The sequence below is a fragment of the Meriones unguiculatus genome, chromosome 1 (genome assembly GCF_030254825.1).
Source record: "Meriones unguiculatus strain TT.TT164.6M chromosome 1, Bangor_MerUng_6.1, whole genome shotgun sequence".
NCBI lineage: Eukaryota > Metazoa > Chordata > Mammalia > Rodentia > Muridae > Meriones > Meriones unguiculatus.
The window spans coordinates 26,833,239-26,952,709 of NC_083349.1; the positions used below are offsets into that span (position 1 = coordinate 26,833,239).

The window sequence follows — 119,471 nt, forward strand, 5'->3', positions numbered from 1 at the left end:
AATCTTCATTCAGAAAGACAAACGAGATGGACATTAGAAGAGGGAGAAAACAGGGAACAGTAAAGGAGCGTATCACAGAGGACCTCTGAAAGACTCTACCCAGCAGGGTATCAAGACATTATGCTGAGATTCATAGCCAAACTTTTTGCAGAGTGCAGGAAATCTTATGAAAGAAGGGGGAGATAGAAAGACCTGGAGGGAACAGGAGCTCCACAAGGAGAGCAACAGAACCAAAAAACAAAAATCTCAGCAGAGGGGACTTTTCTGAGATTGATACTCCAAACAAGGCCTATGCATGGAGATAACTTAGAACCCCTGCACAGAAATAGCCATGGCAGCTCAGTGTCCAAGAGGGTTCCCCAATAATAGGGGACTGTCTCTCACATGAACGCAGTGGCTGGCTCTTTGATCAACTCCTCCTGAGGAGGGTAGCCACCTTATCAGTCAACAGAGGCAGACAAAGGGAGCCATTCCTGAAAAGACCTCATAGAATAGGGTCAGATGGAAGGGGAGGAGGACCTCCCCTATCATTGGACTGGGGAGTCGCATAGGAGAAGAGGGAGGAAGGGTGGGGTTCAGAGGGGATCAGGGAGGAGGCTACAGCTGGGATACAAAGTGAATAAACTGTAATTAATAAAAAGAAAAAGAACAAAAGAAAAAAAATTCTAAAGAAAATGTTCACCATACCAAAAAAAAAAAAAAATCTACAGATTCAACACAATCCCCATCAATTCCAACACAATTCTTTACACACCTTGAAAAAAGCAATGCTCAACTTTATATTAAAACAAAACAAAACAAGAGACCCAGTATAGCTACACAATCTCATCTAATAAAAGAACTTTTGGATGTGCCACTAACCCTGATTTCAAGCTCTACTACCGAGCTATAGTAGTAAAAACTGTGTGGTACCTGCATGAAAACAGAGAGAGTCATCAATGGAATTGAACAAAAGACCCACACAGAAATCCATAAAACTATGAACACCTGTTTTTTTCAGAGAATCCATCGATACAAAATAAAAATAAAAGAAGGTGTCTTTAACAGATGCTAATAATTATTTGACATCCTCTAGATATGAGCATGTAGAAATCACCATGTCTATCTCTCTGCGTTAAACTCCAATGATCCAAGGGTCTCAACAGAAAAGCAGAACCATCGATAGCACATTCACTACTACTGACAATTAAGAATGGGGCCTCATGAACCTGAAGAGCTCTGAAGGGCAAGTGACACCATCAATAGGATAACACTACCTCGCAGAATGCAAAAAGATTTTCGACAACTTCATATATACAACAAATATATTCAAAATATCTGGAAAACTTAAGAGACTAACATTAACAAACCAAATAATCTAATTAAAAATGGGGTACAGATCTAAACAGAATTCTCAATTCTCTTTGATGATCTAGAAACACTTAAAGAAGTATTCAATGTCCTTACTCATCAGGACCAATGGAGAAGATAAAAGACACAAGTGACAGCTCATGTTGGTGAGGATGTGGAAGAGAAAAACTCCTCCATTGCACTCCATTGGTGTGCAAACTTGTATAGCCACTTTAGAAATTAATATGGTGAGATCTCAGAAAATTGGGAATCAAACTACTCTGATAGCCACATATACCTCTCTCAGGCATATACCCAAAGGATGCTCCACCATATCACAAGGACCCCTGGTTAACTATGTTGATAGAAGATTTAGTCACAATAACCAGAAACTGGAAATGACCTAGATTGCCTCAACTGAAGAATGAGTAATTAAAATGTGGTACATTTACAGGATGAAGTGAAACTCAGTTGTCAAAAAATAGCATCATGAAGTAGATTGGGGCAGAGGCAAATGATTCTGGGGCCACCCACTCTAAGTGACATTTTCTTTATTTTGTGGTTTGATCAGAGGCCAATTCCTGGAGTTCCATTAAAACCGTGTCACTTTGATGATGGCATCTTCCTGTCTTGCTTGTCTTGACCTTTTACACCTAGAAGAAATACAACAAACACTATCAACATGTAAACAAACCTGAATGAACACAGAATAAAGGCATCTTCTGAATTTGTGAGAGCAAGCATCATTCTTCACGCATCAGGTTTTGGAAAATTCATGGTTCCTTTCAGAGGATTTGAGTAAATCTGAGGAAATTAAAACCAATTTCTGCCTAGTAATAGCTACAAGTCAGTTTTGGTAGTTACTACCTGGGCAGTCATAGTATCATTCAAGGAGGCTTGAAGGAAAAATAGCATGGAAAGTACACCAAAATGTAAAAATCCTGCCCAATTCTTTCCTGTATTATGATCTCACTATTTGTCATGCCATTCTTTCTGTTATGAACTTTTTATACTTAGTGAAATCAAGATAGTCTAAATTTTGCAGCAAAAACTAAGAGTCCTTCTCTCTGGTGACTGTCATCTGTGGGAGATTGTCTAGTCTTGTACATAATTTTCTCTAAGTTATTCAGTGATCATGGCAGACACATAAGTCTCCAAAACCTGTCTATTTCAGACAGCTTACGGGCACTCACTGTGTTGACAGGTAACTGAATCTGAAGGATGAAATGCTATTTGCACACTTGTGAAATACAGACAAGAATATCTATTTCATAGCTTAAAGAGAAGGCTCCTTGGATACAGTGTTTGCTCCACAAGAAGGAGATCCAGAGTTCAAATCCTAGAAACTCAGGTAAAAAGCTAAGCATGGACACTCATGCTTCTAACCCCAGTTAACGGGAAGAAGAGACAGGAGTCTCACTGCTTCTCTTTGTCCTCCATCCAAACTCCAGGATCACCAACAGCATCCACAGAATAGATAAAAATGGAGAGCGTAAGTTCTAATAGCTGATGTCTTTTGGTCTCTGCACACCCACATGTATGTCACACATGTACCAAATTAACACATATACTTTATACTTTGTGTGCTTTGCATGAAGGCAGAGTGGGCAGAAGGCATGATTATGTCTCCTTATCAATCAACCCCTTTGTGTACCCTAGTAGAGTTCATCTTTTGTGTCTAGAGAAATCCAAGCCCACCCGAATCTATGAGGAAGAGTTTTATGCCACTCACAATGTTTACAATGGGAAAAGCCTAGTTGTCTGAATGCTTGGGAGAGAGATGATCTGAATGTTATTTCACTTTCTTTGTCACAAATCATTGCCACACAAGTCCCCTAAAGATACAGTACAGGTTTTACTCACTCATTTTCCACATCTTGGATGGAGTCAGGCAGAGGCTGATTCTTGGTCTCAGGAAGAACATGGGGAAGAAGGCCAGAGAGAATGGAGAGGACTCCATAGATGATCCAGGGCAATGAGGCATAGTATATTGTGAGCATCATAAAAAGAGGAGCCAGGGACGCCCCCAAGTTAGCAGCAGTTCCAATGAATCCCATTGCTGTTGCCCTTGGAGCATAAAACATAGTTGAGGAAAAAAAAAACATAGAAAACTTGAACTTTTGGTGTTGTGACACAGCACTTTTCATTAATCATGGGAGTAAAAGTAAAGTATATTTCAACTCAACGTTGATGATGTACTTTCCTTTGGAGATTTCTTTTTTTTCATTTGATAGTACGTTTAGCAAGAATTTGTAACACAAGCTCAGAATGATAAAAACCACATTTTCTGTCATGTATACATATTACATTTTGGTGTTTATATTAGTGTGTGTGTGTGCATTTGTGTGTGTGTTTGAGAGAGAGAGAGAGAGGGAGAGAGAGAGAGAGAGAGAGAGAGAGAGAGAGAGAGAGAGAGAGAGAGAGAAAGAGATGGCATGGGTATTTGTATGAAATCAGCAAAGTCAACATGAAAGAGGGAAGTAAAACTCCCCAAAGGCGAACATGATAGAGATTTTTGTGACCTAAGAGAGTGCTAGGTGACCAGATCTCCAGATTTTTAGGACCACTAAGCTGTGGCTGTGGGTAACCATACCCAAGTTTCTGAAAGAGTATAGAATGCCATGTGCTCAGGCATCCAGCTAGTACAGGACCAGACAGCACAAGTTACATAGGCCTCCAGCTAATGTAAAGTCAGAGACCAGCAACCTGGTCTCTAGCATTGTGCCCCAAGTATTCAGTGTGTGGCACCTGTGCCGAACATCCTCTGAGAGACAAGAGCTTTGGTTCCTGAGGTCATTATGGAGCAAAGTTTTGATGTTTCCAGTGTTAAATATCACTCTAGGACCTGGAGTCTATAGTTCTGTAGTGGTAAAGGTTACTTTGAGCTGTGTTATACACAGCTTTCTGATAGTGGGCAGACTTCACATGCTAAGTTTGGCATCTCTCCTTCAGCAAGTTCATAGACTCTAATATTCTAAGATTTTTATTACATCTGGTCACCTTGGTAGTTAGTATCCAGCCCCACCCTTGGTCCTTAGCAGAGAGCCATGACAACTTCAGTAATTCATCTGTGAATATCATTTCATCAGTCCTTGTAGCTGAATGCCCCATAGACATTCCTTTAAGAAGAGTCACATAGAATAGGATATCCAAATAGGCTCTGGGATATATCCAAAAGGTAGCAGAAAATCCTCTGAATAGTACAGAAAGTAGACATCCGCATTCAAGAGGTACATAAACTCCCAACAGATATAATCAGAAAAGAAGTGCTGAAGTGACACATTACAGTCAGGATGCCAAAATGCAAAGTAAAGACAGAATCCTGAAAGCAGCAAGAGAAAGACATCCACTCACATACAAGGACAGAAATGTCAGAAATACCCACACTGTTGCCAGCAACCTTAATACCCAGGAGACCATCAAATGACAATTTTGAAAGTCAACAAGCATGAGCCAAAAATGCTGCACCCACTAAGGCTATTTTATTTTTTAATTTTAATTGTTTATATTAATTGCAGTTTATTCACTTTGTATCCCAGCTATACCTCCATCTTTCAGTCTCTCCCAAGCTCACCCTCCTTTCCTCATCACCTCCCATACCCCTCTACAAGTCCACCGATACGCAAGGTCCTCCTGCCCTTTCATCAGGCCCTAGCTAATCAGGTCTCATCAGGACTGGCTGCATTCTTCCTTCGAGGCTGCTCCCCTGTTCGGGGGGAAGGTGATCAAAGAACTAGCCACAGAGTTCATGTCAGAGACGGTCCCGTTCCCCTTACTAGGAAACCCACTTGGATGCTGGACTGCCATGGGCTACATCTGTGAAGAAGTTCTAGGTTATCTCCATTCCTGGTCCTTGGTTGTAGTATCTGTCTCAGAAAAGATTCCTGTGCCAAGTTCTTGGTTCTGTTGTTCTCCTTGTAGAGCTCCTCTCCCATCTAGGTCTTTCTATCTCCCCCGTCTTTCATAAGATGCCCTGCACTCTGCACAAAGTTTGGCTATGGTCATCAGCATCTGCTTTGTTACCCTGCTGGGTAGAGTTTTTCAGAGGCCCTCTGTGGTATTCTCCTATCCTGTTCCCTGATTTCTCGTTCTTCCTATGTCTGTCCCCTTGCCTTTCTGAGTGAGAATTGATCATCTTACCCTGGCTCCTCCTACTTGCTAAGCTTATTTAGGTGTACAGATTTTAGTATGTTTATCCTATATGATAAGTCTAATATCCATTTATGAGTGAGTATATACCGTGCATGTCTTTCTGCTTCTTGGATACCTCACTCAGGGTGATCTTTTGCATCATTTGCCTGCAAATTTCATGATTTCCTTGTTTTTAATAGCTGCGTAGCATTCCATTGGGTAAATGTACCACAATTTCTGTATGCATTCCTCAGTTGAGGGGCATCTGGGTTGTTTCCATGTTGTGGCTATTACGCATAAAGCTGCTACAAACATGGTTGAGCAAATGTCCTTGTTGTGTACTTGAGCATATTTTGGATATATGCTCAGGAGTTGCATAGCTTGATCTTGAGGTAGGTACCTCTATTCCTAATTGTCTGAGAAAGCAACAGAATGATTTCCGAAGTGGTAGTACAAGTGTATATTCCTACCAGCAGCAGGGGCGGGTGCCCCTTTCTTCTATCCTCTCCAGCCTGAGTTGTCACTTGAGGTTTTGATCTTAGCCATTCTGATGGGCAAAAGGTGACATCTCAGAGTCATTTTGATTTGCATTTCCCTGATGACTAAGGACGTTGAACATTTCTTTAAGAGTTTCTCTGCCATTTGATATGCCTTTATAGAGAATTCTCTGTTTAGCTCTGTACTCCATTTTTAATTAGATTAATTGATTTGTTGCTGTTTAACTTCTTGAGTTCTTTATATATTCTGAATATTAGCCCTCTGTCAGATATAGGGTTGTTGATTTTTGACAAAGAAGTAAAAGCCATACGATGGAAAACAGACAGTGTCTTCAACAAATGGTCTAACTGGATATCTACATGTAGAAAAATACAAATAGATCCATTCTTATCACTCTGCACAAAACTAAAATCCATGTGGATCAAAGAACTCAACATAAAACCAGACACACTAAATCTGTTAGAAAAAAAGGGGGAAGAGCCTTGAACTCATTGGCACAGGAGACAACTTCCTGGACAGAACACCAACAGCACAGTTTCTAAGAAAAATAATCAATGAATGGGATCTCATGAAATTGAAAATCTTCTGTAAAGAAAAGGACACTGCCTCAGAACAAAATGACAGCATACAGACTGGGAAAGAATCTTCACCAAAGCTATTTTCAAAATTGATGGAGAGATAAGGGAATTTCAAGACAAACACAAATTAGGGTGATTCATGACAACTAAGCCATCACTGCAGAAAGTTCTTCCTGGAATGATTTGCAAAGGGGAAGATGAAAGATAGTCTTCTTGTGAATACATGAAAGCATATAATTTATCAAAACCACAGACAAACTATATTTCATAAAGAAACAACCATGTCTAACATAGCAACTCAGCAAACCCTCTAAAGTCATACTGTAGGAAGAAAGGAAATATCAATTATTTGGAGCCAGTCCAGTCCACGCCTTTTTCAGAGGCTCTGTGGAAGGATCAAGCCAATGCTAGCTCTGTGATCTTGTCAATGGGCATAGTTGGCAACTTCCTGTCTGGAGCTGGGTCTTATGAGTCCCAAGGCTGCTATGTGACTGGTCTGTGAAATATTGGAATCTTGTTGCACAACATTTCTTTATTAGTTTCCTGCTAATCATCCCATTTTGTGACAGCTTCCTGCTGACTCTGTTCCATTTCTTCTCTGCAAACAGTATATAAGATGCTCAACTACTCAGTAAACTTGCTGCCATGAATCATCAATTTTTTCAGACTTCTGGATCTAAGATTTCTGTCTGGAATGGGCCAAGCAGACAAAGTTATGGCAAGGAAGTTAGCTTTCTGAAGGCAGCCCACCATATTTGCATGGCTTCGATGAGTTTGCTCTTGTAAGGCATGCACCCCAGGAATTTTGTCTCCTGATTGCTTCATGCTGTTGATATGCCTTTCCATGCTTGCCATTACTGTATCCCTCATGTATATGTCATGGTGTGGAGAGACCCTCACTACCTATTGTTTCCCAGGCATTTAACCACTTTGTGGGGCAAATTTCCTGCAGATCAATATGAAGATGTACTTTTATGAAATAATACTGTTTAGAGGAATTGATGATTTTATAATTCCTAATAATGATTTTATAGAATCCATCATTTGAGTCAAGCAAATTTAACCTTCTTGTAGAATATCAAAAACTGCTAAGAGTTCTGTGAACTTTCATATGCCACAGGCCACTTAAATTTCATTAGGGAGAGAACAGATTTGAAGCAAATTTAAAATCTAGAAAAATATTTAATCTAGGTACAAAGATGAGACCACACGCCTTGGTATGTCCCAAGGATATGGAAAATTATAAACTAGGAATAGATGGTTTTATTATGAATATAAAAGAAAAAAATGATAATTAGTTGTACAAGACTTCAAAAATAAAACATAAAATAGATGACCTCTTTATTGGTAAAAATCCTTGTTAATCTGTAACACAAAAACTATTGCTTTGGACTTATAATGATCTTGTGGAATGAGAGACTGATAAAAATATTACTTTCTAACTTAATTTTTTAGTTTATTTATTTATTTTTTTCATTTTTACAATTTATTCACTTTGTATCCCAACTGCAGCACACACCCTCATTCCATCCTAACCCACCCTCCCTCCATATTCTCCTCCCATGCCCTTCCCCAAGTCCACTGATAGGGGAGGTCTTCCTCCCCTTCTATCAGGCACTATCCTATCAGGTCTCATCAGCCCCTGATGCATTGTCTTTCTCTGTGGCTTGGTATGGCTGCACACCTCTTAGAAGATGGTGATCAAAGAGCCAGCCACTGAGTTCATGTCAAAGACAACTCCTGCTCCCCTTACTAGAGTACCCACTTGTAGGGTGAGCTTCCATGGGCTACATTTGAGCAAGGGGTCTCATTTATCTCCACGCATGGACCTTAGTTGGATTATCATTATTTGCAAAGATCCCTGGACCAAGATTTTTTGGTTCTGTTGGTTTCCTGTGTCCTCCATGTCTTTCTATCTCCCTCTTCTTTCATAGGATTTCCTGTACTCTGCCCAAAGTTTGGCTATGAGTCTCAGCATCTTCTAATACCCTGCTGAGTCGGGTCTTTCAGAGGCCCCCTGTGGTAGGCGCCTGTCCTGTTCCCTGTCTTCTCCTGCTTTTGATTTCTATCCCGTTTGCTTTCTGAGTGAAGATTGAGCAAATTCCCTAGGGTTCTCCTTCTTGTTCCCCTTCTTTAGGAATATAGATTTGAGCATATTTATCCAATATTATAAGACTGACATCCACTTATAAGTTAAGTATATACCATTTGTGTCTTTCTGCTTCTGGGTTGCCTCATTCAAGATGATCTTACCTAGTTTCCACCATTTGCCTGCAAATTTACAATTTTCTTGTTTTGAATTGCTGAGTAGTATTCCACTGTGTAAATATACCACAATTTCTGTATCTATTCCTCATTTGAGGCACATCTGGGTTGTATTAAGGTTCTGGTTATTGTGAGTAAAGCTGCTATAAACATGGTTGTACAAATGTCCCTGTATACTTGTGTATATTTGGATATATGCCTAGGAGTGGTATGGCTGGATCTTGAGGTAGCACTATTCCTAATTGTTTGAGAAAGCATCAGAGTAACTTCCAAAATTGTTATACAAGTTTACATTCCCACCTTTCTCCACATCCTCTCCAGCATGTGTTGTCACTTGAGTTTTTTTATCTTAGTCACTCTGATGGGTGTAAGGTGAAATCTCATGGTCATTTTTATTTGCATCTCCCTGATGACTAAGGATGTAGAGCATTTGTTTAATGAATCTCTGCTGTTGTATATTCCTCTACAGAGAATTCTCTGTTTAGCTCTGTATCCCATTTTTAATTGGATTACTTGTTTTGTTGCTGTTCAACTTTTTGAGTTCTTTATATATTCTGGGTATTAGCCCACTGTCAGATATAGGTTTGGTGAAGATCCTTTCCCAGTCTGAAGGCTGTTGTTTTATTCTGACAACAGTGTCCTTTTCTTTACAGAAGCTTTTCAGTTTCATGAGGTCCCATTTATTGATTATTGATCTTAGAGCCTGTGCTGTTTGTGTTCTGTTAAAGGAACTACTAGTGAGTTCAAGGTTCTTCCCTTCTTTTTCTTCTAACTGATTTAGTGTGTCTGGTTTCATGTTGAGGTCTTTGATCCACTTGGACTTTAGTTTTTGTGCAGGATGATAAATATGGATCTATTTGCATTTTTCTACATGTATACATCCAGTTAGACAGGCACCATTTATTAAAAGTGTTATCTTTTTCTGTTGTATGGTTCTAGCTTCTTTGTCAAAAGTCAAGTATCTGTAGGTGTGTGGGTTTCTTTTTTGGGACTTCTATTTGATTCCATTGATCGTCCAGCCTGTTTCTCTGCCAGGACCATGCAGTTCATGTTACTGCTGCTCTGTAGTACAGCTTGAGATCAGAGATGGAGATACCTTCAGGATCTTTTTTATTGATATTTGAACTTGTAATGAATGCATGGAGCTAAGAGATATTTTAAAAGTGAGATAACCCAGAACCAGAAAGACCCACATGCTATACACTCACTCATAAGAGGTTATTAGTCATTCAATATAGGATAAACATACTAAAATCTATCTTCCTCAAGAAGCTAAATGACAAGGAAGCCTCCAGGGAATATGCTCAATCCTCACTCAGAAGGGGAAATGCGATAGACATAGAAGCAGTAGAGGACCTGGAACAGGACAGGAGCCTACCACAGAGGGCCTCTGAAATAGTCTACTGATTGAAGTATCAAAGCAGAGACTGAGACTCATAGTCAACTTTGGGCAGAATGCATGCAATTTTTTTTTCTCCAACTTTTATTTAATTTGTTATAGTGCAAAAATGTTATTACTAGGGTGAATACACATGATAACTTTATTTACATTCTATTTTGTACCACTACTAATCATTTAAGTATTTCAAACTTTATTTTCTTTTTTTTTTTTTTTTTTTTCAATGCAGTTTATTCAGGAACATTGAACAATCCTCGGACCCCGGGGAAAGCCAGCCCACAGCTTAAATAGCCTCTGGGTAGCCAACCCAGGCGTGCCACGGGGGCAATGCAGATAGGTCCACATACATGGAAGCAAGCCAGATCCTCGGCCTTAGCCAAATGTGGAGTTGTTCGTGACAGAGAGCACTCACCATCGGGAAGGTGGAAGGCGGAAACCAGCTCCATCTTTAAGGCATAGCATTCCGCAGCTCTCTACAGTTCCCCCTTTTTGTTTTAGACGCATCAGGCAAGAGTAGAGGTCTGATCTCTGATATTAGAAGTAAATTGGGACTTTGTACTGATGTTCATTTAGGTGTCATCCACCCAAAGAGCATCAGACCCGTCCGATACCTTTTTCTCAGAGGCGGGACCTGGGGCATCAACCCGCATGCAATCAGACATGCTCTTCTCTGGGTCCAAAGCGGCTGACCCTGAGTGCAGTGCTTGGCCTCGCATCCTGAGCGTATCATTTTAGCTTTTTATGGTATCCAACAATGCTTGGGGAGAATGTCCTGCTTCAATGGCTGTAAAGGCCTGAATGATCAGAATGCATGCAATTTTATGAAAAATGGGGAGACAGAAAGACCTGGAGGGGACAGGAGCTCCAAAAGTAGACAAGCAGAGGCAAAAAACTGAGCCCTGCGGGCTTAGTAGAGACTGATAACTCTAACCAAGGACCATTTATGAAGAGAACCTAAAATTCCTTCTCAGTTTTTATAGATTCAGTTTTCAAATGGGTTCCCTAATAAGAGGAGCAGTATCAGGCTCTCTGATCACCTCACACTGGGGGATGCAGCCTTGCCAGGCCACAGAGGAAGACAATGCAGCCAGTCCTGATGAGACCTGATAGGCTAGGGTCACATGGAAAGGGAGGAGGACCTCCCCATCTGTGGACTGGGGGAGGTGCTTGGGAGGAGAAAAGGAAGGGAGGGTACCATTGAAAGGAGACAAGAGAGGGGACCATAGCAGGGATACAAAGTGAATAAATTGTAAATAATAATAATAATAATAATAATAATAATAATAATTCCAAAATATGGAAAGCAAAACCACCTGACAAGCAAAAAATATAAGCAAGCATGTGTAAATTCAACCCAAAACTAATAAGAAATAAAAGACACTATTAATATGAGAAACAATTAATCAAGGAAATATAACAATTTTAATTAAGCTTTTACACCACAAATATTGCAGCTTGGATTTCCTAAAATGAACATAAAAACACAAAGGATCATATTGGTTCTGAAGCAATAGCTGTAGGTTTTTTTTTTTTAAAATTATTATTTCAGTTTATTTACTTCACATCTCTCCTCTCCTTCTCTTCTTCCCCTACTTCCCCCTTCCTTCTCCCTTTTCCCCCAGAAAAGAGGAGACCCTTCCCCTCACCCTCACCTTCAACCTTCGCCAGCACATCAAGTCACACCAGGACTGAGCATATCCTCATCACCTGAGGCCAGGCAAGGCAGCCCTGCTAGGGAAAAACAATCCAAAAGCAGGCAATAGGGTCTATGTTAGAAAAAACCCTCTACCCCCATTCACCAGGTACAACATATGAATACCATGTTGCCCTTCAGCCAGCCAAATATGTGCAAGGGGCCTAGGTCCAGACCAAGTATGCTCCTTAGCTGATATCTCAGTCTCTGTAAGCTTGAGCCTCCCAAAGGACAGTCAGGTTAGACTCCTGAATGCAAGCAGAGCAGAGCATCGTTAATAGTGTCAGGAGCTGGCTCTCTAGTGTGAGGGGGGAGTCTCAGGTTGGGCCAATTATTGTTTGGACATTCCCTCAATCTTTTTTCCTACTTAATCTCTGCACTTCTTTTAGTCAGGGTAATGTTTGGATCACAGGTTTTGTTCCCCCTCCTTCCACTAGTCCTACCTGGCCAGGAGGTGGTCACAGTCACTTCAGTCTTCATGGCATCCCCCCTTTCCTCCCACCCCTTTAGGAGTCTCAGCTAGCGTCAGACCCATATCTCCCCAGGAACCTATCCTATCCCAGGGCTCCACCTTGACAAAGAAATTTTTCCCCCTCAGTCAAGAAACAGTCTTGAACTCATTGGCACAGGTGACAACTTCCTGAACAGAACACCAATAGCACAGGCTCTAATATAAACAATCAATAAATGGAACCACATTAAACTGAAAAGCTTCTGTGTAGCAAAGGAAACTATCAGTAGAACTATACAGCAGTGTACACATTTGGAAATGATCTTCACCAATCCTACATCTGACAAAGGGCTAATATCAAGAAAATATAAAGAAGTCAAGGATTTAAAAACCAACAAATCTAATAATCCAATTTAAAAATGGAGTACAAATCTAAAAAGAGTTCTCAACAGAGGAAAATTAAACGACAGAGAAACACTTCAGGACTAGCCACAGGATTATCACCATGGATTGCTGCAGCCATGAATCATCTGAAGGAATGGGCGGGCATGGGAGCGTTAACAGGCCTTCTGGTTTTGGTCTCCTTGGTTTGCCTGTGGAGTATATGTAAGATTAGAGTCTCACAACAGTGTAATGCAGCCATGATCATTCAGACCTTTACAGCCATTGAAGCAGGAAAGTCTCCCCAAGCATGGTTGGCTACCATAAAAAGCTAAAATGTTACGCTTAGGATGCGAGGCTAAGCACTGCACTCAGGGTCAGCCGCTTTGGACCCAGAGAACAGCATGTCTGATTGCATGTGGGTTGATGCCCCAGGTCCCGCCCCTGAGAAAAAGGTATCAGACGGGTCTGATGCTCTTTGGGTGGATGACACCTAAATGAACATCTGTACAAAGTCCCAATTTATTTCTAATATCAGAGATCAGACCTCTACTCTTGCCTGATGCGTCTAAAACAAAAAGGGGGAACTGTAGAGAGCTGCGGAATGCTGTGCCTTAAAGATGGAGCTGGTTTCCGCCTTCCACCTTCCTGATGGTGAGTGCTCTCTGTCAGGAACAATTCCACATTTGGCTAAGGCTGAGGATCTGGCTTGCTTCCATGTATGTGGACCTATCTGCATTGCCCACGTGGCACGCCTGGGTTGGCTACCCAGAGGCTATTTAAGCTGTGGGCTGGCTTTCCCCAGGGTCAGAAGATTGTTCAAGGTTCCTGAATAAACTGCATTGAGAACAACAACAACAACAACAAAAAGATCAGAAAGAAGGAGAGGAGGACCTCCCCTATCAGTGGACTTGGGGAGAGGCATGCAGGCAGAAAGGAGGGGAGGATGGGACAGGGAGGGGAGGAGGGAGAGGCTTATGGAGGGATACAAAAGGAATAAAGTGTAATTAATAAAAGTTAAATAAAAAATTAAAAAAAAAAGAAATGCTCAACATCATTAGTCATCAGAGCAATGCAAATCAAAATGACCCTGAGATTCTACCTTATACCCATCAGAATGGCTATGATAAAAAACTGAAAGGATGACACATGCTGGAGAGGTTGTGGAGAAAGGGGAACCCTCCTCCATGGCTGTTGGGAATGTAAACTTGTACAACCACTTTGGAAATCAATCTGACACTTTCTCAGAAAATTGGGAATAGTGATACCCCAAGTTCCAGCTATACCACTCCTGTGCATATATCCAAAATGTGCTCAAGTACACAACAAGGACATTTGCTCAACCATGTTTGTAGCAGCTTTATTCGTAATAGCCAGAACCTGGAAACAACCCAGATGCCCCTCAACTGAGGAATGCATACAGAAGTTGTGGTACATCTACACAATGGAATGCTACTCAGCTATTAAAAACAGGAAATCATGAAGCTTGCAGACAAATGGTGGGATCTACAAAAGATCACCCTGAGTGAGGTATCCCAGAAGCAGAAAGACACACACGGTATATACTCACTGATAAATGTATATTAGACCTATAATATAGGATAAACATAGTAAAGTCTATAGTCCTAAAGAAGTGAAACAAGAAGGAGCACCCTAGGGAAGAGGCTTAATCTTCATTCAGAAGGGCAAATAGGATAGACATCAGAAGTAGGAGAAGACAGGGAACATGATAGGAGCCTTCCATAGGAGGCTTCTGAAAGACTCTACCAATCCGGGTATCAAAGTAGCAGCTAAGACTCATAGCCAAACTTTGGACAGAATGCAGGGAGTCTTATAAAAGAATGGGAAAAAGGACCTAGAAGGAGCAGGAGCTCTATAGGAGACTAACAGAGCTGAAATATCTGGGCCCAGGGGGACCTGCAGACAGTGATACTGCAACAGAGGACCATGCGTGGAGCGTACCTAGATGCCCTGCTCAGATGCAGCCCATAGTCAGCTCACTCTCCAAGAAGGTTCACTAGTAAGCGGAGCAGGAGCTGTCTGTGACATGGACTCAATGGCCATATCTTTGATCACCTCCCCCTGGGGAGGTGGCCTAGCTAGGCTGCAGAGAAAGAGGATCCAGACAATCCTAAAGAGACCTGATAGGCTAAGGTTAGATAGAAGAGGAGGATGACCTCCCCTATCAGTGGTGTATGGGAGGGCCATAGGGGAAGAAGAGGGAGGGAAGTTGGGACCTGGAGGAGATGAGAGAGGAGGCCACGTCTGGAATACAAAGTGAATAAATTGTAATAAATATTAATAATAAAGAAAAATTTAAACAATTGAAAGAGGGTATTATACACCATCATGAAATAAGAAGTGTGACAACTGGCAAGAAGAAATGACTATTGGAATAGGGAATAAAGTATCAAAAAGGCAGATTAAAAAAAGGAAAAACATTTTTAAAATGTTATAATATAACCCATTACTTGTTTGTACTTTAAGACCTGCACATGTGCGTACACACACACACACACACACACACACACACACACACAAATACATGTGTGCACACAAATATATGAGGGCTGAGTGAAACCAGCTGGGAAGAAGGAATTTAGGAGGAATGGGAAATGAATAGGAATCACAGAGGGCCAATACACTGTAAATTTCCTAAAAACAGAAGTGAATGTTATAAAAAAATAATTAAAAATTAAAAGAAGTTGTATTTCTCATTTCATTTATGTTTTGAGTGATCCCACATATTTCTATAAGATGCTTATTAGTGTTGTACAGCTGTTTCGAATAAATGTATCTTGCAAAATGCAAACTTCCAATAACTTTGGCCATAGTTCTCATCACTGCAGTTGGTTGCTGTTGATAACTATGCAGGTGTTTCCATCAAGGCATGTACCTGATCACAGTGGGAAGAAGCTCATTTGAATGCAGATGAAAACTGCTCATAGCCACAGTTGAAGTTGCTGCCACCAGTGTTATCAAAATGGATTTCAGGGTTTGCATTTCTGTGGGGAGGAAGATCAGGGACAGTGGTCACATTGAGGTGAATGAATTTACTTTCCATTTCATAAGTGGAAAATATAGAGTGGAGAACCTGCACAGTTAAAAGTCCTTGATGACTAATAATTTAAAGAAGGTGACCTATCAGCACATCTGGTTTATAAAGAATCAACACTTCTGATCTACTGCATTTACACACCTAGCATCTTTTTATTAAATTTTTATTTTTATATTAATTGCAGTTTTTCGCTTTGTATCCCAGCTGTAGCCCCTCCTTCTTTCCCTCCCAATCTCACCCTCCCTCGCTCATCTCCTCCAGTGCCCCTCTCCAAGTCCACTGATAGGGGAGGTTCTCCTCCCCTTCCATCTGACTCTAGCTTATCAGGTCTCATCAGAACTGGCTGCAATGACTTCCTCTGTGGTCTGACAAGGCTGCTCCCCCATCAGTGGCAGGAGGTCAAAGAGCTAGCCACTGAGTTCATGTCAGAGACAGTCCCAGTTCCCCTTACTAGGAGAACCACTTGGATACTGAGCTGCCATGGGCTACCTCTGAGCAGGGGTTCTAGGTTATATCCATGAATGGTCCTCGGTTGGAGTATCAATAGAAGAAAAGGCCCCTGTGCTCAGAAATTTTGGTTCTGTTGCTATCCTTGTGGAGCTCCTGTCTTCTCCAGGTCTTACTATCTCCCTCTTCTTTCATAAGTTTCTCTGCACTCTGCCCAAAGTTTGTTCATGAGTCTCAGTATTTGCTTTGATACACCGTGGGATAGAGTCTTTCAGAGGCCCTCTCTGGTAGGCTCTTTTTTTTCCACTTCATTTTTATTTTTATTAATTACACTTTATTTACTTTGTATCCTCCCATAAGCCCCTCCCTCCTCCCCTCCCAATCCCATCCTCCCATCACCTTCTTCATACATGCCCCTCCCGAAGTCCACTGATAGGGGAGATCCTCTCCTTCCTTCTGCTCTTAGTCCTTCTGATCTCATCAGGAGTGGCTTCATTGTCATCTCCCACTTATAACTGAGCATGTAGCAGGTGTGTCTTTCTGCTTCTGGGATACCTCACTCAGGATGATCTTTTCAAGTTCCTACCATTCGCCTGCAATTTTCATGATTTCCTTGTTATTAATTGCTCAGTAGCATTCCATTGTGTAAATGTATCCATTCCACCTTAGAGGTGTACCTGAGTTGTTTCCAGGTTCTGGCTATTACGAATAAAGTTGCTACAAACATGGTTGTGCAAATGTCCTTGTTGTATACCTAAAGTATTTTGGATATATGCCTAGGAGTGGTATAGCTGGATCTTAAGGAAGTGCTATTCCTAATTGTCTGAGACAGAACCGGATTGATTTCCAAAGTGGTTGTACAAGTTTACAATCCCACCAGCAATGGAGGAGGTTCCCCTTTCTCCACATCCGCTCCCAAATGTATTCACTTGAGTTTTTGATCTTAGCCATTCTGATGAGTGTAAGGTGAAATCTCAGGGTCACTTTGATTTGCATCTCCCTGATGACTAAGGATGTAGAGTATTTGTTTAGATGTATCTCTGCTCTTCTATATTCCTCTAGATAGAATTCTCTGTTTGGCTCTGTATCCCATTTTTAAATTGGATTGCTTGATTTGTTGCTGTTTAACTTCTTGTGTTCTTTATATATACTGGATATTAGGCCTCTGTCAGATATAGGTTTTGTGAAGATCCTTTCCCAGTCTGAAAGCTGGTGTTTTGTTCTTGCAACAGTGTCCTTTGCTTTACAGAACCTTTTCCGTTTAATAAGGTCCCATTTATTGATTGTTGATCTTAGAGCCTGTGCTTTTGGTGTTTTTTTCAGGAAGACGTGTCCTTTGCCTGTGAATTCTGGGCTCTTCCCCATTTTTTCTTCTAACTGATTAATGTTTCTGGTTTTATCACACCTATCATCTCCTGATATCACTTCAGAAGTATAGAACTTGCTGAGTCTAAGAGGCATTCACTGACTTTCATCTTTTCTACTCAATATCTCATTATCCTTCACAAAGTATGACAGGCTGTCATTGGGGAAATTACTGAGGAATGCATACTCATTTGAATATTCAGCAGTAATGTGACATGACTAAGAAAGAGGCAGGGTGACAATGACCAGAGTATATTGTTTACCTGCATGAAATTGTCAAAAACAAAAGCTAATGATATGAAAACATAGTATGTTGTAAATTATGAGCCATATTTCTCTTGGTGCTTGTATTTTCAGTGGCTCCAAATACTCCCATGAGATGTTTATAAATGTTCTATGTGCAATATGACTGATGAGTATCATGGAAAGAGAGAAGTCATCAAGCTTAGGATTGGCTTGATTTGCTATAGTTTATCAAGACTAAAGGATAAAGACTTTTAGGATTTCATTGCCCTTTTATAGAGCCATTTTCTGCTCTGTGAAGGAAGTCTCATGAGTGCTTCAAACACTGGAAGGTGATTTAAGAAAAGGCAGAAAAATAAGCATTGCTGCTGACATTCAAGAGTTGTGGAGATTTTAAAACATACCACAGTCCTGGGTTTCAGAAAAGCTTGGGGGACTGTCCTGGAACTCTTTTCCATGTACACATCCACTTCACTCCACAAGGTTAAGTCTGGTGGTCCCCATGCCTAGGCCACAACTACTTCCTTTCATTTAGTTTGTACTTCAACACAAGTGATCTTTATTATGTTGATACAACTCTTGGGACCAAGGTTGTACTTGTAGTCATAACTATATTCATAGAGTTTGGGAAATACCTCATCACCAAAATTGAAGCAACAAGAGTCAGTGGAACAGAGAAAGTGACAACATGTTTTGGTCATTTTGGATCAGCTAAAACCTACATGACAGCTATGAAAATGTTATTGAGAGGCAACGATGGAGGAGGGGGTACTCCAGAAGGCTTAGAGAGAGGACAAGGCAGGGAGACATGATGTAATTACACTCTAATTAAAATATAATTGAACAATGAGTGAATGATTTATTACTTACCTACAGAAACTAGAGGATAAATGGTATAATGTTCCAGATACTTCTCAAATATGCTAGACTTTCACATACTTAAACCAAACTTACTGACTTTAGGCTCTTCTTTCAGCATGTGAGTGAAATAATATTCCCTAAATGTCTGTTTACAGAAAATTCTCTGCATATAGTTTCTCTCATAAGTAGAACCTGACAAATACTGAGTGAAGGGAGTATTTTTTCCCTCTCACTCTAAGCTCTTCCTTACCTTGAGGCACATACACTGTGCCCAGAATGAAGATTCCAAGCAGGAAACAAATAACTAATTGACTTATTCTTCGGCCAAAGTGATTCAGGAAAAATAGTCCAACAACACTGGCTGGGATTGACACTGCACCTTTGATACATACGATTAGGAAGGTATTACTTGTCAGGTGGTGGAGGTGGACATTGAAACCAACAAGAGGTATCATTGATATGAATCTGTAAGAAACAAAGAGAGTCACATTATATTACTTAAAATTCATGTCTACAAGACAGATATGGTTATCCAAAAAGGACAGTTTTGATGTTAAACTATAAAAGTATATCTGTATTTTGGAATATTTATATCAGTGAATTTAATAATCATAAAATCATCATAATATACTGACACACATATTAATAATGTTGGATTTTTAAGATGAGGTAGAGGATTTGTGGAATTCATGACAAATCAAATCAGCTTTAGAGTATTCTTTCTTTTCTTCTTTATTTTTTTTACTAAGTTAATCTTAGTGAGGTTTATAATACTTTCTTAAAATTTAGAAATAGTTTATCAATTATTTGATATTTACATACAGTTTTTTTATGATATTCTTCCCCAATTCATCCTCTTTATTCCTTCCTGGCCCCCACACATCTTTACCCACCCAAGCTTCATGGCCCTTTTTTTTTTAATTAAAACTACACTTTTCTTCAAACAACATATTTTGATTATGGTTCTCACAACTCCTCTTAGATTTTAGACACCTTTCCTCCTATCTACATCCACACCTCCTTTCTGTCATTAGAAAAAGAACAGGCATCTAAGGAATAATAATAAAGTAAGGAAAGATAAAACAAAACTAAATCAAAATAGGACCCAAAACAAACCTGAACAAACAAACAAAGAGGCAATGTGGAAAGTACAAGAAACACATGTAGAGGCAGTGACACACATGTTTGCAAACAGAGGAATTCCATAAAAATACAAAACCAGAAGTCATAATGTATATGAAAGGAACTGTAAGATTTTTAAAAAAGTTATGGCACAACATTGTAAGAAAAAGAACCTCCAAAGATGCCATTGATTTCATTTTTTTTATACTCACTTATAAGTGTATATTAGTCATATAATACAAGATAAACATATTAAAATCTATACTCTTTTTTTGTTGTTGTTTTTTGTTTTTTTCAATGCAGTTTATTCAGGAACCTTGAACAATCCTCGAACCCTGGGAAAAGCCAGCCCACAGCTTAAATAGCCTCTGGGTAGCCAACCCAGGCGTGCCACGTGGGCAATGCAGATAGGTCCACATACATGGAAGCAAGCCAGATCCTCAGCCTTAGCCAAATGTGGAATTGTTCGTGACAGAGAACACTCACCATCAGGAAGGTGGAAGGCGGAAACCAGCTCCATCTTTAAGGCATAGCATTCCGCAGCTCTCTACAGTTCCCCCTTTTTGTTTTAGACGCATCAGGCAAGAGTAGAGGTCTGATCTCTGATATTAGAAATAAATTGGGACTTTGTACCGATGTTCATTTAGGTGTCATCCACCCAAAGAGCATCAGACCCGTCCGATACCTTTTTCCCAGAGGTGAGACCTGGGGCATCAACCCGCATGCAACCAGACATGCTCTTCTCTGGGTCCAAAGCGGCTGACCCTGAGTGCAGTGCTTAGCCTCGCATCCTGAGCATAACATTTTAGCTTTTTATGGTAGCCAACCATGGTTGGGGAGACTGTCCTGCTTCAATGGCTGTAAAGGCCTGAATGATCATGGCTGCATCACACTGTTGTGAGACTCTAATCTTGCATATATACCACAGGCTAACCAAGGAGACCAACACCAGAAGGCCTGCTAATGCTCCCATGCCCGCCAATTCCTTCAGATGATTCATGGCTGCAGCAATCCATGATGATAATCCTGTGGCTAGTCCTGCGTTCACTCTGGTAGAATTTACTGTGACAATGGCCACTCTCAGCTATTCCATCGTAGTATCGAATTCTCCAGTCCAATTACCTAAAATATAGCTCGACAATTGTTTAGACAGATTTGCAGCACAGGAAAAATTCTCATGTTATGTGCTAGTGACTCAAAGTCCAGCATATTTTCATTGACAGCCAAGTTGAGTGATTTGCCATAGGGTATCATTTTGCTCCTGCACGAGGTCAATCCTCTGATTGAACACCATCAAGCTTCCTTTTAATTGAGCATTAATTCCTTTATGTACAACTAAGGCATGAGCTACATTGGCTAAATGATTATTCAGGGTCTGAGCAGTCTGCCCAGTATGACTCATGGCTAATGCCCCAGTGGTAGCTCCAACAGCCGCCAATGAGATGGTAGTAACAATGGTGGCTGTAGTTCCAAGATCCCTTTTCTGTCTGAAGAGAGTCATAGCATGAGGGGTATCAACGGGCACATGCATCCAGTGAGGCATGCGAGTAACCAGGGCATACCTAAATTTACTAGCATTCCAGCATTGGGCAAAAAAGCAAGTATCATTACCACAATTACTTGGCTCTATCTGGCTAGTAATGAATAAAAATGGGGGATATAGACAAACAGGTGTGGACTTATAGAAAATATTATGAGAAGCCTTAACCCCATCGTTGGAACATCCTGCGTCAGTTCTAGAACTAGCAGTGGTGGTGTCCGAGGTCTGAGTAGGTTCAGGAGACCATTGCCCCCAGGGGCGAGACGTGCTCCATGCCAATTGACTAACTCCATGTTTTCCTCCACTTTTGAAAGTCATTTAATGTTCTTAAATAATTTTTTCCCTTTTTTTAAAATTTTTCATCAATTACACTTTATTCATTCTGCATCCCCCCATAAGCCCCTCCCTCCTCCCCTCCCAATCCCACCCTCCCTCCTCCCTCTGCATGCATGCCACTCCCCAAGTCCACTGATAGGGGAGGTTCTCCTCTCCTTTCTGATCTTAGTCTATCAGTTCACATCAAAAGTGGCTGCATTGTCCTCTACTATGGCCTGGTAAGGCTGCTCCCCCCCAGGGGAAGGTGATCTAAGAGCAGGCCAATCAGTTTATGTCAGAGGCAGTCCCTCTTCCCATCACTATGTAACCCAATTGGACACTAAACTGCCATAGGCTACATCTGTGCAGAGATTCTGGGTTATCTCCATGAATAGTCCTTGGTTGGAGTATGAGTCTCTGGGAAGTTCCCTGTGTTCAAATTTTCTTGTTCTGTTGCTCTCCTTGTGGAGACCCTGTCCTCTCCAGCTCTTACTATTTCCCAGTTCTTACATAAAATTCCATTCACTCTGCCTGAGAGTTGCCCATCAGGCTCAGCATCTGCTTTGATAATCTGAAGGGCAGAGGCTTTCAAAGGCCCTCTGTGGTAGGTTCCTAGGTTGTTTCCTGTTTTCTTCTTCTTCTGATGTCCATCCTCTTTGCCTTTCCGGATGGGGATTGGACATTTTAGTTAGGGTCTTCTCTCTTGCTTAGTTTCTTTAGATGCACAGGTTTTAGTGGGTTTGTCCTATGTTGTATGTCTATTTGAGTGAGTATATACCATGTGTGTCTTTTTGCTTCTGGGACAACTCACTCAAGATGATCCTTTCCAGATCCCACCATTTATCTGCAAATTTCATGATTTCCTTATTTTTCATTGCTGAGTAATATTCCATTGTGTAGATGTACCACAATTTCTGCATCCATTCTTCAGTTGAGGGGCATCTGGGTTGTTTCCAGCTTCTGGCTATTACAAATAAAGCTGCTACAAACATGGTTGAGCAAATGTCCTTTTTGTGTACTTGAGCCTCTTTTGGATATATGCCCAGTAGTGGTATGGCTGGATCTTGAGGAAGCGCTATTCCTAGTTGTCTGAGAAAGCGCCAGATTAATTTCCAGAGTGGTTGTACAAGTTTACATTCCCACCAGCAGTGGAGAAGGGTTCCCCTTTCTCCACAACCTCTCCAGCATGTGTTGTCACTTGAGTTTTTGATCTTGGCCATTCTCATGGGTGTAAGGTGAAATCTCAGGGTTGTTTTGATTTGCATTTCCCTAATGGCTAGTGAGGTTGAGTATTTCTTTAAGTGCTTCTCTGCCATTCGGTATTCCTCTACAGAGAATTCTCTGTTTAGCTCTGTTCCCCATTTTTTAATTGGATTACTTGGTTTGCTGCTTTTCAGCTTCTTTAGTTCTTTATATATACTGGATATGAGTCCTCTGTCAGATAAAGGGTTGGTGAAGATTCTTTCCCAATCTGTAGTTGGTTGCTTTGTTTTGATGATGGTGTCCTTTGCTTTACAGAAGCTTTTCAGTTTCATGAGGTCCCATTTATTGACTGTTGCTCTTAGAGCCTGTGCTGTTGGTGTTCTGTTCAGGAAGTTTACCCCTGTACCAATGAGTTCTAGGGTATTTCCCACTTTTTTTCAAGCTGATTTAATGTGTCTGGTCTTATGTTGAGGTCTTTGATCCACTTGGACTTCAGTTTTGTGCAGGGTGACAAGTATGGATCTATTTTCATTTTTCTACATGTAGACATCCAGTTAGACCAGCACCATTTGTTGAAGATGCTATCTTTTTTCCATTGTATGGTTTTGGTGTCTTTGTCAAAGATCAGGTGTCCATAAGTGTGTGGGTTTATTTCTGGGTCCTCTGTTCGGTTCCATTGATCCACCATTCTGTTTCTATGCCAGTACCATGCAGTTTTTAAAATTGTTGCTCTATAGTACAACTTAAGATCAGGGATGGAGATACCTCCGGAAGATCTTTTATTGTAGAGGATTGTTTTAGCAATTCTGGGTTTCTTGTTATTCCAGATGAAGTTGAGAATTTTTCTTTTCAGGTCTGTAAAGAATTGTGTTGGTAATTTGATGGGCATTGCATTGAATCTGTAGATTACTTTTGGTAAGATGGCCATTTTTACTATGTTAATCTTGTCAAGCCATGAGCATGGGAGATCTTTCCTTCTTCTCATATCTTCTTCTAATTCTTTCTTCAGAGATTTGAAATTTTTTTCATACAAGTCTTTGACTTCCTTGGTTAGGGTTACTCCGAGGTATCTTATGTCATTTGTGGCTATTGTGAAGGGTGTTGTTTCCCTAATTTCTTTCCTAGCCCTTTTGTCTTTTGTATACAGGAGGGCTACTGATTTTTTTGAGTTAATTTTGTATCCGGCCACGTTCCTGAAGGTGTTTATCAGCTGTAGGAGTTCCCTGGTAGAGTTTTTGGGGTCACTCATGTATACTATCATATCATCTGCAAATAGTGATAATTTGACTTCTTCCTTTCCAATTTGTATCCCTTGATCTCCTTCAACTGCCTTATTGCTCTAGCAAGGACTTCCAGCACTATGTTGAAGAGATATGGAGAGAGTGGGCAACCTTGTCTTGTCCCTGATTTCAGTGGGATTGCTTTAAGTTTCTCTCCGTTCAGTTTGATGTTGGCTATAGGCTTGCTGTATATTGCCTTTACTATGTTTAGATATGTGCCTTGTATCCCTGATCTCTCCAATACTTTGAACTTGAATGGATGTTGGATTTTGTCAAAGGCTTTTTCAGCATCTAGGGAGATTATCATGTGGTTTTTTTTTTCTTTCAGTTTGCTAATATGGTGGATCACATTGATGGATTTCTGTATATTGAACCACCCCTGCATACCTGGGATGAAGCCTACTTGGTCATAGTGGATAATATCTTTGATGTGTTCTTGGATTTGGTTTGCAAGTATTTTATTAAGTATTTTTGCATCAATGTTCATAAGGGAGATTGGCCGGAAATTCTCTTTCTTTGTTGAGTCTTTGTGAGGTTTAGGTACCAAGGTGACTGTGGCTTCATAGAATGAATTTGGTAATATTCCTTCTGTTTCTATTTTGTGGAATAGTTTGAAGAGAATTGGTGTTAGCTCTTTTTTGAAGGTCTGGTAGAATTCTGGGCTGAAGCCATCTGGTCCTGGGCTTTTTTTGGATGGGAGACTTTTGATGACCGCTTCTAATTCTTTGGGGGATATAGGACTATTTAGTTGATTTACCTGGTCCTGATTCAGCTTTGGTAAGTCAAGTCGATCAAGAAAATTGTCCATTTCATTTAGATTTTCAAATTTTGTGGCATATAGACTTTTAAAGTAAGTCCTAATGATTGTTTGGATTTCCTCAGTGTCTGTCGTTATATGCCCCTTTTCATTTCTGATTTTGTTGATTTGGGTGGTGTCTCTCTGCCTTTTAGTGAGCCTGGCTAAGGGTTTGTTTATCTTGTTGATTTTCTCAAAGAACCAGCTCTTGGTTTCATTGATTCTTTGAATTGTTTTATTTGTTTCCAATTGATTGATTTCAGCCCTGAGTTTGATTATTTCCAGCCGTCTACTCCTTCTTGGTGTGTCTGCTTCTTCTTTTTCTAGGGTTTTTAAGTGAGCCATTAGGGTGTTTGAATGAGCTGTCTCGAATTTCTTCTTGAAGGCACTTAGTGCTATGAACTTTCCTCTTAGCTCTGCTTTCATTGTGTCCCACAAGTTCGGGTATGTTGTGTCTTCATTTTCATTGATTTCTAGAAAGACTTTAATTTCTTTCTTTATTTCTTCCCTGACCCAGCTGTCATTTAGTAACAAGTTGTTCAGTCCGTGTGTGTGTATGCTTTTTGTTATTTCTGTTTTTGTTGAGGTCCAGCTTTATTCCATGGTGATCAGACAAGATACATGGGATTATTTCAGTCTTCTTGTATCTGTTGAGGCTTGCTTTGCGACCCACTATATGGTCTATTTTGGAGAAGGTTCCGTGAGGTGCTGAGAAGAAGGTAAATTCTTTTGTGTTTGGGTGTAAAGTTCTGTAAATGTCTATTAGGTCCGTTTGATTCATGACCTCTGTCAGAGACATTGTTTCTTTGTTTAATTTCTGTTTTATTGACCTGTCCTTTGTTGAGAGTGGGGTGTTGAAGTCTCCCACTATTAATGTGTGGCGATCTGTATGTGCTTTAAATTTTATCAATGTTTCTTTCACAAATGTGGGTGCCCTTGTATGTGGGGCATAGATGTTCAGGATTGTGATGTCTTCCTGGTGGAATTTTCCTTTGATGAGTATGAAGTGTCCTTCCCCATCTCTTTTGATTAATTTTGGTTGAAAGTCTATTTTATCAGATATTAGAATGGCTACTCCTGCTTGCTTCTTGGGTCCGTTTGCTTGGAAAGTCGTCTTCCAACCCTTTACCCTCAGATAATGTCTATCTTTGTGTCTTAGGTGTGTTTCTTGTATGCAACAGATTGCTGGGTTTTGTTTACATATCCATTCTGTTAATCTGTGTCTTTTTATTGGAGAGTTGAGTCCATTGATGTTGAGAGAGATTAATGACCAGTGGCTGTTAGATCTCTTGATTTTGATGTTGGCTGTGGTCATACGGTTGTGTGCTTGGTTGTTTTTTGTTTTACTGAAGTGAGGTTATTTATTTCCTGTGTGTTCTTGAATGTAGCTAGCTTTCTTGGGTTGTATTTTCCCTTCCAGTGTCTTCTGTAATGCTGGATTTGTTTGTAGGTATTGTTGAAATTTGTTTTTGTCATTGAATATCTTGTTTTCTCCATCTATGAGGACTGAGAGTTTTGTGGGGTATAGTAGCCTTGGCTGACATCTGTGTTCTCTTAGGGTCTGCATGATATCCGTCCAGGCCCTTCTGGCTTTCATAGTCTCTGTTGAAAAGTCAGGTGTGATTCTAATGGGTTTGCCATTATATGTTACTTGGCCTTTTTCCCTTGCAGCTTTTAGTATTTTTTCTTTGTTCTGTATACTTACTCTTTTGATTATTATTTGGCGGGAGGATTTTCTTTTCTGGTCAAATTTGTTGGGTGTTCTGTAGGCCTCATGTATTCTAATTGGCCTCTCCTTTAGCTTGGGGAAATTTTCTTCAATGATTTTGTTGAAAATATTTTCTGGGCCTTGGAGAAGGGAGTCTTCTTTTTTCATCATACCTATTATTCTTAGGTTTTGTCTTTTCATATTGTCTTGGATTTCTTGGACGGTCTGTATCAGGAATTTTTCGGATTTTACATTTTCTTTGACAGATACATCGATTTCTTCCATTGTATCTTCTACACCTGAGATTCTTTCTTCCATCTCTTTTAGTCTGTTGGTTATGCTTATCTCTGTAGTTCCTGGTTTCTTCCCTAGATTCTTCTTTTCCATTATTTCTTCCATTAGTGTTTTCTTTAATTTTTCCAATTCTATCTTCAGGTCTTGAGTTGTTTTGTTTACTTCCTTCACCTGTCTGATTGTACTTTCCTGTTTTTCTTTTAGTTCCTTCAACTCTGTTTCTATCATTTCATTCAGTGTTTTAAGCATTTCCTTTCTAAAGGCCATAAACTGTTTGGCTGCAGCTTCCTCTATTTCTTTACAGATGGCAATATTCTGTTTGAGTTTATCTTCCTCTATGTCTTTACGAATCTTATTTGTTTCCTCTGTTATCATCTGCATGAGCATACTTGTTAGGTCATCTTCTTGGATTTCAGTTATGGTGGGGTGTCCAGGGTTACTTGCCCCTCGGTAACTGGGTTCTGGAGATGCCATATTGCTCTGTCTTTTGTTGCTTGAGCTTTTATGCTGGCCTCTACCCATTGTGTTATCTTAGGTGTTTGGGGTTATTTTCTGGTGGTTCCTGGGGATCCTGTGGTGGAGAGAATCCCCTTTGCAGAAAGCTGGTTTTTCCTGAAGGATGTCTTCTCAGCTTTTTGGGTATAGTCCCTGGATGGCTGGTGTTTTTTCAGGAGTTGCTCACCTCAGGGATATAGACCTGAGTGGTAACTGTGGTCTTTATTAGTCGAGAGGGTTCTCCTCTCACCCAGGGAAGTCCTGAGGGCAGCTGCCCTGTTTCTGGGTTTCTTGTTTTAAATTTAATGATCAGCAGCTGTGACCCAGTTGGACATCAGGCGCGCCTCAACTGTTTTTGCCTATGTCTGGAGCACAGCTGAGTGTTGGCGCCTCGGCCCCACTAGACTGCTAGACTTTTTCTAGGGAAGGATTCAGTGATTTAGGTCAGTACAGTTTCCTTCCTTCCCCGTGGATTCTCTGGAGACATGGACTCCCAGTGTCTTTTTTTGCCCTGGTGCACACTGCTCAGTGTACGCCAGCTGGCTGGCCACAGAAACTGCCTGTGCCTGGAGCACAGCTGTGTGATGGCGGCTCAGTCTCTGCCAGCTGTCTGGTGTGCAGAAACTGCCTGTGTCTGCCTTTGCAGCTTTTGGGAGCCTGAGTGCCTCCCTATGCTGGGTAATTTTCCGGGGACCTTTTCAGGTTGGGGGTGAGCTGAGTGCTCTGAGATCAGTCCCGCCATTTCTATGTCCGGTGGTGAATCAGGCGCGCACGCTGGCAGGGCTCTGTGCCGGAACCTGGGTCCCCGGTTCTGGCTCCAGGCTGGCTCCTGGGGTGCTCGTGGAACCTGCCCGAGTCTTTTCCAGGGGATGTCTGGGTGACCTAAGGCCGGTCCCAGTCGTTTCCTGTACCCTGGGGTTATCTCTCAACTGAAAATTCCAGTCTCTGATAGTGTGGTGCACACGGTTCAGTCTGGGACCATGACCAGAGACACTGGCTTGTGGCTCTGGGCTGGGGCTGGGGCTGGTGGCCGGCAGCCAAGCGTCGGGCGGAACCGGGATCTCTTCTGCGGTTTAGCCTGGTGAGTTAAAAGCTGATTGAATACCCACCGTGGGGTATCCTTTCACCTGGGAAACACAATGACTGTGTTTTATGGCCGAGAGTTCTGATTGCTGGTCACTGTGCTGATCCTGCTGTGCTGCTGCTCAGAATGAGAGTCCTCCCGGTGCCGCCATCTTTCCCCTCCTCCCATTGAGTTCATTTTTAATTAGCCATCTAAAGTTAGGAATGGGTCCATCCCTTAGAAGTGTTCTTTTTCCCTTGTGAGACTCCCTTGAAAAAAGTAACTTTTCATTGGCAAGGAGACTGGGACCTCCTGCAGCCCTAAAAGGGCTTTGTCCAGGTAAGGGTTATTTTATAACCTTGCCTTTGTATCTATTCATATATATATATATATATATATATATATATATATATATATATATATATGAATTATATGTTATATATACATTATATATATGTATTATATATATAATCAAAATTTTATCTCCATCGAAATGGAAACAGACAAATACAGAAAACCCTGTGAAGTTTACCTCAAAAGGGACAGCAGAAACACACGCCATCTCAAGTTGGGTGTGCAGAACAAGTCACACAGAGAAGGTTTGTTTTGTGCAACCTCTAATTCTTTCTTCATGGTGGTTCTCACAACCTTTATAAATAGAATAAAAAACAGTTTAATTCTCACAAAATGATGAGCATCTTGGTGCATACTAGGTGCTTACAGAATACCAGATCATTAATTATTAGTCCTTTGTAGAGAAAAACACAGCCATCAAGGAACCTATGTTATTTCTAGAGAGGACATTTTAAACAGTAGATGTCTACAGAACATGGACTGCAAGTAAATGGTAACTACAATTCTTGTCCAAATCTCTAGTCATACTAGAATGAATTTAAATAATATGGCAACTTAGTATGGTTGTCTATGTGAGTTCACATGTATGTGCATGCTTCTCTGTGTGTGTTTGTGTGTGTTCATTTGTTTTGGTCTCATCCTTCTTTTAATCAGCTTCCTATGGTTATAAAATGTTTCCAGTGGCAGAAAAATAGACTAAAAAAGTGAATTTATTCCAAGGTCTCTCTCTCTTTATGTGTGTGTGTGTCTTGCTATTTGAATGAAAACATAGCATATTGTTGAGATGTTGATTTTTTTTTTTTTTTTTTTGGTTTCTGGTATGTTTCAGAGGCTGAAGTGCTCTTGGGAGATAAAGCTTACCTTTCTTTAATACTTAATGGTGTTTGGTATTGGAAAATGATTGCTACCCTTTGATGATGGATATGCTTCTCAGTCCCCATGATTTGACAAGTCTCTATTACAAACCCCTCTCTCAGTATTGCCAGGCATGTTCACTATGCTTAACTGAATGTTGAGAATCCATCAGCCTAGAATATTTTTATTCCATTTTGTTGTTTCTGTCGTAAATCTTTGTCAGAGCAATGCAAAAGTAGCCAACAGAATTGGTACTATAAGTCTTGTTGTTGTTCTGATAAAGCTAACCAAGTTGTGGTTTGTTAGTAGAACTCGGAGGAGTTTTCAGAATCAGTACAGAGAGAATAGAATTGTCTTTGTGGAAATTTAGTATACTGAAATACTGATACAAATCTGAACAGTGAGGATCTTCTCCATGAGATTTCACATGAAAAAGAGCACTTCATTGGGAATTGGAATGAAGGACATTCATTAATTTTTCCTTGTTGAGAAACAACAACAAATTCTAGCAGCAACCTGATCATATTCTGAAAATTTGAGTGAGGCTAAAGTCAAAGAAGTGGGGGAGATTTCCAAGATGGTGGCAGTTATTGCATACTGTCTTTGAGAAGCAGAAGGTGAGAGACCGCGGGTTATGGTAAGCAGCCTAGCAACAGTTTCCAAAATACTGATATAGGTGCTTCACCCACAGGGGAAGAGAAATGTCCGGTTCAACAAATGGCTCCCTGACACAGTTTGAGTTTGGATGTTTACTGCCTAGCCAAGTTCCAGTTTCAGGTCTCAAGTGCCTGCACAACATTTCCTGCCTACAGGTTACAGGTACACTTCAGTAACCAGACGTTGGATCACTTCTGTTCCCTCGCCAAGTTACCAAAGCCAGCATCCCAAGACCAAATTACAGGACCCAAGGGCCAAGCCCAGCCCAAGCCTTGTTGCAAGCCTTGTTGTAGAAACCACACAATGCTTTCTGCCTTCCTGGGGCCTTCAGGTCCAGAGACACTTTGTTGCATGAACCAGACCTAGGATCACTCCCACTTCCACAAGGGCAGTGTCTGGACTGGAGGCAGCGCTCCAACCCCAATCTACTATTCTTCTGATCCCAGTGTAGAGGCCAGATTGACAATATTGGGTCCTAGGTCCAAGGTGGCAGAGTCAAGCCAACTCTGAGTGCCAGGAGTTCAGAGCCTGCTTGGGCCAGCAAGCAGCTGTGCAGCTGAATATGATCCATAACACCAGCACCCATTCACCAGTTTGTTGCAGCCTCTGACCCCTTAAGACCAAGGACTGCTCCTGATCTGCCTGTTCTGTCTGACCCACCTGAGGCACAGCCAGCAGAGGGATCCTCCAGCCAGTGGTCCTCCATCTTGTGGAGGCCTGAGTTGGGCCAAACAACATTCAGTTTACAGTCCTCTCCCTGCTGAATAGTTTAAAGACACTAAGATCACAGATGTCAGCTTAGACTAATATGCCAGGCAAAAGTTTTAATTGACATTGAGGGAGAAAAACAAGGTATTCCACAACATGCCAAACTTAAACAGTACCTATCTACAAAACCAGCTCTACAGAATATTCTAGAAGGAAAACTCCAATCCAAGGAAGCCTACTACACAAGGTAACAGAATGGATATGAAAACAGGACGTGACATTCTGCTGTATACAAGAATCACACCTAGGCAATAAATATAGACAGTACCTAGGACTAAATGGTGGGAAAAAGGTTTTTAAAGCAAATGGACCCAAGAAGCAAGCTAAAGTAGCCATTTTAGTGTCTAATAAAATAGGCTTTCAACCAAAATTAAACAAAAGAGATGGGAAGGACACTTCATACTCATCAAACTAAAACATCACCAAGACATCTCAGTTCTGAATATCTATGCCCCAAAAGCTTGGGCACCAATATTCATAAGATACACAATTCACAAGAAATTCTTACTTCATAAGATACAATATTCATAAGAAATTCTGTTATTTTTGCACAATGGAATACTACTCAGCAATTAAAAACAAGAAAATCATGAAATGTACAGGAAAATGGTGGGAACTAGAAAAGATCATCCCTTGTGAGGCATCCCAGAAGGAGAAAGACACACATGGTATATACTCATTTATAAGTGGATATTACCCATATAATATAGGCTATACATACTAAAATCTATAGTGCTAAAGAAGCTAAGCAATGAAGAGGACCCTAGGGAAGATGCTTAGTCCTCATTTAGAAGGGCAAACAGGATAAACATCAGAAGTAAGAAAAGACAGGGAACAGGAGAAGAGCCTACCACACAGGGCCTCTGAAAGACTCTAACAACCAGGGTATCAAAGCAGATGCTGAGAGTCATAGCCAAATTTGGACAGAGTGCAGGGAATCTTATGGAAGAAGGGGGAGATAAAAAGACCTGGAGGGGTTAGGAACTCCACAAGGAGACCAACCAAGCCAAAAATTCTGGGCCCAGAGGGACCTGCAAAGACCGCTACTGCAACCAAGGACCATGCATGGAGAGGAAGTAGACCCCCTGCTCAGATGTAGCCCGTAGGCAGCTCAGTCACCAAGTACGTTCCCTAGTAAGGGGAGCAGGGGCTGTCTCTGTCATGGACTCAGTGGCCAGATCTTTGATCACCTCTCCTTGGAGGTGGCCTAGTTAGGCCACAGAGAAAGAGGATCTATACAGTTCTGAAGAGACCTCTTCTGTGGCCTGGCAAGGCTGCTTCCCCCTCAGGGGGCTGGTCAAAGAGCCCACCACTGAGTTCATGTCAGAGACAGTCCCTGTTCCCCTCACTAGCGAACCCACTTGGATACTCAGTTGCCATGGGTAACATCTGAGCAGGGGTTCTAGGTTATCTCCATGAATGGCCCATGGTTGGAGTATCAGTCTCAGAAAAGACCCTTGTGGAGCTCCTGTCCTCTCCAGGTACCACTCTCTCTCACTTCTTTTTTTTAAATTTTTTAAAAACTTTTATTAGTTACAATTTATTCACTTTGTATACCCCCATAAACTTCTCTCTCCTACCCCCAATCCCACTTGCCCTCCCCTTTCTTCACGCATGCTCCTCCCCAACTCTACTTATAGGGGAGGTCCCCCTCTCCTTCCTTCTGATCTTATTCTATGAAATCTCATCAAGAGTGGCTGCATTGTCATCTTCTGTGGCCAGGTAAGGCTGCTTTCCCCTCAGGGGGAGGTGATCAAAGAGCAGGACAATCAGATTATGTCAAGGCAGTCTCTCTTCCCATTACTATGGAACCCACTTCAACACTGAACTGCCATGGGCTACATCTGTACAAGGGTTCTAGGTTAGCTCCATGCATGGACCTTGGTTGGAGTATGAGTCTCTGGAACGATCCCTGTGTTCAAATTTTCTGGTTTTGTTGCTCTCCTTGTGGAGTTCCTGTCCTCTGCAGATATTACTCTTTCCCACTTTTTTCATAAGATTCCATGAACTCTGCCCAAAAGTTGGCCATAAGTCTCAGCATCTGCTTTGATATTCTGCAGGGCAGAGCCTTTCAGAGGCCCTCTGTGGCAGGTTCCTAAATTGTTTCCTGTTTTCTTCTTCTGATATCCATTCTCTTTGCCTTTTGGGATGGGGATTGAGCATTTTAGTCAGAGTCCTTCCTCTTGATTATTTTCTTTACATGTACAGATTTTAGTAGGTTTAACCTATATTATATGTCTATATGAGTGAGTATATACCATGTTTGTCTTTCTGTTTTGGGGACAGCTCACTCAAGATGATCCTTTCCAATTTCCACCATTTACCTGCAAATTTTATGATTTCCTTATTTTTCATGGCTGAGTAATATTCCATTGTGTAGATATAACACAATTTCTGTATCCATTCTTCAGTTGAGGGACATCTGGGCTTTTTTCAGCTTCTGGCTATTACAAATAAAGCTTCCACAAACATGGTTGTGCAACAATAAGTAGCAATAGGGAAGAGTCCATGATGGCAGCAACCAGCATGCACCATATCTGAGGGGCCCAGGATGCAGAATTCTGAAATAACTGAGTGGAGGGGTAACTGAAGCCAGAACATCAACATTAAGGTTTCCTGTGTGAGAGGGGAGAACCTGTCAACTGGGACAGGTTGGATACATGTCACCCATGGAGGTCTGCAGGAACTGAGCGTGGTACATATTCCACCCTCCTGCACTTCCCCTTGCCCTAAGCACAGGCCTCCCTGCTTGGTGACTGAGAAGGCAGAGGTGGTCGCAGTATGGGCCTCCCAGGTCTACAGCTGTGCTGGGGTGGCGGCTAGCCCAAGGAAGAATCTCTGTGCTCCATGACTGAGATGCCAGTGGTGGCTTCCCTAAGTAGGATCTTCCAGGCTTTGTGACTGAGATGGCAGAGGTAGCTGCCCCAAGTACAGGTCTCCCTTCCCAGGGGCCAAACAGTGGACACCACTGAGCTGATGGACCTCCTACACTCACATTTACCCGTGCAGGCTCAAATCTGCGAGTAAGGAACAGGAAGAATGCCTGTGATTAGGCCTGTGAGTGAGTGAGGTTGCCTTCAAGTGAATGCATGCAGAGCCCCAGGTCCACAGTCCTTCTATTCTAGCAGACAGACATTGGATCCCTCCAACCCACACCCCTACTGTGGGAACATAGGGATCCTTGGGACCACTTTCTCAACATTGAAGTCCCTGTTCTGTGGGTCTAATACTGGAGTCCAGGCAAATGATTCCTAGGTCCCAGACAGATCTGAATACCATGAGGACAGTACAACAGGCCTGTAGGACACTGAGGTATTCAGGTCACTTGCACATGTGCAATGTGCCCATGAACAGCGCCAGCACCTCCTCCTGCACTTAAGCTCCACCCTTCTAGTAATCTACACTCTCTAGCACCCTGTCCTTCAAGGCACAGTTCCACACACATGCCCACACTTGCGCAAATGCTCCTGTGACCTTCCTCCCTTCGCTACAGCTGAAACACCAACATCCACTCTCAAAACAGTGGCCCTCTCTCATCTTCCTGGAGAATACTCCAGACACCAGAGACAGATGGACCCAATCTGAACTACAGACTCCAGGATAAAACAGTGAAGGTTATGGATAAGCAGATGGCTACAGGTCAGTGTAAGAACACATCCAACAAAAATCAGGACATCATGGCTTCACCAGAAATACCCCAAATCGATGGATATGCTATTTCATCAGACACACAGGAAAAATATTTTAAAGCTATGTTAATCGAGTTCTTCTAGGCACATAAAGAGGAAATGAACAAAGCTCTCAAAGAAATACAGGCAAATATAACCACACAAATAGAGGCATATGAAGAAGAAATGAGCAAGAGTATCATGGAAGAAAGGAATCCACATTCAAACAGATGAAGGAAATGGTGCAAGACATGAAAACAGAATTAGAATCAATGAAGAAAACACAAATAGAGAAAATCCTGGAACTTATTAGGAACCACAAAGGTAAAGCATCACCAACAGAATACAAGAGATGGAATAGAGAATCTCAAGCACTGAAGATACAATTGCAGAAATTGATATGTCTTTCAAAGAAAAAGTAAAATCGGAGAAGTTCCAAACAAAAAGCATCCAAAAAATCAAGGACGCCCTGAAAAGAAGAAATCTAAGAATAATAGGAATATCCAAAAAAAGAAGATTACAGCTTCCAAGGTCCAGAAAATATTTTCAAGAAAATCATAGAAGAAAATTTTCCCAACCTAAAAGAAAGAGATGTCCATTAACATAAAAGTGGCCTTCAGAACACCAAATAGACTAGACCAGAAAAGAAACTCCTCATGTCACATTATAGTCAAAACACTAAATCTTCAGAGCAAGGAAAAAAATATTAAAAGCAGCAAGGGAAAAAGGCCAAGTAAAATATAAAGGCAGACCTATCACAGCAGACTTCTCAATAGAAACTATGAAAGCCAGAAGGGCGTGGGCAGTTGTCATGCAAACTCTAAGGAAACAGGTGCCAACCCAGACTACTATACTCAGCAAAGCTTTCAATCAACATAGATAGAGAAACAAAATATCCATGACAAAACTAAACTTAAGCAATATCTACACAGCAAACTAGCCCTACAGAAAATACTAGAAAGAAAACTCCAGTCTAGCAAAATCCACTACACCCAAGAAAAGAGAGAGTATAGATAACTTCACAACAAATATTAAAAGAAAACAAACATTGAAACACAGTAACACCACCAATTCCACAATAAAAAAAACTATCATTCATTGGTCACTATTATATATCAACATCAATGGACTCAATTCTCCAATAAAAAAGACACAGACTAATAGAATGGTTGCAGAAACAGTATCCAACATCCTGCTGCAACCAAGAAAAACACCTCTGTAACAAAGATAAATACTACCTCAGAATAAAGAACTGGAAAACTCTTTTTCAAGGAAGTGGACCCAGAAAACAGGCTGAGGTAGCTCTCCTAATATCTAATAAAATAGACTTTCACCCTAAATTAATTTAAAAACATGAAAAGGAACGCTTCATTCTCATCAAAGGAAAATTTTACCATGAGGACACCACAGTGCAGAACATATATGCCCCAAATACATGAGCAACTGCATTTGTAAATGAAACATTATTAAAGCTGAAATCACACATCGAAACAACCCACATATCCATCAGTGGAGGAATGGATACAGAAATTGTGGTATAGTTGTGGTATACACAATGGACTACTACTCAGCAATTATAACAAGGCGATCTTGAAATTTGCACACAAATGGTGCGAACTAGAAAAGATCATCCAGAGTGAGGTATCCCAGCAGCAGAAAGATACACATGCTATATACTCACTTATAAGTGGATATAATCTAGGATAATATAGGATAAACATTATAAAATCTATACACCTAAAGAAGCTAAAAGAGGACCCTAGGTAAGATGAGTAATATTCTCACAAAAAGGCAAACAGGACGGACATAGGAAGAGGGAGAAAACAGGGAACAGGACAGAAGCCTACCACAGAGGCCCTCTGAATGACTCTACCCATCAGGGTATCAAATGCTGAGACTCATAGCCAAACTTTGGGCATAATGCAGGAAATCTTACAAAAGAAGGGGGATATAGAACGATGTGGAGAGGACAGGAGCTCCACAAGGTGAGCAACAGAACCAAAAAGTCTGGGCAAACAAGTCATTTTTGAGACTGATACTCCCACCAAGGTCCATGCATGGAGATAGCCTAGAACCCCTCCACAGATGTAGCCCATGATCTCAGTCTCCAAGTGAGACTAGTAATGGAAACAGGGACTGTCTCTGACATGAACTCAGTGCCTGGGTCCTTGATCATCCCCACCTGAGGGTAAGCTGCCTTACTAGGCCACAGAAGAAGACAGTGCGGCTAGTTCTGATGGGACCTGAGAGGCTAGGGTCAGAAGGAAGGGAGGAGGACCTACCCTATCAGTGGACTTGTGGAGGTGCATGGGAGATGATAAGAGAGGGATGTTGGGATTGGGAGGGGATGAGGGAGGAGGCTACAGCTGGGAGACTAAGTGAATAAACTGTAATTAATAATAAAAATAAATTTTGAAAAGAAGCAATAGGAGTGGTAATGAAGGGGTTTTAATAAAATAATACATTTTGTGCAGGTATAAATTTTAGAATTAATTCATTGTGTATAAATCATGTCTTTATAAAGTGTTTAAATATGAATGATACCATCTAAGAAGGGTTTTTTTTTTTTTTTTTACACCATTCTCTTTGAATGAAAGAAATGTATCCAGTGACTTAATGAGATCATATATTATCTTGGGCACTAACTCATACACATGTCAAAGATTGTGTATTTTGTGTCATAAAAAGCTGGCATTATGCTCACCTCCATGGTAAGGATGTCTTCAGAATTCTTCATTCCATTCTTGCATGCAACTTTTCGAAGTTCCTTTAAGGCCTTTTGGGGTTTGTTAGTCACAATAAGCCACCGAGCTGACTCTGACACCCACCTGCTCAAAACCATGTGGACATAAATTCTCACGGGGTCATTGTCTACATTAAATTTATTCTTGAATAGTTTTATTTTTAATCTAATACTTACCAGTCATTCGGTTATAACAAAAATCTATAGTATTATATCATGATGTACAGTTTTTAGGAAAATAGAACATGATTCAGTTAGGCAGTGTACCTGCACTTCTGGAATACAGAGCTGGAGTCACATTTGTCTGTCTCCCTCATATAGATATATATTTTAATAGAGGTTATATACTTGAATACGGGGGAGCATTTCTCGAGACAATTGCTGATTTTTTGTTAGGCTGTAGAAAAATTTTATTTATCATGTATCCTTCTCTAAATTAAGAACTCCTGAATAAATTTTCCTCACTAATAATATCACCCAGAGCAGTAATGATGCCAAGGATACATTGCCTTCCCAACATGACAAGAGTGACAGACATATTAATTTACAGAGATTGTGATAAGTGCATTTCTTACATCTTGATTCATGACATGGTCACCTCAAAATTTCAAACCATAGGGCAGGAAAGAAAGCTCATACCTTGTAGGTATAAGGAAGAAAAATAGTGGCACAGACATTACCAGCTGGAGGTGCTGCCAGTTTCGAAATGCAAATGCCAGGCCTGCCATTGTTGTGTTTCCAAAAGCATTAGCACATCCCCACAGTGTTGTCACCAAGGCTTGGAATTTAGGGCTTGTCCATTCTATCACTGAAAAGAAAAAAATGAATCTTGACTTCTAACAATGTTGTAAAGAGAAAAGCTTGTACAATGTTTATCAAAATGTATGACTTACTGAGAAAAAGACTATTTGAGGTTATTACTAGAACACAAATCCCTATCAGGAATCGAAGTGAGCAGTAGATGAGGAAGGTGGGAGCCCAAGCTGCACAGGTCCCAGTGATGGCCATTAGGAGTAAAGCACATCTGAAGACTAACTTCCTCCCAAACCTGAGGAAAAGACAAAGATTCCATCAGGGACAAATTCAGTTATTAAAAACCAAACATAGGCAGTGCTTTGTCTCATCCTCATTTTTAACTCTTCTCATCACCAAACCCTGTTCTTCCCTCTGTCTGTAACCCCCTTTGGAACTTATAGGCTGTTAGTTCTCTGTCAAAACAACACAGATGTTTGAGCCCAAATAGGTATGTATGTTTGTGCTTAGTGATCTCTAGGATCAAAGGCACACATAGAGAAACATAATCTTTAATGACTACATTTTTTAAAAAAGTTAACGTTAATTAATTAGCCAATTAATTAGTTCATTGGTTGGTTAATTAGTTAATTAATTAACTTTAGGTTCCAATTACAGATTTCCCAAGTTCCACCTAATATTTGGATGTGGGTCACTGCATCTGTTTCCATCAGTTGCTGCTGAAGCCTCTCAGATGACAGTTCTGCTAAACACCTGTCTGCAAGTATAGTAGAGTATCTTTAATTATATCAGGGGCGTGCTCTCTCAAATGGCATGAGTGTCAAGCTGGGCCAGTCATTCATTAGTTCTCCTTCAATTTCTGCTCCATTTTCATGCCTGTACCTCAGGCAGGACAAATTTTGAGTCCAAAGTTTTGTGGTTGGGTTGATGTCCCAATCCCTCCATTGGAAGACTTTGAAGACTTTTCTGGTTACTGGAGATGTCTGTTCCAGGTTCCATATCTACCATTGCAAAGAGTCTTCGCTAGGGCCATCCTCATAGATTCCCAGGAGTTTCCACTGTTCTAGGGTTCAGCTCATCCCAGAGACACCCTCCCACTTTTCCAGTTGTCTCTACCCCCATTTCCCCCCATATCTCCTGTTCTCATTCCTAATCACTTCCCCACACAGTTCCCTCCTTCCCTCCACCTGTGACATCTTTTTTTTTTTTTTTCAGATTTTTATTCGGTTCTTTAGACTTTAGGGATTGATTTAAGGTTCTTTCCATTGTGTTTGATTATGGCTATAGTCTTGCTGTATATTGCCTTTACTGTGTTTAGGTATGTGCCTTGTTTCCCTGATCTCTCCAAACTTTAAACATGAATGGGCATTAGATTTTATCAAATGCTTTTTCGGTATCGCAAGAGATGATCATGTGGGTTTTCTCCTTCTGCATATTTATGTGGTGGATTTTTGTATATTCAACCACCCCTGCTTCCCTGGAATAAAGCATACTTGGTCATGGTGGATGATATGTTTTATGTGTTCTTGGATTTGGTTTGCAAGTATTTTATTGAGTATTTTTTCATCGATGTTCATGAGACAGATAGGTTTGAAATTTTCCCTTTTGTTGAGTCTTTCTTTGGTTTAGGTCAATGTGACTGTGGCCTCATACAAAGAGTTTGGTGATGTTCCTTCTGTTTCTCTTCTGTGGAATAGTTTGAAGAGTATTGGTGACGACTCTTTTCTGAACATATGGCAGAATTTTGTGCTGAAACCACCTGGCCCTGGTTTTTTGTTTGTTTGTTTTTGTTTGTTTGTTTGCTTTTGGCAGGGAGACTCGATGACTGCTCCTATTTCCTTGGGAGATATAGGACGGTTTAATCTAGTTATCTGATCTTAGTTTAGATTTGGTAAATGGAATCTATCAAGAAAATTGTCTGTTTCATTTAGATTTTCAAATTTTGTGGCCTAGAGGCTTTAGAAGTAACACAAAATGATTGTTTGGGTTTCCTCAGTGTCTGTTGTTATGTTCCCCTTTTCATTTCTGATTTTGCTGATTTGAATAGTTTCTCTCTTCCTTTTAGTTAGTTTTGGTAAGGGTTGGTCTATCTTGTTGATTTTCTCAAAGAACCTGCTTTTGGTTTGATTGATACTTTGAATTGTTTTCTTTGTTGCTAAATATTGATTTCAGCCCTGAGTTTGATTATTTCTTACTGTCTACTCCTCTCTGGTGTGTCTGATACTTTTTTCTTTTAGGTCTTTCAGGTGTGCCATTAAATTGCTTATATTAGATATCTCAAACTTATTTCTGAAGGCACTTAGTGCCATGAATTTTCTTCCTAGCACTGCTTTTTTTTTTGTGCCCCACAAGTTTTGGGTATGATGTGCTTTCCTTTTCATTGAATTTTAGAAAGTCTAAAATTTATTTTTTAAAATCTCTTCCTTGATCTAGGTGTTGCTGAGCAGATAGTTGTTTAGGTTCCATGCATGTGTAGGCTTTCTGTTATTTCTGTTGTTGTTGTTGAGGTCTAATTTTAGTCCATGGTGGACCTCTGTAAGTGCCATTATTTCCATATTTGTCTTCTGTCTAGATGATCTGCCCCTCAGTGAGAGTGGAGTATTGAAATCTCCCACTATCAAGGTGTTGGGATTGATTTGTGATTTCAGCTTTAATAATGTTGCATTTACAAATGCAGTTGCTCTTGTATTTGGGGCATAGATATTCAGAATTGTGATGCTCTTTTAGTGGATTTTTCATTTGATGAGAGTGAATGTCCCTCCTCATTTCTTTTGATTTATTTTGTTCGAAAGTCTATGTTATTCGATACTAGAATAGCTAATCAACTTGTTTTCTGGGTCTGTTTGCTTGAAAAACCTTTTTCTAGCTCTTTACTCTGAAGTGTTTATCTTTGTTGCAGAGGTCTTTTTTTCTTGGATGCAGCAGAATGTTGGATCCTGTTTCTGCAACCATTCTGTCAGTCTGTTTTTTTTTTTTTATTGGAGAGTTGAGTCCATTGATGTTCATAGATTACAGTGACCAATGAATGTTAGTTCCTTTTATTGTGGAGGTGGTGGTACTAGTGTGTTTGCATGCTTGTTTTCTTTTGGATTTTTGTTGTGTGATTATCTATATCTTATGTTTTCTTGGGTGTAGCTATTTTTGTTGGATTGGAGTTTTCCTTTTAGTATATTCTGTATGGCTGGGTTGCTGTGTAGATATTGTTTAAGCATATTTTGTCATGGAATATTTTGTTTTCTCCATCTGTGTGAATTGATAATTTTGCTGGGTATAGTAGTCTGGTTTATCATCTGTGTGTTCTTAGAGTCTGCATGACAAGGCCCAGGCCCTTCTCACTTTCATGGTTTCTATGGGAAGTCTGGTGTGATTCTGATAGGCCTACCTTTGTCCATTCCTTGGCCTTTTTCCTTTGATGCTTTTAATATTATTTCTTTGTTCTGTAGATTTAATATTTTGACTATTATGTGATATGAGAAGCTTACTTTCTGGTTTAGTCTATTTTGTGGTCTGCATGTGCCTTTTGTATGTTTAAGGACATCTCTTTCTTATTTACTTTTATTTTTATTAATTACAGTTTAATCACTTTTTTTCATTGTAATGAACATTTGTTATTTTTATTTTTTTATTTTTTTTATCAGTTACATTTTATTAACTCTGTATCCCAACCATGTCCCAATCCCTCATTCCCTCCCAGTCCCTTCCTCCCTCCCTCATCTCCACCATGCCCTTTTCCAAGTCCACTGATAGGGAGGGAACCTCCTCCCCATTCATCTGATCCTGTTTTATCAGGTATCTTCAGGACTGGCTGCAAAGCCCTCCTCTGTGGCCTAACAGGACTGCTCCTCCCTTTGGGGGTGGGGAGGCCAAAGAGCCAGTCATTGAGTTCCTGTTAGAAATAGTCCTTGTTCCCCTCACTTTGGGAAACCAATTGGTTACTGAGCTACCACAGGCTACATCTGAGTGGAGGTTCTAGGTTATATCCATACATGGTCCTTGGTTGAATGTCAGTCTCAGAAAAGACCCTGTGCCCAGACATATTTGGTCCTTGTGGAGTTCCTATCCTTTCCCCATCAGACTAACTCCCCTTCTTTCTTATGATTCCCTGTACTCTGCCAAAGGTTTGGTCATGAGTCTTTGCTTTGAAAACACTGCTAGTTAAAGTCTTTCAGATGTGCTCAGTAGACTCCTGTCATACGTTCAATGCACATCCCATCTGTCTTTCTAAACGAGGATTGATCATCTTGCCCCATGTCCGCTCAATTGATTATCTTTTTTAGGTGTATAGATTTCATTATGTTTATCATATCTTATAGGTCTATATAAGTGAGTATATCCCATGTTTGTCTTTCTCCTTCTGGGATATTTCACTCAGAATGATTTTTTCTAGATCCCACCATTTGCCTGCAAATTTCATGATTTCCTCCTTTTTGATTGCTGAGTAGTATTCCATTGTGTAAAAATACCACAATTTCTGTACCCATTCTTCCGTTGATGGACATCTGGGTTGTTTCCAGGTTCTGGCTATTACAAATAAAGCTGCTATAAACATGGTTGAACAAGTATCCCTTTTGTGTACTTGAACGAACTTTGGGTATATACCTAGGAGTGGTATAGCTGGGTCTTGAGGAAGCACTTTGTATCCCCCCTGTAGGTTGATCTCTCCTCCCTTCCCAATCCTACCCTCCCTCCCCCTTTTCCAACCATGCTTCTCCTCCAGGCTACTGATAGGGGAGCTCTTCTTCCCCTTCATTCTGATCCTAGTCTACACCAGTTCAGCCACAAAACCTTTCAATAACAATCTGTCCTGCTAGCATGTTGTGCTGAGTCAGAAATTGTGGGAAAGGCCAAACAGTTGCTTGTCCAGTTAGTGATCTAGTACACAAGAAGGATCTGGCTGCTGAAATTGCGTACAAGACCAGAAACCAGAAGTCAAATGACCCAGAATCCTTGGATAGGCAAAAACAATGTCAATCAAATGATGCCTGATGATATTCTGCTGTATTAATTAATTGGTGCCTAGCCCAATTGTCTTCAGAGAAGCCTTATCCAGCTCGATAGAGGCAGATGCATAAACCCACAGCCAAACATTTGGTGAATTTTGAGAATCCCTCTGAAGAGGGGAAGAAGGATTATAGATGCCAGAGGGGTCAGGAACATCACAAGAATCATAGAATCAACAAACATGTCCTTATAGGGATTCACAGAGACTGAACTGCAAACCAGAAAGCCTGTGTAGGATTGACCTAGGCCCTCTGTACATATGTTATATTTATGTAGCTTGGCGTCTTTGTGGGATTACTAGTAGAATGAGTGGGTGCTGTTTCTGACTCTTTTGCCTGTTTTTCAGACCTTTAATCTCTTACTAGTTGTCCCTAATATGAGGGGATTTGCCTAGAATCATTGCAACTTGTTATGCCATCTATGGTTAATATTCCTGGGATGCCTGCTCTTTTCTGAATGAAAATGGAGGATGAATGGATAGTGAGGGAGGAAATGGGAAGGATATCAGAAGTAGGGCCAGGAGAGGAAGAAGAAACTGTGGGCAGGATGTAATACCTGAGTATATAAATTAAAAATTGACTTTAAAGATTGAAAAAAAATATGCCTCCATACAACAAGGACATTTGCTTAAGTATATTCATAACAGCTTTGTTCACAATAGCCAGAATCTAGAAACAACCTAAATGTCCTTCAACCAAAGAATGGATAAAGAAACTGTGGCACATTTACATAATAGATGACTACTCAACTATTAAAAACAAAGAAATCATGAAATTTGCAGGTAAAAGGATGGAAGTAATATCATCCTGAATGAAGTAACCAAGACACAGAAGGACACACACACACGCATGCACACACGCACACACATGCACACACACATACACATTCATGTGGATTTTTAACCATAGAGTACAGAGAAGCATACTATGAGGCACAGACCCAAAATGATAAATAACAAGAAGGATCCAAGGGACAATGCATAACTCTCACTTAGAGGGGGAGAGAGGATAGACAGAGGTTGTGGCTAAAGAGAGGGACCTAGGTAGGATAGGGGGCACAGAGAGTTAACAGGGTGGAGATTAGATCTGGGGCAAGCAAGTGAAGACAATAGTACAGAAGGCCTGTAGAGAAAAGAGAAATGAGGATCAGAGTATTTCCATGACAAGCTGGAGGTCTAAGGGCAGGCTCCTAGGAGGCTATGAGGAGAATTCAAACAGAGACTCCTACCAACAGAGGCCATAGAGACTGGAGAGGCCACTCTCTAATTAGATAAGTCTCCTAACAGAGGAAGGGGAACACAAACCCACCCACAAAAACTTTGATCCAAGACTTTTCCTACTTGCCAGATGCACAAGGATAAAGATAGAGTAACTAGAGTAGAGATTGAGGGAACTCCCAACCAAAGATCCACTCTATCTTATAGTGCTAACCTCTGACATCGTGAATGATAATTTGTTAGCTTTCAGACAGGAGACTGACAGAGTTGTCCTTTGAAAGCCTCTACCCAACAGTGCCTCAAAACAGATGCTGAGACTTACATCCAAACATTGGGTGATGCATAGGGTGTATTATAAAAGAGTGAAAGAGAAAGGTACCTAGAGGTGGCAAGAGCACCACAAGATGAACAACAGAGCCAACTAACCAAGACCCAGTGGGTCTAACTGAGACTGGAGCATCAACCATGCACATACTGGGCCTAGCCCTCCTACAAATATGTAGTAGATGTGCAGCTTAGGCTTCATATGGGTCTTAGAGTAAGGGAAGTGGGGACTGCATTGTACAGGGACTCAGTTGCCAGCTTTTTGATCACTTCTCCTTGATGGGGCTGTCTTGCACAGGGGAAGAGGACATGCTCAGTCCTGAGGCAACATAATGAGCTGGAGTGGATGGGAAAAGGAGATTTCTGAGGAAAAGAGGAGGAGAAAGGGGATATGGAAGAAGGGAGTATGGGACTGGAGGCGAGAAGATTACAAGGATGTAAAGTGAATAAAATTTTTAGGGGCTCAAACCAAGCTTAATGGCTTTGTCTCATGACTGCCTGTGGATCCAGGTGTAGAAGTCTCAGCTACATCTGTAGCACCATGTCTACCTGCATGTTGTCATGCTTCCCACCATGATGGTGATGGATAAAACCTCTGAGCTGTAAGTCAACTTCAGTTGAATGCTTTCCTTTATAAGTGTTGCATTGGTCATGATGTCTCTTTACATCAATAGAAACCATAAAAAAGACAGAAGTTGGTACCAGAGGTGGAGTATTGCTGTGATAGGCCTGACCATGCTTTTCCTTGCTGGAATGTGGATCTTGGGACTTTAGAGTAGGAAAGCATTAGAATGCTTTACATATGCTGTCTTAATGAACCAATGTAGCAGAAGCAAGAAAGAGAGAGGTCTGATTCTGATTTGAACAGTGGGAATCCAGCTCTAGACATTTCAGACAAGACTATTAGGATGTGTCCTAATAGTGAGGACTCTAGAATAGTAATCATTCTAGTGAGGAATGTGGCTATTTTCTACCCTTGTCCAAAAAAATCTGCTTGAGCATAAATTGAAAAGCTTTGTATTAACAGTTTTGGCAGACTATGTTCCTTGGTTATTAATGGCCAGTCTCATAGAGCACTGTAATGAAAAGCAGCAAAAATGAACAAAATTATAAAATATAATGTTTGGAAAGGAAAAGAGCACCAGGAAAGAGTTCAAAGAAAAGCCTGGTCCCAAATAAGGTAAAGGTTGTGATGACCTTAAAAAAAAAAAAAAAGACCACCACATAAGCTTCTAACTTTTGAAAGGGAATTAAAGAAAAGCTTAGGGACAGGTGTGGTGGTAAAGTTTGTTTTTTATCTTAGAACTTGAGAGGCAGAGCCAGAGCCAGGCTTATCTTTGAGTTTCAAGCCAGCCTGGTCTACAGAGCAAGTTCTAGGAAAGCCAAGCATAGGCAGTGAAGGAAATCATGGAAAACAAAAATGTGGGGAAAATGTGTTTAAATAAAGGGGCCATGTTCCAGACCCAGAAAGCAGCAAAACTTATTAGCTTTGATCATGTGGTTCTTGCTTTAGAGTTAAGGATATAAGAAAGGCGTTTTGTAATCTCCCTGTACAACTCAGTCAGGCTACTGAGATCAGGCATATAATACAGGTGTCCCTACATGGTGGTCAATAGTGGCCATACTGTGAAGCTGTGGATGTGACACTTGGATTGCCTTAGAGACCCCAAGATGTTGGAGATGCTAGAATTGTAGGTACCCTGCCAAAGAAATATGCCAACAGAGTGAACCACCCAAAGAAAAAGAAGTGGGCTGCAGTCAACAAAGCTGAAAGGAGGTGGAGCTCTGAGGAGCCCTTTCACATCAGATATGAAGATGAAGAGTTTGGAGTTTGTCTAGCTAGTTTTTGGTCTTGCTTTGGTCCAGCATTTACCATACTCTGCTTCCTCTCCTCACCCAATTAAAATGGTAATATATATGCTGTGCCATTATATGTTGGAAATATGTGATGTCCTTTTTCATTTTGATTTTACAGGGATTACAACTAAGAGACTGGATGGATCTCAGAAGAGACCTTGAATTCTGGACCTTTAAACAGTGATGAAACTGTGATAGACTAGTAGGACTTTTTGAGTTGAACGAAATAGCTTTTGTATTATGATATGACCTCAAGCCTTTGGGAAACAGAGAGTGGAAGTGGCTTATATGGAGTGGCATTATTACATTTGCCTTTGTAGGATTAGCAGTTGTCTTGTTGGATGAAGCATATCACTGGATTTCAGGCTTCCAAAGCTCAAGCCAGGCCTAGTGTATCTCTCTTGATGTCACCTGTGGATCCATATATAAAAATCTCAGTTATCTCTTTCACACTATGCCTACCTGCATGTTACCATGCTCTGCCCCATGATGATAATGAAATAAACCTCTGAAATGTAAGCCTGCCTCAATTAAATACTTTCCTCCAGAAGAGTTGCCATGGCCATGGCTTCTCTACCCAGCAGTAGACACCTATATAAGACACATGACTGGGGGAGGGGCAAGATGGCGGAGCCGGGAGGACTCTCATTCTGAGCAGCAGCACAGCAGGATCAGCACAGTGACCAGCAATCAGAACTCTCAGCCATAAAACACAGTCATTGTGTTTCCCAGGTGAGAGGATACCCCACGGTGGGGAATTCAATCAGCTTTTAACACACCCGGCTAAACAGCAGAAGAGATCCCGGTTCCGCCAGACGCTTGGCTGCCGGCCACCAGCCCCAGCCCCAACCCAGAGCCACAAGCCAGTGTCTCTGGTCACGGTCCCAGACTGAACCCTGGGCACCACACTATCAGAGACTGGAATTTTCAGTTGAGAGATAACCCCAGGGTACAGGAAACGATTGGGACCGGCCTTAGGTCACCCAGACATCCCCTGGAAAAGACTCGGGCGGGTTCCACGAGCACCCCAGGAGCCAGCCCGGAGCAAGAGCCGGAAACCCAGGTTCCAGCACAGAGCCCTGCCTGCCTGCGCGCCTGATTCGCCACCAGAGATAGAAATGGCGGGTCTGATCTCAGAGCACACAGCTCACCCCCAACCTGAAAAGGTCCCCGGAAAATTACCCACCTTAGGGAGCCACTCAGGTTCCCAAAAGCCGCAAAGGCAGACACAGGCAGTTTCTGCGCACCAGACAGCTGGCAGAGACTGAGCCGCCATCACACAGCTGTGCTCCAGGCACAGGCAATTTCTGCAGCCAGCCAGCTAGCGGACACTGAGCAGTGTGCACCAGCGCAAAAAAAGACACTAGGAGTCCATGTCTCCAGAGAATCCACGGGGAAGGAAGGAAACTGTACTGATCTAAATCACCCAATCCTTCCCTAGAAAAAGTCTAGCAGTCTAGTGGGGCCGAGGCGCCAGCACTCAGCTGTGCTCCAGACACAAGCACAAACAGTTGAGGCGCACCTGATGTCCAACTGGGTCACAGCAGCTGATCATTAAATTTGCAACAAGAAACCCAGAAACAGGGCAGCTGCCCTCAGGACTTCCCTGGGTGAGAGGAGAACCCTCTCGACTAATAAAGACCACAGTTACCACTCAGGTCTATATCCCTGAGGTGAGCAACTCCTGAAAAAACACCAGCCATCCAGGGACTATACCCAAAAAGCTGAGAAGACATCCTTCAGGAAAAACCAGCTTTCTGCAAAAGGGATTCTCTCCACCACAGGATCCCCAGGAACCACCAGAAAATAACTCTAAACACCTAAGATAACACAATGGGTAGAGGCCAGCGTAAAAGCTCAAGCAACAAAAGACAGAGCAATATGGCATCTCCAGAACCCAGTTACCCAGGGGCAAGTAGCCCTGGACACCCCACCATAACTGAAATCCAAGAAGATGACCTAACAAGTATGCTCATGAAGATGATAACAGAGGAAACAAATAAGATTCGTAAAGACATAGAGGAAGATAAACTCAAACAGAATATTGCCATCTGTAAAGAAATAGAGGAAGCTGCAGCCAAACAGTTTATGGCCTTTAGAAAGGAAATGCTTAAAACACTGAATGAAATGATAGAAACAGAGTTGAAGGAACTAAAAGAAAAACAGGAAAGTACAATCAGACAGGTGAAGGAAGTAAACAAAACAACTCAAGACCTGAAGATAGACTTGGAAAAATTAAAGAAAACACAAATGGAAGAAATAATGGAAAGGAAGAATCTAGGGAAGAAAACAGGAACTACAGAGGTAAGCATAACCAACAGACTACAAGAGATGGAAGAAAGAATCTCAGGTGTAGAAGATACAATGGAAGAAATCGATGTATCTGTCAAAGAAAATGTTAAATCCAAAAAATTCTGACACAGACCGTCCAAGAAATGCAAGACAATATGAAAAGACAAAACCTAAGAATAATAGGTATAGAGAAAAAAGAAGACTCCCTTCTCCAAGGCCCAGAAAATATTTTCAACAAAATCATTGAAGAAAATTTCCCCAAGCTAAAGGAGGGGCCAATTAGAATACATGAGGCCTACAGAACACCCAACAAATTTGACCAGAAAAGAAAATCCTCCCGCCACATAATAATCAAAACAGTAAGTATACAGAACAAAGAAAAAATACTAAAAGCTGCAAGGGAAAAGGGCCAAGTAACATATAATGGCAAACCCATTAGAATCACACCTGACTTTTCAACAGAGACTATGAAAGCCAGAAGGGCCTGGATGGATATCATGCAGACCCTAAGAGAACACAGATGTCAGCCCAGGCTACTATACCCAGCAAAACTCTCAGTCCTCATAGATGGAGAAAACAAGATATTCAATGACAAAAACAAATTTCAACAATACCTACAAACAAATCCAGCATTACAGAAGACACTGGAAGGGAAAATACAACCCAAGAAAACTAGCTACATTCAAGAAAACACAGGAAATAAATAACCTCACTTCAGTAAAACAAAAAGCAACCAAGCACACAACCTGATGACCACAGCCAACATCAAAATCAAGAGATCTTACAGCCACTGGTCATTAATCTCTCTCAACATCAATGGACTCAACTCTCCAATAAAAAGACACAGATTAACAGAATAGATACATAAACAAAACCCAGCAATCTGTTGCATACAAGAAACACACCTAAGACACAAAGATAGAAATTACCTGAGGGTAAAGGGTTGGAAGACGACTTTCCAAGCAAATGGACCCAAGAGGCAAGCAGGAGTAGCCATTCTAATATCTGATAAAATAGACTTTCAACCAAAATTAATCAAAAGAGATGGGGAAGGACACTTTATACTCATCAAGGGAAAATTCCACCAGGAAGATATCACAATCCTGAACATCTATGCCCCAAATACAAGGGCACCCACATTTGTGAAAGAAACATTGATAAAATTTAAAGCACATATAGATCCACACACATTAATAGTGGGAGACTTCAACACCCCACTCTCAACAAAGGACAGGTCAACCAAACAGAAATTAAACAAAGAAACAATGTCTCTGACAGAGGTCATGAATCAAATGGACCTAACAGACATTTACAGAACTTTACACCCAAACACAAAAGAATTTACCTTCTCAGCACCTCATGGAACCTTCTCCAAAATAGACCACATAGTGGGTCACAAAGCAAGCCTCAACAGATACAAGAAGATTGAAATAATCCCATGTATCTTGTCTGATCACCATGGAATAAAGCTGGACCTCAACAATAACAGAAATAACAAAAAGCCTACACACACATGGAAACTGAACAACTTGTTACTAAATGACAGCTGGGTCAGGGAAGAAATAAAGAAAGAAATTAAAGTCTTTCTAGAAATCAATGAAAATGAAGACACAACATACCTGAACTTGTGGGACACAATGAAAGCAGTGCTAAAAGGAGAGTTCATAGCACTAAGTGCCTTCAAGAAGAAATTCGAGACAGCTCATTCAAGCACCCTAATGGCTCACTTAAAAACCCTAGAAAAAGAAGAAGCAGACACACCAAGAAGGAGTAGACGGCTGGAAATAATCAAACTCAGGGCTGAAATCAATCAATTGGAAACAAATAAAACAATTCAAAGAATCAATGAAACCAAGAGCTGGTTCTTTGAGAAAATCAACAAGATTGACAAACCCTTAGCCAGGCTAACTAAAAGGCAGAGAGACACCACCCAAATCAACAAAATCAGAAATGAAAAGGGGGATATAACTACAGACACTGAGGAAATCCAAACAATCATTAGGACTTACTTCAAAAGTCTATATGCCACAAAATTTGAAAATCTAAATGAAATGGACAATTTTCTTGATCCATTTGACTTACCAAAGCTGAACCAGGACCAGGTAAATCAACTAAATAGACCTATATCCCCCAAAGAAATAGAAGAGGTCATCAAAAGTCTCCCATCCAAAAAAAGCCCAAGACCAGATGGCTTCAGCGCAGAATTCTACCAGACCTTCAAAGAAGAGCTAACACCAATTCTCTTCAAACTATTCCACAAAATAGAAACAGAAGGAATATTACCAAATTCATTCTATGAAGCCACAGTCACCTTGGTACCTAAACCTCACAAAGACTCAACAAAGAAAGAGAATTTCCGGCCAATCTCCCTTATGAACATTGATGCAAAAATACTTAATAAAATACTTGCAAACCGAATCCAAGAACACATCAAAGATATTATCCACTATGACCAAGTAGGCTTCATCCCAGGTATGCAGGGGTGGTTCAATATACGGAAATCCATCAATGTGATCCACCATATTAACAAACTAAAAGAAAAAAACCACATGATAATCTCCCTAGATGCTGAAAAAGCCTTCGACAAAATCCAACATCCATTCATGTTCAAAGTATTAGAGAGATCAGGGATACAAGGCACATATCTAAACATAGGAAAGGCGATATACAGCAAGCCTATAGCCAACATCAAACTGAACGGAGAGAAACTTAAAGCAATCCCACTGAAATCAGGGACAAGACAAGGCTGCCCACTCTCTCCATATCTCTTCAACATAGTGCTGGAAGTGCTTGCTAGAGCAATAAGACAGTTGAAGGAGATCAAGGGGATACAAATTGGAAAGGAAGAAGTCAAATTATCACTATTTGCAGATGATATGATAGTATACGTGAGTGACCCCAAAAACTCTACCAGGGAACTCCTACAGCTGATAAACACCTTCAGCAAAGTGGCAGGATACAAAATTAACTCAAAAAAATCAGTAGCCCTCCTGTATACAAAAGACAAAAGGGCTGAGAAAGAAATTAAGGAAACAACACCCTTCACAATAGCCACAAATGACATAAGATACCTCGGAGTAACCCTAACCAAGGAAGTGAAAGACTTGTATGGAAAAAACTTCAAATCTCTGAAGAAAGAATTAGAAGAAGATATGAGAAGATGGAAAGATCTCCCATGCTCATGGCTTGGTAGGATTAACATAGTAAAAATGGCCATCTTACCAAAAGCAAACTACAGATTCAATGCAATGCCCATCAAATTACCAACATAATTCTTTACAGACCTGGAAAGAAAAATTCTCAACTTCATATGGAATAACAAGAAACCCAGAATTGCTAAAACAATCCTCTACAATAAAAGATCTTCCGGAGGTATCTCCATCCCTGATCTTAACTTGTACTATAGAGCAACAGTTTTAAAAACTGCATGGTACTGGCATAGAAACAGAATGGTGGATCAATGGAACCGAACAGAGGACCCAGAAATAAACCCACACAATTATGGACACCTGATCTTTGACAAAGACGCCAAAACCATACAATGGAAAAAAGATAGCATCTTCAACAAATGGTGCTGGTCTAACTGGATGTCTACATGTAGAAAAATGAAAATAGATCCATACTTGTCACCCTGCACAAAACTGAAGTCCAAGTGGATCAAAGACCTCAACATAAAACCAGACACATTAAATCGGCTTGAAAAAAAAGTAGGAAATACCCTAGAACTCATTGGTACAGGGGAAAACTTCCTGAACAGAACACCAACAGCACAGGCTCCAAGAGCAACAACCAATAAATGGGACCTCATGAAACTGAAAAGCTTCTGTAAAGCAAAGGACACCATCATCAAAACAAAGCGACCACCTACAGATTGGGAAAGAATCTTCACCAACCCTTTATATGACAGAGGACTCATATCCAGTATATATAAAGAGTTAAAGAAGCTGAAAAGCAACAAACCAAGTAATCCACTTAAAAAATGGGGAACAGAGCTAAACAGAGAATTCTCTGTAGAGGAATACTTAAAGAAGCACTTAAAGAAATGCTCAACCTCACTAGCCATTAGGGAAATGCAAATCAAAACAACCCTGAGATTTCACCTTACACCCATGAGAATGGCCAAGATCAAAAACTCAAGTGACAACACATGCTGGAGAGGTTGTGGAGAAAGGGGAACCCTTCTGCACTGCTGGTGGGAATGTAAACTTGTACAACCACTCTGGAAATCAATCTGGCGCTTTCTCAGACAACTAGGAATAGCGCTTCCTCAAGATCCAGCCATACCACTCCTGGGCATATATCCAAAAGAGGCTCAAGTACACAAAAAGGACATTTGCTCAACCATGTTTGTAGCAGCTTTATTTGTAATAGCCAGAAGCTGGAAACAACCCAGATGCCCCTCAACTGAAGAATGGATGCAGAAATTGTGGTACATCTACACAATGGAATATTACTCAGCAATGAAAAATAAGGAAATCATGAAATTTCCAGGTAAATGGTGGGATCTGGAAAGGATCATCCTGAGTGAGTTGTCCCAGAAGCAAAAAGACACACATGGTATATACTCACTCAAATAGACATACAACATAGGACAAACCCACTAAAACCTGTGCATCTAAAGAAACTAAGCAAGAGAGAGGACCCTAACTAAAATGTCCAATCCCCATCTGGAAAGGCAAAGAGGATGGACATCAGAAGAAGAAGAAAACAGGAAACAACCTAGGAACCTCCCACAGAGGGCCTCTGAAAGCCTCTGCCCTTCAGACTATCAAAGCAGATGCTGAGCCGGATGGGCAACTGTTGGGCAGGTGAATGGAATTTTAGGTAAGAACTGGGAAATAGTAAGAGCTGGAGAGGACAGGGTCTCCACAAGGAGAGCAACAGAACAAGAAAATTTGAACACAGGGAACTTCCCAGAGACTCATACTCCAACCAAGGACTATTCATGGAGATAACCCAGAACCCCTGCACAGAAGTAGCCCAGGGCAGTTCAGAGTCCAATTGGGTTACATAGTAATGTGAAGAGGGACTGCCTCAGACATAATCTGATTGGCCTGCTCTTTGATCACCTCCCTCTGGGGGGGTGCAGCCTTACCAGGCCATAGTAGAGGACAATGCAGCCACTTTTGATGTGAACTGACAGACTAAGATCAGAAAGGAGAGGAGAACCTCCCCTATTAGTGGACTTGGGGAGTGGCATGCAAGCAGAGGGAGGAGGGAGGGTGGGATTGGGAGGGGAGGAGGGAGGGACTTATGGGGGGATGCAGAATGAATAAAGTGTAATTGATGAAAAATTTAAAAAAAAAGGGAAAAAATAATTTAAGAACCTTAAATGACTTTCAAAATTGGAGGAAAACATGGAGTTAGTCAATGGGCATGGAGCACGTCTCGCCCCTGGGGGCAATGGTCTCCTGAACCTACTCAGACCTCGGACACCACCACTGCTAGTTCTAGAACTGACGCAGGATGTTCCAACGAGGGGTTAAGGCTTCTCATAATATTTCCTATAAGCCCACACCTGTTTGTTTATATCCCCCATTTTTACTCATTATTAGCCAGATAGAGCCAAGTAATTGTGGTAATGATACTTGCTTTTTTTGTCCAATGCTGGAATGCTAGTGAATTTAGGTATGCCCTGGTTACTCGCATGCCTCACTGGGTGCCTGTGCCCATTGATGCCCCTCATGCTATGACTCTCTTCAGACAGAAAAGGGATCTTGGAACTACAGCCACCATTATTACTACCATCTCATTGGCGGCTGTTGGAGCTACCACCAGGGCATTAGCCATTAGTCATACTGGGCAGACTGCTCAGACCCTGAATAATCATTTAGCCAATGTAGCTCATGCCTTAGTTGTACATAAAGGAATTAATGCTCAACTAAAAGGAAGCTTGATTGTGGTCAATCAGAGGATTGACCTCTTGCAGGAGCAAATTGATACCCTCTGGCAAATCGCTCAACCTGGCTGTCAATGAAAGTGTGCTGGACTTTGTGTCACTAGCATACAACATGAGAATTTTTCCCGTGCTGCAAATTTGTCTAAACAATTGTCGAGCTATATTTTAGGTAATTGGACTGGAGAATTCGATACTACGATGGAGCAGCTGAGAGTGGCCATTGTCACAGTAAATTCTACCAGAGTGGACGCAGGACTAGCCACAGGATTATCAACATGGATTGCTGCAGCCATGAATCATCTGAAGGAATGGGCGGGCATGGGAGCGTTAGCAGGCCTTCTGGTGTTGGTCTCCTTGGTTTGCCTGTGGTATATATGCAAGATTAGAGTCTCACAACAGTGTGATGCAGCCATGATCATTCAGGCCTTTACAGCCATGGAAGCAGGACATTCTCCCCAAGCATGGTTGCATACCATAAAAAGCTAAAATGATACGCTCAGGATGCGAGGCTAAGCACTGCACTCAGGGTCAGCAACTTTCGACCCAGAGAAGAGCATGTCTGATTGCATGCGGGTTGATGCCCCAGGTCCCGCCTCTGAGAAAAAGGTATCGGACGGGTCTGATGCTCTTTGGGTGGATGACACCTAAATGAACATCAGTACAAAGTCCCTATTTATTTCTAATATCAGAGATCAGACCTCTACTCTTGCCTGATGCGTCTAAAACAAAAAGGGGGAACTGTAGAGAGCTGCGGAATGCTATGCCTTAAAGATGGAGCTGGTTTCCACCTTCCACCTTCCCGATGGTGAGTGCTCTCTGTCACGAACAATTCCACATTTGGCTAAGGCTGAGGATCTGGCTTGCTTCCATGTATGTGGACCTATCTGCATTGCACACGTGGCACGCCTGGGTTGGCTACCCAGTGGCTATTTAAGCTGTGGGCTGGCTTTCCCCAGGGTCCGAGGATTGTTCAAGCTTCCTGAATAAACTGCATTGAAAAAAAAAAAAGAAATTAATAAAAGTGAAATAAAAAAAGTAGTAAAGTGAAAATAAGACCAAAGGGTTCTGGGTCCTAATACAATGGTGGAGAATGTCAGAAGAGAATACAGTATATGCTAAAGCACCGAGGAAGCATTTTAGAAGCTCTCTAAAGGGGAAGAACAATTGTTTGCTTTTGAGCCCAAATGTTGGAGTACACTAAAGGGTGCTTTCCTGAGATAAGGACAGACACTGCTGCTTAACAAAATAGGACTCCCTGTGGAAGACTTGTGGGAAGGATAGAAGAACCCTGAGGAAACAAGAACACCACAGGAAGAACAACAGAATGAACTAACCTAGGCCCAAGGGGACTAACAGAGATGGAAGCACCAAAGAGCAGGCATGGACTGAACCTAAACCTCCTACACATAAGTAACAGATGGGCAGCTTAATCTTCATGTGTGTTCCCTTTTAAGTTGAGTGGGTGCTGTCTGTGACATGGACGCTGTTGCCTGTTTTTCAATCACTTCCCCCTAATGGGGCTGCCTTGCCTGGCCTCAGTGGATGAGGATGAGCTCAGTCCTGATCCAACTTGATGTGCTGGGTATGTTAGTGGGGGAGGGTCCCCTTTTCTGAAGAGAAGGAGAGGGAGGATAGAGCAAAGAGGGTAGTGGTAAAGTGGGACTGGGAGGAGAGGAGGGAGGGTGTACAATCAAAATGTAAAGTGTATATATAAATAAATTAATTAAAAAAAAGACACATGACTTGTAGCTGATGAACATATTGTTATGTAGAGAAAGGTATAAAGAACAGATACTTACCTGTCTGATATGTGGCCACCTAGGATACTTCCTGTCCAAACGCCAAATAAGATCACAAATTTAGCGACTGATCTCAATGCCTGAGATCCACACACCAGGTCCCACTGGAAGAGAAAAACAGCATGGTAGTCTGTTAGTTTAATTTGTTCAAATTCTTCAACATGATCTTCCCCTTCCACTGTACCAACCCTCTTCTTCCTCTCCAGCTTTTCTTTCAACATCATTTGACTTATACCATTCAGTGTCACCTTAAACAAACCGGTTTCCAGGAGTCCTCCTAGACTGTTGTAGGTTGTATTAAGTGATTTCTAACCTATGTCAAGAAGCTCTCATATGTGGTCATATATGATTTGATATCATTAACATTTTTTTACTGGATCCTATATATCAGTGTACAGCCTCCTCAATGGCTCTTCTTAGATAGAGCTTGATCACTGTTTTTGTTTTATTTAATTACTTCTATACTTGTGGCAAAGGTCTAAGGATAACATTCAGCCCTTGCATGAGTAAAGTGTATTAGCAATTACTCACATTCTGGTCTATAAAAGAATATAAACTACTCAGAGTTTGTTTGTTTTTTTATTTTTATTTATTTATTTTTTTTGACTGTGCTCTGTACTGAATCTTGGTTCTTACTTGTGCTACAGATGCAAAATGCATTTTGTCATGAACCTACATTTCTAGCTATCACTGTTGTATGTATAACCTAGATATTTCAAATTTTAAATCAAAGCTAAATAATGTTGACTGGTCACAACACATGGACACTTTACTTAAACTAAATTGAAAGATGATATTTACTCCTTTTAAATACATTTTCTTATTATTTATTGTTAGGAATTATATATATATATATATGAAACACACACACATTGCACTATAATAATATTCTACCTTCAAAAACTCTACAACTTCCTCCAAGATGCCTGAACACATATGTCTTCAAACATCATGTCCTTTTTTTTTTCATATTCTACTGTTTGGTTAATGTTGACTATATGTTCACTGGAACATAGGCAACCTAGTACTGGCCATACCTCTAAGATCTTTTGCTGGTCTTGTACAAGTTACCACTCTTCCTTTGAGTTCATCTATAAGGACATTTCCTCCTCTTTCAAATTCTATTTTTTTTATTAAAATTTTTAACTAAAGTATAATCACACAACTTCCCTTATGTGATAGTTTGAGTAGGTATGCTCACCATAAACTCGTGTTTAAATATTTTGCACATAGAAAGGGATACTATTAAAATTGTGATTTAGTTGGAATAGATACAGCCTTGTCGGAGGAAGGGTGTCACTGTAACAGGCAAGATTTGAGGTCTCCTATTCTCAAACAATGCTCAGTTTGGGACAGAGTCTCCTTCTGGTGTCTGCAGATCAACATGTAGAACTCTTAGCTTCTTATCCAGTACCATGCTAGCCTGCATGCCACCATGTTTCCCACCATGATGATGATGGACTAAACCTCTGAAACTGAAAGCCAACCCCAAGTAAATTTTTCCTTTATAAAAGTTGCCATGGCTGGAAGTCCTTGCTAAAGCAATAAGACAGTTGAAGGAGATCAAGGGGATACAAATTGGAAAGGAAGAAGTCAAATTATCACTATTTGCAGATGATATGATAGTATATGTGAGTGACCCCAAAAACTCTACCAGGGAACTCCTACAGCTGATAAACACCTTCAGCAAAGTGCCCGGATACAAAATTAACTCAAAAAAATCAGTAGCCCTCCTGTATACAAATTACAAAAGAAATTAGGGAAACAACACCCTTCACAATAGCCACAAATGACATAAGGTACCTCGGAGTAACACTAACCAAGGAAATCAAAGACTTGTATGAAAAAAATTTCAAATCTCTGAAGAAAGAATTAGAAGAAGATATGAGAAGATGGAAAGATCTCCCATGCTCATGGCTTGGCAAAATTAACATAGTAAAAATGGCCATCTTCCCAAAAGCAATCTACAGATTCAATGCAATGCCCATCAAATTACCAACACAATTCTTTACAGACCTGGAAAGAAAAATTCTCAACTTCATATGGAATAACAAGAAACCCAGAATTGTTAAAACAATCCTCTACAATAAAAGATCTTCTGGAGGTATCTCCATCCCTGATCTTAAGTTGTACTATAGAGCAACAGTTTTAAAAACTGCATGGTACTGGCATAGAAACAGAATGGTGGATCAATGGAACCGAACAGAGGACCCAGAAATAAACCCACACAATTATGGACACCTGATCTTTGACAAAGACGCCAAAACCATTCAATGGAAAAAAGATAGCATCTTCAACAAATGGTGCTGGTCCAACTGGATGTCTACATGTAGAAAAATGAAAATAGAACCATACTTATCACCCTGCACAAAACTGAAGTCCAAGTGGATCAAAGACCTCAACATAAAACCAGACACATTAAATCGGCTTGAAAAAAAAAGTGGGAAATACCCTAGAACTCATTGGTACAGGGGAAAACTTCCTGAACAGAACACCAACAGCACAGGCTCTAAGAGCAACAGTCAATAAATGGGACCTCATGAAACTGAAGAGCTTCTGCAAAGCAAAGGACACCGTCATCAAAACAAAGCGACTGCCTACAGATTGGGAAAGAATCTTCACCAACCCTTTATCTGACAGAGGACTCATATCCAGTATATATAAAGAACTAAAGAAGCTGAAAAGCAGCAAACCAAGTAATCCACTTAAAAAATGGGGAACAGAGCTAAACAGAGAATTCTCTGTAGAGGAATACCGAACGGCAGAGAAGCACTTAAAGAAATGCTCAACCTCACTAGCCATTAGGGAAATGCAAATCAAAACAACCCTGAGATTTCACCTTACACCCATGAGAATGGCCAAGATCAAAAACTCAAGTGACAACACATGCTGGAGAGGTTGGGGAGAAAGAGGAACCCTTCTCCACTACTGGTGGGGATGTAAACTTGTACAACCACTCTGGAAATCAATCTGGCGCTTTCTCAGACAACTAGGAATAGTGCTTCCTCAAGATCCAGCCATACCACTCCTGGGCATATATCCAAAAGAGGCTCAAGTACACAAAAAGGACATTTGCTCAACCATGTTTGTAGCAGCTTTATTTGTAATAGCCAGAAGCTGGAAACAACCCAGATGCCCCTCAACTGAAGAATGGATGCAGAAATTGTGGTACATCTACACAATGGAATATTACTCAGCATTGAAAAATAAGGAAATCATGAAATTTGCAGGTAAATGGTGGGATCTGGAAAGGATCATCCTGAGTGAGTTGTCCCAGAAGCAAAAAGACACACATGGCATATACTCACTCATATAGACATACAACATAGGACAATCCCACTAAAACCTGTGCATCTAAAGAAACTAAGCAAGAGAGAGGACCCTAACTAAAATGTCCAATCCCCATCTGGAAAGGCAAAGAAGATGGACATCAAAAGAAGAAGAAAACAGGAAACAACCTAGGAACCTCCCACAGAGGGCCTCTGAAAGCCTCTGCCCTACAGACTATCAATGCAGATGCTGAGCCTGATGGGCAACTGATGGGCAGAGTGAAGGGAATTTTATGTAAGAACTGGGAAATAGTAGGAGCTGAAGAAGACAGGGTCTCCACAAGGAGAGCAACAGAACCAGAAAATTTGAACACAGGGAACTTCCCAGAGACTCATACTCCAACCAAGGACTATTCATAGAGATAACCCAGAACCCCTGCACAGATGTAGCCCAGGGCAGTTCAGAGTCCAATTGGGTTACATAGTAATGTGAAGAGGGACTGCCTCTGACATAATCTGATTGGCCTGCTCTTTGATCACCTCCCTGTGGGGGGGAGCACCCTTACCAGGCCATAGTAGAGGACAATGCAGCCACTTTTGATGTGAACTGATAGACTAAGATCAGAAAGGAGAGGAGAACCTCCCCTATCAGTGGACTTGGGGAGTGGCATGCATGCAGAGGGAGGAGGGAGGGTGGGATTGGGAGGGGAGGATGGAGGGGCTTATAGGGGGATGCAAAATGAATAAAGTGTAATTGATGAAAAATTAAAAAAAAAGTTGCCATGGTAATGATGTTTCTTCACAGCAACAAAAGCATCATGAAGACAGAAGTACTGGGGGCTGAGCTATTGCTGTAATAGGCCTGACTATGCTTCTGTTAGGAGGAATGTGAATATTGGTACTGTGGATTAAGAAAGCAGTGGAATGCTTTAAGCAGGGCTTACTGGGACATTCAAGTAGGAACATGGAAGACAGTGGTGCTGAGGGTGATTTGAACTGTGGGAGCATAACTCAAGAGGTTTAAGAGGAGAAGACTGTTAGAATGTGGCCAGACAATATTTTTGTGATATTTTGGCTAAGAATGTGGCTGCTTTTTGTTCCTGTCCAAAGACTCTGTCTGAGGCTAAAGTGAAGAAATTTAGATTAATTTCATTGGGAAAGGAAATTTCAAAAAGCCTAGTATAGACTTTGTTTGTGATTACTACTCTTCAGTCTTACGAAAAGTTTTCTTATTTTTTATTTTTTATGAAAAGAAGCAAACTCAGCAAGGAAAAAAATACAAGATGTATGCCTCACAGAGTAAAGGGGCACCAAGAAGTGAATTGGAGCTAAATCCTGTGCTTAAGGAGATTAATAGGTTAAAGATATTAAATGGAATAACGGGAGCAGTGACCTGAGCATAAGATCCCATTTAGCTAAGTTTACCTTTTGTGAAAACGAATTAAAGAACAGTATAGGTCCAGATGTGATGGTATACTCCTTTAATCTCAGCATCCAGGATACAGAGGCATGTTGATCTCTGAATTCAAGGTTAGCCTGATCTACAGAGAAAGTTCCAGGACAGCCAAGCTTAGACAGTGAAGAAAATCATGGAATACAGAAAGCTGGTGAAGTTGTGATTTGATGAAGATGCCTATATCAGCCCCAGCACCAACAAAACTTAGCAGTTTCAGCCACTTCGTTCTGGATTAAGAGTCAAGGGTAGAAGAAAGAGGGTATGGAATTTCCATCCTCAACTAAGGAAAGTTACTGAGGGTAGATGTGTGTCAGGTGTGTCCTCATATGGAGGCCCAGACAGGCCATTGTGTAAAGCTATGAAGGTGAAGCCTAGATTGCCTTGGAAACCCCACAGGGTTAGAAATGTCAGAGCTATTGGATACCTGCCAAGGAAAGCTGCTAACAAAGACTGAAACCAGCCTGAGAGAAAAGCATGTTGCAGTCATCAAAGCTGAAAGGAGATCTAAAGAGCATTTTGGCACCAGACATTGAGATGCAGAGTTTGGAGTTTGTCTAGATGGTTTGTTGTTTTGTTTTGTTTTTTTTTGTCTTTTTTTTGTCCATTATTTTGTCACCGTGTTCCCTTCCCTCATTTTGGAATAGTAATGTATGTCTAGAGCTATTATATGTTGTAAGTTTGTGATCTTTTTTTTTAATTTTACAGGAAATTACAGTTAAGAGAGTGAATGAGTATCAGAAGAGACTTTGAAGTTTGGACTTTTAAACGTTGTTGAGACTGTGGTAGACTCTGGGAACTTCTGAAGTGGGCTAAACACATTTTTCATTATGTTATGGCTACCATTCTATGGGGGCAGAGAGAATAGAATCTCTTGCATACTGCATGAAAGCATCACCTATCAATAAAAAGCTGATGGCCTCTTAGATGAGGCAGGACATAAGAGGTAGGAATTCGAGCAGAGAGAGATGAACTATGGGAGAGAGTCAAAAGAAAGAGATTTGTCCTAGACTGTAAAAAAGTAAGTAATATAAAATTGAGGACAGGTAACCAGCCATGTAGCACATACAGAATAGAATAAACAGGTAAATAAGTTATGAGCTAGTAGCAGAACCAGCCAAAGCTTATGGCCTAGGCATTTATTAAAAAACTATTAAGTCGGGGGGGCGGCAAGATGGCGGCGCTGGGAGGACTCTCATTCTGAGCAGCAGCACAGCAGGATCAGCACAGTGACCAGCAATCAGAACTCTCAGCCATAAAACACAGTCATTGTGTTTCCCAGGTGAGAGGATACCCCACGGTGGGGGATTCAATCAGCTTTTAACTCACCAGGCTAAACTGCAGAAGAGATCCCAGTTCCGCCAGGTGCTTGGCTGCCGGCCACCAGCCCCAGCCCCAGCCCAGAGCCACAAGCCAGTGTCTCTGGTCATGGTCCCAGACTGAACCGTGGGCACCACACTATCAGAGACTGGAATTTTCAGTCGAGGGATAACCCCCGGGTACAGGAAACGATTGGGACCAGCCTTAGGTCACCCAGACATCCCCTGGAAAAGACTCGGGCGGGTTCCACGGGCACCCCAGCAGAGTATCACTATTTGCAGATGATATGCTAGTATACCTGAGTGACCCCAAAAATTCTACTAGGAAACTCCTACAGCTGATAAACACCTTCAGCAAAGTGGCTGGATACAAAACTCAAAAAAATCAGTAGCTCTCTTGTATACAAAAGACAAAATGGCAGAGAAAGAAATTAGAGTAACAACACCATTCACAATAACCATAAATGACATAAAGTACCTGGTGTGACCCTAACCAAGCAAGTCAAAGACTTGTATGAAAAAAAATTTCCATTCTCTGAAGAAAGAATTAAAGAAGATATCAGAAGATGGAAAGATATCCGATGCTCATGGCTTGGCAGGATTAACGTAGTAAAAATGGTCATCTTACCAAAGGAAATCTACAGATTCAATGCAATTCCAATCAAATTACCAACACAAATTTTACAAACCATGAAAGAATAATTCTCACCTTCATATGGAACAAGAAGAAACCCAGAATTGCTAAAACAATCCTCTACTGTAAAAGATCTTCTGGAGGTATCTCCATCCCTGATATTAAGCTGTACTATAGAGCAACAGTATTAAAAACTGCATGGTCCTGGCATAGAAAAAGACTGGTGGATTAATGGAATCGAATACAAGACCCTGACATCAATCTCCACACTTATGGACACCTCATTTTTGACAAGTTGCTAAAACCATTCAATGGAAAAAAGACAGCATCTTCAACAAATGGTGCTGGTCTAACTGGATATCTACATGTAGAAAAATGCAAATAGATCCATACTTATCACCAAGCACAAAACTAAAGTCCAAGTGGATCAAAGACCTTAATAAAAAACAAGACACACTAATCCACTTAGAAGAAAAACTGGCAAGAGCCTTGAACTCATTGGCACAGGAGACAGCTTCCTGAACAGAATACCAACAGCACAGGCTCTAAAAGCAACAATTGATAAATGGGACCTCATGAAACTGAAAAGCTTCTGTAAAGCAAAGGACACTGTTGTCAGAACAGAACAACTGCCTATAGATTAAGAAAGGAACTTCATCAACCCAATAACTAACAGAGGATTACTAACCAGTATATATAAAGAACTCAAGAAGTTAAGGAGCAACAATTCAAGTAATCCAATTAAAAAATGGGGTACAGAGCAAAACAGAATTTTCAATAGAGGAACTACAGAGGTAAGCATAACCAATAAACTAAAAGAGATCAAAGAAAGAATCTCAGGTGTGGAAGGTACAATGGAAGAAATCGATGTATCTGTCAAAGAAAATGTTAAATCTAAAAAATTCCTGACACAGACCGTCCAAGAAAACCAAGGCAACATAAAAAGACAAACCCTAAGAATAATAGGAATAGAGGAAAAAGAAGATTCCCTCCTCCAAGGCCCAGAAAATATTTTTAACAAAATCATTGAAGAAAATTTCCCCAACTTAAAGGAGAAGCCAATAAGAATAAAAGAGGCCTACAGAATAACCAATAAATTAGAGCAGAAAAGAAAATTCTCCCATCACATAATAATCAAAACAGTAAGTATACAGAACAAAGAAAAAATACCAAAAGCTGCAAGGGAAAAAGGCCAAGTAACATATAATGGCAAACTCATTAAAATCACAAATGACTGTTCAATAGGGCCTATGAAAGCCAGAAGGGCCTGGACAGATATCATGCAGACCCTAAGAGAACACTAATGTCAGCCTAGGTTACGATACCCAGCAAAACTCTCAATCCTCATAGATGGAGAAAACAATGTATTCAATGAAAAAACAAATTTCAACAATACCTACAAACAAATCCAGCATTACAGAAGACACTAGAAGGCAAAATACAACCCAGGAAAACTAGCTATTTTCAAGGAAACACAGGAAATAATTAACCTCACTACAGTAAAACAATAAGCACTCAAGCATACAACTTTATGACCTCAGCCAACATCAATATCAATGGATCTAATAGCCACTGGTCATTAATCTCTCTCAACATCAATGGACTCAATTCCCCAATAAAAAGACACAGACTAACAGAATGGAGTCATAAACAAGACCCAACAATCTGTTGAATACAAGAAACACACCCGAGTCACAAAGATAGACAATACCTGAGGGTAAAGGGTTGGAAGACAGATTTCCAAGCAAATGGACCCACGAAGCAAAGCAGGAGTAGCCATTCTAATATCTGATAAAATAGAGTTTCAACCAAAATTAATAAAAAGAGATGGAGAAGGACACTTCATACTCATCAAGTAAAAATTCCACCAGGAAGACATCACAATCCTGAACATAAATGGCCCACATACAAGGGCACCGACATGTGTAAAAGAAACATTAATAAAACTTAAACCACACATACATCCCCACACATTAATAGAAGGAGACTTCTACACCCCACTCTCAACAAAACATAGCTCAACAAAACAGAAATTAAACAAAGAAACAATGTCTCTAATAGAGGTCATGGATTAAATGGGCCTAACACACATCTACAGAACCTTACAACCAAACACAAAAGAATTTACCTTCTTCTCAGCACCGCATGGAACCTTCTCCAAAATAGACCATATAGTGGATCAAAAAGTAAGCCTCAACAGATACAAGAAGATTGAAATAATCCCTGTATCCTATCTGATCACCATGCACTAAAGCTGTACCTCAACAACAACCGAAATATCAAAAAGCATACACACACATGGAAATTGAACAACTTGCTACTAAATGACAGCTGGGCCAGGGAAGAAAGAAAGAAAGAAATTAAAGTCTTCCTAGAATTCAATGAAAATGAAGACACAACATACCCAAACTTGTGGGACACAATGAATGCAGTGCTAAGAGAAAAGTTCATAGCACTAAGTGCCTTCAAGAAGAAATTCGAGACAGCTCATTCGAGCAACTTAATGGCTCACCTGAAAACCCTAGAAAAAGAAGAAGCAGACACACCAAAAAGGAGTAGATGGCTGGAAACAATCAAACTCAGGGCTGAAATCAATCAATTGAAAACAAAGAAAACAATTCAAAGAATCAATGAAACCAAGAGGTGGTTCTTTGAGAAAATCAACAAGATAGACAAACCCTTAGCCAATCTAACTAGAAGGCCAAGAGACACCATCCAAATCAACAAAATCAGAAATGAAAACGGAGACATAACTACAGACACTGAGGAAATCCAAACAATCATTAAGACTTACTTCAAAAATCTATATGCCACAAAATTTGAAAATCTAAATGAAATGGACAATTTTCTTGATCAATTCCACTTACCAAAACTGAATCAAGACCAGGTAAATCAATTAAATAGTTCTATATCTCCCAAGGAAATAGAAGCAGTCTTCGAAAGTCTCCCATCCAAAATAAGCCCAGGACCAGATGGTTTCAGCACAGAATTCTACTAGACCTTCAAAGAAGAGTTAACTCCACTTCTCTTCAAACTATTCCACAAAATAGAAATAGAAGGAACACTACCAAACTCATTCTATGAAGCCACAGTCACCTTGCTACCTAAACCTCACAAAGACCCAACAAAAAAAGAATTTCTGGCCAATATCCCTTATGAATATTGATGCAAAAATACTCAATAAAATACTTGCAAACCGAATAAAAGATCACATCAAAGATATCATCCACTATGACCAAGTAGGCTTCATCCCATGCATGCAGGGGTCGTTCAATATATGGAAATCCATCAATGTGATCTACCATATTCACAAACTGAAAGAAAAAAAACCACATGATAATTTCCCTAGATGCTGAAAAAATAATTTGACAAAATCCAACATCCATTCATTTTTAAAGTCTTGGAGAGATCAGGGATACAAGGCACATATCTAAACATAGTAAAGGCAATATCCTTACTAAAGCAAGCCTATAGCCAACATCATGCTTAATGGGGAGAAACTTAAATCCCACTGAAATCAGGGACAAAGCAAGGCTGCCCATTCTCCCCATATCTCTTCAACATAGTTCTGGAGCAGTAAGACAGTTGAAGGAGATCAAGGGGATACAGATTGGAAAGGAAGAAATCAAATTATCACTATTTGCAGAAGATATGATAGTATACATGAGTGACCCCAAAAATTCTACCAGGGAACTCCTACAGATGATAAACACCTTCAGCAAAGTGGCTGGATACAAAAATAACTCCAAAAAAATTAGTAGCTCTCCTGTATACAAAAGACAAAAGGGCTGAGAAAGAAATTAGGGAAACAACACCCTTCACAATAGCCACAAATGACATAAAGTACCTTGGTGTAACCCTAACCAAGGAAGTCAAAGACTTGTGTGAAAAAAATTTCCATTCTCTGAAGAAAGAATTAGAAGAAGATATGAGAAGATGGAAAGATCTCCCATGCTCATAGCTTGGCAGGATTAATATAGGAAAAATGTCCATCTTACCAAAAAAGCAGTCTACATATTCAATGCAATTCCCATCAAATTACCAACATAATTCTTGACAGACCTGGAAAGAAAAATTCTCAACTTCATATGGAATAACAAGATACCCAGAATTGCTAAAACAATCCTCTACAATAAAAGATCTTCTGGAGGTATCTCCATCCCTGGTATTAAGCTGTACTATAGAGCAACAGTATTAAAAACTGCATGGTCCTGGCATAGAAACAGAATGGTGGATCAATGGAACCGAACAGAGGACCCAGAAATAAACCCACACACTATGGACAGCTGATCTTTGACAATGGAAAAAAGATACCATCTTCAACAAATGGTGCTGGACTAATTGGATGTCTCCATGTAGAAAAATGCAAATAGAACCATACTTATCACCCTGCACAAAACTAACGTCCAAGTGGATCAAAGACCTCAACATAAAACCAGACACATTAAATTGGTTAGAAGAAAAAGTGGGGAACAGCCTAGAACTCATTGGCACAGGAGGGGAGGAGGGAGGGTCTTATGGGGGAACACAAAATTAATAAAGTGTAATTAATAAAAAATTTGAAAAAAGAAGAAGAAAAAGTGGGGAAGACCCTAGAACTCATTGGTACAGGAGACAAGTTCCTGAACAGAACACCAACACCACAGGCTCTAAGAGCAACAATCAATGAATGGGACCTCATGAAACTGAAAAGCTTCTGTAAAGCAAAGGACACTGTCATCAAAACAAAACGACTGGCTACAGATTGGGAAAGAATCTTAACCACCCCTTTTTCTAACAGAGGGCTGATATCCCATGTATATAAAGAACTAAAGAAGCTGAAAAGCAGCAAACCAAGTAATCCACTTAAAAAATGTAAAACAGAGCTAAACAGAGAATTCTCTTCAGAGGAATATAGAATGGCAGAGAAAACACTTGAAGAAATGCTCAACATCATTAGCCATCAGGGAAATGCAAATTGAAACGAACATGAGATTTCACCTTACACCCTCAGACTGGCCAAGACGAAAAACTCGAGTGACAACACATGTTGGAGAGGCTGTGGAGAAAGGGGAACCCTTCTCCACTGCTGGTTGGAATGTAAACTTGTACAACCACTCTGGAAATCAATCTGTCGTTTTCTCAGTCAACTAGGAATAGTGCTTCCTGAAGATCCAGCCATACCACTCCTAGGCATATATCCAAAAGAAGCTCAAGTCCACAATAAGGACATTTGCTCAACCATGTTTGTAGCAGCTTTATTTGTAATAGCCAGAAGCTGGAAACAGCCCAGATGCCCCTCAATTGAAGAATGGATGCAAAAATTGTGGTACATCTACACAATGGAATATTACTAAGCAATTAAAAATAAGGAAACCATGAAATTTGAAGGTAAATGGTGGGACCTAGAAAGGATCATCCTGAGTGAGCTATCCCAGAAGCAGAAATACACACACACACACGTGTAATATTGGGTAAACCTACTAAAATCTGTACAACTAAAGAAGCTAATCAAGAGAGAGGACCCTGACTAAAATGCTCAATCCTCATCACGAAAGACAAAAAGGAAGGACATCAGAAGAAGAAGAAAACTGGAAACAAGCTAGAAACCCACCACGGAGGGCCTCTGAAAGGCTCTGCCCTGCAGACTATCAAAGCAGATGCTGAGACTTATGGCCAACTGTTGGGCAGTGTGCATGGAATCTTACATAAGAAGTGGGAAATAGTAAGGTCTGGAGGGGACAGGAACTCCACAAGGAGAGCAACAGTGGTCTTCCCAGAGACTCCTACTCCAAGCACGTACCATGCATGGAGCTAACCTAGAACCCCTGCACACATGTAGCCCATAGCATTTTAGTGTCCAAGTGGGTTCCACAGTAATGGGAAGAGGGACTGCCTCTGACATAATCTGATTGGCCTGCTCTTTGATCACCTCCCCCTGAGGAGGAAGCAGCATTACAAGACCACAGAAGAAGACAATGCAGCCACTCCTGATGAGATCTGATAGAATAAAATCAGAAGGAAAGAGAGGAGGACCTCCCCTATCATTGGACTTGGGGAAGGGCATGCATGCAGAAAGAGGAGGGAGGGTGGGATCGGGAGAGAAGGAGGGATGGGCTTATGGGGGGGATATAAAGTGAATAAAGTGTAATTAATTAAAAAATACAGTAAATCTATTAATTCTTTCTTTTTTGATACTTGAAAAAAAAAGATGCACAGGCAGGACCTTGATTCTAGCCTGCTTCTGATCTAATCTATAGAACTATACAATAATATATTTTTGTTGTTTTAAGGCATTGAATTTATCATATTTTTTGTAGTAGAAAACAACAAGAAACCTAGCAAAACACAACACTTTTAAAATAATATTTTGAAACATGACAGTTGGTAAGGTTGCTATGAATGGGTGAAGTAACACCATCAGTTTTCAAGTGTTTTTCAGATTCTTTCTCAAGTTTTGGGTCTTATAGCTCATTCTGTGATTGCTTAAGCATTCATTGTGTTTTGTCACCGATTTCTTCACCAGACAGGAATTTGTAGGTGTTTCTCTATTCATATTGTTCCTGTGCTTTTCCATATAATTTATTTCACAAGTACTTTCTACCTTTAGCTGTTGTAATTGAGATTTATTTATAATTAAAGTCAGGGAAAAAACTCAAGTGACAACACATGCTGGAGAGATTGTGGGAAAAGGGGAACCCTCCTCTACTACTGGTTGGAATGAAAACTTGTACAAGCACTCTGGAAAGCAATTTGGCGCTTCCTCAGATAACTAGGAATAGTGCTTCCTCAAGATCCAGCTATACCACTCCTTAGGCATATACCCAAAAGAGGCTCAAGTACACAATAAGATCATTTGCTCAACAATGTTTGTAGCAGCCTTATTTGTAATAGCCAGAAGCTGGAAACAGCCCAGATGCTCCTCAGTGGATGAATGGATACAGAAATTGTGGTACATCTACACAATGGAATATTACTCAGCAATGAAAATCAAGGAAATCATGAAATTTGCAGGTAAATGGTGGGATATTGACAAGATCATCCTGAGTGAGCTATCCCAGAAGCAGAAAGATGCACACGGTATATACTCACTCATATAATATAGGATAAACCTACTAAAATCTGTATACCTAAAGAAACTAATCAAGAGGGAGGACTCTGGATAAAATGCTCAATTCCTATCCAGAAAGGCAAAGAAGATGGACATCAGAAGAAGGAGAAAAGAGGGAGCAAGTCAGGAACCTGACACAGAGGAGCCCTGAAAGGCTCTGCCCTGCAGACTATGAAAGCAGATGTTGAGACTTTTGGCCAACCTTTGGGCAGAGTGCAGGAAATCTTAGGAAAGAAGTGGGAAACATTAAGATCTGGAGAGGATGGAACTCCACAAGGAGAGCAACAGAAGCAAAAAAACCTGTGCACACAGATCTTTGCTGAGACTGATACTCCAACCAAGGACTATGCATGGTTATAACCTAAGACCCCTGCACAGATGTAGCCCAAGGCAGTTCAGTATCCAAGTGGGTTCCATTGTAATAGGAACAGGGACTGTCTCTGACATGAACTGATTGGCCTGCTCTTTAATTACCCCCCCCCCGAGGGGGAAGCAGCATTACAAGGCCACAGAAGAAGACAATGCAACCACTCCTGATGAGACCTAATTGACTAGGATCAGAAGGAAGAAAAAGAAGACCTCCCATATCAGTGGACTTGGGGAGGAGCATGCATGCCGAGGGTGGAGGAAGGGAAGGATTGGGACAGGAGGAGGGAGGAAACCACAGGGGGGATATAAAGTGAATAAAGTGTAATTAATAAAGAATAAATTAAAAATGTTAATTTCATCTCATTTTAGAAGATATTTAGTTTACTAAAACTAAATTATAAGTAAAATACAAGGAAATTATGAAATTTGCATGCAAATGGTGGGAACTGGAAAAGATCATCCTTAAACAAGTTATCCCAGAAACCGAAAGCCCCTCAGGGTATATATTCAGTCATAAGTGGATATTAAAAATATAATATAGGATAAACCTACTAAAATCTGTTCACCTAAGGAAACTAATCAAGGAGGACTCTGGGTAAGATGCTCTATCCCCATTCAGAATGTCAAAGAGAATGGACATCAGAAGAGTGAAAAAACAGGGAACAGGATTGGAGCCTACCTACGAGGGCCTCTGAAAGGCTCTACCCTACAGGTTATCATAACAGATGCTGAGACTTACAGCCAAACTTTGGGCAGAGTGCAGGGAATCTTTTGAAAGGAGAGGGAGATATTAAGATCTGTACAGGACAGGAGAGCACAAGGAGAGCACAAGGAGAGCAACAGAACCAAAATATCAGTTCACAGTGGTCTTTCCTGAGACTGATATTCTAACCAAATTCCATTCAGGGAGACAACTGAGAACCCCTGCACAGATGTAGCCCACAGCAGTTCAGTGTCCAAGTGGGTTCCATGGTAATGGGAACAGTGACTGTCTCTGACATGAACTGATTCTTCTGCTCTTTGATCACCTCCCACTGAGGGGGGAGCAGCCTTACCAGACCACAGAGGAAGACAATGCAGCCACTCCTGATGAGACCTGATAGACTGGGATAAGAAGGAAAGAGAGGAGGACCTCCCCTATCAGTGGACTAGGGGAGGTGCATAGGGAGAGATGAAGGAGGGAGGGTAAGATTGGGAGGGGCTGAGAGAGAGGGCTATAGCCAGGATACAAATTGAATAAATTTTAAGAAATAATAAATACAATTTTAAAAAAGAACAGTTCTAAATGGTATTGAATATGAATTTTAAAAAAGATTGCTTTTTCTCAGTACCCCTTGAGAAATAAGACAGAGAAAGTTCTGCTTTCACTGTGCCCACATTGAATCATGAAAGACCAACTAAGAGATACCAGTGCAGGGTCTTGCCACAATGAGTGTTAAATAGTTCCACTTTCTGTCAATATTTTCTGTGACAGCCATTAGAAATAGTTTGTAAACACTTTACTCAATCCACAATTTACCAGTATATGGATGATATCTTACTGGCTGAGTCAGATACAAATGCTTTAGGAAAAATGTTTGATGAAGTAAAGAGAATTTTGCCTTGCTGGGGATTACAAACAGCTCCTGAAAAATGCAAATAGGAAATTTTATTAATTATCTAATATATCAGATAAGTACAAAAAATCAATCACAGAAGGTACAAATCAGGAGAAACAAATTAAGAGCTCTTAATGATTTTCAGAAATTGTTGGCAGACATTAATGGGCTAAGGTCCACAATTAAATTAATTACTCAAAAGCCAAGTAACTTATTTCAAACCATATAAGTTGATAAAGATTTAAATAGTCCAAGAAGATTATCAGCTGAGGCTGAAAAGGACTTTACTCTAGTAGAAACAAAATTACAAGATGCACATATAGAATGTTTGAATCCAAAGATGGCTTGTACTTTAGTTATCTTGCCTTCAACTCATTCTTCCACAGGAATTCTTATGCAGAAAGAAGATAATATGTTAGCATGGATTTTTTTTTTTTTGCACACAGAGTAAAAAATTAAAAATCTATACAGAAAAGTTTCTGAATCGATTCTAAAAGGCAAAATGAGACTTCATCAATTAGTGGGAATGGATCCAGCAAAGACTGTAGTACCGTTCATTAATACTGAGATTGTATCATATGGGCAGGAAATGAACATTAGCAAAGAGCATGCAGGAATTTTTTGGGAGAAATTAACAACAAATACCCAAAAATCAAGTGACTTCAATTTATAAAAAGAACTAACTGGATTTGCCCTCCTAGAGTAAAATGGACACTAATTTCTGAAGCCCCTGCATTCTAAACTGGTGCAAGTAATGTAAGTCAGCAAAAGCAGGTTATGAGTCTGAGTCAGAAAAATAATGTAAGGTGGCTCAGATCTTTATAATTCAGTTAAGAAAAATCAGAGCTGTATGCCATTCTTATGATATTAGATTTTCCAGAAATTTTTAATATAGTGATTGTCAACATGCAGCAAGGTTTGTTTTCCTATACAAACTGCTGCACTTATTCAGGATGATTCAGAGTTAATGTCACTGTTTATTCAACTACAACAAGTGGTAAGAAATAGAAATCACCTATTGTATATAACACGTATCAGATCCCATACAGGTCTACCAGGCCTCTAGAACAAGGTAATGATGAAATTGATCAGCTATTAGGAGGAAATGTGCTAGAAGTTTCAGAATTATTTTACAAAAACTGCATGTTAGCAGCAAAGCATTAAAAGAAGATTTTTCTATTACTTGGCAACAAGCCAAGAAAATCATAAGGAAGTTTCCTATTTGTACCAAATTCCATTACTTGTAAGGAGGAACCCTAAAGGTATCCCTCCACTCCAAAATAAAATTTGGCAAATAGATGTGTTTCACTTTTCAGAATTTAGAAAATTAAAATAAGTATACCATACCATAGACACATATTCAGGATTTCAATGGGCAACTGCTTTTAGTTCTTATTAGATGTTACAGCAATTATGGAAACATCTGTAGAAAGTAAGACTGACAGCACTTCAGCATATGTCTCTAGTAAAATAAAACAATTTTGCATATTATAATATAAAGCATATTATGTGTATACCAAAAATCCTATAGAACAAGCAATAATAAAGAAATCTAATAGCACTTTAAAGAAAATACTTAACAAATAAAAAGGGGTAACAAAGACCCCCAGAAATATATTACATAGTGCTTTATTAACTTTACGTTTTTAAAATTCTAACAAGCAAAAAACTCTAGGTGCTGGGAGATATTGGTTTATGGAAAAGATGCTGGACTAAAGCAAACTGTGTACATTAGCGATGTCTTATCTTCTGAATGAAGGGAAGAAAATGTGCTATGCTGGAGGAGAGGTTTTGCCTAGGTTTCTACAGCAAAAGAGATACTGTGGTTTTCCTGGAAATTGATAAAAATCGAAATTGAAGATTTTGGCTACAGGCAGAAAGAAAGAAATACAGAAGACCAACAAAACAGGTAACATATATTTCTGATCCCTCTACATGGGAATAGCTCTCAGACTGGCTGAAACATAGAAAGGTCTCCATCCAGGACTTCAGCTATGTAAAGCAAACAAATATTGTTGGCTACAGTGTTCTCATGATTTCTTATGCCTTCCTTTTACATGGCATAGATGAAAATTTGTATTACAGTTTGGATATACTGTCCAGACTGGCTTATAAAGAAAGAAAGATACTTTTCATCTACTCAAAGAGCAGAAAATCATAAATTGTGCACACTGCACATTCCATACATGTGTTAATGCAGAATGTATATTATCTGTGAAAGTTTATGTGTTTACAGAATTAAAGGACCAGAGACCATGAAGTGAAAGTAGCCCTGACACTTAAGGATGCTGAGAAGGATGCCGAGTTATTCCAGCATCACACTCGATCCTATCACAGACTGTCTCAGTAGCTGTTATCTCAAAAATCTACATCCAGAACAAGTTAAAATGGCTAGCTAGATCATCCAGCATCACAAACTGTTCCAATCAGGACTTCGTTTAAGCCCTACATTTTCACAGAACTCAGAGACAAGATACCAAGTGTTACAGATAGACTTCCCTTCTTTTTCTTTTTTTATCTTACTGTTTATTTTTTAATTTAATTTTTACTTATTACAGTTTACTCACTTTGTATCCCAGTCATAGCCCCCTCTCCCATCCCTTCCCAACCCCACCCTCCATCCCTCCCTCTTCTTCTCCTGTGCCACTCTCTCAGTCCAATGATAGGGTAGGTCTTCCTCCCATTTCATCTGACCCTGGTCTATCAGGTCTCAGCAGAACTGGCTTCTTTGTCTTTCTCTGTGGACTGATAAGGCTGCTTCCCCTCAGGTGGAGATGACCAAAGAGCCAGCCATGAGTTCATGTCAGAGATGGTCCCTGTTCCTATTATTGGGGAACCATCTAGGACAATGAGCTGCCATGGGCTGCTACTTCTGTGCAGGGGTTCTAAGTTATCCCCATGCATGGTCCTTGTTTGGAGAATCAGTCTCAGAAGCTCCCTGTACCCAATTTTTCGCTTCTGTTGCTCTCCTTGTGGAGCTCCTGTAACCTCTAGGTCTTTCTTTCTCCCCCTACTTTCCTAAGATTCCCTGCACTCTGCAAAAAAAGTTTGGCTATGAATCACAGCGTATGTTTTGATACCCTGCTGGCAACCATGTTCATAGCAGCTTTATTTGTAATAGCCAGAAGCAGGAAACAACCCAGATGTCCCTCAGTTGAGGAATGGATACATAAATTGTGGTACATTTACACAATGGAATACTACTCAGCAATTAAAAATAAGGAATCATGAAATTTGCAGGCAAAACGTGGGATCTAGAAAAAATCATCTTGAGTGAGGTATCCCAGAAGCAGAAAGACACACATGGTATATACTCACTTATAGGTGGATATTAGACCTCTAATATAGGATAATCATAATAAAACCTGTACATCTAAGGAAACTAATCAAGATGGAGGGCCCTGGTAGGAAGCCTAAACATTCAGGAAGGCAAACGAGATGGACATCTGAAGAGGGAGAAAAGAGGAAACAGGCCAGGAGCCTATAGCAGAGGGCCTCTGACAGCTAGCCTTTTTAAGACTGGGCAATATCCAAATTTTCTGAGGGCCTTGTTGGTATAATATACTTGTGGAATGTATACAATTTATTATTGTTCATTCAATGCTGATTTCTCTACCCCCTTATGTGGTTCCAATCTTGACATTGTATTGTGGTGCTTATTGTAAGCATCACCTGTCTCAAGTTTGTGTAAACATGCCACCATTTATTCTCTGTATTGTTAATAAGACAACCAGCTAATGCTGAGCAATGGAGAGAATAAGGTTGGACATCCTGATCCAGAGGGGAGGAGAAAGAAGCAAGTGGGAGGAGAGTAGGAGGAGAAAGATTTGAGAGCAGAGGAAATGGCACAACCAGGAGAGGAGAACCAGATGTAAGATATGACTAAAAGCAAGTATAATATGGGAAATCTGAATGGGAGAAAGCTATGAGGGCTTGGATGTTTAGAACAGAGCAATTATTGCCCAGCTTTGTGCTCTAGGTTAATTAAATAAATCCTAGTCTCTGTGTGGTGATTTGGGTAAACAAAGAAGTGGTTTAGGAACCACTGATGCTTAAATAAAAGATAAATCAATAATTATGATTAATAATTAACAACAAATAGTGCCCAATGTTTGGCAGAATTTATAGTAATCTAGCAAGAACTAATATAGTGAAAAATGGGACCATCCCAAATTAAAAAGAAAAACAACTGGACCTTGAATAAGGGCCAGCTAAGAAGAAAGAAGAACAAGTCAGGTGATTTAGGGGAGGACTGTCCTTGAAGCTGTAAGTGGCCCACTACAGAACCGAGAGATGGGAGAAGAGGGGAGGACTGTCCTTGGAGCTGTGAGCTCCCCGCTACAGCTGCCAGCCCACATTACTGCTATCTTTTCTGCTGACTAATCAATGTAAAGGCCTGATTTTTTTAGGAATAAAAACTCTGTGCTTAGTATGCTCAGGGTCGTCTCCTGCTTTGAAGGGACGACCCCCATTGCGATCGGAATAAACTGCCTCTTGCTTTTGCATCGAACTGTGGTCTGTGAGTCTCTTTGGGGGAGGGAGCTGTCGGTCCCTCAGCGCAGCCGCCACAGACACCATTGGCGCCGCAGACACCGCCAGAGGTCCCGCTGCACTCACCAGCTGACCCTGCTCAGAATGAACGGGGCCCAGCAGCTGGAACACGAAGCTGCAGAGCAACTCAACCGGACTCGGTGGCTCTCCCGTTGTGAGCCTATGGATTCCCAGATGGGGATGGGGAACATCCCCTTCAGTACTGGCCTTTTCCCACAGCTGATCTCTACAATTGGAAGGCTCACAATCCCCCTTTTTCTGAGAACCCCCAAGCTTTGACTGACTTCTTTGAATCTGTCCTTTTCTCTCACCAGCCCACTTGGGATGGTTGCCAACAGCTTTTACAGACACTCCTGACTACCGAGGAGAGGGGACGAGTTCTTCTAGAAGCAAGGAAGAATGTCCCGGGGGCGGATGGGAGGCCTACAGTTCTCCCCGACGAGATTAATAATGGGTTTCCTCTCTCTCGTCCTGATTGGGATTACAATACACCAGAGGGTAGGCAGCACTTGAAGGTTTACCACCAGACTCTAATGTCGGGTCTCCGTGGGGCTGCTCGAAGACCCACCAATTTGACTAAGGTAAGAGAAGTGGTCCAGGGGCCAGAGGAATCTCCTACAGCCTACTTAGAATGGCTGATGGATACGTTCCGCCGGTTTACTCCCTATGACCCTGCTTCAGATGAGCACAGGGCAACAGTAGCTGTATCTTTCATAGATCAGTCAGCTATGGATATTCGTAGGAAACTTCAGAAATTAGAAGGTCTGCAGGATAAGTCGTTGAAGGATTTAGTGCAAGTAGCAGAGAAAGTCTTCTATAGTAGAGAAACAAAAGAAAAAAAGAAAAAAGGAAACAGAAAGAACAGGAGATAAGAGAGAGAGAGAGAGACAAGAGGCAGGATAAAAAATTGACTAAGATTCTGGCCACCGTAATTCAGGAAAGTCGTACTGAAAGGGAGAGAGTTCCTGGCAACCGTAAGGGCCCTTTGTCTAAGGACCAGTGTGCCTACTGCAAGGAGACGGGACACTGGAGGAGGGATTGCCCCAAAAGGAAGAAGAAGCAGCTGAATTCTCGAGCCACAGGGACCAGGGTCCTGACCTTAAATAATGACAGCGATTAGGGAGGACGAGGTTCGGTTCCCCTCCCTGAACCCAGGGTAACCCTCAAGGTGGAGGGGAAGCCAGTCCATTTTCTAGTGGATACTGGTGCTCAGCATTCAGTTCTGTTGCAAGACTCAGGGGCTAAGAAAGAAAAAAAATCATGAAAAAAATCATGGGTTCAAGGGACCACTGGATGTAAGCAATATACATGGACTACCTGAAGAACAGTGGACCTCGGAATGGGCTGGGTATCCCACTCGTTCTTAGTCATGCCTGACTGCCCATACCCATTGCTGGGACGGGATATCCTGACCAAAATAGGAACCCACATCTATTTTAACCCAGAAAGCCCACAGGTTACAGATAAAAGAGGGGATCCTATTCACGTGCTTACAATTCACTTGGAAGATGAATACCGGCTATTTAAAAATTTAAAAGAAGGGGAAAAAGACATTGACTGGTGGGTAAAAAAAATACCCTGAGGCCTGGGCTGAAACAGCTGGCTTAGGGAAAGCAAGAAAGCAACCGCCAGTCCAGATAGAGCTAAAACCTCAGACAGCCCCAGTTGCAATGCGGCAATATCCAATGTCTAAGGAAGCCCATGATGGGATTCGCCCTCATATACAGCGACTCCTTGACCTAGGGGTTTTGAAAAGGTGTCAATCTGCTTGGAATACTCCATTACTGCCGGTCCGAAAGCCTAGGAGCAAAGATTATCGGCCTGTGCAAGACCTGAGGGAAGTTAACAAACAGGTTATGGACTTACATCCAACAGTCCCCAACCCGTATAACCTGCTGAGCTCCCTTACCCCTGACAGAGCCTGGTATACTGTTCTAGACCTTAAAGATGCATTCTTTTGTCTTCAACTTAGCCCTGCCAGCCAAGACATTTTCGCTTTTGAATGAAAAGATCCTGACTCTGGGGTCTCGGGCCAACTAACATGGACTTGACTTCCCCAAGGATTTAAGAATTCTCCTACCATATTTGATGAAGCCCTGCACCGAGACCTGGCACACTTCCGGGCCACAAATACTCAGGTAACTCATCTCCAGTACGTGGATGACATCTTACTAGCTGTAGATTGTCAGAAAACCTGTCTCAAAGCCACTGGCCAACTGTTACAAGAATTGGGCGAACTCGGCTATAGAGCATCAGCAAAGAAGGCCCGGATATGCCGGAAACAGGTCAGTTACCTGGGGTATATACTAAAGGAAGGAAAAAGATGGTTATTGGAGGCTAGAAAAGAGACTGTGTTTCATATTCCCCCTCCACGAACTACAAAACAACTGAGGGAATTTCTTGGTACAGCGGGGTTTTGCCTATTATGGATTCCTGGGTTCGCTGAAATGGCATCCCCTCTGTATGCCCTTACAAAGGGCAATGACTCTTTTTCCTGGGGAAAAGATGATCAGGCTGCATTTGATACTATTAAACAGGCTTTAATGTCAGCTCCAGCCTTGGGACTTCCTGATGTCACTAAACCTTTTCATCTCTATGTGGCCAAGAACCAGGGAATGGCTAAAGGGGTGTTAACTCAAAAGATTGGACCCTGGAAGAGACCAGTAGATTATCTATCTAAAAAGCTTGATCCAGCTTATCTATCTAAAAAGCAACAGGATGGCCGACCTGCCTTCGGATAATAGCAGCAGTCGCCGCATTGGTAAAGGATGCTGACAAGCTGACCTTGGGACAAGATCTTACTGTTTATGCCCCTCATGCCCTTGAGAGTGTCGTCAGACAGCCACCTGATCGCTGGCTCACGAATGCTCACATGACTCATTACCAAACTTTGCTTTTAAATAATGACAGGATTACTTTTGCCCCAGCAACGGGGCTAAACCCTGCCACCCTGTTACCAGATCCAGAGATTCAGCCCCCAGAGCATGATTGCTTGCAGGTGTTGGCAGAAGAACAGGGATGGCGAAAGGACTTAAAAGACCAGCCTCTGCCGGATGCAGAGGTGACATATTACACAGATGGGAGTAGCTTTTTGGAAAATGGAAAAAGAAAAGCGGGAGCAGCAGTGGTGGATGGACACAAGGTAATCTGGGCCCAAGCGCTGCCTGAAGGCACCTCTGCTCAACGAGCAGAACTAATTGCCTTAACTCAAGCATTAACTTTGGGGAAAGACAAAAAGATAAACATCTACACTGACAGCAGGTATGCCTTTGCTACGGCCCATGTGCACGGGGCCATCTACCAGCAGAGAGGCCTATTGACGTCAGCCGGTAAAGAAATTAAAAATAAAAATGAAATCTTGGCCTTGCTCAATGCCTTACTACTGCCCACCAAGATAAGCATAATTCACTGCCTGGGACATCAGAAGGGAAATTCCAAGGCAGCAAAGGGAAATAACATGGCTGATCAGGAGGCTAAAGCAGCTGCTAGAGGAAGTCCTGCTCCAGTGATATTAACTACTGAATTGCCAGAAAAGGAACAGCTAAAATACTCAGAGGACGACCTGGAGCAAATACAGAAAAAACAAGGGACATTCGATGCTAATGTGGGAGCATGGATTGACTCCCGAAGGTAAGGTCATTTTGCCACAGGAAGATGCTAAGAGACTAATAGCGCAAATGCATCAATGGACTCATTTAAGGGCAAGGAAATTGACTGAAATTGTTCTCCAATCTCCTTACCGAATACTAAACCTCACTGCTCTAACCGAAAAAGTGACTCAGACATGTACCCCTTGCCAAAAGGTAAACGTAGGGAAGAATTTCCAAAGCTCGGGAAAACGGTTAAGGGGAACTAGACCTGGAATGCATTGGAAAGTGGACTTTACCAAGATCAAGCCGGCCAGGTATGGAAATAAATATCTTCTAGTCTTTGTAGATACCTTCTCAGGATGGGTGGAAGCTTTTCCCACCAAGAAAGAGACTGCTCTGGTTGTAGCCAAGAAGATTTTAGAAGACATGTTTCCCCGGTTTGGAGTTCCAAAGGTAATCGGGTCAGACAATGGGCCGGCCTTCGTTGCTCAGGTAAGTCAGGAGGTGGCCAGATTTTTGGGGACTAATTGGAAATTACATTGTGCATATAGACCCCAAAGTTCAGGACAGGTAGAAAGAATGAATAAAACTCTAAAAGAGACCCTTACTAAATTGACCATGGAGACTGGTGGTCTTTTAGGGTCAGGAATACTCCTTCCTTGTTGAATCTCACGCCTTTTGAACTATTGTATGGAGTTCCTGCTCCCTTGAGTCTCCTGAGAGACCCTCTTGACATAACTAGTGGTAACTCTGACTTGTTGTCCAGGTTAAAGGGACTGCAGCTTATTAAAAAAGAAATCTGGAACAAGGTTGGCAGTACATATGCGCCAGGATCCTTAGAGGTGCCACATCAGTTCCAAGTTGGAGACTTGGTTTATGTACGGCGACACCATAGTCAAAATTTGGAACCCCGGTGGAAAGGTCCTTACTGCATCCTGCTCACCACCCTAACGGCTGTGAAGGTAGAAGGCATTGCTGCTTGGATCCATGCATCACACGTCAAACCCGCTCCAGAGGACTCCACTTCTGACTGGAAAATCCAGCCCAGTGACAATCCCTTAAAACTTAAACTTTTTAAGAATGTTAGCCGTGGGTGATATCCACAAACTGCTGGTGCTTTTGGCTCTGTTAAGCACTTACAATACTTGCTTGGGCTCCAGTCCTCACCAGCCCAAACTTTTGACTTGGGAAGTAACTAATCAGAGACATATTATAATTTGGTCTGTTTCAAAGATAGCCCCACCCTTCACATGGTGGTCGGACTTGTACCCTGACCTTTGTAAAATGGCTCTAGGAGCACCTGCTAACTGGGATTTGCAAAGCCACCTAGACCCCAACATGGTTCCTGGAGACCATAGACGTGGGTCTTTTAGTGAGAGAAGGGGCTTAGATCCCTGGGGGGGGGCTGTGGGACCACCAACCACCGCAGTATGCTGCGAGTCCTAACCTTTTATGTATGTCCAGGACCCCACCAGCAACCTAAAATGGTAAACAAATGTGGGGGGAGAAATGACTTCTACTGCAAAAATTGGGGGTGTGAAACCACTGGGGATACTTACTGGAAGCCTACCTCCAGTTGGGATTACATTGTTGTTAAAGCTAATTACAGTCATGCCCAGCCCCCAGACCGGGGACCAAACAATAGGTGGACTAATCAGCCAATATGTACCACCTGGTGCCACCCCCTGCTAATCCGGTTCACAGACGCTGGAAAACAGATTTCAACTAACTGGGTGACAGGGTTCACTTGAGGCCTACAAATATATAAGGAAAAATATAATGATGGGTTACTTTTCACCATCAAATTAAAAATAACAGCCCCATCTGCTGAAGTAGGGCCAAATAAAGCTGGCCCTCACCTGGTTCCCCCAGTGAAATCAGACCCCCAGACTAAAGCCCCACGTCCAGCAACCCCCTCACTGACTCCTAACTCAAAAATGGGTAAAGATTCTTCTTCCCCTAAGCCTCCTGGACCATACATTAATTCCCTAGCACAGGGGAATAACACCAACCCCAAGGTTACTGAGTCTTGTTGGTTATGCTTTGGAATTGCTCCCCCATATTATGAAGGAATTGCCTTTACAGATGAGATAAGTAACTCCCAAGAGGCGACAGCCTGCCGTTGGACGCAAAGGGAGGCTAGACTTTCCCTGTCTGCCGTTTCAGGGCAAGGACTCTGTGTAGGTAAAGTCCCCCCCAGTCATCAGTTTTTATGCAACCAAACCTATGATGTTGCAGGTCTGTCTGGGTACCTCATACCACCAATCAATGGATGGTGGGTCTGTGCGACAGGGATTACTACTTGTGTCAGTACTCAGGTGCTTGTCAATTCATCTGACTACTGTGTCCTGGTCCAGGTAATCCCCCGAGTCACCTATCACCCGTATGAAGAGCCCTTCCAATACTGGGACTCTGTGGGGGAACTGCTGATACAAACAAAAAGAGACCTGGGAATTTCCTTAGCCATAATGCTTGGGGTCGGGCTAGGAGCAGTAGGGACAGCAGCTGGAGGGTCGGCTATATCCCTCCGACATAGCAGGTTAAATGAGCTTAGGGCAGCTGTTGATGAGGACATAGAAAGATTAGAAAGCACAATTAGAGAGCTCAAAGATTCCTTACAGTCATTATCAGAGATGGTGTTACAAAACAGAAGGGGCTTAGATTTATTGTTTTTGCAACAAGGAGGTTTATGCGCTGCTCTAAAAGAAGAATGCTGTTTCTATGTCGACCATACTGGAGTTGTCACTGAGACCCTAGATAAGGTCAAAGAGGGCTTAAAAAAGAGAAAGCGAGAAGGAGCCCAAAGCCTAGGATGGTTTGAAGGATGGTTTAATTCCTCTCCATGGATGACCACTTTAATCTCCACCTTGCTAGGCCCTTTGCTAATTCTTCTCCTGATTGTAACTCTTGGCCCCTGCATTCTTAACAAGCTAGTTAATTTCGTGAGAGAACGGATCAGTACCGTTCAGGTCCTTATGCTTCGACAGCAGTATCAGCAATTAGAGATGCAGGCTAAATCTAGCCTGTAATTTTAGGGTTAAAATTATGCCAAAGAAAAAGGGGGGAATGAAAATTGGGAACATCCCAAATTAAAAAGAAAAACAACTGGACCTTGAATAAGGGCCAGCTAAGAAGAAAGAAGAACAAGTCAGGCGATTTAGGGGAGGACTGTCCTTGGAGCTGTGAGCTCCCCGCTACAGCTGCCAGCCCACATTACTGCTATCTTTTCTGCTGACTAATCAATGTAAAGGCCTGATTTTTTTAGGAATAAAAACTCTGTGCTTAGTATGCTCAGGGTCGTCTCCTGCTTTGAAGGGACGACCCCCATTGCGATCGGAATAAACTGCCTCTTGCTTTTGCATCGAACTGTGGTCTGTGAGTCTCTTTGGGGGAGGGAGCGGTACGGACCCTGCACCAGGAGTGCAGGTTTTGCAATAGAAAGTAAAACTTTACAGCAGTTTTCAGTTCTGTTCCTTAAAAACAAAGTAAAGTTCCTAAACCAGGAGCTCACAGATTCCTGGTTAGACAGACCCCCACAACCCTGCAGAATAGCAAGGCCTCCAGCAGGCTACAGAAAAACAAAAATTGTTACATACAGACCCCAGAGAGGCAGTTTCTTTACGTAGAGAAAAAAAAAAGTGGCTCTTTAACAAGGAAGCTTCTCAAAGCCAGACTTTGCTAGCCACGGCAGAAAGCAAAATCCCTTTGAGAAGAGGAACTCATCAGTCTGAGGAGCAAATATTTATGGACCTTAACTTTCCAGAGTGAGGAAGGGGTCAGGATCCATTAAGGGAGGCAGAAAAAAATACCTCTTCCTGGAAGCAGGAGCGAGAGACAGACTGAGAAGCCTAAAACATCTGAACTGGTAAGTCTGAAAGGGAAACTGGGAAAAAGAAAGTAAAGTCTTTAAGAAATGGATTAGAGATTTAAAAAGATACTTTTCCATGTTGAAAATGGAGGAAGACACAATGACACAGTGCTTCTGGATAACATTTGAGTTTGGTTCTTTGCATACAAATATTTTTTTTTCACTGGAGATTTCAGTTTTGTATATCCTCTTTGGAAAAGATCAGGATAAGACAGACTTGTTGAAAGAAGAGACTGAATAAACAAATGATAAATTATAGAGCAGAGGTTGGGGGAATGTTTGAATCATATTAGAGAGCCTTCAGAGATATCCAATCTGGTATTTACAATAACACCAAAAAGGGTGCTTCCAGATGAGAAAACTCCACAGAGGCTTGAAGATATTGCAAAATGGCAGCCCACTGAGATGCTGAAGAGAAAGTCTTCAGCTATAGGCCAACTTGGTCAGACTGTGTGTGTATTCATAAAGCTCAATTACTAGATGAACGTTTATATGCTAAAATAGAAATGGAGATCCTGGAAGATCCAAAATGGCAGCGGCCAGTGCGCAGTATATCTAAGGGGCACAGGATCTGAAACTGAAATTGGCGAGTGGAGGGGCAGTTAAAGCCAGAACTTCGACACTGAGGCTTCCTGAGCAAGAGGGGACAACCCATGAGCTGAGACCTTTTGGATCCAGGTCATTCATCTGTGGAGATCTCTGGAGACTGAGTATGGTGAATATTCAACCCCCCTGCACTTCCCTTTGACTGGCCTCCCTCCTTCATCTTCATTGGAGGTGGCCAGCAGTGCCCTCTGCTCCAAGCCTGGCTCAGTGAGAGAGCAGAGGCATGCAGAGGTGGGAAGCTGTACAGGCCTCCCAGCAGGTGTCTGTACCAGCTTCCCAGTTCTTCGGCTGCAGCAGGCACCTGTGTGGGCCTCCCAGCGGGCTGCTGTACCTGCTTCCAGTTTTTTGGGCCATTGTAGAGGCTTTCCAGGGCTTCCCAGTGAGCAACTGCACAGACATCCCAGGTCTACAGCAGTGGTGGGTAGCTGTACACACCTCCAGGGCCTCCCAGTGGGCATCTGTACTGGCCTCCCACACCTATGGTCATGGAAGCTGGGTAGCAGCTAGCCCTAACAGGAGCCTCCATGCTCTGTGACTGAGACAGCAGTAGTGGCCACCGCTAGTAAGGGTCTCCCTGCCCATCAGAGAAACAGTGGACACCACTGGGTTGATGGATCTCTTACATTCTCATTAGCCCTTGCAAGCACAAATCTGTGATTAGAGAACAAGACACACTCCCGTGCTTTCTGATTAGGCCTGATAGCTAGTGAGTGCCCCTTCAAGTGAATGCATGCGGAACCCCAGATCCAGGGTCCCTCTATGCTAGCGGCAAGACATCATATCCTCACACACACACACACAATATGGCCAACAAGGGATTCTTGGGACAGCATTCTCAACATAGAAACCCCTGTTCGGTGGGTCAATCAGTGGAGTCCAGTCAAACAATTCTGGAGCACAGGAAGATCTGAATACCAGGAGGATAGTATGGTAGGTCTGTAGGCCACTGAGGTATTCAGGGAACCTACACATGTGCATTGTGGTTGTGAACAGTGCCAGCATCCACACCTCCTCTTACACTTACATGCCACATTCCAGGCATCTACACACTCTAGCACTCTGTCCTTCAAGGCATACTTCCATGCACAGGCTTTTGCTTGTTCGCCTGCACTTGTACACTGGTGCCTGCAACTTTCGGCCCTTAGCTACAGCTGAAACACCAACACACACTCTCAAACAGGAGGATATCTCTCATTTTCCTGAAAAATACTCAAGACACCAGAGACAGATGGACCCAGTCTGAAGTACAGATTACAGGAACAAACAGCAAAGGTTACAGATAAGCAGATGGCTAGAGGTTGCTTTAAGAACACATCCAACAAAAATCAGGACATGGCTTCACTAACAACCCCCCAAAATCAATGGGTATTTTCATTCATCGAAAACACAGGAAAAATGATTTTAAACGTATGCTTATCCAGTTATTAGAGGCACATAAAGAGGTAACAGCCAAATCTCTCAACTAAATAGCTACACAAATGGAGACATGTAAAGAGGAAATAAACATAGCTTTCAAAGAAATACAGGCAAAACAGCCAAACAAATAGAGGCACAATTGGTGGCATACAGAGAGGAAATGAACAACAAATTGAGGCCATCATATAAAGACAGTAATACACATTCCAACAGAAGAAGGAAATGGTGCAAAGCATGAAAACAGAATTAAAAACAATTAAAAAAAACGCAAACAGAGAAAACCCTGGAGCTGGAGAGATTTGAGAAAAGATCAGGAACCATAAAAGAAAGCATCACATATAGAATACAAGAGATGGAAGAGAGAATCTCAGGTGCTGAAGATATAATCGTAGAAAGGGAAACATCTCTCAAAGAAAAGGTAAAAGCAGAGAAGTTCTAAACACAAAACATCCAAGAAATCAAGGACACCATAAAAGAGAAAATCTAAGAATAATAGGAATAGACAAAAAGAAAGATTCCAGAATCCAAGGTCCAGAAAATATTTTTGAAAAAAATCGTAGAAGAAAATTTTCCCAATGTAAAGAGATGTCCTTAAACATGCAAGAACCCTACAGAACACCAAAAAGACTAGATGAGAAAAGAAAGTCTTCATGTCACATAATAGTCAAAACACTGAATCTACAGAACAAAGAAAAAATATTAAAGCAGCAAGGGAAAAAATCCAAGTAAAATTTAAAGGTAGATCATTAAAGGTAGATCAGAATCACACCAGATTCCTCGACAGAAACTATGAAAGCCAAAAGGGCCTGGGCAGATGTCATGCAGACTCTAATGCACCACAGATGCCAACCCAGACTACTATACCCAGTGAAAAGTTCAATGTATATAGATAGAGAAAACAAAATATTCCATGACAAAACTAAACTTAAACAATATCTACACAGCAACCCAGTCCTACAGAATATACTAGAAAGAAAACTCCAATCCAACAAAAATGACACCCAAGAAAACACAGGTTATAGTTAACATCACAACAAAAATTAAAAGGAAACAAAAATTGAAACACTGCCAACTCCACAAAAAAAGGAACTAACATTCATTAGTCACTATCATCTCTCAACATCAATAGACTCAACTATCCAATAAAAAGATCCACACTAAAGGACTAAAAGAATGGTTGAAGAAACAGGATCCAACATTCTGCTCCATCCAAGAAATATACCCCTGTAACAAAGACAAATGGCTCAGAGTAAAGGACTGGAAAATTGTTTTTCGAGGAAATGGACCCAGAAAACAGGCTGGGGTAGCTATCCTAATATCTAATAAAATAGACTTTCAACCAAAATTAATCAAAAAAAATGAGGAGAGGAACTTCATAATCATCAAAGCAAAAATCCATCACGAGATCATCACAATCCTGACTATCTATGCCCCCAATACAAGAGCATCTACATTTGTAAAGGAAACATTATTAAAACTTAAAAAACACATTGGTGCCAACACCTTAATAATGGGAGACTTTGACACTCCACTCTCACCAAGGGACAGATTATCTAGACAGAAGCTATTATATAGGGAAATAATGGCATTATAAAGGTCCTAAATCAAATGGACCTAACAGATGACTACAGAACTTTCTTTTTAATTTATTTTTTATTTTTCATCAATTACACTTTATTCATTCTGCATCCCCCCATAAGCCCCTCCCTCCTCCCCTCTCAATCCTACCCTCTCTCCTCCCTCTGCATGCATGCCACTCCCCAAGTCCACTGATAGGGGAGGTTCTCCTCTCCTTTCTGATCTTAGTCTATCAGTTCACATCAAAAGTGGCTGCATTGTCCTCTACTATGGCCTGGTAAGGCTGCTCCCCCCCAGGGGGAGGTGATCAAAGAGCAGGCCAATCAGATTATGTCAGAGGCAGTCCCTCTTCACATTACTATGTAACCCAATTGGACTCTGAACTGCCCTGGGCTACATCTGTGCAGGGGTTCTGGGTTATCTCTATGAATAGTCCTTGGTTGGAGTATGAGTCTCTGGGAAGTTCCCTGTGTTCAAATTTTCTGGTTCTGTTGCTCTCCTTGTGGAGACCGTGTCCTCTCCAGCTCTTACTATTTCCCAGTTCTTACATAAAATTCCCTTCACTCTGCCCAACAGTTGCCCATCAGGCTCAGCATCTGCATTGATAGTCTGTAGGGCAGAGGCTTTCAGAGGCCCTCGAATACAGAACTTTTTACCCAAACTCAAAAGAGTATACCTTCTTTTCAGCACCCCATGGAACCTTCTCCAAAATGTAGTTGGTCACAAAACAAGCCTCAACAGATACAAGAAAATTGAAATAATCTCTTGTATCCTATCTGACCACCATGGATGAAACCTGGACCACAACAACAACAGAAATAGCATGAAGCCTACACACACACATGAAAACTGAACAACTCACTACTCAATGATAGTTGGGTCAGGAAGGAAATAAAGAAATTAGAGACTTCCTAGGACTCAATGAAAATGAGGCACATTATAACCAAAAGTGCAGTGCTAAGAAAAAATTTATAGCACTGAGTGCTTTCAAGAAGAAATTAGAAACATCTCAGACAACAGCATAATGGCTCACCTGAAAGCCCTAGGAAGAAAGAAGCAGACACACTCAAGAGGCATAGACAGCTGGAAATAATCAAACTAAGGACTGAAATAAATCCATTAGAAACAAATAAAATAAATCAAAGAATCAATGAGATCAAGAGCTGTATCTTTGAGAAAATCAACAAGATAGACAAACCCTTACCAAAACTAACTAAATGGCAGAGAGAAACTATCCAAATCAGCAAAATCATAAATGAAAAAAGGGACATAGCAACAGACACTGAGGAAATCCAATCGTTAGTTCTTACTACAAAAGCCTAAATGTCATAAAATTTGAAAGATCTGAATGATATGTTATGTCTTCATTTTCATTGAGTTCTAGGAAGACTTTAATTTCTTTCTTTATTTCTTCCCTGACCCAGCTGTCATTTAGTAACAAGTTGTTCACTTTACATGTGTGTGTAGGCTTTTTGCCATTTCTGTTGTTGTTGAAGTCCAACTTTATTTCATGGTGATCAGACAAGATACAAGGAATTATTTCAATCTTGTATCTGTTGAGACTTGCTTTGTGACCCACTATATGGTCTATTTTGGAGAAGGTTCCATGAGGTGCTGAGAAGAAGGTAAATTCTTTTGTGTTTGGGTGTAAAGTTCTGTAAATGTCTGTGAGGTTCATTTGATTCATAACCTCTGTCAGAGATATTGTTTCTTTGTTTAATTTCTGTTTTGTTGACCTGTCCTTTGTTGAGAGTGGGGTGTTGAAGTCTCCCACTATCAATGTGTGGGGATCTATATGTGGTTTAAATTTAATCAATGTTTCTTTTACAAATGTGGGTGCTCTTGTATTTGGGATATAGATATTCAGGATTGTGATGTCTTCCTGGTGGAATTTTCCCTTGATGAGTATGAAGTGTCCTTCCCCATCTCTTTTTATTAATTTTGGTTGAAAGTCTATTTTATCAGATATTAGAATGGCTACTCCTGCTTGTTTCTTGGGTCCATTTGCTTGGAAAGTCGTCTTCCAACCTTTTACCCTCAGGTAATGTCTATCTTTATACCTTAGGTGTGTTTCTTGTATGCAACAGATTGCTGGGTTTTGTTTATGTATCCATTCTGTTAATCTGTGTCTTTTTATGAAATGGACATTTTCCTTGATAGATTCCATTGACCAAAATTAAATCAGGATCAGGTAGAAAGATTGAATAGTCCTATATCCCACAAGTAAATAGAAACAGTTATCAAAAGTCTCCCTTCAAAAAAAAAAAAAAAAAAAAAAAAAAGCCCAGGGCCAGATGGTTTCAGTGCAGAATCCTACCGGACCTTCAGAGATGAGCTAACTTCAATTCTCTTCAAACTATTCCACAAAAGAGAAACAGGGTGAAAATTACCAAGCTCATTCTATGAAGCCACAGTCACCTTAATAACTAAACCACAAAAAGACCCAACAAAAGAGAACTTCAGATCTATCCCTCTTATGATCATTGATGCAAAAATACTCAATAAAATACTTGCAAACTGAATCCAAGATCACATTAAAGTTATTAACCATCATGATCAAGTAGGCTTCATCCCAGGCTTACAGGGTGGTGCAACATACAGGAATCCATCAATGTAATCCACAATATAAACAAACTGAAGGAGAAAAACACATGATCATCTCCTTAGATGCTGAAAAAGCATTTGACAAAATCCAACACCCATTCATATTTAAAGTCTTGGAGAGATCAGGAATAAAAGGCACTTACCTAAACATAGAAAAGACAATATACAGCAAGCCTATAGACAACATCAAACTAAACGGAGAGAACCTGAATCAATCCCACTGAAATCAGGGACAAGGCAAGGCTGCCCACACTCTCCATATCTCTTCATCATAGTACTTAAAGTCCTAGCTAGAACAGTAAGATAACTAAGGGAGATCAAGGAGATAAAAATTGGAAAGGAAGAAGTCAAAGTGTCACTATTCACAGATGATATAATAGTATACATGTTCGACCCCAAAATGCAACCAGGGAACTCGTTCAGCTGATAAACACATTCAGCAAAATGGCTGGATTCAAAATTAACTCAAAAAACCAGTAGCTCTCTTGTATACAAAAGACGAAAGTGCCAAGAGAGAAACTAGGGAACAACACTTCACAATAGCCAGAAATAACATAACGTTCCTTGGTGTGACTCTAATCAAGGAAATGAAAAACCTGTTCAAAAAAAATTTTTGATGTCTCTGAAGAAAAAAATTAGATGGAAGGTGGACAGATCTCCCATGCTCATGGATCGGTAGGATTAACATAGTGAAAATGGCTAACCTGACAAAAGCAATCGATAGATTCAATGTTATTCCCATTAAAATTCCAGCAAAATTCTTCACAAAATTTGAAAGAACAATTCTAAATTTTGTATGGAAAAACAAAAGACCCAGAATAGATAAAACAATCCTATACAATAGAATAACTTGTGGAGGTTTCTCTATCTCTAACCTCAACCTGTACTACAGAACAATAGTAATAGGAACTGCATGGTACTGGCATAGAAATAGAATGATTGATCAAAGGAATCAAATAGAAGACCCACACATAAAGCACATATCTATATATACTTGATTTTTCACAAAGAAGCCAAAATCATTCAATGGGAAAAAAGGCAGCATTTTCAATAAATGGTGCTTGTCTAACTGGATGTCCTACATGTGGACATATGCAAATAAATCCATATTTATCATCCTGCACAAAACTAAGGTCCAAGTAGATTGAAGACCTCAATATAAAACCAAACACACTAAATGTGTTAGAAGAAAAATGGTTAAAAGCCTTGAACTCACTAGCAAAGGAGACAACTTCCTCAACAGAACACCAAGGGCAAAGGCTCTAAAATCAACAATCAATAAGTGGGACCTCATGAAACTGAAAAGCTTCTGTAAAGCAAAGGACATTGTCTTCAGGACAAAATAACAGCCTACAGACTGGGAAAGGATCTTCACTAACCTTATATCTGACAGAGGGCTAATGTCCAGAATATATAAAGAACTCAAGAAGTTATAAAGCAATTATTCAAGTAAACCAACTAAAAATGGGTTATATTATAGAGCTAAACAGAGAATTCTTTGTAGAGGAATATCTAATGGCAGAGAAATACTTAAAGAAATCCTCAAAGTCCTTAGTCATCAGGGAAATACAAATCAAAACAACCCTGAGATTTTACCTTATATTCATCAGAATGTCTGAGAACAAAAACTCAAGTGAAAACACGTGCTGGAGAGGATGTGTGGAAAGGGGAACCCTACTCCATTGCTGGTGGGAATGTAAACATATGCAACCAATTTCAAAATTAACCTGTCCCTTTCTCAGGTAGCACTTCCTCAAGATACAGCTATACCACTCCTAGGCATATATCCAAAAGATGTTCATGTACACAACAAGGATATTTGCTCAAGTTGTTTGTAGCCGCTTCATTTGCAGTTGGCTGAAGCTGGAAATATCCCTCAAGGGAGGAATGGATAAAGAACTTCCATTTACATAATGGAATACTACTCAGTAATTAAAAACAAGGAAATCATGAAATTTGCAGGCAAATGGTGAGATCTAGAAATGATTATCGTGAGTGAGGTATCTCAGAAGCAGAAAAACACACATGGTATATCCTTACTTATAAGTGGATATCAGACATATAATATAGGATAAATATACTAAAATCTGTACACCTAAAGAAGCTAACCAAGAAGGAGCACCCTGACTAGTAAGATGATCAATCCTCCCTCAGGAAGGCAAACTGTTTGGACATTGGAAGAAGGAAAAAACAGAAAACAGGACAGGAGCCTACCACAGAGGGCCTCTGAAAGACTCTACCCAGCTGTATGTCAAAGGAGATGTTCAGGTTCATAACCAACTTTGGGCAGAGTGAACAGAATCTTAGGAAAGAAAGGGGACAGAGAAAGACCTGGAAGGGACAGGAGCTCCACAAGGAGAGCAATGGAACCAAAAATCTGGGCCCAGGAGTGTTTCCAGAGACTGATACTCCAACCAAGGACCAGGCATGGAGATATCTTAGAACCTCCCCCCTCAAATGTAGCCCAGGGCAGCTCAGTATCCTAGTGGGTTTCCTTGTAAATGGAACAGAGGCTGTCTCCAACATGAACTCAGTAGCTGGCTCTTTGAGCATCTCCCCCTGACTGGGGAGCAGCAGATAGAGGAAGACCTTCCCTATCAGTGGACTTGGATAAGAGCATGGAAGGCAATGATGGAGGAGGGTGGGAATAGGAGGGAATGTGGGAGGGGGCTACATCCAGGATACAAAGGGAATAAAATGTAATTAATGTAAAAATAAAATTTAAGAAAAGAAATGCAGATCCTGTTTAGTGTTGTATTGGAACAAGGTCATACAGTGGCTGGTGTGCTCCATTTTACAGAGTTTGGATAACTGAAATACACACACTATGCCATAGATTCATATTCAGAATTCCAGTGGGCTTTTGCCTTAAATTCTGGAGAGCATGATCCTATGGTTGCAAATTTCTTAGAGATGGTGAATGTATTGGAGATACCCTTGCAAACTGGGGCTGATGATGCTTCAGCTTGTACATCCATTGGAATTCAACAATGTTTTTGACATTATGACATGAAAACTGTTACAGATATAACTAATAATCCCACAGGTCAAACAATTATGAAAATATCTAACAGTAGTTTTTAAAAGATGGTCATAAAAAGAAGGGAAACACAGTATTTCCCAAAAAATGATTAACAATGATTTATCTATTAATGAGATAAACACCTGTAAGAAACAGTGGAATTTGGAAAGGACTGCTGAATTAGAACAGCATATAAAGGTCCTAATTCCAAAATGCAGAACAGAGAATGTGTTATGCAGGGAAAGAGATTTTGCATATATTCATATAGGAGAAGAGAAATTATGGGTTCCATCAAAACTAATAAAAGTCAGATATAACAGAGGAAGACCACACAGAAGAAGAGAGAAATCAAGAAGACTAAACAGAAGAGGTAACATAAATTGATGATTCCTTTACATGGGAACAGCTGTGAAACTGACTGAGAAATAAAAAATGTCTCCAGCCAGAACTTCAATATTACATGGCCAATAAACATTTGGCTGCAATATCCTCAAAATTTATTATGTCATTCTTTTAATTGGCATAGATAAAATTGATTTACAGTTTCATTCCATCCTGTACATCTTATACATTTATAATTTTAGGACTGTATAATGCCTGTAAGAAATTATATGTTTGTAAAACAAAAGGACTGGGCACTGGAGATGCTGGATGAAACCTGACCGAGTTCATCCTTCTAGCATGCTGAGACATGGACACATTTGTTCCATTATCTTGCATGTTCCAGCATTCTGGTTGTTACTGCCTCAACGGCTTCAATTGCTCGTTCTCATCAAAGCCTGCTCCCATGCAAGCTTTGAAGACTGCTACTAACCTCAATTGGCCCAGTATTTTAGACTGTTTCCAAACAGGACTTCTATTAAATCTGAAATTTCTCAACATTCAAAGACTGGACCACAAATGTTATTGCTTGCTTAATTAAGCATTTTCCCCAATTTCCTTTGTGCCCCTTAACAGGATTTCTGCATATCCAAAAAGTCAGCTAAAAAATTTCATGAAAACAAAGTCCAATTTATTTTAAAGGGGGGTTGGGTGGGTTTTTGGTTGTTTTCTGTGGCTATGAATGTTTATTGTCATTGGGAGATGGTTATAAGTTGTTAATGATCTTATTCAGAGAGAAAATAAGACTAGGCTATCAGGTATTGCAAGCTAATTGCTAGTTAATCAACTCATAATCATGTTAGACCTTAGTCTAATTTATCACAGCAGTATACATCCTAGGTTTAACAGATAGATATGACAATATATATAATTGACCTGTCTAAAGGTCAATTATATGAAGATATGTAAGTCTTCAAAAACTTCAGAGACCTGATGTATATGACTTTTAAAAGGTTTTTTATTATTTTCAAGATTCTTTGACAATGAGACAGGACATTTCCTGGCAGCACTCAGCCTATCTCAAAGAAGGTGATGAGCATAAAATAACCTTCATATCAAGATAGCTTCACATGTGGCAAATGAGCCAGCTGGGCAAAAAAAAATGCCCTTGTTTCACAACAGACAGAATTCGCCTAAAATGGGCAAGCTTAAATGCAGGCTGAGTTGACTGTGGAACTCTGCCAAGACAGGGTAAGCAAGTCCTAAATAGTTCCTGCTTCACATACATGTCTGTCAAATACACTGAGCCAGAAGGCTGAAAATGATGCTCCAACATTACAGAGAGTTTGGGGTGCAGGCAGCAAACTGTCTCTGTCAATTTTTTTATTTTTTGGAAGCTGCTATCATGCACTTCCTATTTCCTCCAGTATCTAATATCATTCCTTCTCAAGTCTCTGATGGGGTTGAAGACCAAATAGTTATAGTTTCACAATTAAGCTTACATTATTTAACAATTAAGAAAATGTTTTCACATAGGTAATAATAATAAGGATAAAAGTAAATTTACATATAGAACTCTAAACTTATCAAGATAGGATACTCAAATACTTTCTCCTTAGTTTCCAAAGGCACATGGATTGGACATTGTACGTGTAAATCATACCTAATAGTTTCCATAACTGTTTTATAATTATTATTGTATTGAAAGAAAAGGAGGCTTTGTTGGACTTAAAGGGGGAAAATGTTGGAATAATGTTCTTGGGCAATGAATACAATTTATCCTACTTCATTCAAATGGTGATTTCTCTACCCCACTATGTGGTTTCAATCCTCACATTGCATTGAATAATGTCTCAAGTTTGTGTAAACATGCCACCATTTGTTCTCTGTATTGTCAACAAAACAACAAGCTAATGCTGAGTAATGGAGAGAATAGGGTGGGACATCCTGGTCCTAAGGGAAGGAGAAAGAAATGAGTTGGAGGAGAGTAGAAGGACAGAGATCTCAGAGGAGAGGACCCAGAACTGTCAGGAGAGATTAACCCAGACTTAAGAAATGACTAAAAGCAGTTTAATATGGGAAATTTGAATAGGAGGAAGCTATGTGGGATGGATGTTTAGGACTGAGTAATTATTGCCCAGCATTGTGCTCTAGGTTAATTAAATAAATCCTAGTGTCTGTGTGGTGATTTGGGTATACAGCTACTTTAAGAACCACTGCTGTTTAACTAAAAGACACATCAATAGTAAATATTAATAATCAACAGGAGGACCCAAAAGAAATATTTCCTCCGGCCAGCACGAAGACATTTAAGAATATGATGCCCCATTTCCAAAAAGTGTAATAAAAGTTTTTTGGTTTTTCATTATGTTGTGTGTTGTATGGTCTTGGTCACTGAGGAAACATGGCATAGAAGCTTAGGCTCAGGGTTTTTGTGTGTCATCAGAACAATAAAACTCTATCAAAGATATGCTCTTCTATTTTGTCACTTCAATTAATTTCTCACTCAAGCATCTCCATGAAAGATTTGTATAAAGCCTCAAGGAGATTTTTACTGTTGAGTAAGAAAAATTCATACTATAATTTTAAAGGAGAAATTTGAAAGGTATAATATTTGGATGAACATAGCTGCTCACAGAAGATCTGGGGTGTTAAGCAGTCATGCCAGTCATATATAATAACTTTGTATTTGGTTAGGGATACTCCACAGTTCTTCCAAACAACTTTGAAAGTATTCCTGTTATTCACCTACTCTCAGTAAATGTTAAGCTCCTACTGTGGAAGACACCACACAGTCTTTTTTCAGAACAAAGATATCACTGCAAAATCAAACTACATTCTTTCTCCTTGATAGCTACCTTTCATAGTGCCAGATGTTGCTATGTAGAATGCTGGTAAAGAAAAGACATCAATGTTCTTATCCAGAACTTATCCCCTTATATTACAATACCAACCTGCAAGACAACATGGCCATTGGTGCAATAGTTACATAACTGCTATAGGAAAACCAAACATTTCTGGTAGGATCTGAAGCTTGCTTCCGAAGAAGAAAGTCAACCTGATAATTGAAAAGCCACTTAGAAGGCCAAGGCTTGGGAGGAGATAGGCCCTCGGATAAAATCTACTGTTCTTATCTTGCTAAATTGTCTTGTTAAATTTCCTTCTATGAACTGATTTTTAATCTGAGGTCATCCCTTAAATGAAAGTACAAGACAAGTACATTTTTATTTATGTTTGAAGTCATTAAAATCATTGAATAAGACTCTTGCACTTAATAAGACAATGACTAAGCTCAAAGCATATATACTATTTGAACTATTGCTGAGTTGTTGTCATCAGTTCACTGACGGGTTGGTATTATATTGAAGCCACTTACCTCAGTCACAATGGTGGAGAGAAAAGTGCTTTGGTCATACACCCAGCCATCCTTACAAGGCTCTGTATCTGGCTCTGTCACATTAAAGAAGGTATCATTAGAATGTAGGAGATACCACTGTGGTTGAACAAAGCGACGACACTTCTCTGGCCTCAGGTTGGAGTCCAAGGGAATGGAGATTCTCAGGAGGTCATCTTGGCTCAGGATCCTGCTGTCATTGTCAGAGACGTTGCCACTGTCTAGGATGGAGATCCAACATCGATGACCAGGGATCGCTGCAGTGAAGTTTTCCAATAGTATATGAGGTGCCACCATCATATTGCAGATCAGAAAGAAAGCCATCTGAAGGATTTGAAATCTCCCCATGCCTCCGACCAGATTCAGGAGATCGTGAAAGGCCATAGAGGCTGAATAACTGTCTCCAACGGGAAGCAGAAATACTTATACCTAGGTAAGTATAAACCTTTAAACAAAGTTCTGCTTCACAGAAACACACTATGTAGGGTTGATGTTCAGTTCTTCCTAATGTGCTGTTCCTTGCTTACTTCAGACCAGAGTCATAGAACTGGAATCTGTAGGTTGTTGGCATTAGGGAGTGACCTGTTTCCTAGAGTAACAAAAAAATACCTGGAAATATATTTTTTGTAATCCAGTCTGTTAAATATTTACTTTCTGAGAACCTTTGTGCACCATCCCCCATGGTTAACTCTGGAAAATGATCTGCAAATTCCTTGAAAATAAGCCAGAGTTATTCTGTTCCTCTACATACAGCTTTTTGTAGAATGCAACACATACTGGGAATTACAGTGAATTATTTTTCATTTTGTATTTTTGCAGGTATTTTGCTTGGTCTTGAATTGGTTCAACACAGTTAATAAAAAGAATCTGGAGGTGATTGCAAATCAGTTATGTTGCAATTCTACACCTTTGCTACCTGACCTGATTTAGATCACTTTATTCCTACTGTAAACATATGAAAGTTGTTAGAGGCTGGATAAAGACAGAGCCTTAAGCACATCACTGCAAGTCTCACTTAAAAGTTTGATGATTCAGACAGCAAGTGTGAGGGGCTCTTGTGATCTAATGCAAAATGTGGTTTCATGTAGACATGCAGTAAGCCAAGATAAGTGTTGGAGATTTTGTAGTTCCATGAGTAACAGAGAGGCACATAGAGAGTTACATTTCCTAGTAAGGGGAGCATGGGCAGTCTCTGACATGAACTCAGTTGTCTTCTCTTTGATAAACATCCCCTTATGAGGTGGTCTTACTAGGCCACAGGGAAAGAGGATACAGACAGTCCTGATGAGACCTGATACGCTAGGAGTTCACTGTATCTTTAGAAGTCCATTCATTTCTTTTGCATAAATAATTCTGATAAATTGAATAAATATATGAATAGACTCATACCTTGGTGTATATAGGGCAGTTAAGTGTGGGATACCCTGGCATATTGATGAGAAATATAGTATTAGCTTCACTATACTGTGTTGACAAGATGTGTCATTAGTCTATAATTTTACATTTAGATTTTCCTCATTAGTTTAATATATCTGACCTTATTGTTCAAGAAATTCAACTTAGTTTGAGGTTGAATCCTGTTATAAATATAGGGATGGGCCAAACAATACCCTTCAGGTCTGTGGAACTTATGATCTAATATGAATCGTGTCTTCTACATATGATCTTACATTCTCTATTTCCACAATATATTTACCTTAACAAGTTTTTTTTCTTTAGTATTATATTATTTTTAGCATTTTAGTATCATCATGAACTAAACGGCAAACAGTCATTAACAGGTCCAGGCATACTATTTTGTCTTCTGGATCTTCACTCGATTAGTTGTTATTCTCACTCTTTTCAGGTTAGGGTTAAGGTTACATGATAATTCTGCTTTGTTTTGGACACTAATGTTTTAAAACTTTGTTCTCTCATACAATACATTCCCCAAACAGCTTCCTCTCCCTCCTCTTCTCCAATTCTCCTCCACCTTCCCTATCCTGCGGATTCACTGTAAGAGTAGGCATACACCCTCATATTAATGTTGGATGAGGCAACACTGTAATGAACAAAAGTTCTGTGAACAGGTAAACTATCTAGACACCTTCACTCCCATTTTCTAGAGTTCAACAATAACCCCAAGTTAAACAATGATAGCTTGTATGGAAAGAGTCTGGCACAGATCCATGAAGGCTCTGTGGTTGCCACTTCACTCTCTCTATGTCACTATGAGCCCTGCTAAGTTTATTCTGTGGGCTATGTTCTTCTGGTGTACTCAACCTTTCTGGCTCCCACATTCCTTTCTCCCCTTCTTATATGGGGTTCCAAGAGCTCTGCCCAATGTTTGGGTGTGGGTCTCTGTATCTAATCCCATCTGTACTGGAGGATGCCTCTTTGATTATGATTGGGTTAGGCACTGATATATGAGCAAGGTAAAACACCATTAGGAATCATTTAATTGAATTTGGGAAGGGGGGTTCCTGTCATGTTTATTTCTACTCCAAATCACTGACCTTCTGTATCCTGGCTATCTATTTTTGAATATATGACATTTTCTGTGGTTGATTATTTTTTCTCTCTGGGGTGTGCATCGGTCTAGAGGTGGTAAAGTTGATCTACTTCTTATTTTGGTGACAAATCTCAGCTTCTTCATTACCCTTTCTTTATGTTGTCTATCTCTCTGCAATGTTGTCCTCAGCAATAGGGGCTTCCTGTAAAATTATCTGTGAAGTAGTGATATTGAGTCTTTGGGGCATATGTCAAGGAGTGGTTTATCTAGATCATACAGTAAATTTATTTTTATCTTTTTGAAAATTCTCCACCCTGATTTCAATAGTGGCTGCAAAGATTGGAAATAAGGGAACAGTAACACTTTCTGTAAAATGTAAAGTGTGTTGTGGTTTGGGGAATATTTACTGTTTAACATAAAACATGTTAGAGTTTCTTCAAAGACTTACTAAGCTGTTGGAATTCAACGTATCACATTCAAATTCAATGTATCAAATTTAAATTGGTGTTTGAGTATTTTGAGGAGCCCGTACTGCTGCGGTCCAGCTCCAGCAATGTGCTCAGTGACCCAAGGAGGAGATGTGGAGTTGGTGACTAATGTAAAGCAGGCACACACTCCCACATACTTGGTGGATGGAGCAAGGCTCTAACAACTTTCATACAATCATTCCTTAATCATGAATCTCAATTACAAATAATGATTACAAGTTTCTTACTTTAAAAAACAATTATTCAGAACCACACACCTGATCACTCAGCTTCCCCTGTAGTTTCTTCCTATAATACATTTATATCATAAATCAATATTTTTTAGTACAGATCAACAGAATTTGAACCAGATATTTTTAACAGCCCATTTCTCTTGCACAGACATGTAGCAATTTGAAGTTACAACAAAGAAGATAGATATTGTTATTCTAACTGAAAACAGTTCTTACTCATCTAACACAGCCAACCATTCATCTACTCTTACACTGTTTTCATAGTAAAGTAAATGTATAATTAGAGAACTTTAGGTCAGAGGTCTTTTATTTTTCTTGAGACAACAGAAAAAGATGATTCTATTCTGTCTACGTGTTGCACAGCACTAAGTCCTCAGGTGAAACAAAGCTCATCAGCAAATTTATAGTTATCAATCCAGGAAAGTCAAATATTAAAATGGACATTGAAGCTCAAGCTTCACAGTGGGCTCTGAAACTCAATTACTACCACAACCAACATCAAAATCAAAGGATCTAACAGCCACTGGTCATTAATCTATCTCAACAGCAATGGACTCAATTCTCCAATAAAAAGACACGGACTAACCGAATGGAGTTGTAAACAAGTCCCAACAATCTGCTGCATACAAGAAACACACCTAAGTCACAAAGATAGACATTAACTGAGAGTAAATGACTGGAAAACAGTTTTCCAAGCAAATGGACCCGAGAAGCAAGCAGGAGTAGCCATTGTAATATCTGATGAAATAGATTTTCAACCAAAATTAATAAAAAGAGATGGGGAAGGACACTTCATACACATCAAGGAAGAATTCCACCAGGAAGACATCACAATCCTGAACATCTATGCCCCAAATACAAAGGCACACACATTTGTAAAAGAAACATTAATAAAACTTAAAACACACATAGATCCCCAGACGTTAATAGTGGGAGATTTCAACATTCTGCTCTCAACAACGGACAGGTCAACAAAACAGAAATTAAACAAAGAAACAATATCTCTAACAGATGTCATGAGTCAAATGGACCTAACAGACATCTACAGAACCTTACACCCAAACACAAAAGAATTTATCTTCTCAACACCTCATGGAACCTTCTCCAAAATAGACTATACGGTTGGTCACAAAGCAAGCTTCAACAGATACAACAAGATTGAAATAATCCCTTGTATCTTATCTGATCACCATGCACTAAAACTGGACCTCAACAACAACAGAAATAGCCAAAAGCCTACACACACATGGAAACTAAACAACACACTACTAAATGACAGCTGGGTCAGGGAAGAAATAAAAGAAATTAAAGTCTTCCTAGAATTCAATGAAAATGAAGACACAACATACCCAAACTTATGGGACACAATGAAAGCAGTGATAATAGGAAAGTTCATAGCACTAAAGTGCCTTTAAGAAGAAATTTGAAACATCTCATTCAAGCAACTTAATGGCTCATCTAAAAGCCCTAGAAAAAAAGAAGCAGACTCACCTAAGAGGAGTAGATGGCTGGAAATAATCAAACTCAGGGCTGAAATCAATGTATTAGAAACAAAGAAAACAATTCAAAGAATCAATGAAACCAAGAGCTGGTTCTTTGAGAAAATCAACAAGATAGACACACTCTTAGCCAAACTAACTAAAAAGCAGAGATACACTATCCAAATTAACAAAAGAAAAAATGAAAAGGGGGACATAACAACAGACACTGAGGAAATCCAAACAATTGTTAAGACTTACTTTAAAAATATATATGCCACAAAATTTGAAAATCTAAATGAAATGGACAATTTTCTTGATCGATTCCACTTACCAAAGCTGAATAAAGACCAGGTAAGTCAATTAAATAATCCTATACCCCCTAAAGAAATAGAAGCAGTCACCAAAAGTCTCTCATGGAAAAGAAAAAAAAAAAGCCCAGGGCCAGATGGTTTCAACACAGAATTCTACAATACCTTCAAAGAAGAGCTAACACAAATAATCTACAAACTATGCCACAGTATAGAAACAGAAGGAGCACTACCAAACTCATTCTGTGAAGCCACAGTCACCTTGGTACCTAAACCTCACAAAGCCCCAACAAAGAATGAGTATTTTAGGCTAATCTCCTGGATGAACATCGATGCAAAAATACTCAACAAAATACTTGTAAACCAAATACAAGACCACAGCGAATATATTAGATGACCAAAAAGGCTTCATCCCAGGTATGCAGGGGAGGTTCCATATATGGATTTGATCCACCATATTAACAAATGAAAGGAAAAAAAAAAAACACATGATCATCTCCTTAGATGTTGAAAACGCATTTGACAAAATCCAACATGTATTCATTTTTAAAGTCTTGGAGAGATCAGGGATACAAGGCACATACCAAAACATATTAAAGGCAATATACCTCAAGCCTATAGCTAACATCACAGTAAACAAAGAGAAACTTAAATCCCACTGAAATCATGGACAAGGCAAGTCTGCCCACTCTCTCCATATCTCTCTAACATAGTTCTTGAAGCCCTTGCTAGAACAATAAGACAATTAAAGGAGATCAAGGGCATTCAAATTGGAAAGGAAGAAGTCAAACTATTTCCACATGATATGAGAGTATACCTGAGTGACCCCAAAAATTCTACCAGGAAACTCCTACAGCTGATTAACACCTTCAGCAAAGTTGCTGGATACAAAATTAACTCAAAAGAAAAAAATCAGTAGCCCTCTTGTATACAAAAGACAAAAGGGCTGAGAAAGGAATTAGGGAAACAACACACTTCACAAGCCACAAAGGACATAAAGTACCTTGGTGTGAACTTAACCAAGAAAGTCAAAGGCTTGTATGAAAAAAAATTTCCAGTCTCTGAAGAAATAATTAGAAGGACATATCAGAAGATGGAAAGATCTCCCATGGCTCACTTTCTTTTTGCTCCCTGACCGTAGCAGGCATTTCAATAAGTAACTAAATTACCATATTGTACCCTGCTACATAGCAGCTTTCAAAACACCCTGACTTGATTTAGTTAATTGTATATTTATAAAAAGCTTGACGTAATCTTTTTCTTTTTTCTCAGAAATCTTTAGTTAAATAATTAATCTATCTGTGTGACTTTGCTCTTTGGGACATGATCACTATTGTTATGTACTGTGATTGCATTGCCCAGTGAGGAATTAGAAACCTCCTAAGGATATTCATACAGAGAAAAAAAAAAAAAAACAAGGTGACTAAGGCAGCAATAAATACAGTAAGAGCTAGCAGCAGCAAGAGGTCTTCAGGAAACAGGACCCTCTGTGATTTGCTTTTTTGTTCTTTTTTAATAGACTTATTGTTTATTTAGTTTATTATTTATTCATTAAATTTTATTCACTTTTTATCCCAGCTGTATCCCCCTCCTTCATCCCCTCCCAACCCCACCATCGCTCTCTCATCTCCTCCCATGCCCCTCCACAAGTTCACTGATAGGTGAGTTTTGAATATGGCAGCATTTAGATGGGCAGGTGCTGGTGGCAGAGGATTTTCAGATTATTGGGCCCAGAATACATGACTATAATCAAAGGCTAGACCTTGCATGACCTATTTGACAGGAAGACCTTATCTCCTGAAGGATTATTACCCCCCAAAATATCAGTGTTTCACAGTGAACCTAGTAGGTGTAAATTTTTTTTAATATCATCCTCAACAAAATTCCAGGTATAAAGATACAGGGTACCATGTTTTGCTTTAATTAGCATGACTTTTAGCCATTCTGATGGGTATAAGGTGAAATCTCAGGGTCATTTTGATTTCCATCTCCCTGCTGACTAAGGATGCTGAACATTTAAGTGTTTCTCTGCCATTTGATATTCCTTTTTTCTTTAGCTCTATACCCCGTTTTTAAATTCAATTACTTAATGTGTTGCTTTTTAACTTCCTTAGTCCTTTGTATATTCTGGATATTAGCTCTCTGGATATTAGATATAGGGTTGGTGAAGATCCTTTTCCAGTCTGTGGGCTGTCGTTTTGTTCTGATGACAGTGTCTTTTGCTTTACAGAAGCTTTTTATTTTCATTAGATCCCATTTGATAATTGTTGATCTTAGAGCCTTGAATAAACCCACACACCTACGGATACTTACTTCTTTTGATAAAGAAGCTAAAACCATGCAATGGAGAAAAGACAGCATCTTCAACAAATAGTGCTGGTGTAACTGGATGTCTACATGTAGAAAAATGCAAATAGATCTATATTTATCAACCTGCGCAAAACTAAAGTCCAAGTGGATCAAAGACCTCAACATAAAACCAGACACACTAAATCTGTTAGAAGAAAATGTGGGGAAGAGCCTTGAACTCATTGGCACAAGGGGCAACTTCCTTAACAGAACACCAACAACACAAGATTTGCTTCTCAGGTTATACTTATTGTGGCTTTGCAGTCTGGTGAGTTGTTTTCTTCAGGCCACCATGCTGGCTACAGCTCTTCCTGCTGTAAGGCTACCACCATGTTATTTCCAGTTTGTAAAAGGTTTGAAAATGTGATCAGAATAAAGCAGAATTTTATTTATTTTAGTTTTTAGACTTCCAAATACAGGCACATTATCTCCAAAGTAAAATTTTGTTCAGTGATATGATAAACCGTTATCTCAGAAGTGTCCACACCAGTAAATAGCATGTAATTCTGAAACTGAGGTGCCTTTATCCATAAGTTGTTTAATGTTACATTAGAATTTGTTGGACAAACTGTTTTTATAACTTATTCAAGTGATTCTTTATCATTAACAGAAAATGCTTGTTGAATCCCCTTAGGATCTTTTGGTCTTTCCTCTCTCACTTTTTAGAACTTCTCAACCTTACACACATAATCAATGTCCATCATCAACAAAATATGATATAATCAGCGAGGATGTTGGTCTCCACACCCCTGTAAACTAGGGAAGCTTCTATGAACATTGGTGTGGTGGTTCCTCAAGAAAACAAACCTTGGGCTACAAGATGGTACTAAGCACAATTGTCATAGTAAAATAGCCTTAGAGCCTTTTCACAGTTGAATGTGTAAAGAAAACATGGTGAATTGACACACAAAGGAGATAGAAATATATACATATATAAGTAGATACATACATAGATACATAGTGTCCTAAGGTTTTATTGCTTGGAAGAAATACCATCACCATGACAACACTTAAAAGGAAAACACTTAATTAATAGTTTAGAACTTTGGTCTTTTATCATCATGGTTGGAAGCATGGTGGCAAGCAGGCAGACATGGTACTGCAAAGGTAGTTGAGACTTCTACATCTGGATTTGAAAGATTTTCTCTAATCTGTTTTTCTACTTGAACACCAGACTGAGATCCATTCCACTTCCTGGTGTCTCAAACTGTACATTTTGTATTTGTTTCTTGCTTAACTTACTCCTTTTTATTATAAATCTGGATAAGAGTGAACACTAATAACCACATGACAGAGTCAATACAAGGCTGTTTTGAGATTTCCTCTGCCAATACAACTATTCCAACAGTCTTCAATTTAGCCTCAGCAAAGTTTTTTTCTTTTTTGGAAAGGACAAAAAGCAGGCACATTATTAGTGGACATCTCATAATAATGATTTCTAGGCCACATACAAATATTCTTCTCCTCTGAAACTTTTGATCTCAGTATCAACAGTTCAATCTACACTTGACACCACTGTCTTCCATTCTCCTACTTCTTTGGCCCACTAAGCCTCACTTAAAGCATTCAGCTACATTCCTGATCCAAAGTAGCAGAGTTCAAATTTCTCAAAACAAAAGATTGATCTGGACTACCACAGCAATATCCTAATCCCTGGCAACAACTTATGTCTCTGTGTTTGCCAGATAGGTGATTTCAAGGGAGATATAGTAGGAATCGCCAACCATTCATTTTTAAGTCCTTGATTGTGGTACTAATTTCTGCAATTCTTCCACGGATCAATACTGGTTTTTGTAGTATGATTTATTTTGTGTGCCTGGACCTTTAAAGGATCCCCAGTTGCTAGCCAACTGGCCAACTGGCTCTTTTGGAATGTTTAACCGATAGAGCTGCCTGACCCTAGGACCTTCAGGGTTGGTTGCCTAATGCACTTCTGAGAACAGGAGAGGGAAGAAAAAGCCATTAGAGGCTGAAAGACTGAGTAGGGTTAGAAAAGACACTTGGTATAGGAAGAAAATAGGACTGAGTAGAATTAGAGAAGACAGTTGATACAGGAAGAAAAAAGATTGAGTAGGACTAGAGAAGAGAAGAGATCAAGCAGACTGAAAACAGGAGACAGTTGAAAGTGAACTGAGCTAGCAGAGTAAGAAGAGAAGACAGCTGGTGACAGCTGAGCCAGGAAAAGCTGAGTTGAGCAGAAAAGATTTTTTAGGAGACAGTTGTGAGAAGAACCCATGAAGTAACAAAAAAAGGCAAAAAGCTACAGATTTTGGTTCACTATTTTCTTTGACTGACTCAAGTATAAAGGCAATTATAAAATTCCTAACACTGCAGGTAGGGAACCAATATAAGAAGTCTGTGAATATTTTTACACGATTCTTTTCTTTTCTTTTCTTTCTTTCTTTCTTTCTTTCTTTCTTTTTATCTTTCATTCTTTCTTTCAATTTTTCAGTTTATATAAAGATTACAACCCCTTACCCCTTCCTTGTCTTATCCAGGTCTCATCCTCACAACTCTGTTACCCCTATTCGTTTTACCCTTCTCTATAAAGAAGGGGAGGCCCCCAATACCAACCCAATGTGGCACATGAAGTTTCAGGATGGGCAGGATTAAGTACATCCTTTCTCACTGAGGCAGAAAAAGCAGCAAACAGGGGAAAGGGATGGACCCAGGTTAGTTGACTCTATAAGTCTTCTTGTGTTGGTCTTGACCCCTCAAGCTCCTTTAAACCTTCCCCGTAGTCTTCCAAAGACTCCCCAAGCTCTGCTTAATGTTTGGCTGTGGATATCTGCATTTGTTTTCATCAGCCAATAGATGAAACCTCAGAAGACAGTTTTGCCTAGTTCCTGTCTGCAAGCATAGTAGAGTATTATTCATAGTGTCAGGGGTTGGCTCTCTCCCATCAGATGGGTCTGAGGTTGGGCTAGTCATTGGTCATCCATTCCCTCTCTTCTCCATCTTCATCTCTACACATCTTGTAGGGAGAACACAGTTTCGGTTTAGGTTTTGTGGGTTTTGATGTTGCCCTCCCTCCACTGGAAGATCAGTCTGGCTACAAGTGGTGACCACTTCAGACTCCACATTCTTCTTTGCTAGGATTCTCAGGTAGTATCATTCCCACAGACTCCCAGGAGTCTCCCTGATCCCAGGTCTCCAGGGCTTGTCCCAGAGATGTCTTAACAGATTTCCATTCTCTCTCTCTCTCTCTCTCTCTCTCTCTCTCTCTCTCTCTCTCTCTGCCTATCTCTCTCTCTCTTTCCTGTCTCATCCCCTGCTCCCCTGCTCTGACTGTACCTGTTATAATCCTCCCTGCTCCCTCTTATCATGGTTCCTCCCTGTTGTTTGGCATCTTTGCATCTGTGGCGTGCAGCCTGTTTATCCTCTACTTAATGGCTAATATCTACTTATAAGTGAGCACATACCATGTGTATCTTTCTGGGTCTGGATTACCTCTCTCAGGATGCTACTTTCTATTTCCATCCATTTGTCTGTAAATTCCATGATGCCATTCTTTTTAATAGCTGAGTAGTATTTCAGCAGAGGTTTAGGCTATATGGATGAAGTTCAGAGGACAGAGTTCCACTCACCTCTGCTGGGTATGCCCCACGTGGACCTAGCAGGAGATGCTGGTCACCTTCTAATTATAAAGAAACTTACCTGATAGAAAGAAGGAATGGCCTTTTGTAAAATATATATATATATATATATATATATATATATATATATTAGAGCACCAATTAGATGGCACCAGCCAGGATGGGATCTCCAGAAGGCAGTGTATTATTCTGTGAATCACTAAGTAATATATGGTATAGTATCTTCCATAGCCAGGATCCATAGGTCTAGGAATCAAGGGGTGGAAATAGAAGGATTTCCAATCACTTTCACCCCTAGTAACCCACTAGGAAAAATTTTGCTTCCTGTTTTCTCGACCCTAAAATTTGCTGGCCTAGAAGTTTTGGTTCCAGAGTTGGGGGATGTGAGACCTCAAAGAGCCACAGCAAACACTCCACTGAACTGGAAGCTCAGACTTCCTTCTGGCCATTTGGGGCTTCTAATGTTCTTTTTTCTTTTCTTTTTTTCTTTCTTTTTTTGCAATTTACTCATTGTTTATCTCATTGTAGTAACCTCCCTCTACTCCTCCCAAACTACCCTCCCTCCTTATTCCCTCTCCCTTTCTCCTTGTCCACTGAAAGAGGGAGTTCTCCTCCCCTGCCATTTGCACATAGTTCATCAAGTCTCCTCAATACTGCCTGGATCCTCTTGCTCTGTGGCCTCGCAAGGCCTCATTGCTGGGGGAAGGGGGAGCAGGTAAAAGAGCAGGCACTGAGTTCATGACAGAGGAAGACCCTGCTCCCTTATTCAGGGACCCAATGGACACTGAGCTGCCAATCCACTACATCTGAGCAGAGGGTCTAGGTCCTTTCCGTGCATGGTTTTTTGTTGGTGCATCAGTCTCTGCAGGACCCCCTGGGGTCAGACTTTTTGGCTTTTTTTGTCTCCTTGTGGAGCTCCTGTCCCTTCTGTGTTCTTCTAGCCCCTTCTTCCTTAAGACTCTCTTTGTTCTGCCCAAAGTTTGAGTCTCAGACTCCACATTCTTCTGGTGTTCCATGCCCTGTTGGGTAGAGCCTTTCAGAAGGCCCACTATAGTAGGCTCCCATCCTATTCCTTCTCTTCCACAGCTTCTTGTGTCTATCCTGTTTGCCATTCTGAATGATATTTGAGCATCTTCCATATTGAAATCTACAGACCCAATGAAGCTGAACAAAAAGGCCTCAGATGTTTTTATGCCAACAGGCTTAGAAAGGAATAATAACATTAGAAAAGTGAATGATACAGATTAACATAGGGAAATTGATTTTTTTTCTCTACAATGGAGGCAAGAAAAATTGTGTCTGGAGATCTCTAAAAACCCCGTTTGATATCGAGGTAAGTCAATGATGGGTAAGGGTGAAATTGTGGTTTTTCCAACCTAAGACAGAGGCTTATGAAAATCGCATCTGAGACCTTGATAATGGGTAAGATAAAATGCTCATGTTGCCAATCTGATCAGGCTCTCCCTAAAACAAAGAAGGGGGGAACTGAAGGAGTCTGGTAATTGGAACTCTGCCTCCTGGCCTTGCCAGATTCTGGTCTCATCTAATTTTCATTTCTCAAAGACTGTTCTTGGTGGTCTCTGCAGGCGGGGTGTTCTGAGCCTTAGAAGTAGATAGCAAGCTCCCTGTAACCTTGGGAACCAGACAGAAAACTTTGTATAACCTTGAGTGAATTCTTGGATGCCTTGCCAGGTGACACAGATGTGTTGCTATTGTGAAAAAAATTTGATTGTACTCTTTGCTTTATAAGAGTTGTTTGTACCATCAGTAAACTGAGACCTTGAACAGAAAGCCTGTATTCATCTCCATTCTTCATGTCTTTGTCCCCCATTTCCAGTCCCTCTTTCAGGCAGACCCTGTTCAACTAGCACACGGGACGAGTCAAGAGTGATCATCAGAAGTCTCCCATACAAAAAGCACACAGGACTTTTGGTTTCAGCACAGAATTCTACCAGATCTTTAAAGAAGAACTAACACCAATACTCTTCAAACTATTTCAAAAGGAAAACTACCAAACTCATTTCTATGAAGCCGCAGTCACCTTGCTACCTAAACCTCACAAAGACCCAACAAAGAAAGAGAATTTCAGGCTAATCTCCCTTATGAACATTGATGCAAAAACACTCAACAAAATACTTGTAAACCAAATACAAGAACACATCAAAGATATCATCCATTATGACCAAGCAGGGGTCATCTCAGGCATGCAGGGGTGGTTCAATATATATCAATGTTATCAAAATCCATCAATGTGATCCACCATATAAACAAACTGAAAGGAAAAATCCACTTGACAATATCCTTAGATGCTAAAAAAGTAATTGAAAAATGCAACACCCATTCATGTTTAAAGTCTTGGAGAGATCAAAGATACAAGTCACATACCTAAACATAGTAAAGACAATATACAGCAAACCTGTAGCAAACATCAAACTGAAAGGGGAGAAACTTAAATCAATCCCACTGAAATCAGGGACAAGTCAAGGCTACCCACTCTTTCCATACCTCTTCAATATAGATCTTGAAGTCCTTGCAAGAACAATAATACAATTAAAGGAGATCAAGGGGATACAAATTGAAAATGAAGAAGGCAAAGTAGCACTATTTGCAGATGATATGCTATTATACCTCAGTCACTACAAAAATTCTACCAGAGAATTCCCATAGCTGATAAACACCTTCAGCAAATTGGCTGGATACAAAATTAACTCAAAAAATTTAGAAGCCTCCTGTATACAAAAGAAAAATGGGCTGAAAAAGTAATTAGGGAAACAACACCCTTCACAATAGCCACAAAGGACATAAAGTACCTTGGTGTGACCCTAACCAAGAAATTCAAAGACTTGTATGAAAAAAAATTCCAGTCTCTGCAGAAAGAATTAGAATTAGAAGAAGATATCAGAAGATGGAAAGATCTCCCATGCTCATGCTTTGGCAGGATCAACATACTAAAAATGGCCATCTCACCTAAAGCAATCTACAGATTCAATGCAATTACCAAAAAATCACCAACACAATTCTTTACAGACCTTGAAAGAAAAATTCTCTCCTTCATATGGAATAAAAAGAAACCCAGAATTACTAAAACAATCCTCTACAGTAAAAGATCTTCTGCAGGAATCTTCATCGCTAATCTCAAGCTGTGCTATAGAGCAACATACTAAAAACTGCATGGTACTTGCATAGAAACAGATGGTGGATCAATGGAATCAAATAGTAGACCCAGAAGTAAACCCACACACTTATGGACTCCTGATTTTTGACAAAGTTGCCAAAACCATACAGTGGAACATGTAGCATTTTCAACAAATGGTGCAGGTCTAACTGGATGTGTACATGTAGAAAAATGCAAATATATTTATATTTATCACCATGCACAAAACAAAAGTCCAAGTAGATTAAAGACCTCAATAAAAAAATGGATAGACTAAATCTGTTAGAATACAAAATAGGGAAGAGCCTTGAACTGATTGGCACAGGAGTCATCTTCCTGAACAGAACACCAACAGCACAGGCTCTAAGAGCAACAATCAATAAATGGGACCTCATGAAACTGGAAAACTTCTGTAAAGCAAAGGACACTATCGTCAGAACAAAACGACTGCCTACAGAGTTGGAAAGGTTCTTCAACAACCCTATATCTGAGAGAGGACTAATATCTAGTATCTCATGGATTGGCAGGACTAACATTGTGAAAATGGCCATCCTGCCAAAAGCAATCTACAGATTCAATGCAATTCCCATCAAAATAACAACTCAATTCTTTACAGACCTTGAAAAAAAGATTCTCAGCTTCATATGGAGAAACAAAAAACGAGAGTCTCCAAAACAATTCTGTACAACAACAGATCTTCTGGAGGTATCTCCATTCCTGATCTCAAGCTGTACTACAGAGCAATAGTAATAAAAACTTCATGGTATTGGCATAAAAAGAGAAAGGAGGATCAATTGAACCGCATAGAAGACCCAGAAATAAACCCACACACCTATGAATACTCGATTTTTGACAAAGAAGGCAAAACCATTCAATGGAAAAAAGACAGCATCTTCAACAAATGGTGCTTTTCCAACTGGATGTCTACATGCAGAAAAATGAAAATAGATCCACATTTATCACCCTGCACAAAACTAAAGTCCAAGTGGATCAAAAACCTCAACATAAAACCAGATACTCTAAATCTGTCAAAAAGTGGGGAACAGCCTAGAACTCATTGGCACAGGAGACAACTTCCTGAACAGAACAAAAACAGCACAGGCTCTAAGAGCAACAATCAATAAATGGGACCTCATGAAACTGAAAAGCTTCTGTAAAGCAAAGGACATTTGTCAGAACAAAATGACTGCCTACAGATTGGGAAAGAATCTTCACTAACCCTTTATCTGACAGAGGACTAATATCCAGTATATACAAAGTACTAAAGAAGCTGAAAAGCAGCAAACCAAGTAATCCAATTAAAAAATGGGGAACAGAGCTAAACAGAGAATTCTCGACAGAGGAATATCAAATGGCAGAGAAACATTTAAAGAAATGCTCAACCTCATTAGGCATCAGGAAAATGCAAATCAAAACGACCCTGAGATTTCACCTCACACCCATGAGAATGGCCAAGATGAAAAACTCAAGTGACAACACATGCTGGAGAGGTTGTGGAGAAAGGGAGAACCCTCCTCCACTGCTGGTGGGAATGTAAACTGGTACAAAAACGTTGGAAATCTATCTGGTGCTTTCTCAGACAATTAGGACTAGTGCTTCCTTAAGACCCAGCTATACCACTGCTAGGTATATACCAACACTTAGCTCAAGTACACAAAATGGATACTTGCTCAACCATGTTTATAGCAGCTTTATTTGTAATAGCCAGAACCTGGAAACAACCCAGATGTCCATCAATGGAGGAATGGATACAGAAAATGTGGTATTTTTATACAATGGAATACTACTCAGCAATCAAAAAGGAGGAAATCATGAAATTTGCAGACAAATGGTGGGATCTAGAAAAGATCATTCTAAGTGAAATATCCCAGAAGGAGATAGACAAACATGGTATATACTCATTTTTATAGACCTATAAGATATCATAAACATAATGAAATCTATACACATAAAAAAGATAATCAAGAGAGCAGACATTGGGTAAGATGATCAATCCTCATTTAGAAAGACAGATGGAATGTGCATTGAACGTATGACAGGAGCCTACTGAGGGCATCTGAAAGACTCTAACTAGCAGTGTTTTCAAAGCAGATACAAAGACTCATGACCAAAACTTCGGCAGAGTACTGGGAATCATATGAAAGAAGGGGAGTTAGTCTGATGGGGAAAGGATAGGAGCTCCACAAGGACCAAATATATCAGGGCACAGGGTCTTTTCTGAGACTGACATTCAACGAAGGACCATGTATGGATATAACCTAGAACCTCTGCTCGGATGTAGCCCGTGGTAGCTCAGGAACCGATTTGTTTTCCCATAGTGAGGGGAACGAGGACTATTTCTAACAGGAACTCAATGACTGGCTCTTTGACCTCCCCACCCCCCCAAGGGAGGAGCAGTCCTGTTAGGTCACAGAGGAGGGCTTTGCAGCCAGTCCTGAAGATACCTGATAAAACAGGATCAGATGAATGGGGAGGAGGTTCACCCGCATCAGTGGACCTGGAAAGTTGCAAGTGGAGATGAGGAAGGGAGGGTGGGATTGGGAGGGAATGAGGGAGCAGAATACAGCTGGGATACAGAGTTAATAAAATATAACTGATAAGAAAAAAATAAAATAAAAAAAGGACTAAAGAAGTTAAAAGGAAACAAATCAAGTAATCCAATTAAAAAATGGGGTACGGAGATAGGCAGAGAATTCTCAATAGAGGATTATAGAATGGGAGAGAAACACTAAAAGAAATGCTCAACATCTTTAATCATCAGGGAAATGCAAATCAAAACAAACCTGAGATTTCACCTTACACCTAGCAGAATGGCTAAGATAAAAAAATTCAAGTGGCAACTCATGCTGGAGAGGATGTGGAGAAAGGGGAACCTTTTTCTATTGCTTGTGGGAAGGTAAACTTATACAACCACTTTGGAAATCAATCTGGTGCTTGCTCAGACAATTAGGAATAGTGCTACCTCAAGATCGAGCTAGGAGTGGTATAGCTGGGTCTTGAGGAAGCACTATTCCCAAAGATCATGTATGGATATAACCTACAACCTCTGCTCAGATGTAGCCCATGGTAGCTCAGTAACCAACTACTTTTCCCTAGTAAGGGGAACAGGGACTACTTTGGACAGGAACTCAATGTCAGGCTCTTCGACCTCCCCACTACCTAAGAGAGGAGCAGCCCTGTTATGCCACAGAGGAGAACTTTGCAACCAGTCCTGCAGATACCTGGTAAAACAGGGTCAGATGAAATGGCAGGAGGTCCTCCCCAATCAGTGGAAATAAAAAGGGGCAAGGAGGAGATGAGGGAGGGAAGGTGGGATTGGGAGGGAATGGAGGAGTGGGATACAGCTGGGATACAGAGATAATAAAATGTAAGTAATAATAAAAATAAAAAAAATTAAAAAAATAATCCTGCTATACCACTCTGAGGCATATATCCAAAAGATGCTCATGTATACAACAAGGACATTTGCTCAACCATGTTTGTAGCAGTTTTATTTGTAATAGCCAGAAGCTGGAAACAACCCAGATGCCCCTCAGTTGAGAAATGGATACAGAAATTGTGGTACTTATACACAATGGAATATTGCTCAGCAATATAAACAAGGAAATAATGAAATTTGCAGGCAAATGGTGGGAACTGGAAAAGATCATCCTAAGTAAGGTATCCCGGAAACAGAAAGACACACAGGGTATATACTCACTCATAAGTGCATATTAGATATATAATATAGGGAAAACATACTAAAATCTATACACCTAAGGAAACGAATCAAGAAGGAGGACTCTGAGTAAGATGCTCAATCTGCATCCAGAAAGGCAAAGAGGATAGACATTGGAAGAGGGAGAAAACAGGGAACAGGACAGGAGCTTACCACAGAGGGCCTCTAAAAGGCTCTACCCTTCAGGATATCAAAGCAGATGCTGAGACTCATGAACATCCTTTGGGCAGAGTGCAGGGAATCATGTGAAAGAAGTAAAACATAGTAAGACCTTGGAGAGGACAGGAGCTACACAAAGGAGAGCAACAGAACCCAAAACTCTGAGCACAGGGTTCTTTTCTGAGACAGATATTCCAACCAAGGACCATTTATGGAGATAACCTAGAACCCCTGCACAGATGTAGCCCACGGTAGTTCAGTGTCCAAGCGGGTTCCATAGTAATGGGAACAGGGACTGTCTCTGACATGAACTGATTGGGCTGCTCTTTGATCACCTCCCTCTGAGGGGGAAGCAGCGTTACAAGCCCACAGGGGAAGACAATGCAGCCACTCCTGACACTCCTGATGAGACCTGTTAGATTAGGTTCAGAAGGAAAGAGAAGAAGACCTCCCCTATCAGTGGACTTGGGTAGGGGCAGGGGTAGAGAAGGGGAAGGTAGGGTAGGATAGGGAGGGGAGGAGGGAGAGAGCTACAGGGGGGATACAAAGTGAATAAAGTATAATTAATAATAATTAAAATAAAATATTAAAAAAAGAACAGGAAGGAAGAGGGAACAACCAGTTAAAAAGTGAATTCTGGAGGATGAATCAATGTGATGGGAAAAGGAAGGCCTCATTGACTCATCTCTTTGTTACAAAATTTTCAGTTAGTTCTCTCATAATATTAAGATATAAATAAATCGTGTCAACATTTAAAAATATTAAAAGAATAGAAATCAGAAAGGAAGAAGTAAAAAGTATCATTATTTGCACATGACACAATAGTATACATAAGCAACCTCAAAATTATACCAGGGAACTCCTACACTGATAAACACCTTCAGGGAAGTGGCACAAAAGTAGCTTACCTCCTATATAGAAAAAACAAATGAGCTGAGAAAGAAAGCAGGGAGACAACACTTTTCACAATAGCTACAAAAACTATAGAGTATCTTGATGCAACTCTAAACAAGTCACTTATATTACAAGAATTTCAAATGTTTGAAGAAATTAGAGAAGAAATCAGAAAATAGATCTCCATGTTTATAGATCAGTAGATTTAATAGAGTAAAAATGTCCACCTTGAGCAAATGTCCTTGTTGTATCCTTGAGCATCTTTTGGATATATGCTTAGAAGTGGTAAAGCTTGATCTTGAAATAGCACTATTCCTAATTGTCTGAGAAAGTGCCAGATTGATATGTCCTTCAGTTGAGGAATGGATAAAGAAATTTTGATACATTTATACAATGGAATACTATTCAGCAATTAAAAACAAAAAAAAAATCATGAAATTTTCAGGCATATGGTGGGCTCTAGAAAAGATAATTCTGAGTGACGTATCCCAGAAAAAGGAAGAAACACATGGTATATACTCACTTATAAGTGGGTACTAGACCTATAAGATAGGATAAACATACTGAAATCTGTACATCTAAAGAAGCTAAACAAGAAAAAGCACCCTGGGTAAGATGATCAACCCTCACTTAGAAAGACAAAAGGGATGGACATCAGATGTAGGAGAAAACAAGTAACAGAATAGGAGCCTACTACTGAGGGCCTCTGAAAGTCTTTACCTAGCAGTGTATTAAAGTAGATGCTGAGACTCATAACTAAACCTTCGGCAGAGAACAGGGAATCATATGAAAGAAGGGGGAGTTAGTATGACCTGGACAGGACAGGAGCTCCACAAGGAAGAAATACATCTGGGCACGGGGGTCTTTTATGAGACTGTATCTCCAACCAAGGACCATGTATGTATATAACCTAGAACCCCTGCTCGGATGTGGCCCATGGTAGCTCAGTATCCAAGTGGGTACCCTAGTAAGAGGAACAGGGGCTATTTCTGACATGAATTCAATGTCTGGCTCTCTGACTTCCCCCCCACACACACACCCAAAGGAAGAGCAGCCCTTAGGCCACTTTGCAGCCAGGCCTGAAGATACCTGATAAGCTAGGATCAGATGAAAGGAGAGGGGGTCCTCCCCTATCAGTGCACTTGGAAAGGGGTAGGGAGAAGATGAGGGAGGAAGGGTGGAATGGGGAGGGAATGAGGGAGTGGGATACAGCTGGGATAAAAAGTTAATAAACTGTAAGTAATATTAAAAATTAAAAATTTAATTAAAAAACAAGGAAATAATGAAATTTGCAGGCAAATGGTAGGATTTAGAAATTATTTTCCTGAGTGAGGTATCCCAGAAGCAGAAAGACACATATGGTATAAACTCTCTTATAGGTGGATATTAGACATATACTATAGGATAATCATACAAAAACCTGTACACATAAGGAAGCTAATCAAGAAGGAGGATCCCAGTAAGAATCCAAATCTTCATTCAGAAAGACAAACGAGATGGACATTAGAATAGGGAGAAAACAGGAAACAGTACAGGAGCCTATCACAGAGGGCCTCTACCCTCTGTGATAGGGTATCAAGACATTATGCTGAGATTCATAGCCAAACTTTTTGCAGAGTGCAGGAAATCTTATGAAAGAAGGGGGAGATAGAAAGACCTGGAGGGAACAGGAGCTCCACAAGGAGAGCAACAGAACCAAAAAAAAAAAAAAAAAATCTCAGCAGAGGGGACTTTTCTGAGATTGATACTCCAAACAAGGCCTATGCATGGAGATAACTTAGAAACCCTGCACAGAAATAGCCATGGCAGCTCAGTGTCCAAGAGGATTCCCCAATACTAGGGGACTGTCTCTGACATGAACGCAGTGACTGGCTCTTTGATCACCTCTGCCTGAGGAGGATAGCCACCTTATCAGTCCACAGAGGCAGACAAAGGAGCCATTCCTGAAAAGACCTCATAGACTAGGGTCAGATGGAAGGGGAGGAGGACCTCCCCTATCATTGGACTGGGGAGTCACATAGGAGAAGAAGAGGGAGGAAGGGTGGGGTTCAGAGGGGATCAGGGAGGAGGCTACAGCTGGGATACAAAGTGAATAAACTGTAATTAATAAAAGAAAAAGAACAAAAGAAAAAATTCTAAAGAAAATGTTCACCATACCAAAAAAAATCTACAGATTCAACACAATCTCCATCAATTCCAACACAATTCTTTACACACCTTGAAAAAAAGCAATGCTCAACTTTATATTAAAACAAAACAAGAGACCCAGTATAGCTACACAATCTCATCTAATAAAAGAACTTTTGGATGTGCCACTAACCCTGATTTCAAGCTCTACTACCGAACTATAGTAGTAAAAACTGTGTGGTACCTGCATGAAAACAGAGAGAGTCATCAATGGAATTGAACAAAAGACCCACACAGAAATCCATAAAACTATGAACACCTGTTTTTTTCAGAGAATCCATCAATACAAAATAAAAATAAAAGAAGGTGTCTTTAACAAATGCTAATAATTATTTGACATCAAACTAGATATCAGCATGTAGAAATCACCATGTCTATCTCTCTGCATTAAACTCCAGTCCAATGATTCAAGGGTCTCAACAGAAAACCAGAGGGAGGGAGGGCAGGATTGGGAAGGGAGGAGAGATCAACCTACAGGGGGTATACAAAGTGCTTCCTCAAAACCCAGGTATACCACTCCTAGGTATATACCCAAAGTTCGTTCAAGTACACAAAAGGGATACTTGTTCAACCATGTTTATAGCAGCTTTATTTGTAATAGCCAGAACCTGGAAACAACCCAGATGTCCATCAACGGAGGAATGGGTACAAAAATTGTGGTATTTTTACACAATGGAATACTACTCAGCAATCAAAAAGGAGGAAATCATGAAATTTGCAGGCAAATGGTGGGATCTAGAAAAGATCATTCTGAGTGAAATATCCCAGAAGGAGAAAGACAAACATGGGATATAATCACTTATATAGACCTATAAGACATGATAAACATAATGAAATCTATACACCTAAAAAAGATAATAAATTGAGCAGACATGGGGTAAGATGATCAATCCTCGTTTAGAAAGACAGATGGGATGTGCATTGAACGTATGACAGGAGTCTACTGAGCGCATCTGAAAGACTCTAACTAGCAGTGTTTTCAAAGCAAAGACTCATGACCAAACCTTTGGCAGACTACAGGGAATCATAA

General features: G+C 40.5%; 1 protein-coding gene and 1 long non-coding RNA gene across 4 annotated transcripts; both read right to left on the reverse strand.

Annotated features, from left to right (window-relative positions):
• Positions 1–1,863: 1,863 nt before the first annotated feature.
• Positions 1,864–97,965, reverse strand: LOC132654762 (solute carrier family 22 member 19-like). Of its 3 annotated transcripts, none has more exons than XM_060386010.1 (11): positions 97,366–97,965; positions 56,702–56,805; positions 38,454–38,608; positions 38,200–38,368; positions 37,522–37,645; positions 31,042–31,098; positions 29,048–29,163; positions 18,950–19,164; positions 15,622–15,730; positions 3,193–3,396; positions 1,864–1,982 (listed from the first exon to the last, which is right to left on the reverse strand). In XM_060386010.1, exons 1-11 carry the CDS (start codon positions 97,765–97,767, stop codon positions 1,922–1,924), a joined length of 1,716 nt encoding a protein of 571 aa, XP_060241993.1. In that variant the 5' UTR covers positions 97,768–97,965; the 3' UTR covers positions 1,864–1,921. The 3 variants fall into 3 exon arrangements, 2 of the variants coding, with proteins under 2 accessions (XP_060241993.1, XP_060242001.1); XR_009592480.1 differs by lacking the exon at positions 1,864–1,982 and adding an exon at positions 11,853–11,928 and having other exon boundaries at positions 3,266–3,396; XM_060386018.1 differs by lacking the exon at positions 31,042–31,098.
• On the reverse strand, positions 72,170–74,042 carry LOC132654771 (uncharacterized). Its single transcript, XR_009592485.1, has 3 exons — positions 73,781–74,042; positions 73,449–73,495; positions 72,170–72,460 (listed from the first exon to the last, which is right to left on the reverse strand). It is a non-coding gene; the product is annotated as an uncharacterized LOC132654771 (long non-coding RNA).
• Positions 97,966–119,471: the final 21,506 nt, after the last annotated feature.

Coding starts and splice junctions, on each gene's coding strand:
- LOC132654762 (XM_060386010.1), bottom strand. CDS start 97,767: ATGGCCTTTCACGATCTCCTGAATCTGGTCGGAGGCATGGGGAGATTT. Junction 29,164..31,041: donor CTCTGCTGGCTGTGCCTCAG/GTGGGTCAGACA, acceptor CTATTTATAAAG/GTTGTGAGAACCACCATGAA. Junction 19,165..29,047: donor TTTCTGCTGTCCCTTTTGAG/GTAAACTTCACA, acceptor TGTTTCTTACAG/ATTCATATCAATGATACCTC.